Genomic DNA, 144,179 nt, shown 5'->3' on the forward strand with positions numbered 1-144,179 from the left:
CTGAATCAATATTATTAATAAGATAAATAGCTAATATTCTTTCCTAGCTAACGCTAGGAAGTTTCTTACTGCTTTTGACTTAGACTACTCAGGTCTTATCTCAGTCACAGAGACCATGGGGAAGATCTTCCCTCACATCACCATTCTGCCTTGAGGTACTCCTCAGTGCTGACCCCAGATGGCATTTTCAGAGGTATCCCAACAATGGGTTTCCCCTAACTAGCCTGGGCTTCCTCTGAAATTAAATAAGAGGGGAAGGCACTTGCAGAAGGTGATTCATCCCATCCATCTCAGACATCCAGCCTAACATGGGATGACTTGTGCTCTGGGTATGGCTTGCTCCTTGACCAAAGAGGAAGTCTGGTTGGCTACTGTAGATCAGATAAAATGACAGCCAGAAGGTTGGGATCGATCCTGCTGTAAGAGACTGGGGAAAAAATTCTAGTGAATTCTGTGTCCTGTCTCCCAAGTGCTTTTGTAAATACCACCCTCTGCCTTAACATGTGTGCTGCACAGCATCCGATGTGCTTTGTGCTTGCTCTGTGATGATACACGGTGATCATCAAAGCAGTGAGAGTGCTGCACAGTATGTTCTATGCCATCTACTTCCTTTCTGGCTTAATTATAACTGAGTTTGCTAATCCCAGTCTTGATTAATGAGCTTAATATGCAAATGTTATGATGAAACTGAAACTGTTTGTAATTACTTGCAGACAGATTACCACTTCGAGTACACAGAATGCGACAGCAGTGGCTCCAGATGGAGGGTGGCTGTTCCGAATCCATCGGTGGAGTGCTCTGGACTACCTGACCCGGTGAAAGGGAAGGAATGCAGTATGTCGGCACTTTTCATTTTACAGACAGTTACTAGTTGTTGGTGCTATTTACCCTTGTGTGGCTTCTTCGCTCTGTCACTGATGTCCTGAATGTCCCTGAGTTAGTCCTTCCCCTCCAATCCTTATTCTAGTCTCTTGGAGCTGTGGAGCAGGGATTGTCTTTGCAGCGTAGCTGTATAACTCAGTATCTGCTACAGGTACCCTTTGCATGCTAATTCACAAACAAGCCCCCTTGAAGAGATGTGGTTGCTTGTCTTGAGCTGTCATACTCTTAAGTTCTGCAGCTCTCCAGCTCATTTGTAGCTGTATTGGCCAAAATGGTGACAGGGAGTGGCCAAATTATATTTGCATAGTGTCCACATTCTCGTTACCTGCATTATTTAGTTAATTAATAAGCTGAATGCATAAGTAATGGTAAATGTCTTATTTGCCTGACTTATTCTCATGATGAAGCTTTTGCATTTTATTTATTTATGTATTCATTTTTAACAACTTGGAGTGTTCTCTTATCACTTGGTCCTGCTTTTTTTTTAATGTTAAAACACTTCTTTGCGTCTGGGGACATAAACGAACTGCTGCTCTGCAAACACATTTGAACTATTCCCTCACTGTTCTGTAGCTTCCCAAGCTGAATGCTCTTTCCCATCACACTTCCTTGCTTTAGCAATTCTCTTCACAAAAGATCCTAGCAGCGCTTTACTTTCTCAATAATTTGCACCAGAGGGTATAAATTATTGTATCTGACAAGTGGGATGAACAATGGCAATGTCCTTTCAGTTCTGGTATGGGAGAGGTGAGATTTTATTCACTTCTGATTCTTATCCTTAAAGGTTTATTGTTCATTTCTTTATGGCATATATTCCAGCATAAAGCACAAACATGTTTTCTGTAGCAGTGTTGACCACTGGAAGATTTCTGACTGCTTACAAGCATCATTTGAGAAGCTGCCTGTGTCATTCCTGGTATTTGGGCTTAGTTTCCAAGGTTTTAAATGTGAAATCTCTGTATATCCTTAGGATGTGTTTTTCAATTACAGAAATATAGAACTGGGAAGGACCTCAGGTGATCCCATAATTCATCTGCCAGCCCAAATAGCTATAGTAGCAATGGCTTTGTCATTCATGGCTGATGTTTGGCTGAACTGTTTTCAGGGACCTCCGGTGATGAAGGGCCCACAAGCTCACCAGATATTTGCTCATCTATTTTGTTCTATTTATTCATTTTCCCTCTTGTTACAGCTTTTTCTACTGCTGAATCTCCCTTGTACTTCAAGCCTGTTACTTTTTGCTGTCTGCACTATAAAGGAGCAGGTAGTGTTATCCTTTCTGCTCCACAACCACTTCTGGTGTACTCTGGAGTACACAGATATAACTCATTTTTTCTAATATGCTCTATTTCTTTTTAAACCTTGTGATAAATGGTTTAAGGTCCAGCAACATTATACTCTCCTCGACTTTCTGCTACAGATTTTGACAGATGGTGGGCTTCCCTCTTCATCTCCTTTTATTTGTGTGTCTTTCTGGTCTTAAATCAGTTCCAATGAAAATTGAACTGTTTTATAACAATAGATGAATCTCTGGCTTCTCCATATCTGCCCCCCTGCTAGATAAGGGGAAAACTGCCCAGTAGATTGGCTGTGATGTTACACACCAAAGTACAGGATTCTGTTAAATGCAGTGGAAAACTCATCTCAGTTGATGCCTCTCCTCCTTGTTGTGTTGCTGTTAAGTCCCATGGCAATTCAGCTGGTTTGAGAAGCAATTGGATATTTGACTTTTTTTACTGAGCCATTCAGAGCTCATCTCTCTGTGCTCTTGGGAGAACAGTGCTGTTAATGTAGTTCTGTCTTTTTGTGTGTGTGTCTATAGTAGATTATCTGGCTTCAGGAGATATCTGGCTATATTCTGACGGCAACAGTCATTTTAGGTTTCTCATCTCTTAGTCTTTCACCTTGTGCTTTAAGAACAACCTATCTTTCAGGCTGAAAACATGAATCTGTCAACAGCAGTCAATCACCACAGGAATGTGTAGAGAACACCCCTCTCATTCGGCTTGGCTAAGGTGGTGGGTTTTACTGCAAAATATTTGAACCAGCATAGAGTTTGGCTTCAATGGGTGGGATATACTGGGAGAGACAGCTTTTGAAAATTATGCGCCCTCCAGCTCTTCAGAGATTGCACAGATCTCTTCAGAGATCGGTCTTTTGTTGACGATGAGTTGTACTGAAAACGCTGACAGATAGACCCCTCCTCACTGACTTGTATTCTCTGAGCTGGTGGCTTCTGTCTCATCTGACAACACAGGAGCTGGACCAAGGATGTCTTATACTAAAAGCACAAATTGCTATAGCCTCAGGAAAATGAAAAGTTCTGTATTTGGCTGCTGCAATGCACGTTCTCAGTGGATCATGTACAGAGTGAGATTTGTGCTACAGATTTGGCCAGGGGTTGCATACACATCTCACCAAGTAATTAATGACTCCATGGGATGCCTTCCTTTTCTCATAGGTCTAGAGTTATTTTATCCTGAAGCCTATCAAGAAATACTATAAGTATGGCATATCCTTTGAGATGAGTCTTTCTGGTCATTCTACAAAGTTACTCAGATTCTACTGCGTCTTGTAGATCCTACCCTACAGCAAAGCATCCTGACACTGGGGCTCATCCTGACATTTGGTAGAGTCCTGGACTCCCTCAGGTATCTCCTTCAGTCCTTCAAGCTGCAGAGCTGGGGACTGCAGTACAATCACCACAGGCAGGATGATTTCCAGCTTTGGAGATCTGTTTGGTTGGTATCTACTAGGCCTGAGATACAGCTGAGCCAGCTATGTCTCTGCTCTTAAAAAAGGGTTTCAGTTGCACAGCAGCATGAGCTCTTAGGGCTTTTTTTGTGTCCTTGAGGTTGGCAGAGCCTTCAGTGGTCCTTGGTGGCAGTTAGGACACAGGATATGGAGGAATCTGGGTAAGAACGTGGGGTTTTTTGGAACAGATCTGCCACTGCTGCTGACTTCATGATGTACTACTCTTTGCAGTTGTTTTCATCTATTCAGAAATGCCTGCCGCTCAAGAATATCTGCTATTGAACTTTACTGCTTCCTGAAAACAGAAGTGACTTGCAGGCTGTCATTAATTTTGGATCCTGAGAATACTGTGCCAACCTCTCCCATTTCCAAATGCTCAGCAGTCATTCTCTTTAAATTGTCCCTGAACTAGGAATTCGAAAGATGGTATAACAATATGTTAAACGTCTCCAATCATCTCTGTAAATATGTCTAGACTGTGGTCTCCAGTGGAGTGGAAAGACACTTAAGACTGCTAAAAATGTATTAGCTCAGGTGCTTCACATATCTGGAGCAATCTACTGTGGCACTGGAGCTCAGTTGGTGTCTTGAGATGTGCTCATTTTCAGGATGTTGTGTTTTACTACTTTTCATTTGAATGAACCCATTTAAAATTAGGTTGGGTATCTCTGTGCTCTGCTGCATTTTGAAGTACACGCCAACCTGCAAAGCACATCTGCCTGTGACCCGCTGAGAGTAACTGCCAGCATTCCCCAAAATGGCTGTAGTCTCCAAAACATGTCAGGATTCATCCCTTTTGGGTCTTCAAAAACTTAATTGGCAGAGTTTACCTGCAGAGAAGACAGGGTCCTCTGAGAATTAGCCATGGGGCTCAGTGTAGAAAGGACTGTCATATTTTGACTGCTCTCTGACCTGGGTTTTTTTTACTTTATCTTGCCCTGAACACAGAGCAGCGTGATTAGACCACCTTCCCCTCCTGCCAACCTCCCCACAACACCTTTACCATCCAGGTGGGTGGTAGGAAGAAAGAAGGAACCTCACATGACAGATGTGATGCTGTAGGAGGTCCTGCTATGCAGTGACCCCAGGTGTGGGAGGGAAGGTGCAGGAGCAGCTCTGTAGCACAGTAGCTTGCTTGCAATGCACTGGGACAACATGCCCCTTTCCATATTTCACTCCCCTCTTTTTTTCTGATCTCCTTGCCCCGAGGGGCTGTGGCCGTTGCCACTTTCAGACCCCACATCAGGGTGTCAGCCTGTGTTTAGCCATTCAGTGGGTTGTGGTACCTCAAGGCTCACCCCGTGGGGTCAGGCTGCCTCTGGACAGGCCACGGCATGGCCACGCCAGACAGCTCAGCCACTTCTCTCATGCTTGTATTTGGTTAGACACGAGTCATATTTTTGACACGGTCACATCACAGTTGCAAGGGATCCTGCAAAAAGATGCATTAGAAGTGCAGCACCGATCTTGATAAGGAAAAAGGCAATATTTATTACACCTAAAGCTACTCTGGGTGGCTCTCCTCTGCTTCACGTTTAAGATGTCCCCTCCAGGCATCTTCCCTGTACCATTTTGGAGGTCAGGTACGTACATGGAGGCAGGGAGTGTTTTGCTGCCGGGTGTGGAGGGCAGAGAGCCTCCCTCAGCGAAATCCAGACTCTCTGAATCACTCCATTACTTCTTGATGGTCGGGAATGTGCTTAACTAATTTGGTCTCATTCATTTTTAATTACCACAGATCTCACTCTGATCTCCTCATGGGTCTGATAGCAGGAAGGGAATTTAGCTGATAAGGATCCCTGCCATCAGGGCAGTGTGCTTGGCCTTTTAAACAGAAAATATTTATGGCAGTCAATGGAAGTGGTTTGCTTTCGGGGCTAAGCTCTTGCCTGCAGCCCCATATGGCCGGTATTTCTGAAAACCCTTTGCTTTGGTGTGGGGGCTCTATGCAGTGTCTAATGGGGACCTTTCGGGGCCTGGCAGCAGGAGCAGGACTTGGCATCGCGCTCCCGCTGACACTACGCTGCAGTCTGTTTTGGTGGCCACAGTCAGGCTTTTCTGCCAGCCTGACCATATGCTGCATGTTTTACACTCAAATTGAAAGTCTGAATTTGGAGCCTGCCTTCCTTCCATGTCTCCTTTCCTTCCTCTCTTCTTCGTCTCCCTTCACTTAAGTACAACCTAAATATCTGGTTCCGAGTGTGCCCTTACTGTGCCCAGGTGCACTGATATGCTCCTCTGAGTGACCAAAAAGGGTTTAAAGGGTTCACATTTTGACCCCAAATTCTTTTTTTAATATTAACTCTCTTATTCCACTGAATACGAGTTATTTTTTGCCATCCTAAACAAGAATACACCTTACCTCATAAATATCTGTTAATTTTAGTGGCGCTAAGTACATGTTAAAGATACTGTAGTGAGAATAATAGAGCAGCTTCAAAAGGAGTTGAATTTGCCATGTTCAAGGGGAAAAAGTGCTGGTATGGTCACTGGTATATTACAGTTAGCGTCCAAATGCCAGTTATAATTATAATCAGCAAGATTTCTTAAGAAAGGAGACAAAAAATATTGATAATATGGAAGAACTTGGTCAAGTACAGTGTTGTGGGGTTATTAATGGCTCTGCTTAGCGAACTCCACCTTCACCTGGTGCCACTAAGGCGGGAGCAACTTCTTTGAAGTCAGAAATGTGCTTCAGTTTTGAGGTGAGGCATGTGAACGTGTGCCAAAGGGCAAGCATGTGAAAAGCTCCACTGACTTCAGAAAATAGACTGTCCTTAATTACAATGGACCTTTCTGGGACCTGAAACCAGAATTTGTCCTGATTTATTGCAAACTGAGCTGTGTTTGTTGAGTTTATTCTAGCTTGTGTAATCTGCTCCTAGGATACCACAGGAGGAGATATGGATCTTCCTGCTAATTGCAGTGCACTTTAGACACAATTAGGGCAAACAAATGACCTTGTAGGATTTATAACACTTTAAGGCAATTTAAGTGATCTGCAGGGGTTTTAACATTCTACTTTTGTAACAGAAAACTTAAATAGAAGGTTTTGAGTTTGACGTTCTCTCGGTCTCTGGTAAGATGGGTATCCCAAGCAGGTAAGAAGTGGGTCTGCTCCTACTTCCCTTGAAGTCAGTGCAAATTTTACAACTTATGGTGTATGCACATACATACCTGTGTAGATGGATAATATAAAATTAATATTCTACATCTGGCAAAACCCGTGTGTTTGTGTTACAGCCTTCTGACATAAAGTTTACATCTGTTCATTGTCAACTAGATTTATATTCAGGCAAATTCTGTGAGGCCTTTGTGCTAAAGAATTGGTTCTTCTGGAGTTTTACTTTGAATTTTGGAATTTGGCTGGTGAAGACTTGAAAATAACAATTACAAGTTTTAATAGTTTCTTTAATGTTTACATTATTGCACATGTGGATGTGAATGTACATACAAATGCTCCCATGAGAATGGTGCTATTTATTACAGTAACATTTATTTATGTTGTCTCAAAATAGTTTGTTATGTAATCAAAAATATTTATTGTCACCACAGTGTCATTGTTTTCATATATAAATGCATGTAAGAACTACTTTTCATGGGGCTTAAATAAGTCCAAAGTTACGGCCTCTTGAAGCAAATGTGTGAATCCTAACAAATCATCAGAGAGGTTTTTTTACTTTTTCATTTGACATTCACTGAGGATTATTTTCTGGTCTTATTAATGGGCTTTGAAATGATTGGGATTTCTTTGTTGCAACTGAAGAGAGGAAATACGGTGACATCAGCATACCTCTGAGGACTAGGCATGTAGCCATTCTCATTTTTTCTCATGGCTTGAAAGCACTGGATCTTGTCTTCACCAACCTTGGTGTACTAATATTGTTTTCATTTTCGATGTCATTCAGACATTGCTTCTTTGGGTATTCACCTTGGAAGAAACAATGAGGTCAAGCTATTAATGGCTGCTGGTGTTTAACCATGTCGTTTAGATCTGACATATGCACATAGATATACTTACACAAGGTGACAGATACTGTTGGGTATCCTGAGCTGTATAAAAGTACTATTTTGAGACAATGTTCAAAAACTGTATTCAGAAGATCTCCCCTTTCATTCCTTCACCTTTGAGATTGCTCACTCAAGTGGTATATGCTGATTTCCTCCCTCATTTTGACTAACACCTTCCCTTCTCCCCACTCTTTTGAACAGTCAGACGGCTCCCATGAAGCTGCTTGTCAACACGTAAGAATTGCATATGGAAGGTTGCTCTCTCAAACCTAAGTACCAAAAAAGTGGATTCTTAGTGGGCATGAAATCCAGGAAATTTGAGAATTTCTTGATAGGCTAGAGATTTGGCCCTTGGCCTGTCATGTATTACCTAGCAATTAAGGATGTCTGACAGAGAAAACCACAACAGAACTGTCTCTGGAGCCATCTCTGACATGAACAGCAAGATGTGCAAGAAGTAGATTCCAAAGTCGTGATCTTTATAGGGGCACTTTTGTGTGTATGGCCTGCAGGATTGGGCAACTCAATTTTACCCGAATCTCTTTGGTGTCTCTAGAAAAGTTTTTATGTCTTTTCTGAAAGGAAAAGGAAAGGTTTTCCTACTAGAGCACACTGGGGAGGGGACTAGCACACAGCAGTGGAGGCTGCTCTGAGGATCACTGTGAAGCTGAGGAATTAATGCAAGTCTGTCATGTAGCAAAGGTGTTTAGCCAGCAGTGGTGTACATGGCACAGTTTGAGAGTCACTACTAAACGGTTGTGATTTAGCAAAGCTCTCAAGTAGATGTTTATTCCTATTCCTCTTAGAGCATCCCTCCTAATGCATGTTCCTAACTCAAGTCAGGTAGGTGAGTCCTATTGATGGCATTAGGCTTCTCACCTGGACTGAAGCTCGAGGCTATGTTTTGCCATGGCATTTCCATCTGGATGTTTTCCTGATGCGTATTGTTACCCTGAGAGATACCCCAGTTTTACAAGTAATTTTTCCAGAGTTTTTCCTCTGTGCATGAGCAAAACACTGTCTTTGCAGAAAAAGTGCCATTGTTGGCTTTTTGAAGCACAGATTCTTTTAGGTAAATAGTGAAAAAAGCAGAAGAGTTTGCACTGAACCCACAGTTTAATTCCTGGAGAAGAGTTTCTGAGAAGTGCATGTTGATGTCTGTATTGAGGCTTCCAAGAGAAAGGTTGGCCTTAGTGTCTTTTGATGATTTCTTCACCCTATTTGTGCACACGAAGTAATTAAATAAGTTAAACACAGCTTCCTCTGAGTCACTGATTTCTCTTTCAACAGGAAAGCAGCTGGCAAGACCTTGAGATTTGCTATGGCTTGGTAGAGGGATGAGAGGCAAGTGTGTGTGTGTGTATGGAGAGGACACCTCAAATGGCACTAGAAGCCGTTTGCACCAACCACTTTGGTAGGTGAGCAATCAAAATAAGCCTGATGGAGTCAGTGGGGCCTGGAGAGCTACTCGCTCACATCAAGGTATGCTTCCTGCCATCTCCAGCCCTGAGCCACTAGGATGGTTGTAACCCTCACAGCAAATGTGCTTGCTAACCTCTTGGTGATGACTACTCTATTTTGTAATTTCTTGGATAAAAGGAAAAATTATTTACTCTTAAGAAAGGAAAGGTCTCTTCCACAGAAGGTACTCTTCCCCAAGTTACATCAGCTTTCAGTGTGATCACATTTCAAGCCTAAACAGCCTTGACAGACTTTTTTTCTTAAATTAAGATTCGGTCTGGTTCCTGGTAACACATTGGGATATAATGACTGAAGAAAACGAACATCAATTATTCACAGTCTATTGGAGAAGCCTTGTATAAATTATTCATGGAAGACATTCTGAAGCTGGCCGAGATTATAGGAAACATTAATAATGAAGCAATGATTTCCTCTCGTCCTTTGCCTTTCTTTTTTTCTCCTCATACCGTATTTTGGTTGGTCCTTGTTTCCATGTTGTGTGGACCCTGATGTCCCAGGGTATCACTGAACAGATGCCTCTGTGTACTTGTCCTTCGACACATCTTCCCCTCCAAGTTTGTGGCATGTGTCTGCTGAACCCAGCAGCTGTTCAGAGGGACAACTGTGGGATGCTGCCAACTTCATGTTTCCTTTCTGAGCTACAGTTTTCACCTCTGCCCACTGGAGGCTGAGATAATTCAGCCCAGACTCTGCCTGCAGGAGATGGCAGCATCTCACCTGCATCCCAGGTAGTGGGGCTTTGGATGAACAACGTAGGAATGGAGGGGGGACAGATGGAAAGCCAGCATTTGAGATTATTTATCCTGTGTATTTTCACTGGTTTGGGTCGCATTGTTCCATTGCTAGTCCCTTCTAAAGTTGTTATAATCTGGCAAAATCCAATCCTGTGTCTTTTTTAAAATTTTAATGTATTGAGAGCCAGGAGGACACAGAAGGATGGATACACATGAGCGTGCACATGCTCGGTGGCAACAGAATAAACAGAAGAGCTGAAACAGTTTTAGGTATCATAAGAAATGCCTGGAGAAAAACATCTGCTGAGACGAGTGATAGAGGTAGAAGTAGTGGGTCCAAGTGGTGTGGGATGGGAAGATAGCTGAGGGAAGGTGTGAGACTGAGTGGCCAGGGCTGCATAAAGGAGGAAAGAAATTGAATATATTATAGGTTTGGTGTTGGAGGATGCAGGGCATTGAGGCAGCTTTGATTAATCTTCTCATGAAATCAGAAATATTCTGATCCCTCTCACAAGGTGGCAATATCTGGGAGATACTCGACATGAGAAAACACTCCAGAGGAAGGTTTCAGACCTCAGAAGAAGTTCAGTAGTAATATACATGTAAGGATATACTATGTTAGTCCAGTTGTGTTCATGATAAGCCTGTCCTGACCCCCAGCATCAGAAAGTTAAGCAACATGAGATTGTTAGGGTCAGTTACTAGAAGAGCAATGTGCCAACTAACATTGATCCTTGTCCACCAAAATCACTGGGAGGGCCACAGCTGTACTAAAAGGCAGAACATGACCCTGGAGCCTTGCAGTCAAAGGGCAAATGAGGCAAGCCTGTTTATGATCTGTTTTGCCCTCTGGGGAGCTGTTCCCATGTCTGCAACGTGATTGTAAGGTGCTATCAGATCTGCAAAGTAATGTATTGCAAGCGCTCCTTGGAAGTGGTTACACAGTGGGCAGAGCTCCTGCTTCAGGATGCCTCAAGTCCATGGTGTCCCAGGAGGGAGGGAAGATACCATCGCTCTTGACTCACAGAGTTTAAGAGGAGGGGGATTAATTAGATTCTCTAGTTTGACCTTGCAGGCCATTAAAATGCATCCAGTTAGGTTGATGCTGAGGCTGATAATTTGCATTTGGTGTGAGCTTTTCTTCCATATGGTGTCCAGTTATGATATGAAGCACTTGAGAGACAGAAGGTCCATCACATGCCATGACAGATTGTTCCAGCAATCAGTCATTCTTCCTATTAAAAATGTGTGCGTTATTTCCAATTTGAATTTGTCTGGGTTCAGCTTCCACAAGGTAGTTCTTATGCAGTTCTCTGCTTGATTAAAGAGTCCAGTGCGATCCTCTGTTTTCTCCCCCTGGAGATGCTTATATATTAATCGAGTTAACTCTCAATCTTCTTTTGATAAACTAAATAGACTAAGCACTTCGGATCTCTCACTGCAAGACATTATCTCTAATTTTAAAAGCATTTCAAGTCCTTTTGTTTTGCATTGACCTCTTAAAAATGCTGGATCACAACTACATTCAGTATTAGAACGATCCTCTTGCCTGTAATACGTTTCATCCTACACATCTCTACCTTCACGTCTAAATATATCCACAGATCTCATTAGCGCCTTTTTGCACATCTTGACAGTGGAAGCTCTTGATGAATGGTGGGTCCACTCTGACCACTCAGGCTTGCTGCTCTCTGGGATACGTTTCTGCCTGCTGCAGACTTTGAGTGGGCTTGGGCTTGCCAACAGATCCGAGTCGCTTGTGTTGCTTCAGGGTTTATCACTCTGTCAGTCTCTCACCCGCCAATTTTAATACCATTCCTTTTCTGTTTGCCTGCAGATCATTGATAAAACCATGGACAGCCATCAGACTCAGTCTCAGGGCAGGCAGAACTGGCCCTTTTCTCACTGCTCAGTGATGGTTTCCCACTGACAGCCCTGTCTGAGATCTGTTACTCGGGCAGTTCTTAATCCATTTACAATGTGCCTTACTGGTATTGTGTGGTGCTACCTTCTTCATCAGAATGACACGCAAAACTAAGTTAACTGTATTAGAAACCCTAGGTCTATTACATCCACTCAGTCACCTTTATCAAGTGACTTGTAATCCTTTTAAAGAATGAAATGAGGGCTGTTTGACAAGACTTATACAATGGTTTCGGTGGGAATTAGTACTGTAGCTCTTGTTAATTTTTTATGAAGTGAATCCGGTGTCAGCTTTATTGAATACGTGTTTGAATGTGTGTAGCTGCCTGTGGCAGTGTCTATCTAACAGTACTTCACAGCATCTTTTGTGACCACAACTGGTTGCCTGTACAAACCACAACTTTTTTTTTCTTCTGTATTTATTTTAAGAAAGCTACAGCTGCAAATCACCAATAATTGCATCGGCTTCACTGGAGCTACTGAAGGCATCAGTGTATCTGGCACCACAGCATGTCGTGCTGTTCTTAACTGCCTCTGAAAATGTTCTCCCAGTTTTAAAAATGCCTATGATGGGGCCAAGTAATGAAACCTTTTAATGCATTTCACAGTTTTTTCAGAGAATTAAAGAAGATCAGATTCAGTCTTCACAATGTGCACTGCTCTGTGTAAGTTGGTTGTGTAGCACCCAAACAGATATTTGAAAGGTGTAGTAGGAAAATTTGCAGTCGGAGAGGGAGAGGGAATAGTGATGTCCAAACAAGACCAATAGCATTAATTCTGGAAAAGACTTTCAGAATTGCCTATGTGGTTTAGCAGCCTTAGTTCTGTCTTCTGAAACAGCGTAGATATATGAGGAGCTATTCAATAGATAAGTTTTCTCTGAAAATTAAGTATCAAATGCTTAAACAGACAGGGTCTTGGGTCGGGGGCAGGTGATGTTCACAAAGGCTACATCTAAGCCAGGAGACTAATTTTCCCTCTGGAGTCTGAAGCAAGAGGGAGGGTTTAGTGGAGGACAAACCAGAGCAGACACCAAAACCACAGGATTTAGATTCCCAAAACTTCACATCGCACCTTAACCTCCTATGTGGTGATGCTGTCCTTCCCACTGACAGCATCTTGTGTGCGTCACCCCCTCAAAACACAGCGGTGCTGCGATAATGTCAGCAGTTTCTGTGGACAAGCGGTTGCTGGTCTGCTCTGGATCTGTGCTCAGCTATGTCTTAGTGAGGTGGAGCAGCCACAAGCAAGGCAAAGCGCCAGTGCCCTGGGACAGATCATCTGTCTGTGCCCTGTCCCCACCCCAGGCAAGTGCCTCCTGGCCCATCACGGGGGACATCTGCTCTGCAGGGTCCCTCTAGGCATGGCCATGACCTGCCCGCTTCCAGCTGGGACAGACTCCTGAATTGATGCTGCTTAGATTAAAGTGAGTTTGGCCTGGCTTTTGGTCTCCCCCCTTGCTGGAAGAGCAAGTTGTGCGACTCTAGGAGAGGAGACCATCTCTGTGCTCATCACACGTGGTGTTTCCTCCCCATCCTCCTCCAGCTGCTCCCAAGCGCCTGGAGCGAGACCAAACGATGCATCTGTTCCAGTGTTGAAAGTGGTTCATGATGCCATTAGCCATGTTCAGCCCCAAATTGAACCTGGCAAGCAGCTGGCATGCTCAGAGCTAGCTTGCTTGCAGACGTATGTGTTTTGACGGGAAGTGCTGCTGCCTTTGAAATACGATTCTTAGAAAAGGGAAAGAAGGTAATTCCCCACCTAAATAAGAAAAAGGCTCATCTCTCTCCTGGAGGGTGAGCAATGGATGGCAGTGTCCTGTGTGGCAGCCTGCCTGATCTCTTATACCCTTTCTTTCCTCTAAAATGATCAGGTGGCAAGGAGTTAAAAGGTATTGGTACGGTTGAAGCCATAACCTCTGCTCAACCACACTGCAATTGAGGAGGAGGCTCTGCTGCCTTCTGTGTCTTCATTATGGCAGCAAATTGCTTGCAGTTACTGACTCCTTATTTGAAATTCACAGATCTGGATCGTGTGGTTAAGCATCACTCTCCATTTCTTGCTATTTAACTTTCTTTAAAAAATATTGAAACTGTTAAAGGATTTGAATATGGCATGAGAGAGCTCGCTTTTTTACTTCCCTTCCTGATGGCTTCTCTGTGCACCCTTCAAAAGAAAAAAATAAAGCAGGATTCATTAATAATGCTGAAGCAGTGAGTCAGGACAACTTCACGCATTTAAGGTGAAAAGCTGTACAATGTGTGGTCTCAGTTCAGACACACGGGGAAGTGCTCGCTGCTTTTCTCCGGGTCTCTGAAGAAAGCTGTGCTTTCGACCCCAGCTGCAGGTACACCCTACAGCTTGAGCTGAGGTTTCAGAGGCAGCCATACGGGATGTTAGCTGTACCGCTCTATCGTGTGCCACTGCCTACAGAAAACCGCTTGCCCCCACTGAGGCTAGATTTTTTGCCTGTCTGTCAGTCTGTCACAGAAATCCATTGCGGCCGGATTTCCTTGCATATACCCTCCCCAGCACCCCTCCCTGCTAGGCTCCTGCCCGCTTTCCTTCTTTGTCCATCCACAGCGAGCGATGGGGTTAGAAAAACAGTTTTGTTGGCTTGAAGACCACTGGTTCAAATTCTGAGTACGCTGATATGACCAAGAGGGAAAAATGTCCCTTTGGCAGATCTTTCCATCAAAATGGACCTTTTATCTGCATTCCAGTGCTGCCCATCAAGGATGATTACACAAAGAAATGCTGCAGGAGCCGGCTCAGAAATGGAAGCCTGAAGTGCAGTTGGATTTAGATGGAAATTGGTGTTACGCAGCCATGTCTTTATCAAAGTACTTACAAACAAGTTTTTCTGCAGTTAGATAAACATCAGCACATCTATAAAACCACATATGCTGGGACTTCAACTGACATCAGTTGTTTTGGGCCAGTTTCACCACTTTGGCTAGCAGTTTGGTCTCATCCTACAGTTTCTCAGACTGTGAGTTTATGTCTCTTAAAGCGAGTTTATGAAATATCTGTCACTGCACAACGTGGCACGCATGAAACAGTAAAAAATCCCACCATTTCTCGGGATGCAAGTTGTGTGCGCTGCTCCGAATTCTGCTTTGGCTAAACTGGCACAGTTAAGTCTAAAAATCTGCAAGCGAGGTAGGAAATATTATGTTCTGCAGAAAGTGCTCATTTGTTTTCCATCCAGGATGATCAGTCTCAGAGAGGACGTGGTGCAGAATGGGGCCAGGGGTAGGTGGGATGGTCTGCCATTGAAATGAGCGTCCAGGCAGGAGTTACCATTCCCAGCACAGACACAGGGCTCCGTGGGCGTACGGGACTTCAGCCGCTGTCCAGGTTTCCTCTATATAACAGGAATATTCTTCCCTTAGCAGGTAGAGATGTGATCAGACTGGAACAGGGGATATAAAGTTACTTGGAGTAAGTAATTTTAGAGACTTCAGTGAAAAAAGCACTTTGTGAACATTCCTTCTAAATTATACTTTCCCTAGTTACATATGTTTGAGTACTGTCTTTGCTGTGCTGGCAACCAGTGTTTATTTTCCCAGCATGCTAACATCAGCCCACTCAAAGATCCCCATTTGCAAGACACAGGCCCATTGGTGATCTTTTCCAAGACAACCTGGTCTATCAGACAAGATGTTCAAGGCTCTGTAGGCAGCCCACATGAGGAGAAATGTGGAGAGAGCCTTGGATTAGGTCTGCAACTCTCAGCTGAGGTTTGTAGTGTTATATTACCATCAGTGTGCTGCTGTGTACTCTTCTTAGCTGCCATACAGGTGGGTGAGATGAGTCTGCTCTGGCTCTCAGGTGCTGGTGATTTTAATTGAGTTCAAGGTGTAACAGGTGAGTGAGCAAGGGTGAGGAGAACTGAATTACAAGCCCCCTTTTTCACAAATTGCTTTTGGACACAGTCTGTGGGTAGACATTTCGTTTCCAAAATCTTGTTTTGCCAGCTGAGACAAGCTGCAAATCAGGAGCTGTCATCTGAGATTTGGTTTCAGCGTCGCCACGTTGGTGAAAAAACAGGCACTGGTGAACATCTCAATTTTGTAGACAGTGTTGGTAGTTCGGCTCTTGTGTTCCCAGGGCTGGGGCATTCCTGTTTGGTTCCCTTTAGTGACAGTTCACTCTTAATTAATTAATTGGCAAAAATTAGTGGAAATTAATTTGGATTAATTTCTCCATTCATATGTTGGAAATTATTGTCTCCCCAGCTTTCTCCTGTGCCTCTGGTGAGTACCTGGAGATGAAGAACCAGGTGTGCAGCAAATGTGCAGAAGGGACCTACTCGCTGGGCAGCGGGATCAAGTTTGACGAGTGGGATGAGCTGCCGGCAGGGTTCTCCAACGTGGCGACTTTCATGGACACGGCGGTTGGCTCGGCTGAGAATAAAGCTGACAGCTGCAACAAGTAAGAAGTTCTGTTTACATCTGGATTATGCAGCCGTGGGTGAACCTGAGACAGCTCAGCAGCAGAAAGCCAGGTTAATGACTCACCTAACCTCTGCAGAGGGTAACCAGCCCTAGTAATGGCAACGAAGAGTGGCTGGGAAGTGAAATTTGTAGCCATCTCTTTGCTGTCATCATGGTCTCCTCAGGCTCATCAGCAGCTAGTGACTCTAAGACCAGCGTGGAGCTGCTCTTATTTGTAGCTGGAAAGCTCCAGGGTCATGGTATTGTAAATGCGGCTAAAAGTTACTTTCACAGCCTATTTAGAGACCCGTGGTGGTTGCAGAAGGCTGTTTCTGAGTGTAATTGAAAGTTACGTTGGACCTATGGGTAATAAACCTTTCCAATGTAGGCTGGGTCCTAAATTTCCAGTACCATATCTTTCTCTATGCACAGTGTTAATGATAAGTATTATTTTTACATTAAAAACAAATGGGAATCCAATAATAAATTTATAAATTCATTGCATTCAGCTATTATGGGGTTCTGGGTTCTTTATTAAGTAACATTTTTTTGTATGGTAGTGTAAGAAAAATCTCCTCAGTGTCTGTGATCTCAGCTGAGGCTTGTTTTGTTTATGATGTTCATCAGCTCTTCGTGGACACCTCGAGGGAACTACATAGAGTCGAACAGGGATGATTGTACAGTTTCTCTCATCTATGCTGTGCACCTGAAGAAATCTGGTTCTGTCTTCTTCGAATACCAGTATATTGACAACAACATCTTCTTTGAATTTTTCGTAAGGCCTTTTGTGTGATGAATCCAACCTTATATTGTAAGAATTCAATCCAAATAAAGACCATCAGAAACAGCTTTTTCCTCCCTTTACATTCCCCATGTGTCCATAGCTTGCTACTGCTGAACAAGATAGAAAAAATCTTTTCTTTCTGCCACTTATGCTGCCTTTTGGGAATTAATTTCAGCTTCAAAACTCAGGCTAAACTGATCCTATCTACCATGCACTGGGATTTTTCCATTAGGGGTCATGACTGCCCCCATTAGTCCAGCCTTCTACAAGGCAACTGTTGATGGTAGATGCTTCAGTTTGAGGGTGTTTGACTTGAGATGCCTTTGAAGGGAATTGAAGTTTAAAAAGACTTCTTCCAAGGTAGGCATCCAGAACCTGAGGTGCTCCAAGGCATTAGTATGTGCAACCTTAGCTCTAGTTTTAGGTCAATTTGGGTCATTGCAATTGAGATGAAAAACAGGAGAAAAGACAAAAGGCTGATCCTTAAAAAAAAAAGTCATAAACAACAGTTCTCCAAAGAGATTTAGGAGTAAAAATTCAAATGACTTTCAGTAGGGATTAGGCTCTAAGGATGCTTCTGCACTGTGAAATGGAGGGGCTGGGGTCATTTGCTCTGAAATGGGAGCAGCCTGGCTGGGCTTGCACCATGCTGTACCCAAATTACTAAAACAATCTCATCAGCAGGAACCTGAATGGGAAGGACAGCCCTGCTCTGCCCACGTGGATGGGCTGGTTGGGGTCCAGGGAGCCGGAGGGGTCCCAGCACCAGGCTCCACAGTCCGGTGTACATGCCCCTCGTCACTGAGATGCTTTGGAAGGTTCCACCAACACCTACATTGCTTTCCTTGGCATGTTGTACCTGACATTTATGACAGAAAAAAACTTAATGGGAGGGCAGTTCAGAGCAGGAGGTGACTGGAAATTTTCAATCATCTCCTCTGTTACTGCTTCTTTCCCTGTCTGGTGAGCTCTGGCTTTCACCTGAAAAACACAGCTCATGGTATCTCACAGGAGTGCAAAAAACACCTTAGCTGGTGTTGGTTAATGTTTCTTGAAGCTCAGAGAAAAGTGCAAAGTATCCTTATCCTTAGTACAGGTGGGAAAAGAAGACAAAAATAACATGCTGGAGGCACCCTCTTGCTGCTACATCAGTGCAATCTATTGCACTTTGATTACAGACATAATATGTAGACAACAGGAATAAAGCTGAATCTTACCATTCCCTGACAGCAGTCATGCTGAGAGAGAGATGCATCTGATTGTGGTCACTGATCTTGTGTTTTTAATTAACAGATACAAAATGACCAGTGCAAAGAGATGGAGTCCACGGCAGACAAGTGGGTGAAGCTAACAGACAATGGAGAATGGGGCTCTCATTCTGTAAGTGTGCAAAAAACTCCTTCATGAAGCTTTTTTCCATTTATAAATGTCTGTGATTTCCTCTGAGCAGAGAGGAAACAAGGGCCACATCCTGTGAATGCATCTGCAGAAGCACAGCTTGCCTAGTATCCCAGGCAAAGCCACCGAGATCTCTAAGGGACTGATCCCAAAGCAAATGATATAGATGCAAGAATTTGTATCGATTTCCCTGGGCTTTGAATCAAGTGCTTTATGAGGTTAAATAGATTTATGCAAATCCGCATGCCACAGTCACTCTGCATGATTATAATTGAAATCTTCTACAAGAGTTGTTTGCTCATGAGAGCACGAGATTATTCCCCGTTGCTCAGCAGAGCGGCGCGAGCAGCGTGTGTATGTGGAGGCAGGCAGGACGGGCATTTTATTCTCAAATGTGTGCTGAAGAGCTGGACTGCACCCAGCTTGTGCTCCGGAGTGACTTACCTGGTTGCAAAGCAAGCTGGCAGCACCGGGGAGGCTCCTGCAGCACTGATATGAGCATACCCACGTTGGAGCAGCAGCCCTTTGGCCCGTGACCCAGCTGGCTGAGTTTGTTTGGTGCACAGAGCAGGTGTAGACCAACTCATGGGCTCATGCTGATGCCTGGGTTCCACTACACCACCATACCCTAATTCCCAGAGCCATGCCAGCAAAGGCCTAGCCTAGGTGACATTATGCCAGAAGAAAACGGCTTTTTATTGGCATAGACAGCAGCCGGGTCTCTGTTTCCTATGGTCTGCTTATCCTCCTGGAGGAGAAACTGTATTCCCAAGCCAGCTCTGGTTGGCAGTGCCTGTTAGCTCGGGTGCAAGCCCTGCGTGAGTTACTTTGGGAGGCAGGAGAGCTGGGTGAGGAGGGGTGAGTGGCACGGGCTGAGAGGTAGGTCCAAGGCCAGGGCATCGACTTGGATGAGCTGAGAGATGCAGGCAGTGTCTGCATGGGAGATGGTGCCATCTGAGCCCATCGTCTGGCATGTGCAAGTGTCTCCACCGACTATGAAGGTTACTTGGATGCCTGGCTGAAATGTAGACACACAAGCTAGGTGAGATGACTGTTCTGACTCTCCTCGAGGCTTTTGTCTGCATTGCAAATCCTGTCGTGGTGGCTTCTCTGAGCCCAGTTTTCCAGTTGCTGCAGCCTCTGCTAGTTCTGCTGCACCAGAGAGCTGATGTTGGGTATCTCCACCCCACACAAGGTGATGTTTGGCTCAATATGGTCCCAGTTCTGCTGTTATCTGTGGTAACCCAGCTGTCCTCTGCCCCCCTGGATAGTAGCTGTTTGGGGAGTGAGAGATGCAATACGCTGTATTTCCAATTTGCTGATTTTTTGGACTCTTTGTATGGGTGAACAAAAACTGTGGTCCTGCCAGGCCTGTACAGCACTGCTGTAAATCTCATTATCCTCTACCCTTATGCTGGTAGAGTTTATCCCTCTTCTTGTGTGACAATACAGCACCTTCAGGCCAGTATCACTGTGTGGGCAGTAGGCATCTTGTACTGGGCTAGTAGATATGGTATAGCTTTGCAGGCCAGGCAGGGTCTTGGTAAACTTGCTGCTTTTAGTGAGTAGAGTGATACTGTAGTTACACAGGTGAGTTGAAGGCAGCAGGCACCAACACTGCTGCTGAAAGAGGTGGTCCTGCCTTCCTCCTGTCCCTTATCCCACCAACGGTGCCACCAGCCCACCACCCTTCCTGTGCCAGCACAGGGGTTGTGTAGCTGCTTGCTGAACCACGCCGTGAAGACAAGTGAGGCAAGGCAGGTGGAAACCAGGTTGTTTTCTGCATCTCATCTCCTGTTCAGGGTCAGAAATGAACAGGAGGGATGGGACTGCTGCTAGGGACATTCATGGTTTGTGCCTGGCTTACTGATCATGATGCTGTAGTGTTAGATGGAGGCAGAGCTTGATTTTTAAAGCCTATAAACAAAACTTATTTGTGAGCCTGGATTTTTGAACTCTGGGTCGTGTTGGGTTTCTTTATATAAGTGTGTCTCAAGGCTTTAAAAACAAACTGATTGACTATATCTGAACATAGAGCTAAAGATAAAAGCTCCTGAGTGGCAGGGGTAGCTGGATAGAGGCAGGAACAGCTTTTTCCCAGTTTTGCTTACAAGGTCAGAAACAGCTCTTGTGTTTTTTTCTATAAAACTGCAGTGTTGAGAAACTTTTTTATAAAGCACACTTTGGCACTTCTCAGAGAGGTCTTTACAGCATCTGCCTAGCTGTCTCCCCACTACTTCTTGAGTCACTAAGCAGCTTAGGAAAAGCCAGGATTGCTGCTAGGATGCAAGAGATCTGAAGAATGGAAGTAAGAAATAAAACAATGTCTTGGTGAGGGGATGTCTGCTAACTGTCTTGCGTGTTGTTGCAGGTAACTCTGAAATCAGGCAGCAATATATTATACTGGAGAACAACAGGGATTCTCATGGGGTCCAAAGTAGTAAAACCAGTTCTGGTGAAAAACATCACAATTGAAGGTAAGTGTTACTTGCCTTTTAGGTCTTATCTCACTCTTTCATCACAGTGTTTGCCAAGTGCCATTTCTACTGGTGTGTCTACAGCACCGAAGTGGCTTTTTTTTAGCACCCGCATCGCCTGTCTCCTCCTTTAAATTGCACAAACAGAACAGCAAAACTCCACACTGTCAGGGAAAGGCTGAATAATTTAGTTGGTAAATGATGCCGTCTACTGGAGAAGACTGGCTTAGCAAATAAAGATAGAGAAAAAGGAATAAACAGGTTTTCTTTAATGTAATATAGAAAGACCATGCTTATTGGTAAGCCTCTCAACAGTGATAAATGGAGATATATATCATAACGGTGACAGTTAAATTACTATTTAAATAATTTAATTAATCTGGGATTGCTCTTTTGGTCCTGTTATAAGTGTAATCAAACTTGGAGTGTCATATAAGGTTCTTACATGGGTCAGACTTGCATTGAGAAGCAAAGATTGAAGACCTAAATTATGAGTCAGCAAAGCCAAAGTGTCTAAAGTGAGTGGTGAAAGTCTATGATTTTTAAGCTGTGTTATGCAGCTGGCTTGCTTTCCCCCATAAGCAGGTAGGCAGTAGTTGAAGAGCCTAACTCTCTGTATTTCAGTGCTTTACCTGTTACTTATCTTACAGGAGTTGCATATACATCTGAATGCTTTGCATGCAAGCCTGGTACCTTCAGTGACAAACCAGGTTCATCTGGCTGCCAGGTCTGTCCAAGAAATACTTATTCTGAGAAAGGAGCTAAAGAGTGCACCGAATGTAAAGAAGAAATGTATTATGCAGGTACATAAATCAAATGGGTTAAGCAAAACCAGGAGAGTCTGAGTACATGAGGTCATAAGCTGTTTCTGTGTGAAGATGTGAGAATGGTTTTATCCAACAATGAAGTTTAGTCTCCACTTGATATGCAAAGGGGAAATGAAGATGGGACTTCCCAAAAGCTGCAGAGGGCATATTTATACATAATGGGCCACAGTCAATCTTGGATAAGGTCATCTATGCTAACATGAAGTGATGGAGATCTTTATGACCTCGAAGGGAACAGTTCTTCTGAAGGATAATAACAGTCGTGCTGTGCCCTCTCGTGGTAATTTGTGTTATCGGTTGGTGATGACCTGGATTGGCTTCATCACTGCCTTCAGATTTGTCATGTTTTGAGGAATCTCCTTTCCAAATCCTCTCCTGGTCTGTCCCTGTCTCCTGTGTAGTTGGAAGATGTGGTGATCTAGTTGCAAACCCTAGTCCTCGAAGTCCTCTGCATTCCCAGCTGTGGTTAGCTGGTGATCATCAGATAACACGGACACAATCCGTTCTTCATGGTCAAAATGTCTTCAGTTTTCTTCCTTGTAGTTGTTTTATAAGAAAGTTTTTGAAGGATCAGTTACCAACCATAGCACCTGATATCACAGATTATCGCAAATGCTTGGGGACCTGTGCCCGTGCTCATGATGGGAATGGAAATTTTGCAAAACTATCTGGGGAGAGGAAAAATTGGGCCAATGTTGTAAGGAAGTTTCTAATGGGTTAGAGTGTTTGTGTTTCTTATCAACTGAGAACATATTCTTATGCTTGGCGAACTACACAACTTACTGCTTGAAGTTGAAAGGGGTGGAGTGAGGGTTTGGGTGACTCCCTGGTTATACTGAATCAATGAATTTCAGTGTGACAGTACAAGCATAGGTGGCATTTTCCCTGTTCCCCCGCTTCAGTTCAGGGGAAGGTTCATGTAGACTTCATTAAGAGTTTGATTTTTCATTCTTGTTTTCTATTTTTCTGCTGACTCACTTTAATCTCCAGATGTTAAGCTTGTTACGGTTGTTTCCAGGGACCGTATGATAGTTTAACATCCTGTTCCTCACTCTTCCTTTTTAGATGAGGGATCCAGTGTGTGTATAGAGCGTCCTCCATGCACAAACAAAGACTTTTTCCAGATCCATACCCCATGTGATAAGGAAGGAAAAGTAAGTAGAAGGCATGATACTCTTTTTAAGCTCATTGAGATTACTGTGATCTCTTGATTTGAAAACAAGGTAGGGTTTCTAGGAATCTCTTTCCCAATTGCTTTCCCAATTTTGCTTCCAGCATTGAATCTCTCTGAGGCTTTGGGCTGGTCCTTTAGCTGCCTTCTCTCCCACATTTATCCACCTGTAAGAATCTGCCTGTCATGGGTCTGCTTAAGAGATCTATCGCTGTGAAATGCTAAGCTCTTTGCACTTGTGATTAGTCTGACTGGGTCACTGGTGCTACCTCCATGCTCATAAAAAACCAAGGTTGGAGCACAGGGTGAAGTACTGTCCCAGAATAAACCTTACTGTTTAGTTGTTAGTAATCTTTCCTGGCATACTTTTGGCTTGTGACAACTTGCCCTGTCCCAGCAATGCCCAGGCATGATTCAGCTGCTACCATGGCACAGGAGCATTGGACATGACCAGATCTTTTTCAGGTGGAAGAGTGTTTGGCTACGTAGGTATGATGTGTATCATGTCCCTTAGTTTTAGCACCAAAGAAGAGCCCGTGATCTGTTGAAAAAATAGTATATATATAGCCTGGGAGTATTCATGTGCAGCAGCAGAGTTTAGCTGCTAATAATGTGCTTTCCTCATGGGATGCCTTGAAACACCTGGACTCTCAGTAGATTGTTTCACCCAGAGATCTTAGATTTACTGGGTCTCTCATAGAGGGACCTGCTGGTGGAGCAGCCTGGCTTTGGGGCTCTCCTGCCCTTTGTCCCAGCAGCCAAGTGGGGATTTTGGTGGGATTTGAAGAAGAAATTCCTGTTTACTGGGATATGGAGCCCACAGGGGTGTGGACCCATGGTCAGGCCTGTTTTGCTTCTTTTCTTCCCTTTCCCATCTCTCCTAGATCTGGATGGGACAGCAAGTAGTCAAAATCCATAGCACCTGTAGGTTGTTGGCCTAATATTTGCTGGCAGGATGGACTATTTTGGAGTCTTCAGGTCAGCCAGTTCCAAAATGCAGCTGAGAGTTTGTGTGCTTTCATAATGAAGCATCAGTGAATTTAGCCCCAGAGCTGGCAGGCTCTACAACCTGGTCTTGACTCATTGATTCTTGCTCTGTTAACTGCCTGTAATGACTCGAGGAATTAGCAGCAGTGTTCACTGCTACACCCCCAGGTACTGCTTTAATTGCAGCCTCCTGCAGATTACCCTGTCACTGCTCCGTGCAGTTCAAGGCTCCCTGGTATTGAATAGGGTCCTATTGCTGACCCTCTTCTTGCCTCCTCAGTGGTCTTTCCCTTCACTGATTGACATCATCAGAATACAAACTGGGTCCTTCTGCAGCACCCTTCATCTTCCAGTTGCAACAACAACATGTGCCATAGATGCACAGATACCTGCTGGGTTTTCAGGATTGCTTTCATCATTTAGTGCTCTGCAGCTCTGGAAATTGGTCCAGGTTTGCCGTACGCCCCAGCCATCTCTCCATGTGATGCAGTCCAATGGGAGGGCCTGACTCCGCAGCCAACTTTGAGGCGAACGGCGGCTGTAAAGCACAAGCCTAAAGGCCTATTGATCCATGGCTTACTAAAATCAGCCAGGTTTTTCACTGGACATGAGATTGCTGTCTCCCTCCTGCTGTCCCCACTCCATGTGTAGAAGGGGCCTCAGGAGATTTAGGCACTTAACCCCTATTGACTTTTCACCTATCTACTGCTTTAAAAATCCCAGGCTGATTGCTTCAGCCCTAGTCTTAGAAACCCTCACCTGCGTGGCTGTGGGCGCTCTCTGACCCTTTTCTCTCTGCTCAGATGCAGTAGGATTACTTCAGTGTGTACAGCGTGTCTGGGCTCTGTGCAGCCGCACAGGTACTTTACCAGCTTCTGATCCTTTTTATTTGAAATGCTGACAGCAGGAGCAGTACCACAGTATCTGAGCAAAGTGAGCAAAGCAGACCCAATGTCTGTGACCAGATTCAGCCGAGCTTGCCAGACAAGTCCATAGTGATGAGGCAGGACCAATGTCAAGCTGGGACATCAAGTCCATGGGTCAGTCAGGGTGTGGATCAATGAGGGTACATGACCTGGCACAGGACCAACGGGTGGAAGTTCCCAGAGAAGGAGCTGTGGCCAGGTTAAAGTCTTGCCAGTTGGGTTTCTCAGCTCTGGAACTCAACTAAATTTTGTCTTGAGATATTAAACCCTTGCAGAGATAGACTGATAACAGATGAAATTTGAAGCCCAATACCACGGCCGATGCATCTCACCTAAGCCTTTTCCTGAAGTCAGAAATCTTGTGTCTCATTAAAGAGAGGTGATGTCAGAGAGGTGATACCGTTGTACATGGTAACGCCAAGGACCAACTCATGTTAGTGTTCATAGCCTGCTCCTTATATAATGTGGAGGGACTGGAGAGGGGCTGGAGGAGTTCCTGTGTGGTTTTGGCATTTGCTCAGTAGGTGAAAATGGCTGGAAAGAAATTGAGGACTTTCCAGAGAACAGGCCAGTATGGAGAAAATGCAGAACCTGTGACGTTCTCTGCTAACATATGCCTTCCCAATAAAGGGATTTTATAATGCAGAAGTTATATTTTGGGTTACTATGGTTAAAATGAAGAGATTGCTTATGCAGTTGCTAGAATTATTTATCTGATGTTCCTCAGAAACATTTTCAAGGGCAAATCCACTAGATAAATAGGAATGAACAACAGTAATTATTTTAAGCTTCACATTTTTGCTTTGCTCTTAAGGCCTGAAATCTTGGAATCTCCTGTGAACTCAGTCACTTCTGTTTCCCTTCTCTGCCCTTCCCTTTATTTTCCTGGATGTGCAAGGTCTGGTTTTGGTCTAAAACACTGGGAATACCCTAATTTCATTTACAAGGGGGACCTTGATTAGTGCATCTAGTCCTACAGCTTCCTAATACACCATGTGAGCTCAGTGTCTTCTCCTTCCAGACTCAGATCATGTACAAATGGATTGAACCCAAGATCTGCAGAGAGGATCTCCCTGATGCATTGACCCTACCTCCTTCTGGAGAGAGGAAGGATTGTCCACCCTGCAATCCTGGCTTTTACAACAATGCCTCGTCTTCCTGTACTCCTTGCCCAGCAGGCACATTTTCGGATGGGACACAGGGTAGGAGTCCACAAAAAAATTGCTTGTGTCCCCAAACACAGTTGTCTGCTAGCATATGACTTAGTTTAATGACACATCATCATAAGCCAGAGTTCATTTTGCATAAAATACTTATTAAATAACATTGGAGAGAGGGAGCTGAGTATCTGTTTTCTCTCTCAAGTCCTTTCTTATCTGGGATTGCTGCTCTTAGTTGACCTGCTGTGTTCCGGATGCATTTCTTGGCTGGTATAAACATCCTGAGGGTTATTTTAAGGGATTCTGAGAAGGGAATCAGAACTTGTACAGTCAGTAATTCCTCCTCACCCATTCTCCTGTCCATGCCAAGTTCTTCCCTGTGAAAATCTCATTTTAAGCAGCATCAGATGAGTACCCTGCCAACATTGTCTAGCCTAAACTCTGGCTTGTTGAATCTGAGATGTATTGGCCCAGTGGTCACCTACAGCATTTTGTGGGAACTCATGTTTACCAGTATGATCAAACCTTCAGCTGAAGCCATTAAAAAGGAAGTGTGGCTTGGGGGATGAGTTGCAGATTACTTACCATGAGGTTATGATCTGCAATTTATGAAAAGTTGGTCTTGTGTCCCCTCTTCTGGTCCTGATAAGTCTTTGGCTGTTTAATTATAAAGAAATAAATTATTTTCTTTGCTCATTACTTGCCCCAGAGAGTAAAAAAGTAATGTCTCTGTTCTTTAAAACACTGTTTGAGATGCACTTTGGCCGTGTGATTTCCTTCCTGCCCTCTCGCCCTGTAGAGTGCAAAGCCTGCCCTGCTGGGACGGAACCAGCTCTTGGGTTTGAGTACAAGTGGTGGAACATCCTGCCAGGCAACATGAAGACGTCTTGCTTTAATGTCGGCAACTCAAAGTGCGATGGGATGAACGGTGAGCCAAACTCCCCGTGTTGTTACCTGCCTGTCTTTCTCCTGCACTGATCACTGTTGTAATGGAGCACTCATCAAAATGAATATACTCGTTGCTATTTGAATCACAGCACAGTTTCCCCCGTTTTCTTTAATTGCACCAGGCTTGAAATTTCTTGTAGGAAGCAATGTCACAATATCACAAAGAAGAAATAAAAAAATCTCTTGTATACCAGAAGAGAGCAGGAGCTGCAGCCTATGTGAAGTCCCCTCAGCCACGGACCTATCCCACCATAGACTTTGATGCATCTGAATATCTCCACTGAAAAAAACCCCAACTATTTGACTTCTCTCTAGTTTATCTCCTTTCATATTTTGTGATAACTATGCTGTTTGAGGTCACACATAATGCTTTTGGAAAACTTAATTAAAATCTGTGATCATTATTCATTTATCACTCAGAGCTTTCTCTCTGCATACGTGCTAAGATTGCAGCAGAGAGCAGTCACAGCTCACCGGTGAAAGTGGTCCCTTTCGGGACCTCCTCCACCTCCAGCCTTCTCTGAGACATTTTCCTCAGCCTGATCCGTCCTTTCAAGCTTTGAATTATGTATCTTGAGCAGAGGGGCACTGAAGTATATGCTTAACGTTTAACACGTAGATTCACTGATTCATCTGTTTTAAGGCTGGGGGATCATCCCCCTTGAGCTGCATAGCACAGGTCAGGGAATTTCAATTACTTTGCTGATTTCAAGGTAACATTTGCCTATAAAATCAGGAGTTCATACAATTACTAAAATTTTTCATTCAAAAGCATTATTATACTGCTCTATAGTTTATAACAGACATCTTTAAAATGTACTAAAATACTGAATTGCTTAAAAAAGTGTGGTAACATAGAACTTTTTTGCCACATGACCCAGAAACCATCCGTTTCTTGAATTTTTTTTCTTTTTTTGTCCTGTGAAGGTTGGGAGGTGGCTGGTGATCACATCCAGAGTGGGACAGGAGGCTCTGACAATGACTATCTTATCTTGAACCTGCACATCCCGGGATTTAAGTAAGGAACAGGATTTTTTTTCTTCTATTTCTCATTTATCTCTGCCTCTTACACCTATTTCACATTATCCCTGGAATGAACAGAGTTTTCCTTTTTGACGTGAAATGATGTCACAATCGAGAGACAAGGGGAAACTTGGATTTTATTCCTGTGTCCCCAGTCAGCCCATTGCAGCAGATGATTCTGTAAGACCTTGGTTTTCAGCAGTGTTTGCTTCAGCCTGAGATGCCAGCCGGTTGGCTGTCTAGAAAATGAGAAAAAAATATTCCTATCCCTCTGTTTCTAAATTATCCCAAAGTAACCAGCTGAATCTGCCATGGGGTGTATACTGGTGCCTGCCCTGAAGGTGTTTTGCAGAAACCCATGTTACTTTGCACTGTGGCTTCAGCCAGCCTGCGCAGTCTGTGCTTCCCCTGGAGCCAGCGGAGAGATGCAGGCACAGCAGGAGAACCGGACATCCCGCCTCTCCTGGACCCTGAGACAGGATGAATTAGCTGCTTGAGGTGCTTGTGCCTCTTCTTTGTTAAGAGTGAGCTTAGACTCCTAGCTCAGACTGGGTGCCAATTATTAAGACAGGTAAAGTATGGCAAAATGAACCTCACCATCCCTTTGCTATATCTCAGCTGAGGGGGGTTGTGACTTCTTACACCCAATGAGCAAACCCTGATTTTTATTTTACAGTATGGGCAAACAGCAATGAAAATAAAAGAAAAGGAAGAAACATATCTGTGGAAAAGTTTGGTGTGTTGCAGTTTACTGTTTGCTGTTTAGTGCTTTGCAGGGGAGCACCCTGAATACTTCTGGTTTGCATGAAACTCCTGAAAGCGTCTCGCACCAGTGGAGGGTAGATGCAATTAAATCGGTGTAAATCACTCAAGGCATGTAATGCATTTGAGCGGTAAGATTCCCTACCAGTATGGTGAAATTCAGGTGTTGATTATAAGGAGGGAAGTGTTCCATAAAGAAGTCAGACACTTAAAAAATAATCCTGCTGTGCCCAATACTGAGTGCAGAGCTGCTGTGCAAACCTGGCCTCCACAGTTCTGCAAGGGCGGGTTTTATGTGACAGGACTTTGATGGTTTCCCCACTGTACGAAAAGCAATTTGAAGGATTGACTGCTGCCTGTCTGCCGAGCATCTTGTAAATGTTTTGTTCCTTCTCTGTTAAACAGACCTCCTACATCGGTGACAGGAGCAACTGGGTCAGAACTAGGACGGATTACTTTTATTTTTGAGACCATCTGTTCAGCAGATTGTGTGCTGTACTTTATGGCGGTAAGTGAGACCTCTCTCTCCATGACGGAGGACTGAGCCTGATATTCCACATGTCACTTTAATACCTCTACATAGGCGTGATTAGTTGCACTTGGTTTATAATGACTAAGATTAAGTATAACGTTAGTTTAATATTTGCGGTGCCCTTGCAGGAAAGATTTAATGAATGACCTAGCAAAATTCCGCCACCATGTGAGTTGTGAACCATTCCTTGTTGTCTGTTTATTTTAAAAGAAATCATTGGACACTAAAGCGCCAAATTTGCCCCTGTTAAACTGACTGATACAATTCTCAGTGTCTCTCGTGCAGTCGAGTTAACCTCCAGAAGTTTAACAGAGTCACAAGTCAAGATGTGGGACAGAAGGATGGGAAATGGAAAATTTGGAAATTTAGTCTTGATCCTTTCAGTGACATGGGGAATTGGTAGGGCAGCAGTTTGTGAAAGCAAAGTGCCATGTTTTTTACTTTCCTCACCTACTTATTGAAAGTCCATCAGCTGGGGAAGGTAACTGCATCTGTGACAGCTCCCTTGCCCCTTCCATTGCAGAGGCAAGCTGGTCCTTTTTTAATTTATCGGTACTTTACAGGAATCTGCTCTTAATTTAAAGAGAATTAAGTGGAAATTGGTGGTAATTTAAAGGAATCTGCCTTTAGTGGTAATTTAAAGGAATCTGTTTTAAAGGAAAAGCATTTTTCACTGGAACATTTACAGCTGATGGAGAATAAGAAACACAAACACAGATTCAACAGGTTTTTCTCTTGTAAACGTTGACACTGTCTTATTGGCCTCAGTTCTGTTTCACTAGAGACACCAACAAAGTGGGTATCCAAAGATGGCAGAAACTACAATTTTTCTTTGAATTTTGGCCTTCCCCTTTCTGTGCTCTGGTACCCACATGTTTTATACATAAACAGAATTTAAAATCTGAAAGAACTACTGTGCTGAATCTGTCCTCATAATGTTTTTAACCTGCTATAGGACTTTGAACTTAACTGTTGTGTGAACTAGAGCATCTTTTGGAATAGACACCCATTCTCAATTGAAAAATTGCCAGTGGTGGAAAACAGAATAAATATGTTTGCTCTCCTTTGTCAAACTTTAAATGCAATTGTAAAGTCCTTTATTTATATGAATCTCTATATTATAAAACACTGGTGTTCATTGTAGTATTGTTACAGGGCATCTTGAAAAACAAGGGTTAAAAGTAAGAAAGAAGAATGTAAAGAAGATACTTTATAACAACTGCGCCTGGCACTTAGACATATTAGAGATAAAGACTGTCTCCACTGATTCTCTGCTAACTAGCAATAATGATTAACACAAGGACGAATCATAGAAAAATAGAATAGATTGCCAAAATAGTGCCCTAGAGTTAACTTGTCTCATTATAATCTCATTTTAATACTAAGAAACACACCTCCTAGCTAGAAAAGCCCCAACCCAATTAAGCCCCCTACTCTCTGAGCATGCGTGCTGAATTAAAAGAGAACTGTAGCTTTAAGATGAAGTAAGAAAAGTATTAACCAATAGTTAATTAAGGGGTCAAACCAGTAGGTGTAACTAACTTTGTTAACTGTTTTAAATACCTGTCATGATTTTAACCCGGTGTGCAAGCTTTGAGGAGAAATCCCCTTGCACCCGGCGCTGCAATAAGCATGCCTGCTTTATAATTCTTTGTGAGTTGTGAAGTTTGTTTCCGCGTGTTAGTATGTCCACACTTTTTGTTTTTTAAAAAAAATTTATGTCCGTTTTATAGGATGTTAATCGAAAAAATACCAATGTGGTGGAATCATGGGAAAGAAGTAAAGAGAAACAATCCTACACTCACATCATCTCCAAAAATGCTTCCTTCACATTCACCTGGGCCTTTCAGAGAATAAACGAGGGCCAAGATGTAAGTACTTCTTTACGTACAGGGCTTTACAGCATAGCTTTCCTTGGACACTCACCACCAGAGCTCTTGCCCTCCATTGAAGCTCACAGGCTTCTTGTAAAGGGTGAGTGGCTGTCACCATATAGCATCCCTTGGGAGGCAGCTGTGGATAAACCATCCATATTGAAAGACAAATGCATGCATAAGTCGATCCCTGAATGGGTGCCCTGGTGCACAGCGCTGGGGTTAGTGTCCCCATGCAATGGCGCGATGGCACCAGAGAGGTTTCCTTGTCTCTTGTTCCAGAGCAGACAGTTCATCAATGACATGGCAAAGATCTACTCCATCACGGTGACCAATGCAGTGGATGGAGTCGCCTCGTCTTGCCGGGCCTGTGCGCTGGGCTCCGAGCAGTCGGGCTCGTCCTGCGTGCCCTGCCCGGCGGGGCACTACATCGAGAAGGAGACCAGCCAGTGCAAGGAGTGTCCGGCCAACACCTTCCTGTCCATCCACCAGGTCTACGGCAGGGAGGCCTGCATCCCGTGCGGGCCTGGCAGCAAGAGCACTAAGGTACAGAAAATGAGTGTCTCTGAGACAGGGTAGGTTGGGATATAAGCACTCAAAGGGCCAGTTTTAGCGCTTTCCTACAGGTATGAGCCTTGTGAGCATTGGAGTATAACCATAACCAACAATCCCATTCTTCCAAATATGTCCCTAGTCTAATTTCTGTTTGTTAATATGCAATAAGAAGATAAAATTGACCACACTGGCTCAAAAAAATGGTTCATTTCAAGAAGCTGCACTGGGGACAGTGTAAGAGCATATATGTTACTTCCACCTAAAACTGTCTCAGACTCCCCCTGTGTTAAACTCAGGGACTTCCTCAGCTGGATGATGTTTATGTGCCTTTAAAATCCTGTAACAAATTCCTCTGATATGAAACTGCCCTTAAGCCTGGATAAACATTTATCATGTGCAGCATTCTTTGGCAAGGAGCTGCACAGGGACTGGAAGAACTGCTCCCTTTTGTTAATTTTCTGCCTTTCTTCAGCTGGGTTCATACCCTACCCCTGTTTCTTGAGCTGTTTCTGGTGTTTCCTTTGCAAGACGCAAGTGTTACTGACGCCATGCTCTGGTCTGTCTACGGGGCTTTAAGCTGGGACATTGGGATCCTAAAAGCACCCACAACAAAACAAAGCAAGAAACTGCATTTTCTTGGCTAATGCAGGGGACAACAGAAAGGCCAGGCTTAGGGAACGTTAAAGTCCTGATATGTGATTGCAAGGGACTGAAACAGGAATGGGAATTCTCCTAAGGGAAAGGTGAATTACAGGAATAGGACAAGTTCCCCTCCATCCTTACCAAGGAAAGCAGTCCTGTCTGCGCCTGCTTGCTTTAATTCCCAGGTGAATGGTTTGCTGCTGGTCCATAACTGCTCTTTAATGGATGCCTCTCCTTCTCTGAAGGACCACTCGGCCTGCTTCAGTGACTGCCTGGTGTCGTACATCAGGGATAACCAGAGCCTGAATTATGATTTTAGCAACCTCAGCCAGGTGGGCTCACTGATGAGCGGACCCAGCTTCACCTCCCGAGGGACCAAGTTCTTCCACTTCTTTAACATCAGCCTGTGTGGGAATGAGGTGAGTTCAGCTGGTGTTGCGGGTCGGGGGGATTAACCAATTTGCTGCCCACGTTGATGTTCTGTGGGATCACACTGAGAAAGGACGAGGGATCCCCTACAGCTGAGCTGTCACCGACACTGTGCAAACACTTTCCTCTGGATCTTGCTTGACAGTGAAAGAGGACTTTAGAGCAGGCAAGTGATTTTCCAGAGCAGAGACGACAGTGTGTTAGGCAGAAGTAACACTCAGAAGAAAAACCCTGTCACATCCCTACCTTTTCTTAGTTCTTGTGCCTTCAAGTCACTTGGGTCACAATCCTGACCTTTTTGTGCTGACACCAAGGAACTCAAGTGAAGGGTCTGAGTCTTTCAGTTGCCAGCTTCTTTCCATACGTTTCCCTCATGACTTGGCTGGAGATGTTGCTGTCAGCAGAGACCCTGGTCATCCTGCTCTCTGCCAGTGGCCAAGGTGCCTGTTGCTGACTTTGATTGCAGCCTTTTAAAGTGGTGGAAAATGTGTTTAGTTCATGAGTGCAAACAGTCTCTGCCCCAGAGTCAAATTTTTTACCTCTGAGGTTTGGACTGTACCAGAGCATGTTGTCACATACATAAATTGAAGTTTCGGAGCAGTACCAGTGACGTGTATTGTCCCATAAAAGTCAATGCATGTAGTTTGCATTGATGTTCAGCCCTGTAAAGTTCTGAAGTCTCTTTCCCATGTACCAAAGGGTTTGCATGAGTTGAGGCAAATGAGTAGTCACATTTCTTTAGTGTTTTGTGTACTTTTGGACTAAAACATGCTTTTATGTACTGTCCTGGATTAGAGCTGCTGACAACCAGATCCACAAAGGTACAGCTACATGCCCTCCCCTGTGGATCTGGTCTCCATTTTCCCAAATTAATACAGTGGTGCTACAGTACTACCAACCATATGATCAGGTCCTAAGTGCTTGGCATTTTGTCAGGACAGCTGAGTCTGGTGATTTGTCTTTCATTGCTGTTGCTCTGAGATTCTAACACTGGTCTTGACATGTGACATTAATGCAGCCTTGAAGGCTGTGTGTCTATTTAGGGATTTCATGTAGCTGTGCTTTGAGAATATTTTATCTGGATTAAATCCCAAATAAAGAGGTATTCTACAGTATATTATTTAAAGGAAGGGAAATACGGTTTTCCTTTGCAAGCCATTTTATTATGCTCTGCAAGTAAACCCTGTGCTGTCAAGATAAACAAAGAAGAGTGCTTCGTAGCACAGGTTCTGATAAGACACATACCAGTGGTGACATCATGTTTCTCAGTCTGTACAAAGCTTTAATCGGAGCTTTCACAATGGCACAATTTGTTGTTGCAATTTGTTCCTCTCATGACAGAAACATCAAGTAGGAATGAAACTCGTCCAGTTTGCAGTCAGGAAGTTTGCAATCTCTCCTTTCCCAAACTTTTTCATGTCCTATCAATAAATAACAGTTTCCCCATTTTTTCCTGATTGTCCACAGGGGAAGAAGATGGCTATTTGCACTGATAATATCACAGATGTTACTCTGAAGGACATGGTTGCAGAATCAGAAGATTTTTCCAACTTTGTGGGAGCTTTTGTCTGTCAGTCCACGATCATCCCGTCGGACAGCAAGGGTTTCCGAACCGCTCTGGCTCTGCAGTCCAACAGCCTTGCCGACAGGTTCTTAGGTACATGGTTTGTCTTCTGCATGTTGTTATCATGGATGTACTCTCATGCTGGTGAGGGGTCTGGAGCACAAGTCTGATGAGGAGCGGCTGCGGGAACTGGGGTTGTTCAGTCTGGAGAAGAGGAGGCTGAGGGGAGACCTTATCGCTCTCTACAACTACCTGAAAGGGGGTTGCAGAGAGGTGGGTGTTGGTCTCTTCTCCCAAGTGACTAGCGACAGGACAAGAGGAAAGGGCCTCAAGTTGCGCCAGGGGAGGTTCAGGCTGGATATTAGGAAAAATTTCTGTATGGAGAGCGTGGTGAAGCATTGGAACAGGCTGCCCAGGGAGGTGGTGGAGTCACCATCACTGGAGGTGTTCAAGGAACGTGTGGACGTGGCATTGCGGGGCATGGTTTAGTGGGCATGGTGGTGTTGGGTTGATGGTTGGACTTGATGATCTTACAGGTCTTTTCCAACCTTAATAATACTTAGTGATCTTAAGTAAATCCTTCTAAGCTCAGCAGTGCTGCATTACCTTGGGAGAAGAGCAAAGGGGCAGCCCAAGATTCAGTCCCACTTTGTTCCTGAGCTGTGAAGCAGATGTGGACAGATACCATTGCTTTTTACTGATGTTTCAGTACACCTGATGGCTGGAGGAGAAGAGTAAGGGTTCCCCCCGTTCTTTGTTTTCTATGCCCATATTACTCACTCTTCACTGTGTTTGGCCTAGTGGGTCCCATGGTGCATAGAATTTCAGCACAAAAATCTGGAGAATGTAATTAAAAAGCGCTGGTTTTCTTTCATGTTTCCTACCCACCTCATGCAGGGCAAGACCAATCACTGTAGTAGTCACATTAGTGCCAGTGTTTCTGCCCATGCCAAGTCCCCACTCGGGGAATTTCAGAAGAAGCTGGTGCTGGGACATAATTAGGCAAGGAAAGAGGAGGCTTAGGGCAGCATGGGGCTGTGCACATCGTTAAGTCTTGCATTGCTCCGGCTCACAAGTTCCCAGAGTCTGAGGCCAGATTAGACAATGAAGTCATTTAGTCTGCTCACCTATCCATTACAGGCACTGAGTGTTTGTACTTTCTCCCTGGCACTGAGCCCAGAAACTCATGTTTAACAAAAGCACATCTTTGGAAGAGCATTCAATCTGGACTTTTAAGACTGACAGAAAAAAAAGCTTTGCCACAGTCATTGGTATTTTTTTCCACTGGTCAAACATCGTCTCTGTATTTTGTTTTAAAGCAGACTTGTTTCCTGTTTGAATTTGCCTGGCTTCAGTTTTCAGCTCTTGCTTCTTGTTATTCTTTTTCCATTTCACACACGCATTTTCCTCCTTGGAGAAATATTTTGTATACTGGAATCATCACACCCTCCCCAGTCTGTTCTGATAAACTAAGTAGACCAAGTTCTTCTAAGTCTCTTGCTATCATGTATTTCTCTCAAGCATCTGAATAATTTTTGAGGCTTTTTCTGCAGCCTCTGTAACTTGTTATTTTACTTTCTTAAAGCATGGGCATCAGAATGGAATAGTATTCCAGGATTTAATTCACTATAATGGCAATAAAAATCACTTCCATATTTGTATTTACATGCAAGGGTGGAATCCTGAGTCTGTCTTTCTCCAGACTCATGGGATTTCATGATCACTTCTTGGATCTGATGTCCACTCTAGATCTTTTTCAGAGTTAAAGTTTCCAAGGGAAAACCTCTCTTCCTTAGGACTGGCCTTCATCCCTTGCTGTACTTGGCTGCACTAAAATATGTTTAGTTTGATTGGGACCAGCTTACCAAGTGAACCAAGGTGCTCTGTGTTTTATTCTTGTTCCTCTTAACCTTTGTCTCATCTACGCACTTTACCAACAGAGATTATGTAGTTACTTGCAGATCCCTGATGATAATCTTGTGTTTTGGGACTCCAATATCAATGCCTAGAGAAGCCTGGAGACATACCACATTTGATGACGATTTCCCATGGCCAGATAATTTTATAATTAGTTAGTTAAATAGTTTTTAATCCAGAGTGCGCACTTAATTGATATTACACTGCTAACTTTTTAATTAGAATCTCATGTGGTAATTAGTGAAATACTTGATAAACTTACATAATTTTCTTTAGCAACCAAATTCATCATCCTCAAGGAATGAAATCAGATTTGTTCAACAAGAGCTGCTCTCCTTAAATTCATGTTGACTGTCACTCATTATGTATCTATCTGTTAACTGAAACCCATCTCCTACTTACCGTTCCTGTTATTTTGCCTCATCGTGTTAGCCACATTGTAGTTTGGCTCACCATATCCCCTCTCCTTCAGTCTTCTGACACTTTGCTAACTTTAAAAGCTCTATTAAAGGTGACTCTAAGGTATGGGTTTGCTAGTTTATAAGTATGCATGCCAAGTAGATGTCAACATCCTCTCCTGCCACTGAAGGAATGAGTTGTTCAATAATTGTCTGGGAAAGCAAGGAGGTAGTCTGATTTTTTCTTAATACAGAGAAAAGATATCAAGCTCTTCTGCTGCCTTTTCTTTATCACAATTGTTACATTTTAAAATGGTTGAAGTTTGCCTTTCCTATCCATAAGATGTACTTTTATTTCTAGTATTTCTAAAAAAGCTCCAAACTTATAATTTCTCTAGCACTGCCAAACACAGGCTTTTCCCTGAAGTCTTTAGCATCCATTATCATTTTTTTGTAACTCATAACTTTTGATTTTATTTGATTCTCTATTCCCCCTCCACTAAGCTTGTGCCAATGTTTTTATTTGAATTGCTCTTTTACCGCTGTTCTGATCCAAGGTGGACTCTTAGTCAAACCTATTGTCATTCTTGAGAGAGTCATTGTGGCTTTTTAGCCATATAATTAATATCCTCTGAAGAATGACATTTTTTTTTTTCACACTTGATTTTGCTTCTAGTGTTCTTATTTTTGAGAAACTGCACTTTGAGATGCCATCTCTACAGTACTGCATATTGGATGGGAATATTCTCTCATTGCCTCTGTTGAATATAATAAGGTCCCTACGAGCTATCATCTTCCAGTCTAGTGAGTAACTAATCTCTGTCCATTGTGTTGCAATCCATATTTAAGTTACTCTGTGTTCAATGCAGTGTCTTTGATGAGAGGAAATGATCATCCTTGCTGACGTCAGTGTATGTTCTCAGAATAGAGGTGCCTCCACAATAACCGACATCTTTCTGCACATGCTCGTAATGGTTGCTGCAGCACAGCTCATTTTGTTCTGCCAGTTGATGTGATGCTCTGTAGCTATCCCTCACCTGCAAGCCCTCCTGAGCAATGTTACTGAGCATATTGATGCATGTGCTTTCACAGTCCCAGGCTCTGACTCGTCCTACACCAGGTAGTAATGTCTAGTGCAAACTGTCGTCACCTTTGTTATCTACTATACTTACCTAAAAGGGTTATAATCAGACATGGATTTTCCAGCTGTGTGAATCGTCCCCACAAGTATAATGCCAGTCAAGTCAAAGTCCTAAGAAATCAGCTAGGCTGTCTGAACTGTTGCAAGAACAAGTGGAAAACTTCTTTTCTTCAGTCTTTCCCATCTTCCCATGAGTTGCTGGCTGCTACCACTTTTTCTTATTGTTGTAGCAATTTTTCACCTCACTAGAAGGATGCAGCCTATCCCATTTGTACAGCTCCCTCTTCTTCTCAAATGTTGCAGTGCAGCACCAATATTTTCTGTCTTCTTTGGTTCAAGGGGTTGGAAGGATCTCTAAGAACTTTGGTTACTTGAATTTTCCTCTTTTTCAGCTCTTCTCCAAAATCCATGCAGACCTGTGTAACCTGTGTTGGTCCACACACCAACCTGTCATTTGTTCCAAAATGTGCCATCAATGGTCACCTACGACTCCATAATCCTGAATTTTGTCATCGCATCTTTCGATTTTTCTCCCACAGTACTGTAGATTGCTCAGGGTGTTACATGGTTATGATGTGTTAGGGTTATATATTCAAGGCATATGCTTTGAGCAGTTGATTGGATCAGATATCTTCAACAGTCCTTTCCCAACCTAAATTATTTTATAATTTTGTAATATCCCGTGATTACTTTAAATTCATACAAAAGAGTAAAATTTATTTACTCTGGTGTTGTTTTATCATTTTTTTGTTTTGTTATGTCTACATGAGGAAACCAGGCTGTATGAGGAACGTACAAGTCTGCAAAGTTCAGTTCAATAGAAGAAAGTGTATATAGTAATGTCATTGAATGCTATTAAGTGAGAACTGTACCTTTCAGACTGAGAAAATGTTATATGTGAACTCCTCAGAAATCCATTCTTAGCTTGTTACTTTTTTTCCTTTTGTTTTTTTTTTTTTCTGTCTTCTCAAATTTTAGGAGCTACTGTTGAAACAACGCTGGAAAACATCAGCATCAAGACAGATATGTTTCCTCCCTCTCCAAGCAAAATACCTGATGTGCATTTCTTTTACAAGTAGGTAAAAAATACTGTTTATTGGTACATCACATTTCTTCATTTGTTTAAAGGAACCTAAAACTGTGAGGGGAGATCTTTAATCCGCCTTTAATCTTTTTGACTTTAATCAGTATCTGGCTGGTATTGATTGGCATGTTGAAGAACATCTTATAAAATCAGCAAATACTGTTTACTCACTTCTAAATCATACTTGATCTGTAGAGAGTGATACCAGAGCTTTGATTCATCCAGGTGCCACTTCCAGTGTCATGTTCCTTTCCATAATTTCTCATATATGGCTTTGATATGTCCACTTCTTGTTGCATATTTTCTTTCACATTCGTTTGTATTTACTTTGATGTTACAAAAATGAACTAATCAAGGTTAAAAATCATTGTTCCAACCTTCACAGTTACTAGTGTGCTTTTCCTATTCTTCACTTTCCTCCATAAAAAGAATACCTCAGCTTGGGTAAGAATTAGCTCAAAGATCACCTCAATTAAAGATGTCTACATGCTGGTGTCTTCACGTGAACTGGGTTTCTAAGCTCGGACTCTGGAGCCCATGGGGTTATTCAGCTTACCTTAAGGCACATCCCTGTATTTGTTCTGCTGATTGGCTCTCTATGTTGTATTGGCTTTAGTGACAGATCTTAGTTGGCTATAGCACTTTGGATATCATCACTTGATGCATAGGTAAGCACTTAAATCACGTGTCTGATTCTGCAAACTGAAGCCTACACCAGTGACCCTACTTTGAGTACATGATGAACTTGGCTTACAATGTCTACCATGTTGGAACAAGGTCCAGTTTTTGAATCATCCTTGCCTTGTGCTATTTCAGGACAGTGTTGTTCTCAGATTCCTGGGCAAGGAGAGAGCCATCATAAACTCTCCAGCAGAGTAACACTCCAACCATAGCACCTGCGATTCTCTTTTTTAATAATTCTGTTCTGTTTTGTGGGCAGGATTATTCCTTGGCTCAGCAGGATTCAAACTAGCTAGAAAAACAGAGCAAGCAGTTCCCTGAGTGGCATCTCAGAGCACTTTGAGATTTAAATGAACTGGTGAAACCTACCCTGTTTCTGTTGCTCCTTTTTTTTCTTCCAGCTGGCAAAGGCAAAAGCACTGTGGTAAAGGGTATTTCTTTAGTATTGCAGTTGCATGAATGGACCTATGAAAGAGCAACTTGTATTTACTGTAGTGGAAACGTATTACATTTCTCCTCTTGTTTGCCATTAGGTCTTCAACAGTGACAACCTCCTGTGAAAATGGCCGTGCAACCGTTGTGACAATGAGATGCAACCCCAACAAACCAGACCAAGGAGAGCTTTCTGTGCCCAGGTATTTAAATATTTGTATTCTTGAAGTGCCTAAAAGCCTTTTCTCCTCAGGCAACCTTTACAAAACTCTTTAATAACTTTATAGTTAACAGCAACAAGAAGTGCTATCTATCTCCATCATCAGCCACCCAGGAGGTCTCATTCGTGTCTCCTAGGTGAAGGACCTGTGTGCCCATCACCTCCCAGCAGACTGACTGCCGTGTATTTAGGCTATGTGGTGAGAGAGGTTAGAGCTCGGGCAGGTTGTTCCAAGCTTAACGCCAAAAGCAAATGTAGTGATGTTTTCTTGTCTCCACTTCTCCTTTATTTTGGATCCTTATTTTGGTCTTTGGCCTCCTGATTAAAACTGCCTAGTCTGGGCTTTGAGAGGTAGTTTTTCGTCTTTGATCTACAGCAGTGGCTGTGAACAAAGTGGTTTTTTTGAAAAAGAGCAACCTGTCCGAGGAATGATGAAATCTGCTGTTGCGATGCTTATGTGAGCCCTGACTCTGCCTAGTTCAAGTTCTATATGTATTTATTTATGCGTCTCATCACTTCAGTTTGTATCCTGGACCCCTTGTACCAGTTGTGTTTAATTTGCCTGACCTTTTTTCCCCTTCACTATGATTCAAGTGACTCCAAAAAACTTCTTTTTTCCAAAGTACTGTTTATTCCTGCACCTGAAAGCTTGCACAGAAAAAACAATAAAATAATTAATTCTGTTACTTGTCAGCAACACCCTGTGATTTTTCAGAAGTTCCCCTCAACTCTGATAACCTTCCTCTTTTGCTGTCAAGTCCCATCTTAGTCCATCTGGACGTTACTATAAATCTGCTGATTGCCCCCTTACTCATCCTCCTTCCCAAAAGTGAAGTCCCCTTCCCAAAAGCTAACAGTGTGCGAAGTGTGGGGTCCTCTTTGATCACTGTCCCTCTTGGGACAGGTGAGCCATGGTCACTTGAATGAAGGCAAAGGGGCAGCTACTTCACAGGTGATGGATGAGTGATGATGTTTGAACACTTTTGGAGATGTTTACCCCAGTTTCTTAGGAACCTGACACAGTACAAATTATGCTGGGTGACAAGCCACCATCAGCTGCCATGTGAAAATCCTCCAGGTGTCCTTCTAGTGTTGCATGTTAAACACAATGTAAGCTGTGATAACTCACCAGTAGTGAGGGAGGAGTAGCCTACCTTGCTTTTAAAAGTGCGAGCATGGACAGAAACAGCACACAGCTGACGTGACGTACTGTATCTCTGTTCTTGTTGACTTCACAGAATCACAGAATCACTATGGTTGGAAAAGACCTGTAAGATCATCAAGTCCAACCTGGAGGAAAAAAAAACAAACAAACAAACAAACCAAAACCCACCACACAACAACAACAAGCCACAACCCACCCAACACCACACAGCACCATGTCCATCAAGCTACATGCCACAATGCCACATCCACACGCTCCTTGAATATCTCCAGGGAGGGTGACTCTACCACCTCCCTGGGCAGCCTATTCCAATGTTTCACTACTCTCTCAGTAAAGAACTTTTTCCTAATATCTAGCCTGAACCTCCCCTGGCGCAACTTGAGGCCATTTCCTCTAGTCCTGTCACTAGTCACTTGGGAGAAGAGACCAACACCCACCTCTCTGCAACCCCCTTTCAGGTAGTTGTAGAGAGTGATAAGGTCTCCCCTCAGCCTCCTCTTCTCCAGGCTAAACAACCCCAGCTCCCTCAGCCGCTCCTCATCAGACTTGTGCTCCAGACCCCTCACCAGCTTCATCGCCCTTCTCTGGACACGCTCCAGCACCTCTATGTCCTTCTTGTAGTGAGGGGCCCAAAACTGAACACAGTATTCGAGGTGCGGCCTTACCAGAGCCGAGTACAGAGGCATGATCACCTCCCTACTCCTGCTGGCCACACCATTTCTGATACAAGCCAGGATGGCGTTGGCCTTCTTGGCCACCTGGGCACACTGCTGGCTCATATTCAGCCGGGTGTCGATCAACACCCCCAGGTCCTTTTCTGCCAGGCAGCTTTCCAGCCACTCGTCCCCAAGCCTGTAGCGTTGCCTGGGGTTGTTGTGGCCGAAGTGCAGAACCCGGCACTTGGCCTTATTGAACTTCATCCGGTTGGCCTCAGCCCATCGATCCAGCCTGTCCAGATCCCTCTGCAGAGCCTTCCTACCCTCAAGCAGATCAACACTCCCTCCCAACTTGGTGTCGTCAGCAAACTTGCTGAGGGAGCACTCTATCCCCTCATCCAGATCATCAATAAAGACATTAAACAAGACCGGTCCCAAAACTGAGCCCTGGGGGACTCCGCTTGTGACCGGCCGCCAACTGGATTTCACCCCATTCACTACAACTCTCTGGGCTCGGCCATCCAGCCAGTTTTTTACCCAGCGAAGAGTGTACCTGTCTAAACCATGGGCCGCCAGCTTCTCCAGGAGAATACTGTGGGGAACAGTGTCAAAGGCTTTGCTGAAGTCCAGGTAGACAACATCCACAGCCTTTCCCTCATCCACTAGGCGGGTCACCTGGTCATAGAAGGAGATCAGGTTGGTCAAGCAGGACCTGCCTTTCATGAACCTGTGCTGGCTGGGCCTGATCCCTTGAGTATCCTGCACGTGTCCCATGAGCGCCCTCAAGATGAGCCTCTCCATAACCTTCCCCGGCACTGAGGTCAGGCTGACAGGCCTGTAGTTCCCCAGATCCTCCTTCCGACCCTTCTTGTAGATGGGCGTCACGTTGGCAAGCCTCCAGTCATCCGGGACCTCCCCCGTTGACCAGGACTGTTGATAAATGATGGAGAGCGGCTTGGCAAGCTCCTCCGCCAGCTCCCTCAGCACCCTTGGGTGGATGCCATCAGGCCCCATAGACTTATGAGTGTTCAGGTGGCATAGCAGGTCGTTAACTGCTTCCTCCTGGATCATGGGGAGCCTATTTTGCTCTCCATCCCTGTCATCCAGCTCAGGGAGACGGATACCCTGAGGATACCTGGTGTGGCTGTTAAAGACTGAGGCAAAGAAGGCATTAAGTACCTCAGCCTTTTCCTCATCCTTCGTGACAATGTTCCCCGCCGCATCCAGTAGAGGAAGGAGATTCTCCTTGGCTCTCTTTTTGTTGTTAATGTATTTATAGAAGCTTTTTTTGTTGTCCCTCACGACCGTGGCCTCCCTTCCTAGCCCCCTTTGATTAGCTCAGCAGTCAGACAGCTATTTTCAAACAGTGAGGTATCTGATACATGTCAAATAATACTGCATGTAACTCCTTGATCCTCCAGACATGGTGTTTAGTATCACATGAAGTTACAGTATAAGATGAAAGAGGCTGGGGAGAAAGATCTGTCAATGGTCTTGCCATGTACATTGAAAAAACATTCCATAAACCAGACAGGACAAGTTGTCAGTTATTCAAATCAGGATAAGCCGGAATGGGCTTTTAGGGCTGTGGATTTTTCAGTCCTTCAGATCAGGATAACAGGTTTCCAGGTGATATAGAAAAAACCCTTTAAATCCATTTTTCTGTGTTGATGTATTTCACATGTACATGACCCAGCTTCTTGCATGGACTTTTGGCCACTGCTGCTGTTAGACCTGATGTAATTGTTAGTAACAAAAGCTTCATGAATGTCCTGCCAATGCCGTTACCACTTTCTTCTGCAGCCTGAATGCAAAATAGGGCCATTAGTCTTTCTTAGACTAAGAGAAGCTGTTATCTCTTCATTAACTGGTGAACAACCTTCTAGTAATTAACCATGACAGGACAAGTCCATTCCATATGGACAATATCACCCCGACATCGTTAGAACAACAGCAGGAACCATGTAGCAGCATTCATGTGGAACAGTCACCCAGTGCAGGAGAAGAGTGATAGAGGCACACGCTGGCCTAGCCGTGCTGGTGAAACACTGGAGTAGTCCTTCTGGTCTCCAAGGCTTGCTTCTTTCCTTTCTCTTCATTGTAGGTGCATGAGTAGCATTCACTGCCAGGAACTGAACTGTTATCTTAGACCTTTGATAGCCCAACACCTGTTTTCACTTGAGAAGGCAGTTTACAAACTGGGAAAAGTTCTTCCCCCAGATTTTTCCATCTGCTGACTTGACGGATGTTTACCCATTTGTTGTACTTACCCTTACTGGTCTCCAGCAGCAGAATGTGGTGTGAGGATGCAAACCCTGGAGCGTTTCGTAAGTGTTAACTAAGCTTTGCTCTTCTCTAGCTCATGCCCTGCGGGCACCTGCGATGGATGCACTTTCTACTTTGTGTGGGAAAGTGCAGAAGCTTGCCCTCTCTGCACGGAGCAAGACTACCACGAGATTGAGGGAGCCTGCAAAAAAGGATTTCAGGTACAGGACCCATGTCTCCAAGTCAGATGGGTTCATTTGGGTAAAACTTGGACTCTCTTGAAATTCGGTATGCAAGTCAATATGTAAGTGTAGGTAGAGTTGGTAAATCTCAGTCCAGGCTCTGAGCTGGCTTGGTGCAAGCCTTATGGGTGAGGTGCAGTGTTGAGACTCGGGGTTATTTGTGCCAATGGCAGTGTGGTTCCTGGAGGAGAGCTGGCTTGTGCCTGACCAGCTATATGTGCAGGGACCTGAACTCTGTGTGCATTCATACATGCAAGCAAGTTATTTGTGTAAGGATGGAGTGTCCAAAGGACTTCAATCCTTTAACAGCCATAAACATCAAGGGCAGACTAGGAAAGGATTCAGAATTTCAGTTCAGAAATTCATCCTTCCTTGCTTGCAATTTTTTTTGCTGCTGCCTTCTCTAGTCAAGTATTAGGAAGTCTTTCACCGGTTCAGAATTGCCCTGGAGATCAACAGCTCCAATGCAGGCACAACACATTCACAATCACTGTCCAACACATATTGTGCCAGGTGAAGAGCAATATGGAAGAGGAAATCTTTTTGCCATGTCTGAACCTGCAGGCACAATCAAGGGGACAACTGAGTAGACAATATGACTCCACCTAGAGTCTAAAACCTGAAGTACATGTTTTGGTTTGCTTTCATTGAAAAGAACCTTTTCTAACCTTCCTACCTCAAAACAGCTTGTTTTCTTCAACTCTAAATAGTTCTCTCTTTTCCTACAAGTATCTCACTTTTGGTGTTTTCTGTTTTCTGTTTGAAAGGAGACCTTGTACGTATGGAATGAGCCAAAGCATTGCATTAAAGGGGTTCCCTTGCCAGAAAAAAGGACTAGCACTTGTGAAACAGTGGATTTTTGGCTAAAAGTTGGAGCTGGTGTTGGTGCTTTCACAGCTGTTCTGCTCATAGCCTTGACCTGCTATTTTTGGAAGAAGAACCAGAAGTAAGTACTGCAAATTGTGTTCCATATAAAAGTAGGCTAAAAACTTGATGTAGTGAATAGAAAGACATTTCATGGATCTGACTTTATGACAATGTTGATGAGAAATACCATGTTGGATCGGTCTGTTAATCCACCAAGTTGAGGCTTCTTCTGCCAACAGTGGCTGTCAAAAATGCTAGTGAGGAAAGTATAGAAAATCCACTGTAATTTGTTATGGCACGATTTCCCAACAGGAACTGTCTTTTTAACCCCCGAGAGTTTGAAGTTGACCTTAGGTCCTGAAGCAACACGGCTTTCTCAAGGTCTGAAGACCAAAAGGATATGTCTTCAGTCTAATTAGTCCCTTTCAGCTGGGTTAAAATAAGGTTCTTGACGATATATTTCTTAGGTCTATTTTGGCAGGACATGTCTGGCACACACCCAAAAGATCCCTGCTTCTCAGACTGAACATACTGACTGTTCCCCATCTCCATTGTCCTCTGCTTCCTAAACCTCATGCCATAAGCTTTCAAAACGTGATTCCACCTCATCACCCCATAGCACATCCAGCTACACCCAATCCAGACTCCAGTATCAGGGTCCCCACCTCTTGCTGCCTCCACACACTGTTCCACATCCCTCCTTTCCCCACAGCCTCCTTGGACAGGAGTGTGATGCAGATTCTAATACAGAAGTCAGACATGCTGTTGCCCCAACCAGCATGCAGGTCACACTTCTTCATGCAGGAATTCCTCTCAACCTCCTTGTCTTTCAGAAAAAACATGTCTCTTTTATAACGATAGAGGACTTAATTGGGAGAGCAGGAGCTCCATGAATTGTTAATACTATTTTGGTTACATGTTTTTAATGGTTGAAAAGTATCTAATTTCCAGTAAATACCTCGGAAGTAACTATGTAGAAGGACCGCAGATAATCTAAATTACAAAAACCTTGAATATGGGACATTTGTAAAAAAATCTCTGCCTGTCTGGCTTTATGTCTTCAGGCTGGAGTATAAATATTCCAAATTAGTGATGACAGCGAACTCAAAAGAGTGCGAGCTGCCAGCTGCTGACAGCTGTGCTATAATGGAAGGAGAAGATAATGAAGAAGAAATAGTATATTCAAATAAGCAGTCATTGCTGGGGAAGCTCAAGTCCTTGGCAACGAAGGTGAGTAGTAATTACTACTATTAATACTAAAAATAATTATTACCTTTATTACTGGACGTGATGAGGCTGTGATGCTAATTTGCACAGTGCTTTGTGCAGCCTCCCACGCACACATCACCCAGTCCATAGTCAATCTGCTGAAATCCGCAGTATGGATAATGATAAGAAATGTTGCAGGGGATTGAGTAAATGCTCCCTCTTCTGCAGAGAGATTTCAGTAGACTTCTTTATTGCATGGGTGACACCTAAGAAGAGCAGCTAATGGCAGGGGGAACCTCTCTTCCTAAGATTCCTACCAGACACCTCCATTGCTGAGGCAAACACAGCTATTATAGATACAGAAAATTAACATTGGGAACATAACCAGCAGCCAGCTGCTCGCAGCTCACCTGGACTGGCTTCATGGCTGCTTGAGAACTGTAATTTTGAGTACTGTAGGATTCAGCTGAAGAGGAGGCATCAGCCACAACCTGCTACCCAGTACAGCAACCTCCTCCATTTCAATGGGAAGCAACAGCAAAAAGCATGTTTTCTGCAGCACATGTGATGTGACTTGTTGCATATCTGAATTCATAGCACAAAGGTCTTTGGTGTCCTTTGAACATTTCTGAGAGGAGCAACAGAGGACCATCAAGGCAGATCCTGCAAGCACTTTGGGCTTTATTCCAAGTGCCTTGAATTCAATGGGAAGGGTAGTGTTGTCTTTAAGGGAGTCCAGCTGGGGCATCTATTATAATCAGGAAAAAGGTGGATGACATTTTCCCTTTCAAAGAGTTTTTCTGAAGTGGGTTGTTTCAAAATAGGAAGGCTTCTTAAAAGGTCATAATAAAAGTTTATTTTAAAAAGTCACTGTCTTGTTTCTTGTCCAGATAATATTTCAGAATATTGAATTTTGAGATTTTTTTCTTGTATTCCTTTTTTTCCTTTCTGTGATTGAGTGCAATGTAATTAAAACCTGTGTGCCTCATTTCTTTTCCCTTATTTTTCTCTTCTCTTTGTTCTTTTACTTTTTTTATTAGACTGCTGTCCTCTTTCCACTCTACCTGCTTCCCAGATCACCCTCCTAGGAGATGTTACAATTACACAGCTAATATGTGGAACTTCCCCTTGACCCCAGCCTGACTATTTGTCTTGCAAAATCAATATTGTTCCTTGTGGAAAGGGGCAGAAATTCAATATTAATTCTTAATTCAAGAATATTGAAAATGTAAATAAAATCAAATCACATCAAATTTTGTGGTGGTGTTGCAAAAATGGAAGTTGATTCCATGTTGAATCCTATAGGGATTGACTTCGAAATATTGATGATGGTTTTTTGTCCCTGAAATGGCTTGGCTGGCTGTGGCTGAGCATAATGACCAGTGCTGCTGCTGAGGGTCACGTTTTTCTGTACGCTTGATAACTGTAAAAGCTTTGCTGACTCCATTTGCAGCACCAACCACTGGCTCCTTCCTGATCAGAAGTATAGAGATGAGAGCGTGGGAGAAGTGGTTTTTTTTTTTTTTTTTTTTCTCTTTAAAGTAAGCTTTAGTACGTTAGCATTCAGACCACTTGAATGCCTATTTGGACTCAAAAAGAGTTTTCTAAAGTTTCTATATCCATTGTAGCAGGCTCCCTGAGTATTCTCTCTTTTTTAAACAAGCCTGGCAGATATTTCTAAGCTGGTTCCTTTTTTCCAATCATGGTTGGCAAACTCAGCTTCCAGTACCTCATTAGCTTACTGAAATCTGTGTCCTGTATCCCTGCAGATAACTGGAATTTAATGTATAATTCTCCAAAACAAATGTTATAGGCATCATTTTTTATTTATGCAAAAGATGAGGAAATTCATCTCCTGCTGCATATGCATGTAAAATATGGAATAAATATAAGGAGGAAAAAAGGGGAAAAAAAGAGGAGAAATGTAAACTGAGAGATAAAGAAAAATCTGAAGTATCCTAACTATATGTTCAAGCTTCAGGCAATGGCATTTCTATGAAGCAAAACATCTCATGAAACTATTAGTGGTTTTGAGTATCCAAGGAATTCAGGGCTAGACGTGTAATATAGAAAGAAATGACTTGTTTTTTTTAATGAGAATATAGAAGTTAAAGAATTATTAAACTGCTTCAGATTGGAGGCTGTTCTAGTTCCATCTGTTTTCTCCAGCATATTGATACCAGGTCCTTCAGAAAAATTAATATATACTCTGCAGTAGGCTAGTGTAGGACAATTTTCACCCCTGCTCTTTCTCACATCTGCACTAGGCTGTCCTGATCTGAGTGAGAGGGCTTTAAAGATCAGATCATGAGGTCAGTTTAACATAGTTTCCAAACTGTTTGTGTACACAAACAGGTATAAAAGGTAGCTATACAAAGCAAGAACCAGCATTTTGTAGTCAGTAGTTTTGTTAGGGCTCCTTCCTTCATTGCTTCTGCATGGACCATTGGGTCGTTCACACAGGCAGTAACACGTACGTCCACACTTCTCACCCTGATGCCTGCTGGCCAGATGGCCTAGGCTGTCACCCAGCAAATAAAACCAGAAAGAACACTCAACCCTCCAGCTCTGATTTTTAAGATGGCAGAGGATTTGGAGACTCTTTTTGTCCTGTGGATCTCCCAGAGGAGTTGGGATAGGAATCCAGGAGTGAGGCAGTGGTGTTCACATTCACAAACTTTTTTCTCCAAACATTTTATATACTGTAGGAAACACATTTATAAGTAATAAAAACCATAGATATGATTACCTTGCAATTCCCCAGCTCTGATGACCTGTCCTATACTATGAGTATGAAATGTAAACTTTCCCTGTACCCTCTGAAGTAAGTACCATGAACAATATATACGTCATCATTTTATTGATTTTGCAAATTTTTCAGAATTAGTAGTGTTATTAAACAATAAAGGGTCAAACTGTGCACTTAGTGACTGTAGTAGAAATAAAGTGAAGTCTTTGGCAAAAGCTGGTCTGGGGATATTAAGAGAAAAAAGCGGCTGTAGTAACTGTTGGAGTGAATTTGAGGAATCTCAGTTGATGGGAACCTGTCTTTTCCATTGCAGGAAAAGGAAGATCATTTTGAATCTGTTCAGCTGAAATCTTCAAGATCCCAGAATATATGAAGAATTAATGCTGCCTTCAAAGAAACAAACCTAATTTCTATTTTTACAGGACCATATTTTAAACATATTCTGGCACACATTGTAGTGGTGATCTTGGTGAGAAATGCTTGACCATTTAGGAGGAAAGAAGACAGGAAGCAAACCAGAAAATTGGATTGCCTTACCATGTGATTGAGTACCTTGCCAAAAAAGAAAGCAGACGCTTGGATTCCATACTGGGAATGAAATTCAACTCAGGAAGAGATATACATACTACAAATAACATGAATTTTTTGCATTCACCTAGGCATCGCTCAGGCATGCCATATGATTTGTAGGTACCTTTCATTTCCTATCACTCCTTCTGCGTGTATTCATGAGAAATGATTCTCAGAGAGGCCTGAAACCTCCTTGCAAAGGTTGTGTATTGTCCTTTAGTAGCATAACTATGAGTCTCTCTTAAAATCAAAATTGTGAATGGTACTCAGAATGAGCCTCAGGTGAGTTTTGAACTTTGGAAAATACTTTTGATTTTAATGCTTTGAAGGGCTGGATGATCTGTGTTGGCCACTAATACAAGAGGCATGGTGTTGCACCTGCAAGTTGAACCCATTCTGATGCCTAAGTCATGGCCATCGGGGTTGGGGTGAAACTTGGTGCTATTAAATTTAAATGTGTTAACTGCTGTTGTATGAATCATAGGTCTGGGCCCATGACTTTATGGGCAGTAGCAGGCTCAAACTTTATGAAGAGAAGGAAAGTGATACCTGTTGTGCAAGTTGCACTTGTCCCTCTCTGTGGAGCTTGTCCTTTCAAGAGAGGTCGTTGGCAGTTTCAGTACCCTCCCTTGGGCTGCAAATATGTCACCTTTCCCTAGATTGCAGACCAACAAAGCCTGAACTTTGGAGGTAAAGCAAGAATCTCTACTTCTGGAAATCAGGTATCAACTTTGTAAGTTGGGAGGCTTATTAGAAATACTCAGCCACCTTTATTCCTGGATCTACGCAAGGAATGAGGATGGATGCCCAGCAGAGCTGAGCATGGGTTACGTACTTGCGCAGGTCAGCATCTAAAAGCTTTCTGCTGTCAATGCAAGTACCTGCTTTGGAAGAAGGGCACAAAATGGTGCCTTGAAAACTGGAGGCTAGGTGGTCTTTTTCATAAAATCAGCCACATTATAAGCATGTGATCTTCATAATATCCACTGTAATAATCTCCTGAAATTCCCATTGAGGTCGACCTCAAAGGAATCTGAAACTTAGGCAAAAAATATTTGAGTAAAATTATGCAAGACCTGTATAGACCCAGGAGAAAATGAGGAACAATTCTTGTACTGACCTCTGGTCAGATTCATATTTCCATTATAGCAAAAATATGTGAATTGTGGAATGCATCAAAACCAGAAAAGACACATGGGCAGAAATAGTCTTTTTACTATAAGGAATATAGATTTTTGATTTTATATGACTGAGCTAGATCTATCAATAAAAGAGGGCCCACTTTTAAGTAAAATTTAAATTAAACTGAATTTTCTGCACTCTAAATATTTTATTATACAATAGATGTGGACAAAAATTTTATGAATTTTACATTTTTTCTTTTCTTTAGGGAAAATTCAGCTCAGTTATTGTATATCTCCAGTCAAAGACCACAGGCTTTACTCTTTTGATGGGAGATACTTCAGGCATCTTAACTCAAGTTGTGTATATTTTTTGTTGTTCTTGAAAAGGCACTTCACTTTCCCAACAAAGATTTTTATGGGGTATTGTTGAATGTATATTAAATACACGTTCCTTTTTGTATATTTTGTACCATTGCACACTTATTATTGTACATTGTATTTGTTGTCATGATGTCATTTATATATGGTTGTCAAAGATGATATGCTCATGGAGTAAATGGTTATGGCTGTGGGATTTCACTTCTTGGATCTTTTATGAAGAAGGTTTTTATGTTGTTGATTTTTATTCAACTAGTGTGCTGTAGCATCAAAGATATATATCTGATGGGCATTCATAAAATAAAGTGAAAATATATTTGAAATTTTGGCCTTGAGATGTTTGGTGGAGCTGCAGCCTTTCCTGAACATTGCAGGTCTGCAGTGGTGGCTAGAGCTTTTCACTGCCATCAAATTGCATCTGTCTACATCTCCTTCAACTTTTTCCCTTCTCTCTCCATAACTTTTCCAAGCCATAATTATAGTTCATTCTCCAGAACATCATTTCTTCTTTCATCACTGGACCCATATCTCTGTAATGTCAAAATGCCTTAATTTTTATGAACTATATTTAATTTGACTTAATACCACAGAGGGTTTGTTTGGTTCCCTTCTCTTTCCCTTTTATTTACCAAATAAGGTGGAGAGTGGAAATTTTTTGACAGCTCTGACAGACTTTGCTGTAAGACCCTTCTCAGCTCTGCTTCCAAATGGTTTGTCATGATGTTGTTGAAGATTCTTCTAGGCAATCTAATAGGATATTTGGTGCAGTGCTAACATAGTGGGATACAAACCAATACTATAGACTTTACTTACCTTAAAATAAGAAAATTGCATTTTCCAACAATTAAGCAAGTTAAAGCTGGCATATTTTAGCTGACTTCTGCTATTCTTTTTTTTCTCTTAAAGATATAGTAGAGAGGGGAAGTTTTCATTTTCCCATAAGAGGCAAATTTTGGAAGCTTTCAACACTTCATTAAGAAATCAGCTGTCTGTGACCTCTTCCAGTACTCTGCCAAAATATACTTACAGTAACCTCCCCCTTTTCTATGGAATCACATCAGAAACTGTTATGTGATGCCATAAAACACTGCGAATCAGTCTGTTATGTGTTCACTTGATTAAACGAAATGCATTTTATTGCTGCATTTGCATGCTTTTCTTTGAAATCTGGAGTCAAGCAACTGAATCACTTTGACGATTAAGCACATTTTAGTTATGTCTCTGTATAAATTATTGGCAAATTAGCAGAATGTTATTGTCTCAGCTTTGACAGTACTTGCTAGGGGGGAAATGTGCAAAGAATGTATTCTGTCTTGGCTCTGATTATATTGGTTGATGTTTGTAATATATAATGTGATTGATTAAGAGTCTAGGTTTGGGGAAAACTAAGTGTCTTAGAGCCACAATGGGAAGTTACTTAGTAGCTTCAAGGAGCTGTCATCTTCGTTCAAAGAAAGGATTTGACTATTTGCTCTTGAAAAAGAGGTTCTGGGACTCTTCGTTAGTAAAGGGGAAGTTTCCAGTTTTTGATTTTTCTGTCCTGCCAGAGCCAGTAGTACCCATAAAACTGAGATACATAATTATAATCAGACAAGATAGCAGCAGATGTTACCATTTAGGAGCCAGTGGTTGTTGACTCATCTCCAGCAGTGGCCAACACAAATGCTTCAATGTAAGAGTAAAAGCAGCTACAATTGGTGCTGACACGCCAATGGGGATGACATTTCTTCCTAAGCAAGGAATGCTGCTGGTTGGTCCATTCCATGAAGCATGGAGGCCTTAAATAGCTATTCTAGGTAATGTAACAGGGGATGATAACCTCAAGAGAAATCTTGGGGCGTTCTGCTTATCTTTGGTGGTGGTCTCTCTTAGTCTTTCCCCTTATATGCTTTCATTGAATGCCATTGTTTTTATTTCTTGCTGCTTTTGAATGCTTGTGAAATGTGTTTCTTTGGCAAGCATGTAAGGAGACAGAACAGAAATAAAAGGAGGTCAGGCTCATCCTAAAATATACAGAGTGTGTCACAATGTATGGTGACATCCCCAATCACCTCGTTGGATGTGCCCACACTGAATACATGCAGCAGGAATGAGGGAGACGTGAGAATTTAGCTGATCATAAGCTGCCACTGTGTTTTGGTTATTTCTCTGGATGTATAGAGCTGGACCTCATCAGGAAGAAAACTCTAAGGTCCCACGTACTGGAAGGCTGGTGCTCTAACAACACTAAAAGCCAAAGCGAGGTTGTGTGGATGTGTGTTTGCTTGAATAAAAGACAAGCAAGAGTGACCTCTGAGAGTTTTGGTGTTATATACAGCCCTGCCTGTCCTTGCCTCCTTCCGTACTGAAAATGGCAACGTACTAAAAAGTCACTCTCTTTAGGGGTAACATGCTCTGTTTTCCAGTTTGTTGTAGGCAGTGGCGAAGTTGTTATCTGGCTTGCCGTTGTTGCCTCTAAAGGAGGGGTTGGTGTGCGTAGGGAAGTGGCACTACTGGGAAGAGAGAAGGTGCTTCCTGACCCTGCCATTTCCATAGAGGCAGAGGAAGTGAGAAGATTGGGGCTCCAGGTCTCCCCCTGGCCTTTGCTTCTTACCCATCCCCTTCCTATTGCAAAAACAGCCCAGCCTGGCCTTGGCCTCTTCTTGCAGGGACAAAACTCAGCTTCACCTGTGTTGCTGAGAAGCTTTGAGGTGGCTCTGAATAAACAGCTTCTGCCTTTCATCTTGCAGACTGCAAGCATTAATGAGTAGGCAATGACATCAGGGCCATCAGACTGCATTTGGTGATGAATTAAGGGTTTGTTTTGGTCTCCCTTACTCTAAACGTACTAACTGGGTGAAGGATTGCAGTGGAAACCTCTTTAACCAGAGCTGAGATTTCTGGGTGCAGCCAGGATATTTTGGACATTTTTTTCTGATTTTGGGGATTTGTTTGGAAAGATTAACCTCAGCCTAAAGTAGCAGCCTGAGATAAGCCAGGGGAGTTATGCCTACTTCTCTCCACTGATTACAAAGGGAGAAGAGGTTGACAATCTCATATGTAGCTATTTATACTAATGAATGTTAGCTGAGGTACATTTGACCCTAATTGTTGCTTCACATAAAAATTGAGAAGAAATTCTCATTGGCTTAGGCATTTTTAAGAGCTCCATAAAGGTAATGTGGATGCAGGGACATCAGCATTATGGTCAGATATTCTGACCTTTTGCTATACTGTGAACAGACTCTTAAACCACAAAAGAGCACACAAAAGTCAAATGAATGTGCTGCCCAACTTGAGATGCTTTAAGGAGCCTTGATTTAGAAAGCAAGAGGCCCAACCTGTCACAGCTTGACCCCTGTGCTGTACATCAAGGTGGGAACCAAGCCCAAAACATTAGGCGCTCCAGAGCGTGTGGAAAGAGAGAAGCTGAATGCAGAGCTCTGCATGTAATGCTGGCTGAGCAAAGCCTATTTTGGGGAAGGTCACAGGGGTTTCTGTACTAGGCAGCTCCATGATGCAGAGGCTTAAATGGGTGCCAGTGTAGAGAGTTGTGGAACTGTAGACATCAAGAGGTCTTTGCTGGTGGACATGTGGATGGCCAAAAAAATAGGCATCTATCTGTGAGTAGGAATTTTAAGAACCTGCATCTTTAATTTTTGCATTCAAAATACCAGCTACTTCCTTTGCCAGTTCAGTCCTAAGGACTTGCACCTTTCCAGAAATGTGTAAAAACCTCTGCATTTGCAGGAGTACTGGTCTTTAGAGAACTTGTACATCCAACCGTATGCATCTGTAGTGTCTGCCTTTCAAGCCTCAGTGGTGTTGCCTTTGAAGTCAATGAAAATTTTGCTGTTGACCTGTGCTGGAATGAGATCAATGGGAACAAGCCCTTAGGTAAATATGCCCAGACACATTAATCAAAGGTGTGTTTGTTTCCTTAATGACTTATTGGACCTGGCAGAAAGGAGGATTTCAGATTGTTTCAATAGAGTGAGGGCAGCTGTAAGAGTGCAGTTATAAAAGCCAGACTTTAAGGGTATTTGGCAATTGTCTAAGTAGCCAATATGTGTGTCTTGAATCATTTGGTTTGAATGCAAAGGTCACCCTAGAGACACGTGTAAATGTCTCCTGGATTTCTCTTTTTTGACTTTTTTTGGCCTCTGTTTCTGTGGTGCTCCAATTACCTTTCACGGCACTGTTGATGCAGACAAACTGAACCAGCTTTGTTTTGGCTGGAGGTATGAAACAGTCTTAGCTAATTTTCTGACAGATTTTCTTCCATCTCTTTGCCCATCTAATCTAAAATGTCTTTGTTTTTTATATGCTACCAATCTATTGTGTGCATGACAGCATTAAGTCATGCCAAATGAGTGAACCAGTGATCAAAAATTTTTTGCTACTATCTCATTGAGATGCAATTAGACATTTTAACTTTTGAAAATTACCCCACATTTTAATAACAAGATGAGCACTTGAGATGCTTTACCAATGTGCATTTTTTTTCAGGAGAGGGAATTTATACTTGACCCTGACAAAGCATTCATCGTAAGCACATACAGTGTGATATGGATTTTGTAACACAGGCACAGATTCATACACAGATACGTGTGTACACACAGTAGTACTGCAGACTTTTTATCCTTTTTACCTACCCTGGTGTCTAGGGAAATGTAATGACCTTGAGGGAGGAAGAAACAAAAATGAAACCATGCTGAAAAACTTTTATCTTTTTATTATTGGTGCCTTTACATTAATACTGCTGTTTTGTGCTGAGAAAACCAATCCGTTACACGTAAGGTAACTGTAATATACAACATAGAAATGCAGTCTAAGTTAATTACAACAAGGAGCTACAAAAAAATTTGGTAGGAAAGAAGTCACCTAACATTGCAACTGTGCTTGCAACAAATCACTCCCTTACTGCAGGACTATGCACATTGTGAACCATGGTTATTTACATGTCCCTTACAACTGTTAACAACAGAAGGGCTAAAATCAGTCTAAAAAGTTCCAGAACATCACTATATACTGTACAATCCTCAAAAATAATTTATTACACTGTTTCTAAAAAAAGGTACTAGTTTTGTTTTGATTTCTTTTGTTTTCTGGTGTTTTCCGGAGTGCACAACATGTGCAAAATTTTGCCTAACAGTCTAAAAACTCAAGAACTGAACTGCAAGTCACAATCACAGAGATGAAGTGGTGGAGTCCAGAACTTCCCTTCCGTTGCAGACGGTCGGTACATACATACTAGCAGATGCTAAAAGAGAAAGAGAGGGGAAAATCAACCAACTTCAGGGCAGCAAAAAATTACAACACACAGGATTAGAATTTATGTTGATCTTGACCATCTCACCCAATTTAACCAAGATGCTCAATGAAAAGTCACTGTATGTGACTGCAGCAGTGGAGTGGATGGAAGCACTGCTTGCACCTCTACAAGGCAATGAAGATCTGAGGCTGAACCATCCTCTGGAGGAACCTGATTTCTCTTTGCTGACCATTGAGAGCACTTAGGGTGACTAAGCTTCTCCAAGAAGTGTCTGAATAAAATACATGAAGCTTTTCTGGTGATTCTGGGCCACTGGGTCTCACTATAGCACTTTGCATGGTAGTGTGAATTAATATAGCTAGAGTGGTGCTAAGAGATGTCTGTAGAATAAAAAATGAACCTTTGGATTTTTGTGGGTTTTTTTGCAGGAAATGCCAAGGTCTGATCCTTCAAGCTTTCACATAGTTGGAATGGGCATTTCTGAAATAAAACGTGCATTTTTAAATCCAGGAGAAAATCCACCCCAGTTCATTAGGACTGTGTGTTGATCTACTTTTTAATTAATAAAAATAATAATTCTATGTACATGTTGGATGGAGTGAAGAAACTTTTGAATAACTGAATTTGAAAGCAAGATTATTTCTCACCTAATCCTACAGTATTTTCTGGCCATAATACTCTTCATTTCTAGTTTTGGATCAGGATTCCATATGCACCCAGAGGTGAGGGCCAGATTCTGACACCCTTGTCTACATTGTCTACTGTTTTATTAAACATGTTTTCCTTGTTTCAGTGATATAAGATGACAATTGAATCTGAGTATCAGAATCTGTTTCTAAATGTATTTGTATTTTGACTGTAGGATATAATACCATTCTGCTAAAGCCTTGTGGATTTTAATTTAAAAGCAAGCTGGTTTGTCCATCTTTGTTAAAATTATCCATTGGGCGTCAGAAATGTGTTTTCAGATACTCTGTGACATCTCTGCTCACGGCACCGTAAAGCTGTTTTTTGAAAGACACATTAGGTTAATGATAACAGTGACCCAAAGAAATGTGATGCCTTCATCAAAGAAAACACAAGGCAAGCGATGACTTAGTAAACTCAATCATCCAGTGTAAAAAGCAATTTATGCAGCTGACAAGGGCATGCTCAGTCTTCCAAAACTGGTGCTGGCTACACTCTTAGTTGCAGACTGGTTCTCTAAAGACGCCCAGCATCATTTTCAGAACAGATCATTCTTTCTTCAGATCAGCTACCATTTCTAATTCTTTCATTGATTGAATAAATATAAATGGAAAACAGAAATGCTTTAACAAGGGAAATTTAGAGACACCTATTGGGCTAACCTACTACTTAGAGGGCAGGACATATTCCTGATAAACAGGTGAGCCTAGAATGAGCCCCTGCTCTGAATTAGGTAGATGGCGTTTGATCTCTCACAACCTGGATATGTGCTGAAAACAGCCATTTGTACGTAAAAGGGCACAGGGCATCATGTCCATGATTTTGTGAAAATTAACTATCAGGATTTGTATTCTGTTTTTAACGGAGTATAATATGGCAGCACATTGACCTGAAATTTTTATTATTGTTGTTATTTTTATTTCTACTTATTGTTGGCAACTAGAAAAATCAGTACTGCTTAGGAGACCTGATTCAAATCCCTGTTCTACTGCAGCATGACTACAGGCAAAAGCATTTTTTTTCTGTGAACATCAGTCACCCACCCAGAACTTTTTTAGCTTCAGGGTTTTTTTGAAGTCCAACACATTGAAGAGCACGAATAGCTCAAATACTGCTGTAACTGAGTCAGGAGGATGTCAAAGTTGGACAGAGAAATACAGTGGTAGGCAAGAAACAAGTGGCCTTGCCTTTTGAGATCCCAGGCTTCCTCCACAGCACGTACCACTCTTGTAGTGCCGGGATGCAGTTATTAACTCTGCCGGGTGAAGTAAAGTGTTCACACTGAGTATCCAGCGCTCTCTGAGACTGAACAAAAGATCTTGCTTTTCCTTACAGACCTCAGCAATGATAATCGCTGACCCTGCAGGGTTCTGAGTTTCATGTCGTGTCCTATAGCAGCAGCCAAGGGATTTCCTGAAATATGTCTGGACCTGTTAGAGACACTTCACCTCCATTTTGCCTTGTGTTGAGTCCAAGGAAAAACATGTGGCATGACCAGAAGTCTTGATTTGGCTGCAATTCCTGCTTTTGATCTCCCCATTTTACTTTGATAATCCAAGGCAAAGAACCAGAGGTAAAATGCAAGAGTCCAGCACTGCCATGGGCACCTTGCAGCATGCCTACATAGTCAGGAACAGGTAGATTCAAACTTGCTTTCTGTTTGCTACTTCCTCTAGTCATGCTCACAGTCAGACAACTGTGAGTTAATCATGTATAAAAGCCATATATCAGGGCTAGTTTGGAGCAAGGGCTGGGAAAATAAATTCTGAGAGAGAAAATTTACCAGCCTGGCTATAAACAGTAGCTTCAATTCTTTTTCTGACCCCTGTGGAGGACACCTGGAGGAGATCAAGTCTGTGTGCTGCTCTGCATGTGGGCATAACCTGGATGAATGACACCTTCTGGGTGCAAAAGCTGAGCCTGAATCATGTACGTGCTTAAATCCGTCCTGAGCTCTCTGGGAAGTTTTATGAGTGCTGACCTCCTACCTTATGGGAATACCTCTGCCAAGCCCATAAAACAGGCCACAGGAAAACTGGAGAACATCCCGATGGGGGAAACACTGCAGGGGAGGCAGAACTTATGCAGCACTCCACCAAATGTGAATTTTCAGATTCAAATAAATGTGTACAGATATACATGTTTCAAAACATGTTGTATACCCAGGTACACATATATCCTGCCTCTCTTCAGCTTAAAACTATATTCTTTTGTAGTCCAGACTTCAGCTGTCAGAATGATCAAAGCTCAGTGCCTCTAAAGCAAGTTTCCTCGCTTAGCAGTCAAGCATTCACCTCTACTTGCTTTCTGCAGAGCATGTGGCAAAGAAAAGGATCTGTATTCAGATGACTACACGAGGTGCTCAGTTTAGCTCTCATGACCACTACTAACACTGCAGCTTATATGGTTGACCACTGACTCAGGCCCTCCCTCCACTGCTCGGTTTAGGGATGTAATGGCAATACACATTTAGAGCTAACACTTAACACTACCCAAGAGCATCATGAGTGTCACTTATCTTTTCTCATACTGTTTGACCAGTTTTCATGGTTCAAGGAACTGTGATAAAAACTCGGTGAGTCACTTGCTGTTCATGACCCACTATACTCATAGCATTAACAACTGATGGAGTGAAGAGGTGGTGGCAGCCCTGAGAGGCAATGGAGGTGGGCATCCATGGAGATAGACAGGAAACACACTGCCCGTTCGAGCAACTTGGGTACTCCTGTCCTCTGAAGCTCTGATAATGAACAAGAACTGGCTTTCTGGATGTTGCTGTTACTAGAATGCCCTGGAGCTAATTTTGATCAGTCTCATATTAAGCAGTTTCTGACTGATGAAAACACCATCAAGACCAAAATAAAAACAAGCTGACAGCCCTGGGACTGAGGAGAGGAATATTTTAGGCAAGGATTAGAATCAATTTGGATGACAACTTTTCTGGAGGTTTATAAATGACAAAACAGTTTAAAAAAGAGATGAGAATTTATTTAAAATAATTTACAAATAAATGGAAAGGAGTAAGGGAAAATGTTCCTTCTTAAAATATTGGTGCTATGATAGACAGCAAATTCTCAGTGTTATTTTCTGAAATAATTGTCCAAGATGGAGACTATAGGGCTTTTTCCATTGTATATGATGGACCTTTTAGTCCTACTTCCAGGTCCATGTCTTGACATGGTCCCAAAAGGCCAACAAAGATGAGCAGCCCTTATTCAGCTAGGTGTAAGCAGGAAAAGTAAATGACTGCAGCCACCTTTCTAAACAATGAAGTAGCAAGAGATTGTAAATCTGGATTTTTATGCTTTCCTTAATGCCTTAAAGCTATTCACAAACCTGAAAAAGTAGGCTTTTAATGTAAAGATGTGCACTGAGGATGTCTTTCAGTCGCATGCATGCTTGAGCACACACATGTATTATCCAGCCATTATAATAAAAATATCAAATTCCAAAATGCAATCCTGTACAAAAGTATCCATGAATCAAAATGGTTTCTGACTAAACTTATTCTGTAGTAGTAGAGAATTAAAAAACTTGGAAAGAACACTTATACAGAATTCATAAGGGATGAAAACAATCTCATGGGACTTACCATTTCACCAAGGGACCAAACTTCTAAAGGTTATGGGGAATCCATTGGTCTTGCAAATCCAGCCCTTTTGGGAGTGCTCAGCACTTTAGACACTTATGGCGATCTCATCTCTCTTAAGTTTTCCAAAACAGCAAGGAGATTTTGGTTTCTGGTGTCAGGGCTGGATGCAGTCCTGACTCTGATGAGGTGGGGGACGAGTAGAGCCTCATGGCATCTCTCTTGTTAAGGGAGCATGGGCATTCACACACAGCATGGTTTGGGGTGGGAGACCCAGAGATGACTGGGACACCTTTACCTTCTAATCCCTGCCAATGTGATACACAGCAGGGTCCCAAGTTCCTTCCACATTCTGTCTGAAACCTGAAATGCCAAAGATTTCTAGCCAATTTTGAAATTTAGGTCACACTCAAAAACCTCAGGCTAGGCTAGCCAAGGCTAACTTGCTGGCAAGCCTTGCTCTGTGTCCCCCCTTTCCTCTCTTATTCCTTGGCTCTCTCTAGTTGTAGTGTACTTTTCCAATTAGCTTTCCACGTTAGACATGCTGTCTGCAGAGCTCCATAAAGAAGGTGTTGTGTGCTTGACTAGTTAAGCTTCACAAGGAAAAAAACCCCAAACATACAGGTGACCTATATTTTTTTTAAAAAATAAAAAAAACTCTCTGAGCAACTCACCCAGAAGAGGAGCGACAGCCTCAAATCAAAATCACAGATGTGAAACTGCTTGGGATGAAGAGACTGAATATGAGGGAAAGGAGGGAGGCTGAGCAGATGAGTTGTCCTTACCACAGAGCACTGATTGCTTCTCCTGGCTGTGGCACTTAAAAAGGGTATTGCTCAACACTCAGCGTACAGATGCAGTTTATGGCATTCCTTGTATGCATTTGCTGCAGACTTGGAACCTTTCCTTGTAATGCAGGCGATAAGAGCCGTTGAGAGCATGCTGCATTGTGGCCCTGGTCCTACCGACATGTCATTTTGACAGGAATACTCCAGGGCAATCTGTTCCTCTCACTGCTGTAAGAGTGACAGCAAGTGATGGGCTCTACTTGCTTTGCGCAGCGGGATGGAGTCAGAGCCCACCGAAAGCTTTCTGCTGACTTCAGTGAGCTTCAGAGCGGGCTCTGAGCTGATTCCCATGGGAGCAGAAGGAGTTTTTCTCTCCAGACAGAAATGAAGTGATGCTTCCACAGGGTACACAGCCCAGCCTATAAAGGTCTTTTTTTGCTGGTAAAAACCCCATCTTGTCTTTACCCAAACTCACTGCAACCCCACATCCTTATAGAAAGGTGGAAACGATTTGTTACTTACACTGGGAGTAAGTGGTCCCGGTCCCACTGACGCTGAACCTGTTGAGATGGAGTCTGTGAGTGACCACGTTCTTCTGGGGCTGGAAGAGGATGATGTGCACCTTGGGCGCGAACAGGCAGCCCAGCACAACAAAGCCGCTCAGACTCACAGAGATGCACATGGTGGTGGTTTGCACCTAGGAGAGAGTGGGCGCAAAGCGCTGTGTTTCAGTATGGAAAGCTCTGAAATGCAGAATATTAGAAGCATTATCATACAACAGTAGGAACCAGAGTCCTGGGGTTTTGCACTGGTACAGGCTGGCTTGAGCATCTGTCGCATCCTTATCTGCCACAGTCCTAGGATCATATGAGTGAGGTGCATGGTGCTGATGGTGCCCTGTGTCTCTGCTTATCAGGGGGAGCTTGACCGAACATGTTCTTCCTCAGTTTAGTGAAGGAAGGGTAGTTCTGCTCTCTTTCTCTCATCCTCCATGTCCTTGATTCCTAAACTGATCAGGAAGTTCTCTGTAATGCCTGTCATGCAACAACTAGGCAAAGCTGGCTGCAGTGGAAACTGGCTTGCACATACCGTGCTTTATGTGGGGTTACGTTGGATGCCTCATGCAAAGCATCTACTTGAAAAAGAGTTTAGCCTCCAGCCTCAATCCTAATCAGAGGACTTGAACAATCCCTTGCAGGAACATAGGTGTGATTTGCAGTAAACATAAGAGCTGGTGACATTTGTCAGACTGGGCCTGAAAGGTGCCCTGACTTTGAGACATAAGTTTTTGGGCTCAGAAATTAATTGTTTGTAAGGCTGCAGGATTTTAGAGTAGTTGCCTTGGGGCATTTGTTAGTGTAACTTTGCTGGTACTGTCTATCTTTCTTCCTTTTTGTTCAATGGTATAACTAGATGCCAGTTTACCGCCTCATTTTCAGTTTATATTCTTTTCTTTCAAACAGATTCCTTAATTAAGATGTTGAATTAAACTGCTCTAAAGTCTACTGCTTAATTTGAATGATTATACATCCATGGCTCATTTTTCCTTAGTTACACTCCTGCAGTCCTTGGAGATTAGCCTTCTTCCATGGGAATGCTTCTCATCTGTCCTTGTCAGAAATAATTGGTGCAAAATGAAAAATAGAGTAGAGAATGGACTTTGTTGTTTTGTATATATACAGAGCACCAAACGCTTTGTCAGCAGTAAATATAATTAATGTGATCATGTAATAATCACTCTTTATCCACAGTACATGTGACAAGCACCATGAAAAGGTGCTCAGCTCTCACAGGGTGATTGAACATGGATGAGCTTACAGCGGAAGCATGAGAAAGGGACACCTTAGTGTTTCCAGATGCACTTTCTCCTTCACTTCCCCGCATTTAGCCCACAGGGGTCTGCAGTCAGTTCTGGGTGGTTCTTGAACTGGCAAAACAGGACAGGGAGTTTTCTTATAAAACAAGAATAGATGAAGGGCAAATCATGCCTGACAAATTTGGTAGCCTTCTAAGACAGGGTTACAGTATTGGTGGATATGGGAGGAGCAACTGACATCATCTACCTAGACTTCTGCAAAGCATTTGACACTGTCCCACACAACACCCTTGTCTCTAAATTGGAGAAACATGGATTTGATGGATGGACCAGTCAGTGGATAAGGAACTGGCTGGATGGTTGCACTCAAAGAGTTACGGTCAACAGCTTGATGTCCAAGTGGAGACCAATAACGACTGGCATTCCTCAGGTGTCGATATTGGGACCAGCACTGTTTAACATCTTTGTCGGTGACATGGACAGTGGGATTGAGTGCAACCTCAGCAAGTTTGCCAATGACACCAAGCTGTGTGGTGTGGTCGACACGCTGGAGGGAAGGGATGCCATCCAGAGGGACCTTGACAGGCTTGTGAGGTGGGCCCGTGCGAACCTCGTGAAGTTCAACAAGGCCAAGTGTAAGGTCCTGCACCTGGGTCGGGGCAATCCCAAGCACAAATACAGACTGGGCAGAGAACGGATTGAGAGCAGCCCTGAGGAGAAGGACTTGGGGGTGTTGGTTGACGAGAAGCTCAACATGAGCCAGCAGTGTACGCTTGCAGCCCAGAAAGCCAACCGTATCCTGGGCTGCATCAAAAGAAACACGACCGGCAGGTTGATGGAGGTGATTCTCCCCCTCTAGTCCACTCATGAGACCCCACATGGAGTACTGCATCCAGCTCTGGGGCCCCCAACATAAGAAGACACGGACCTGTGGGAGTGAATCCAGAGGACGGCCATGAAAATGGTCAGAGAGCTGGAACACCTCTCCTATGAAGACAGGCTGAGAGAGTTGAGATTGTTCAGCCTGGAGAAGAGAAGGCTCCAGGGAGACCTTATAGCAGCCTTCCAGTACTTAAAGGGTGTCTACAGGAAAGATGGGGAGGGACTCTTTATCAGGGAATGTAGTGATAGGACAAGGCGTGATGGTTTTAAACTGGAAGAGGGTAGATTTAGATTAGATATTGGGAAGAAATTCTTTACTGTGAGGGTGGTGAGGCACGGGGACAGGTTGCCCAGAGAAGTTGTAGATGCCCCAACCCCAGAAGTGTTCAAAGCCAGGCTGCTCAGGACTTTGAGCAACCTGGGCTAGTGGAAGGTGTCCCTGGCCATGGCAGGGGGGTTGGAACTAGATGATCTTTAAGGTCCCTTCCAACCCAAACCATTCTATGATTCTATGACTCTATGAAGGTAATAGTTTCAGGGTAAGTTCTCTTCACTAACTAAGCCCTCCTCCTCCCCAGACTGCTCTGCTCGGGTTTGTGCCTCCTGGAGCAGCTCAGCTGTGCTGACACAATCATACACTCGATCAACGATATGATTTGGGTTAAAAATAGCACCATCCCACAGAGTTCCTTTTAACCCAGGTCAGCTCAGTGGTTTGCTGTGTAAGCTAGCCTCACAGATACTGGTGTGCTGGCAGAACGGAGGCAATCCTGCTAGACCAGACAGGAATGACTGGTGGGGGGTGAGCTCCTTGAGCCAGAATTACCCCTAAAGAAAATGCGGGGAGAAACTGTCTAAACGGTAGGAACTTTGGACACCTAATTTCATTATAACCAGTTCAACACTCAGACTTTTCCCTTCCTGTGTTATTGATGCATTTTTTTAAGCTTTTGTCCAAGCTGATCATGTTGAAAATTCCCTTAAATGTGCTAGAGATTGGGGCTGTTGTGAATTTATGTTATGTGTACTTATTTAATCATATCAGGTTTCGTTGTATCTTTGAATCTGAAATTAATGTGGATCTCTACATGAAAATCAATGGCATCAGAGAAATCTATCTTTTCCAGGAGTACTCCTTTAAATTGTTGACAGTGCAGCTAACAGAGGCAGCCACCAAATGCAGCAGTTTGCAGAGCAGTTCCTGGCCTCTGCTTTGGGATCTTCTAGACCTTCTGGGAACATTTTCTGGGGTCATTGGAGGACTCTTGGGAACACTTCAAGGAACGTCAGGGTGCCTTGCTGCTGCTGGGAGAGGATTGCTGCAGGAGCCTGTGACTTTTAGCAACCACCATCAGCTCCTAAGGAGCTTTGTCATCTCTCCTTGACCAGTTTGGAGCTTTGGTCTGAGCTGACTCTTGATTGGGTAAGGTTGGGCACTCTTGTTGCAGGTGCTGGGAGGAGCCTTCTGTAGGTGCTGGGCAGTTAACAGGTTCAGCAGGGTGCAGAAATGTGCACAGAAGAGGGCTAGACACTTTGCTGAAGGCTGTGTTTGTGTGCGAAGCAAGGGGGATGCCACAGGGCATGGTCGTCAGTGCCTGCAGGGGCAACTATCCCTGGCATATCAGGATTGACCCAGACTGAGCTCCCAAGGGAGGATGCAGCTCTTCAGCTTTGGGGCTGCAGGGTTGCCTAAGGTCTCCCATGGGGGCTGGGGGAGTTGTTCTCCTTTTCTGCAGGAGACGTGGAGGATTTCTGTTGCCAGGTTAAGAAGCTACGGAGGGAGGTCAGCAGACTTTGCAGCATCAGACATGATAGGAAAAAGATGGACTCAATCTTCTCTGACACTCTGCAGGTACAAGACCCTGCCCTGTACTAGAGAAGAACTAGAATGTCTATGTTTGTTTAGTTGGGAAATGGACACTCCCATGATGATGAAGCCTGGAAGTCTGTGACTTGTGGCAGCAGGCAGATGGCTCCTGCTCTACTTACAGATCTGCAATTACAGCACAGGTCAGTACCCTGCTAGGATGGGGGAGTAGAGGGGGTTGCACTCTGTGTGAGAGAGCAGTGGGAGTGAATGGAGCTCTGCCCAGCAATGGGTCTTGAGCCAGCTGATAGATTATGGGTCAGGATTAGAGGGCAGACCAAAGCGGACAACATTGTGGTGGGTGTTTGCTATAGACCACATAATCAGGAAGAAGTAGAAGAGGTATTTTTCAGACAAGTGGAAGAAGTCTCATGTTTGCAGGCCCTGGTCTTCTTGGGGCAGTTCAACTGCCCTGATACTCACTGGAGGGACAAGACAGCAGGGCAGAGGTAATGCAGGAGGTTTTTGGAGCACACTGAGGTCAACTTCCTAAAACAGGTGATTGAGGAACTGATGAAGGAAGACGATCCTCATGATGTCATACTTAGAAACAGGCAAGAACTTGTCAGGAATGTGACAGTCAGGGAAAGCTTTGGCTGCCACAGCCAGCGAATGGTGGATCCCAAGAGGAGGAAGCAAGGCAAAAAGTAGGATTGCCACCCTGCAGAGCAGGTTGACCTGTTCAGGCATCTCCTTAAAAGAATACCATGGAATACGGCCCTGGAGAGAAGAGGTGCCAGGAGGCCTGGCTGTTTTTCAAGAATCGCCTCATCCAAGCTTAAGAATGGCCCATCCCAATGGGCAGGTAATCAAGTAAATGTGGCAGGAGGCTTACCTGGATGAGCAATGACTGCCAATAGTCAGTATGGATTTACACAGCGGAAATTATGCTTAACCAACCTGATAGACTCCTACAGGGAAATGACTGGCATGGTGGATGATGAGAGAGTAGTTGGTATTACTTATTTTGTCTTTAGTAAGGCTTTCGACACTGTCTCCTGTAACATCCTCATTGACAAGCTGATAAAGTACAGGCTAGATAAGTGGACAGTGAAGTGGACTGAAAACTGGCTGAACTGCTGGGCTCAAAGGATTGAGATCAGTGGCACAAAGTCCAGACAGAAGCCAGTTATCAGGTGTTCCAGGGATTGATATTAGGACCAATGTAGCTTAACACCTTCATTAACAACCTGGATGCTGGAACTGAGTGAACCCTCAAGAAGTTTGAAGATGATACAGAATTGGGAGGAGTCATAGGTGCACTAGATAGCTGTGCTGCCATCCAGCATACCTCGACAAGCTGGAGAAATGGGATGACAGGAACCTCATGAAGTTCAAGAAAGGGAAAAACAGAGTCCTGCACCTTGGGAGGAACAACCTCAGGCACCAGTACATGCTGGAGGACACCCAGCTGGAAAGCAGCCTTGCAGAGAAGATCCTGAAGCTTCTGGTGGGACAACCGGTAGATCATGAGCCAGCAACGTGACCTTGCAGCAAAGAAGGTCAATGGCCTCCTGGGCTGCATTATGCAGAGCATTGCCAGCAGGTCAAGGGCAGTGATCTTTCCTCTCTGCTCAGTCCTGGTGAGACACACGTGGGGTGCTGTGCCCAGATCTGGACTCACCAGTACAAGAAAGACATGAACATATTGGACGAAGTGCAGCAAAGGGCCATGGAGATGATCAAGGGACTGCAACAACCGTCATATGAGGAGAAGCTGAGAGAGCTGGGATTGTTCATCCTGGAGAAGAGAAGGCTCAGGAGATCTTATCAGTGTGTGTAAGTACCTCATGGGGGGAGAAAAGAAAAAGGAGCCAGACTTTTCCTAGTGGCACGCAGTGACAGGACAAGAGGCCATGGGCACAAACCAAAATGTAAAAAATTCTGTTTAAACATAAGAAAACTAGGAAGATGGTCAAACACTGGTGCAGGTTGCCCAGACAGGTTGTGGAGTCTCCATCCTTGGAGATATTCAAAACCTGACTGGACATAGCCCTGAGTGACCTGCTGTAGGTGACCCTGCTTTGGGTAGGGTTGGACAAGACAATCCCCAGAGGTCCCTTCCAACCTTGGTGATTATGTGAAGACACGTTGTGTGTGGAAAAATCCCACAGCTGATGTCATGATTGAATCACCAAGAGCTCTACTGTAAACCCTTCCCCCAGAATTCCTTTTACTGTTAAAATGTATTTGATTCAGGGAGAAGAGAGTGGTCATGCCAATATAAGCAAGCTTAGACTAAGAGAAGAAAAGCATGTATGTACTGAGGCATAGCTATACCATAAACCCTTCTCACAGCAGAGAAGGCCTTAACCAAATAGCAGGGTTATCTGGTGAGTGAATCTGTAAGACATACAGTAATATGCTATCCCAACATATCTAACATGCTGTCCGGCACAGCATGTTAGGGTTCATAGGGTTCATACAGGGACATTTCTGCTTCAGTATTGGTAGGGATGTATACTGTGTTGAACTACTTTTTTTTGTTTGTTCTTTAACTACTACAGTGAGGTCAACACCAAATCTCTGGATAAATTTCCAGGAGCTCTCCCTTTTTTTTTCAGAAGGGTGAATCCTAAGTAATGTTTGTGCTTAATGATGAAATCTCAAGCCAGTCAATATTCCTTTTTTTCATTGCTACTATTGTGTTTCTGTGGCTGTTTATTGGTGATGCCACCAGTATTGGTCTGCATTAGGATGGCACAGGTTGATTCAGAGTCAACATGTAACACTGCATGGAAATTAAATAAAGGCTTTTCAAAGGAACCCCAGAAGTGTAGACATATAGGATGGGATTTTCAACAAGCTCCTGACATGTCATGAAAGTATCAAAAAAGGTGTTAAAAGCATTTTCTGTCAATTTGGTAGGACTGCCTAAATGCCTACGGGTGGTTTTGAAAATCCCACTCAGGAGATAAGGCTGAAAAATGCTGCTTGAGCAATCAAGCCACGCTCCTCTTGACCATTAGTGTCTGTGCTGCCCACTTATGTGAGTGTCCGCACTGATATTACCCGCCTTCTGTGTCTATCTTCCTGATTACTTTGGGTGTCCGGAGCTGTTCCCCAGTGCCTTCCTTAAACTTTTCATTCATTAGCTTCAATCCATTACTTGCCATTCTAACTTCTCTGAGACTGAATAATCCCTTTCTCTCTTTTTGTTGCCTTGAAATTATTTATAGTCTGTGATCACGTCTCCCTGGGTTTACTCTTGTCTAGACTAAATATATTTAGCTCTTTTACTGTCACTCTGCATGTCTTTTACTGTGTCGTTTGTTATCTATCCCTGTTTTCTAGAGATTTTCAGTACCTTTCCTAAGCTGAGAAAAATAGTACTAAATATACTATTCCAGGGTGGTCACACCAAAAGTATGTTAAACGACACTATTAGCTCTACAGTTTTATATGCTATTTCATGTACATACTACTGATTATAATACTACCCGAAGTTAGTCTGCTGCCTTTCTTCTGGTAGAAAGGTGAATTAATTCACCGCAAACTGCTGTAAGGGCAAACTCCAGCAGTCACTTCTCACATCATAATAACTGTGAGATTTCCAGTGGAGCAGATCTGAAACTTTTTCTGAGACAATTTCCTTCTATCCAAAAATATGATTTTATTGAACTTGAAGCTTTGCAACACTGTGTGTCAATTTAAACCATTTAATGGTTTTTAAGTTTGTTGGTGAAGGCTGGCCAATATTTTCTGCTCAGTGAGGTATGTGTTTTATCCCCTACAAAGTGGAGAAAGAATAAAAAGTTCAATATTCAAGCATAACATTTGTTGGAACTTTTCCTGTTTCATAGGAAATTTTGAAATTCTTTCCTCACCTTTCTTATTTGGAAGAAAATACCATGTTTAAATGGCAGATTCTTTTGCAGAAGGAGACTAGTTAGTTCAGTTTTTAATTTAAGGCCCACCTCCACCAAATAACTCATTATGACTCATTCTAGCGCATGATCTACTAGGTTTTTCTGGTAGGACTATGCCTTCACATACTGATGTACCAGTATGAATATTTAATCCATACACTATGCCTCTATCACAATCAGACTGATAGTACTAATTCCTTACATGTCTAACTGTACATGCTCATGTAGAGATAAGCTAAAATTTGATAATATGCTTAAGTGGACATTAACATTGAAACAGGGCTGTTTGCAAGGGATCCAGATGACAAAAGAAGTGAAAGAAGCTTTTAGTGAATGACGACAGGGTCATTTAAAGTGATGCACATGATTTATGGAAACAGATATCCAAAGACTTACTCTGTAGTCACTGGATGTCACATAAAATATGGGGAGAAAGGCCAGCCAAATGATGCACGTTGTGTACATTGTGAAACCGATAAACTTGGCTTCGTTGAAGTTCTCTGGACATTTCCTTGTTTTGAAGGCATATACAGTGCATAAGACTACGAGGATTACATCATATGTTAAGGAGATTAACATACTGGAATCTTTGACATTGCATTTCAATATGACAGTCTCTCTCTTCTCAGGAAGAGTGTACCGCCTAGTGCCAGGGGCCTCCAAGATAAGCCACACGGACACCACCACAATCTGTACCAAAATGAGACTCAGGCAGATGAAGACCTGAGAGCTGGGGCTGATGAACTTAGGCCTTTGAGCACCATTCTTTACACCATCAAATATTCTGGCTATGCAGTTTGTTTTTGTCAGAAGGGCAGAGTAGCAGACAGCAAAGGAACTTCCTAGTCCCAAACGACGCAGGGTGCAGATAGCCGGAGAAGGCTTTGCTATGAAGAAGAAAGTCATGCTGTAAGACAGGAAGACCCCAAAAAGCAATATGTAGCACAGTTCACGGCCAGAGGCTTTGACCAGGGGGGTATTGTTGTGCTTAATGAACACTGCAATGACCATGAAAGTACAAATAAAGCCCAGGCATGCAATGGTAACAGGACCTATTGCCCAAGCATCTTCCCACTTGATGTAGTCTTCTGGTAGGTCATAACAGCCAGTCAGGTCAGCCGTGGGCCATTTTCCAGGTCCACAGTCTGCACAAGTAAACTCGTCAGCCAGGTACTCATAGGTTTCACAGGGAATACAAATCCAACAGCAGACATCTCCTGGTTGCATATTCTTCATCTCGTTAGGAGCACAGGGGTCACTGCACTGGGAGACGGGGACAGAGCTCTTGGACCAGTGGATGGAGTCTACCTCAAGTGACAAGGTTTCTGCCCATTGACCAACCTTCACATAGGAGTATCTGCCTCCAGTGTACTGAAAATTGAACACGTTGTATCGTCCTATCCCATCTCCATAGGCATCAAATTTGACCATACTCTCTGCGGCATTGGGAGGGTTGAATGGAGCTGTGAAAAAAAAAGGAAATAGAGAATGCTATTATCAAAACAGCAGATGACTTTTTTCATCCTTTTGGCAAGCACAGACACCTGACAGCTTATAGAAACCAATTCAAGTGCCAACAGGTAAGTAGAGAGGTCTACCTTTTTATCTTATTTTTGAAATGTTTTTGCCTTGTTTGAATTTGGAAGAAGAAAAGAACTTAGATAATAGAACTCTATCTCACTTTACTGCATGAGAAATATTTGTGAATGTGGAAAGTCACGTTAGATTACCAATGACTTTACTTTTTTTGCCCTGGATACAATTATTTACCCCAGTATGCACAACTGCTACCTTTCACATTTTCTCTTGAAAGAAGGAGATCTGCTTCTGAGACGTAGCGTTATTTGGTGAAATTCGGCTGTCATGATATAAGGATATTTGAACAGCCAGATCAATAAACATCAGTTTTGAGGCCAACAGTCTGGAATGCGGTTGAATAGAGGATTCATTTTGAGGATGATGGAGAAGTAACTATGAAGTCCTCAATTTCTTTCTATGTCTTTCTCACTTCTCCCTGTGTTGTAGGAAGTTTTCGATCCCTTCTATTTTGCTTCAATTTTACCAGTTTATGATATTTCTTGTCTGGTCTGAGGTTGCCAGCATGTGCTGCTTTGGTCCTATATCTTGTTTGGGGAATAGATGAAAAAACCACGAACTGGATCTGTGACCTTCTGTGAAATCAATATCGTAATACTTCCAACTGGTAAGCTCTAGAGAGTTTTTGTTTTTTCCTCCAGCTGAGGCTCATGCAGGGAATGAAGAAATATTAAAAATGTAGGAGGAAATTGCATTTACCATGTGATTTATTGGTCGTTTGCTGTAGCATCAAAGGTGAACAGCTTTATAGGCAGGAAGCAAAAAGGGTTTTTTTTGCCATTGATGAGCAATAAAGGTGATTTCATTCCCCAGTGTCTTTGGTTACAGAAGTGGTTTCACTGTCATTGCTGGAATAAATCTTTTTCCCTGCATCTGTACCCATGCTGTGCAATGAGCAATATCGTATAAGGGTGTAATATCTTCCTCCACTTCAGCCTCCAGATACTTCGGATTTCTTGCAGCAGATTCATTTAACTTCTATAAAGCACTGAGGCCAAATTCTTCCACCTTTATTCCTGCAGAGTGTTACCTTATTTTGCCGTACTCCCACTAAGGCCAGTAAAAGGGACAGTGGTTTTTGGCACAGAAGCCCTGATTGGAGGGTTGATGCATAACTTGCACCTCCCCAGGTGCTGGACTTGGAGTGTATTTCTTTCCCAACTTTATTCTTATCTTAGGGCAATCTTGGAAGATAATTTATGCCCAGCTATAGCCTCTTCTGGGTTTGAGCCAAGACTGCCTGTTCTTACCCCTGCCTTCTCCTGCGCTTTACCACCTCACCTGTGTCAACAACAGTGGTGGACAGCCTTGGTTTTCAGGATTACAGACTAGGTCTGGGTAACCCAGGAATGTGTAAGAAAGAGGATTATTTTCTCTTTTTCTTCACTGTTGGCATCTAGTTGTACCCCTGTCTAGCCCAACAGGACCTCTGAGAGCACAAAAATTAAAGGCAGCATAATACTCCCCCAAACAGCCAGTCCTCCTGGAAATAACATGCTCTAAATTAAACAGGTAGCTAAATTCAAAATATAGGTCAACAATAAGACTATTAAGCAGCTTCCCTTCTCTCTGTCCTCCTCCTCATGCACAGACATGCAAGCCCTCTCATCCAGGAGCAGCATTAAAATGAAATCATAATGCAGCACTTAACAGCTCTTCAATAATGTGTTGTCATTGCCAGCGTCTTATTTCATTGTTCATAACACTTCTACAGATTGTAGAAGCTGTTCACACAGCAGCCCAGTTTTAAGAGACAATTTATTCACTTCAGTGTTACACAGGCCAGCTCCTGAGGTGTGCTGAGAACCTGTGACTTTTACTGGGACCAGTGGAGCCACAGGTAAGCAAGACAAACTGTGAACTCGTTGCATGGCTTATCTTCTGACAAGTGCGTAATTTCAAGTGCATGAGTACCCCAGGGCAAGTTACGTGAGGGTCAGAAATATCAGCACTTTTCAGGAAAGAGTTCCCCCTGTGTAACATGTTTAACAACTTCTTAGTTCTGATGATAGAATATTTATCATTTAAATAGAGCCAAGTATTTGCCTTGGACTTTGCAGCTAGGTCCAGAAGGCAAAGCAGGCAATCTCACGTATAGTTAACTTGAGGCTCATGCATATGTTGCCTTCCATGGGGCTGTTCCCATGCTACAAATGTGAAGAAAAGGTTTTTTTAGGACAATACTTTTTAAGTAAGTTAACCACAGCTTGTAGCTTGAAACATTCATTTTTAGTGGCTGCTGATAGAGGAAAATAAATCACACTCCTTCAGCTGGAGAGGTTGAAATCATTTAACCAAACAATGATGTATAAAATTATAGTATGGTGAGCCAAAGCCTACAAATGAGCCCACTGGGTGGCAGCAATTAATATACCCACTAACTGCATATAAAATTACTAAGGCATTTTAACCGATATTTATCAACATATTCTAGATCCTGTAGAACCAATTCCAAAAAGTCATGTTTTCAGAAAATATGATCTAATAATAATCATAAAAATAAGATGCTTATAGGCAAGAATGTAATAGGAAAACAGGACTTTATGTTCTAGAGTAAAAAGAATACTTTTTGTGTATTGGTAGATGATTTTCCCAGAGATGATGTCAGGCCATGTCATAAGTCACTCTGAGAATTTTTTTGTACTTAAATTTCAGTTTTGAGAGTAAACCTACAATCTTTATAACAGGTATGGTTAGCAGGTCTTTTCTGGAGTTGTACCTAAGCTGTTTTGGATTTGTCCCTTGGGAGATGAAAGACAAGACTTTCTGGGTCTACCCATGCTGCTAGGTAGGAGGCTATCTGAATGACAAAAAAACTTTGTCTCCTTTGAGCAGTACCTTTGAATCTTCTCCTCCCCTTGCACTTCATGAAGTGCATTATCCTTATGCAAAGCCGTTATCCAAGAGAAGTTCTATAAAAGTAGTCATCAAGGAAAAAAAGGATAATTAAAAGTGACTTAAAGATAAACTAGCAATGCTTTGTGCTCCAGCTTGCAGCAGTTCAGCAATGAAGATGCAACAGCAGTGACATTTATGGCAATAGGAGAAACACTCAGGTATACAGAGCGCAGAAGACAGAAACCCATGGAGCCGTGGTGCAGGCAGCCCGCCTCTATCAGCTCACTGAAGAAATCCTATCGAAGGAGAAGGATGCCATTGTGTAAGTGGAGGTCAAACTCCTTCATCTTCAGATAAGAGAGGAAAGACTGTGTAGTTTTATGACTATTTTTGTAGCAGATATGGATAAGAACATAAAATAACATCATAGCTTTTATATAGTGAATTTTGCCATTTTGTTTTCATCTCCCTACAGTGGGATCATCTTTTCCAACAGTCACATAACTTGCAAGTATGTGCGTATGTGCTGTTAGAAGCAGGCAGTTATTTTAATTTAGAAATCTTTATTATTTTTGTTGTCAGTGATGTACAGCTTTTGGTGACACAAAAGAATTCAGAAAGAAAGTTCTGATGGGGGGATTTATTTTCTTATTGGCCAAAACCTTTATTTTAAGAGGTGGTATGAGAAATCTTTTTTGAAATGTTTCTGATTCCTCACATTGGCTCAGTTGGGTGAAAAACTCCAGGATCTTTTAACCAGCAATGTGTAGATGAAGCAAACAAAGTGGTTTTAATCCTAGTTAGGCACAGGGAAACTTTTAAGAGACAGGGCAGCCTAGGAAATGTTGAGCATCATCTTAACTGGCTTGGAATCAGACTGAGTTTTGTTTGCCAGCAGTATCTTTGGGCCAGGACGGATATTTTGCATACAGAGTCTTGCATGTGTTTGGCACAGAGCTGAGTGTATAGATGTTGTCTTATAGAAAATATCATCTCCAACACTTCCTGGTAGGAATGATGACAGGTATGCCTACATCTGAGAATATCCTTCATATCCAATAAAACACACATCTGTTCTTTGCTTGCAGAGTGTATTCTTTCAAAACAAGGTACAGATCAGAGGCACAGCTCACTTGCTAGGAGGCAATTCATTAATAACAAGGCTTGATGAAAGCTCTGCAGTTTTTCAGCTCGGCAGTTTGCAAAGCTGTGGGATTTCATGTGGTTCAGAAAGAAATGTAAAAAGGATTATTGTGTGCACCAAAGACACCTTCTTCAACAGCTTATTGGCCCCAAAGACTTTCAGCCAATAGACTATAAGGAGATCATGATTAAAAAGAAATGCAAATGTAAAGAGGGAACAGGCTGGAGTTTCTGAAAGATTGAGTAAAATCTCTTTAGTCTCACTAGATGGTGCTGCAAAAACTCTGAACTTCTGATTTAAGGCTGAAAAACAAGGCATTTGTTTATGTAATGGAAAAATATAGTTTTTTTAATGCCTCCTATTCCTTCCTGTTACATATCCAGGGCAATGCCTTATTAAAGCACTGTAAGGAAGAGCCTTATTAATAATATAAAAACAGGATATGGTGTGTTTGTCCAACGGGCTTCTCTGCGTGTGTGATGCCTTATCTTAAGTATCACAAAGGACCCCAAGAATGCATATATCTTTTAATTTTCTTTTATTTGTAGCTAGCTATGCTTTATTGAGGTCAAAGTGACTTATTTCTGCTTGGCTGAACATTCAGACCGAGTAATGGAAACCTGATGCACCCACTCTTGTTCCTACCTCGGTATAATACAGCTGGTTTCATACCTGATTCCAGAAGGGACATCAAAATTTGGCAAATTAAAAGTTAGTATGGGGAATGATCAGAGTGAAGTGTTACTAAATTATACCTCTCCACAATTAGTAAATAATGAATGGGCTTAAAATATCAGTTTTTGCAGAGACAAGTAGTCACTTTTAACCTCTGCACCATTGTTTTTGGATGTGTTTGGGTCATATGCAGTATTGCTTCTTCTCATTCAAGAAATGCATGAGACTGATTAGCCTCCTACAAATGTAATTTTCCTCTCTATGTCTACAGATTTTCCATTCAGCTCTATGGTTTCTCTCTCAGGTTAGAAACTCGCTTGTTGTAGGGAATTTTAACACCTGTCATAGACCCCCGCAGCGTTTGCAGTTGTCAGAGGCAGAAATGTTTCCCCAGGCCTAGTTGCAAAGATCTATCACACGGGTATCTGCATATGAGTTAGCTATCCCAAGCTTCTGTCCTACAAAGGAGAACGGGTATTTCTAGGGTTCACCTTAGAATAGGTATCTAGGATAGCTCAGCTGAACTGCACCTGTTTTTCTTTCTGCTGACCATAATGAGTGACTAGCTAAAATACATCTGCAATATATGTATCCAAAGTTAAGTGAGATGAATATCACCAATATTTGGAACAGAAAGGCTCACAGCTGGAGCGCCGAGCGATAACAACTCGTACAAGCTCTCTGCAATGTACCTGCTAAGGGGTGTCTCTTCCAAGCTGTCTGCACAGGCTGCTGTGACTGCTGCGAACGCTATCAGAGAGAACAGTCCAGGAGAAAAGTAATGTGGACGCTGGCGAAACAAACCAAGAAGGGTCCGAAAAGTTAGAAGGGTTAATTCAGCTTGTCATTCTCCTCAGCCTGGATGGACGCAGAACTCCCTAGCTACCTTTCCTGTGAAATGCTTGCCTTGAGCATAATGTTTTACATTTTCAGGTGTGTGTTGTCCTCTTGCTTGTGTGGCCCTTGGGCATATGTGTGGTCTTAAGGACTCGGGGAGAATGAACTAGATGCTAAGGTACAACCCTTCATCAAGGAAATTACGAAATCACTCTTATTTTTAAAGGAAATTTAAGGAATTAAAAAGGGGATTTCTGATTCCTTAAAGGATTCGGAGTCGTGGAAGGCAGAAAGCTTGTAAATGTTTTACAGTCAATATATTTCCCCTTAAAACTACAAACCATATCCCCTGAAATTAAGAAAATTTCTTGAAGTCTTTTGGTTAAAGTTGCATTAGTCCAACTTTAAAATAAATCAAGCATTCATGGAAAAGCATCCAAGGTGTTTTTCTTTTTTAATAAGTCTGCTAGGTTGATAATTGATATGAATGATTTGTGAGATTCCAACATAGCAATGCCTTTCAATTTGTAACACTCTTTTAATTTAAGATTATCCACTTTAGGAAATGGCTGGCAAAGGGCCAAAGTATATGCAAGGTAATTTATACTAGCAATCAACTTGCAATTACAAAAGAAATTAAACCATGACTTTAAACTGCCTAACTCCTCCCTCAGGCCAACTAGTTATTTTGTAAACAGAAGCAAGGGGAACCCAATCCCGTTATGAAGAATTATGGCCACTGTTAGGGTGACAACACAAAAACTCGGGAGCTGGAACTATAAGTTCCAGGCTGGACTTTGGTATCTCTTGAAATGTTCTGGTCTGAGAAAAAAAATAAGTTCGCTGGTGAGCTATCTGCCAGGCGCTGAACATTAAAGTTGCCTTGAGAGCTTGAGATTTTGGTTCGGACTTTCTGCCAGTCCCGGGATTATGAGTCCTCTGTGTCCGATTTGGACTTCTGGGTGAGGGACATTCTCATTTAACCTCAGCGCTGGGAACTGGTGCTGTGCCATACCCCTCCCTTCTCAATACAGCCGAGGTGCAGCTGAAAGAGGTTGAAGCTGTGTTTTAATTTGGCTAAAATTCACTTTTGGACTAAATGAGGGACTCAGTTATGTCACAGAGGCATGAATCTTTCTCTTTTTGGAGGCACCATTTCATGATGTGCTAATTCCACCCCCGGATTGCATACAGTAGCTGATGCGTAAAGAAGTGTTGAATACCTGATAATATTTTTTTGTCCTTCTTTGTCAGCCTGAAGGAAATATGAATAGATTCAGTTATTAAGATATTAAAGGAAGTTGGTTAAAACATTCTCTCCTCTGTGGGGATTTGAGGATTAGAGAGGTGTTTCCAGACAGTGCTCTGAATAATTTAGTTAGCTAGTTTGCCCTTAGAGATCAGAATCAAATAAACCATGAAATAGACCCTCTGGCTGTTATTTCCTAATTGGCTTGATATGAAGACACTCCCAAATCAGGTGGGCTGACATAGATTTGATTACTTATTTTTTTTACTACTTATTTACTACTACTAAGTAGTAAAATTGTAGCTGTGATGGTCTAAGATTCAAGAAATTTCAAGCCCATAAGAAAGGCAGTATTTTTTAATAGACCAGTCTATAGGTGGAAGAAATGCACAAGCTTTCAGGCACGAGGTCACTTCATTGGGTCATCAGAAAAATTGCTCAATAAATTTGATCTTCAATTACCTTGAAGGAACAGCTCTGCTTGGAGTTCAGTATATCAGGTTTTTATTTCCTCCTAGAAACACAATTTCACTTTGCAAACAGCCTCATTACTATCCATTTGCAGAGTGATTGCTGAGAGCTTTTTGTTCACTTCTTTACAAGTGTATAGTTTAGAAACACGAGGTCTGATCAAGATGCAAGACAAGATATGGCAAAGAGGTGTTACGCCAAAAGGTTCTCTGTTTTTTGCAGATATGTGGGCAGTCTAACAAATGTATTGCCTCTTCCTGCAAATCTTACAACTCTACGGTATTATTCTTGTTAAGAAGCTACTGAAAACTCTCAGCAATCACCCTACAAATTGCTAATAATGAGGTAATCTGCAAAATGAAATTGTACTTCCAGTAGGAAAATAAAACCGTAAGTAGTGAATTCTAAGGAGACCGTCTTTTTGAAATAACTGAAGCTCAAATTTGTTGAACATTCTGTGCTAAAAAAGGAGTTGTAGGATGCTTCAGAGCTGGAATAACGAAACAATGCTATGGTGAAACACACAGAGGAACCTTTATGCTCAGTTATATTATTTATTTGGCACATCTGACATAATGTTGGTGGATGACAAAGAAGACTTGGAGTTCAGCTGGAAATGTAAATGTTTCACACATGTCACGGTGTAAGATTCTGGAGCAGATTAGTTTTCTCTGAGAATATAATATGTGCATGAAAAAAGTGGCCTATATTTCTTTAACCTAAACTTAATTAGAGTGTCTATATTAGGAGTGTAGTTTTCTTACAGAGCTCCTATAGTCAGTGGAGAGAAATAGCCACCTCCAAAGGTGGGCTTTGCCTAAATTGAGTTGCCATCAGGAAGGTGGGTAGCTTCCTCTACCGATAGTTCTCCAGTTATTAGACTACAAAGGGAGTTGTGTCAAAGAAGATATGAAAGATGGCTGGCTTGAATTTTGGCCACTGATGGAGAAATCATCAAACTAATGCTTTCAGTAAGGCCCACCACACACATTAAATATGACTCATCTCCCTTTGTAAAGGCTTGAGTGTGGATTTTCTTTTTACTCATTTCCATACAATAATGCCATGGCTAGAAATGCACATCTACTAAAATGACAGGTTAAGTCAGTATTCAATAGAGTATATCATCTCATGAATGACCAAACGCTGAGTCAGCCAATCGAGAAGTGAAAGTGGGCTACTCACAACAATGAATTTCAGTGAAAAGATAGTGATATAAAGGATAAGAACTGTCTTTCAAGGTTATTCAGGCATATCACACACCAGCTGCAAAGGTAGCATGTCACCTCTCCCAACTTCATCAGTGTTCATTGGCGTGCATTATCCTACAACATGCAAGCTGCATGTCCTATTAATACTTGCAAATTCTTCTGCTCTCAAGAAGAAAAGATAAAGCTGGGAGCACAGAATCATTTTTGCTAATGTTTTGCTCCACTGAATCAGTTCAGCAACAGCAACCGCAATCACTGGACCTCAGGGGAAAATGTAAAAAGAAAATGCTGATCTATTTGCCTGTTTAATGGTGGAAGCAGAGACACATTGGTAGGCTTAGTCTGATAAAGTGTTTCAGAGATCTAGAAAGGACATTAACAGCACTACCTCAAACCTTCATCTGACTTGAAATATTTTCTTCTCGAAAGAGCCTTTAAAGATGGGCTTTTTATTCTTTCAGTTACTGGACCATTAACTAGCCATTAGCTATTCAAATAGATGTGCAGATGTAACAGAGGAAGTTTAACAAACTTTTTCAGCACATTTTTGTCAGTTCCCCATAGCAGCTTCATACAGTGTCTTACTTGCCACTGTCTGGTGGAGATCTGTCCTGGCACAGCAGGCCAATCTTTGCTACCAAGCTGACATCAGGATCTTGGAGCAGTGAGCAGCTGCTCTATCCATCAGGGCCATAGATAAATACAGTGGAAAAACTCTACTTTCAGAGAAACTATAGGTAAAAATTATTTATATGGGCACATGACGTATCATTATTTATGTCAAAGGAATAGACTTGGAAGGGACCTCAAGAGCACAACCGTCTGCTGTTACTGGCAATTATGTCATTGCTGCTTAGACTAGAAGAGTCCAGCAAACCCGTCCCATACACTTCTGCATATGATCAAGCATTTTCTAGTATTTTGTAGCAAATTTAAGACCTACTGTAAAAGATAAAGAGCCACAGAGAAAGTGTTCCTACAGGAAGAGAGTGGGAGAGTTCTGTAACAAAAGCACAGGAAAATGCTTGAGGCTCCAGAGCTGCACACAAACAGTCAGCTACTGATCACTGAAGAAATTCAACCCTGGCAACAAGGGGGGATTGTTTTTAGGGCATAATCAATAGGAAGAAGAACATGTGTACAGCGTATGCAAAGCATCCTGTGTACGGTGAAAAGATAAAAGAGATACCAAGAAGTTACAAGGACAGTAACGGCCTCTGCAAGAAAAAGAACAAAGGGAAAACTGAGAGAAGAATCACTCTGGGACTGTCCCTGGTCATGGATGCTGCAACTCCTCAGTGCTGCTACCTAAACACCAGGAGGTTCTCCCTCCTCTTTGGTAGAAAAAGATTGCTGCTTTTTGATTTGCTGTTCACTTTTTGCCGATTCAAACTCAACAATCATACATCAAGTATTACCTTTTACTGTAGAATTGTGTTAAGTAAATTTGGAATTGGGTTAAGTAAATTTGAATTTTAAAGAACAGCAAGTGCATGCTTTTGCGAGTGTGTGCGCGTGCATGTGTGTGCGTGCGTGTTTGTGTGTGTGTGTTTCCTGATCCAAACTTCCCCTACAACACTGTGGTTGATACTGAGTCACAGAGTCAAAGGGATGTCAGAAGCAGCCATTACAAATCACAGTCCACCCTGAAAGTCCATACTCTTTCAGCTACAGAGTTACATGGGATTTCTGTGCCACATACATTCTGTGTGAGGATTTTGTTCGAGGCTGTGCTTCGCTCAGCTTTTGCACACTAATAGTTTCCCTATTGCATGGTGCAATTCCTTCCCTGGCTAAAACGATGGTGTTTTCTTAGCTGAGCCTCATATATCAGCCACAGCATAGTAAATATTTCATACTTACAAAGGAATTGCTGCATTAGCTTATTCTGTTGTCCATCAGATTGTCTGGAATCTGTGTATAGCAGCAAATAGAAAAATGTACTGGATGAAACCTGTATTGAATTGAGGAGCAATTGCACATACACATTTAGAAAGTTAATATCTCTCAGCCTTCAGAAGTACTCTTGAATTTCTTCTGCAGGAAAAGTGCTAGATATATATGTGGCATTAGTCTAGGAGAGATGAGATGATTCATATATTGGCAAGTAGAAAGATGGGTTTGTAACAAGAAAAGCAAAACTGTAGGAGATGAAAAGTGGATGCAAGACTGAGGGGGCAGGGGCCTTCAGAGTGTGAGGTACATTAACCTCTGATTTCCATTTACTGGGTGTTTGCAACCACCATTCACATCACCACTGCTTTTGGCTCTGTGCTCTTCTTCCTATGCACTAAAGAGGTAGTGAGTTTTGGTGTGGAAACCCTAGAAGCCAACTTAATGATCTTGGCAATTATAACAGCAATATAACACCCAGATAACAGCAATGACATATCTTTTTACATTACATTCTGTGTCTGTTAACAAAATAGCCATAAATATTGCCGCGATGTCAAGGCAGATGTTCTCTGAGATGCTTTTAGGGGTGTTTAGAAACACGGCTCTAACAGATGAGGAAAGAAAGTCACCCTTTAACACATTTGTCTGCCAGGTCCATCCAGTTTCCAGTTCATGGGAATTGTGTAGAAGGTCAGTTTGTGAAGAGTACTCATATGTAAAAGGAGTTTCTGTTCCATGACAGTTCAGATCTGTTTCGCTTTTAGAAGGGAGGTGTCATCTACTGGCCTGGGTAATTTTTTTGATAAAAACATTCACAAAGACTTGCATGAATAAGAAAAGTAAATTTGTGATAGGATCTGCAAATCCTTTCAGTCATTGCTCTGAAACTTCTCCCTAAGTACATCTTTTAATTCATGAGACCATTTACACAAAGGTTGTGAATACTTGGGAAAAATGTGTGTTAGAGCAAAAATGTACATGTTTTGAGGTTGGGTTGAGTTTCTTTCTCCCTTTGAGACAGAGAAACATGACTGTCACTGAGCTAGTTCTTTCTGCACTGAGTGTCAGAAATGGGCAGAAACAGGCTGGAAGGGAATAGTTCAGGCTTTGCAGAAAGCTGAAATAAATTCACAGGCTCATCTGTGCTGCACTTTAACAAGTACAAGTACAGCAGTCAGCTTGTGGCAGGTTTGCCTGGAAATATGCTACATGGAAGCGATGTAGCAGACCAAGATCCATGTCTAGATTGCAGCACCAGGCTGGTCTGAAGGTGAGTGTCACATTAGTGCAGCTATATTGGTTTGGTACCAGATCCCATTTAGTCAGTGTTAGCCTGGGAATATCACTGTGCTCTACGGGGTGAAGCAAATGTGTCTTCCAGGAATGTAGTGATATTACAGAATCAGAGAACCACAGAAAGATAGGGGTTGGAAGGGACCTCTGGAGATCATCTAGTCCAACCCCACAGCCAGAGCAGGTTCACCTAGAGCAGGTTGCACAGGAATGTGTCCAGGAGAGTTTTGAATATCTCCAGAGAAGGAGACTCCACAACCTCTCTGGGCAGCTTGTTCCAGTGCTCTGCCACCCTCAAAGTAAAGAAATTCCTCCTCATGTTTAGATGGAACTCCTATGACCAAGTTTGTGCCCATTACCTCTTGCCCTGTCACTAGGCACCACTGAAAAAAGACTGGCCCCATTCTCCTGGCACCCACCCCTTAAGTATTTATAAGCATTGATAAGATCCCCGCTCAGTCTTCTCTTCTCCAGACTAAGAAGACCCAAGTCCCTCAGCCTCTCCTCATAAGAAAGATGTTCCAGTCTCCTAATCATCTTTGTAGCCCTTTTCTGTACCCTCTCCAGCAGCTCCCTGTCCTTCTTGAACCGGGGAGCCCAGAACTGGACACACTACTCCAGATGTGGCCTCACCAGGGCAGAGTAGAGGGGGAGGATAACCTCCCTCAACCTGCTAGCCACACTCTTCTTGATGCACCCCAGGATACTACTGTCCGTCTTGGCCCCAAGGGCACATTGCAGGCTCATGGTCATCCTGTTGTCCCCCAGGACTTCCAGCTCCCTTTCCACAGAGCTGCTCTCCAGCAGGTCAGCCCCTAACCTGGGCTGATGCATGGGGTTATTCCGCCCCAGGTGCAGTACCCTACACTTGCCTTTGTTGAATTTCATCAGGTTCCTTGCTGCCCAACTCTCCAGCCTGTCCAGGTCACGCTGAATGGCAGCGCAGCCTTCCGGTGTGTCCGCCACTCCTCCCAGTTTTGTGTCATCAGCAAACTTGCTGAGGGCACACTCTATCCCTTCATCCAGGTCATTGATGAATATATTGAACAGGACTGGACCCAGTCCTGACCCCTGGGGAACACCACTTGTTACAGACCTCCAACTAGACTCTGTGCCACTAATCACAGCCCTCTGAGTTCTAGCTGTCAGCCACTTTTCAATCCATCCCACTGTCCATTCATCTAATCCACACTTCCTAAGCTTGCCTATGAGGATGATGTGGGAGACCGTGTTGAAAGCCTTGCTGAAGTCAAGGTAGACAACATGCACTGCCCTCCCCTCATCTATCCACCCAGTCATGCCATGGTAGAAGGCTATCAGATTGGTCAGACAGGACTTTCCCTTTGGTGAATCCATGTTGACTACTTCTGATAACCTCCTTTTCCTCCAGGTGCTTTGAGATGACACCCAGAATGAGCTGTTCCATCATCTTTCCAGGGATGGAGGTGAGGCTGACTGGCCTGTAGTTTCCTGGGTCTTCCTTCTTGCCCTTTTTGAAGAATGGAGTGACACTGGCTTTCCTCCAGTCCTCAGGCACCTTGCCTGTTCTCCAGGACCTTTCAAAGATGATGGAGAGTGGCCCAGCAATGACTTCTCCCTCAGCACTCGTGGGTGCATCCCATCAGGACCCATAGACTTGTGCATGTCCAGTTTGCTTAATTGGTCTCTAACTAGATCCTCCCCAACCAAGGGAAAGTCTTCCTTCCTCCAGACTTTCTCTGTTACCTCCAAAGTCTGGGACTCCAGAGGGCTGGCTGGAGCAGTAAAGACTGAAGCAAAGAAGGCATTCAGTAACTCCGCCTTCTCTGCATCATCTGTCACCATGGCACCTGTCTCATTCAACAGCGGGCCCACATTTTCTCTAGTTTTCCTTTTGCGTCTGAGGTACTTGAAGAAACCCTTCCTGTTGACCTTGACATCCCTTGCCAGGTTTAATTCCAAGGAGGCCTTGGCTTTCCTCCTTTCATCACTAAATTTCATTTTAAATTCATATAAAATTTCATATTAAAGGTATTTCAGGAGAAAAGATACTTTTCTATAGATTGTTCTTTCAGTTCTGCCTTTCTAATATAATTATTAGCTGCCAACAAAAAAAGAGCTTTTGTGAAAAATAACATATCATTTTGTTATCTTTGGGATTGGACACCTGGGTTTGTGACTTTCCATAGTTTTCTTCATCACTTTTTGAAAAGACCAGTTTTCTCGGGGACTCACTGGAAGTCCAGGACACACCTGGATTACTCAAAAGAGTAATTTATTTTCCCAATGTGTCACACTGTCCCAGTGTGTCCCTATGGAATCTGCTTGTCCTTATCCTCATTAACACTGCTGTGGTCATGTTCTGAGCACAGCCTCTGCCTTTTTCAGCCTCTAAAACAGCACCTTAGCATGCAAGTGAGACTAACTGAGATTAGTTCTGGAAGTGTTAAAGTGCTCTTCTATAGCAGGTAATAGAGCAGAACCTGGTCTTCCCATTGGCTTTTCAGAGCTAGATTAGATGTTAAAATGTAAGGGGTAGGGATCCTGAACCAAACTCTTTTCTCATATATCTTGTTCTTCCAGGTCACAAGGAGAAAGAAGCAGACCTGACATCTTTTCAGCTATGTGTGGATGTCTTGCACAGGTAAATCTACATGAAGAATAATAATATAATCCCATGCTATGTCCTGAATTGTCCCCCTGTTGTAGAGACCAGTGGGATTGGAAAAGTGAGTGTGCATGGCTGGGGGATGAAAAAGCTGTATGAGTCTTCCTGCCCCTCCGAGCACTTTGACTGTGCAGATCCTCAGTGTTTGGGATTCACATGACATTTGCCAGTGAAACAAAAGATGAGATAATAACTATTACAAAACAATCAGCAGGCAAACACAGAAGTCTGTGATTTAGAGAAATCAGGTTACTGAGCCTTCTGTCTCACAAAGATGTGACCTGAAAGAAAATCGTTGCTCATTTTTTCAGTCATGCGTTTCTCCATAAACACAGGGTGTCTAATCTCATCCTCATTTACACACCTGCATGGGCACTGTGCAATCTAGAGATTTATAAGATGCCTAAAAGTCACATTATTAATATGACAAAAGCAGCTGACTGTAAGTTACATACAAGGCACAGACTATATAATTTTACGTCCAGTTTTTCATAGCTCAGCTGAAGTGGTGGGTTGTATAAATATTCAAGTAGAGGAAACTGAGATGGAGACCTATTTGCTATTTTAGGAGTGTCAAAGCACCTTCACCTAAATATGCTGCCATAACAAGTTCGGGGCCATTGCTGGCCTGTGGTTTCTGCAGACTTTCCAGAATGGCACCCAGCTGGGTAAAGGCCAAAGTCAACATACTTCCAAAGTCTTCCTGAGGACTATGAAGAAAAGTTGTTGCTGCTCTGTGTCTTGCTAATGCTGCATTTCTTGTCTTTTTGTATATGGGAACTCAGTGCCCTGGTCGGGCAGAAAAGCGGTGGCAGCAGGCAGAAGTACCTCGTTCCTGAGTTAGATGGGAAGCAATGGTCCAGCACACCTTGACCTCTGCTCCTGGAGCTTATCTCAAGAGGTAAGAACACAATTCAACTTCTGCTCCTGCTCACTCAGGCTAATTACTGTTAATTACTACCAAATGAAAGCATGAAGAGGCAGCATTTACATTCTAGTCTCTGGCTAGATAACAGACACCATTAACAGGTGGGTCACTAACCTGCCATCATGGCAAGAGAAGTTTTAATGAAAATTTTATTTGGAAGTTGTGCCATAGAGATGACAATGTTTGTGTCCTGCTGCCAGCCCAAGTATCCACCTTACATGGTGCGGCATGTGACACACAACGCGTCTGCGTGCAGATCGGATTGTTTGCCATCATGATACCTCAACCCTAAACTAGTGATTAAAAGGTTCCATAGTATTTTAATTTCATCCAGTTTACATCTATAAAGCCCTGCGCAACTTGGTCTGATCTCGCAGCTGACTCTACTTTTATCAGGAGGTTGGATTAGAGACATCCTGAGGGCCCTTCCAACCTGATTTACTATTTAACTTCATGCTTCTATATCTTATGAATCTATATTATGCACAATTAAATAATATGTATGAAAATATGAATGTATATAAACAAAGTACATAAATATATGAATATACACACATATTAAAAGCTTTAGGAAGTGTTAAGCAGAGATTTCTGCCCAGAAGCCTCTCGGAGGGGGAAATTTGCCCAAAGGAAAAGAACTGCAGATCCCCATCAGCAGCCAGGTCTGCAAAGAGGCAGCTGGAGAAAGGAGAAAGTAGAGGGGGTCATCAGGAAAACGAGGCTGTCAAAAATCTCACTACAGCTCTGTGTGTATATATACCAGTGTAACTCTAATATAGAGAGAAACATGGGAAAATACTGTGCAGGTTCAACTGTTCCTCTGCTGTGAAACAGAAAATCTCATGTGTGCTTGCAGAGACCGTCCCTTAGCTGCTTTCAAGGTTTTAAATGCTATGACACATTTGTCATCCCAGGAAGAAGGCAGTAATTTTTCCTATAAATCCTAGGTATCTTTTTCATGTATATTTTTAGATAATATCTTCGGGAAATCACTCTGTATTTTCCTTGGTTTTACTGGCCACAAATCCATCATGAATTATACTTTTAAAACTTTTATGATTAACTAGGTATTAGATGCCTTCTGCCCATGGAAGTTTGACCTTCAGCTGAGAGCGGTGTTCTGGTTTATTTAACAAATAAGCATCACAAGGAAGGCCAGGAGGACCTTACAGCTGACTGAGTGCTGGAGGAAAAGGGGATCTGACCTGACGAGCAGGAGCTCTGGGTGAGATGCCGGAGTATCAGGGCCATCTGCTGCAGAGCCTGGGATATGAGCTCTAGCTTTAGCCTGCACATCTCCTGACAGGTACTCCCTGCTGTAAATTTATACCTGGCCTTTGAAGTTTCTGTATCCATAATCTGCTTGCGACAGCAGACGCTCCATTTGTTGGTCTGTGCTCGATGCAAGCCTGACAGGACACTGAGCTTCGAAGTGGACTTTCGAGAGGAAATATTTATGGCTAAAAGCCAGAGCAGGGACCATGCAATGCTGCTGTGCTCAGAAGTGAGGTGACATCTGCCTGTTGCCATCCATGACTTTTAAGCTCTTTCCTACTTGGGTGGAACAGTTAGAATGGAAATGGTCTGTGAAAGTATATTCCCACCATGGAAGTCACCAGTGTTCAAGCGTAAATTAGAAGATGCGTTTGTGTTTCTGCTTCATATTATTTGAGTGTGGACTGGGGCAGAGTTGGGAGGGAGAAAAGAAAGAAAATAAACCACACAGAAACTTAGGACCAGGCAGGAATAAAAGCTTTGTCATAAAGTCCAGTGGATGAAAGGGGACAAACAGACCTGACTTACAGCCCTTTCCTCAGTCCTTCTGGTTAGCCACAGGAGAGGATTTGGCCCAGTATAAGCTAGGTTTGATGGCACAGGCTTTGCTGTAGAAGAGATGGATTTCTGAACATAATACAGAGAGGGACACGACAGTGACTCTTGTAGCTGAGGAGGAAGAAAGGGGTAGGAAAAGACACTGAGTACTATAAACATGGGTTGCCTAAAACTTTTAATGATCTATTTTCCAGGGTTACTACTTTAGCTAAATTCCTCCTACCATTTGCTGTGGAGGTTTAGGAAGCTGCAGAAGATGGGTGGACATGCATACACCCCTGAATCCAACCTCCCTCTGCCCATATGCTCCCATGCCAGACTCACGACAGGGTTAGTCCTGCAATACCACCAGCCCTGCTAACTGTGCCGAGGGAAAAGCTGGAGCCCAGTCCCACACCCTTGAGTGAGAAGGCTGTCATCCTGCACAGCCAGCTCAGCAACCCTGGGCCAGATGGAGCTAATGCTGGCCCTTGACTGTCATTGCTGCCCTTCCTCGCCCCCAGCCAACCTGGACCCCATCGCCCCGGAGGAGCAGCTACACCAGGTGCAACATGTGGGGCACAGCTGTGCAGGACCCTGCCACTTTATCCCAAATGATGGACAGCCCTTTCACATTGTCCTGGCACATGTCAAATATTGTGAGGCTTGCAATAGCAGCTGTGGGCGATGACAACACTGCTTTTCTGTGTCATCCTGGTGGCTTAAAGGAGCACTAACAGTTGTGAGCTGGTTGCTGCACTGGCCCCTCTATCCATCAGAGAGAGGGAGACTTCTGGATATGTGGAGCTCTGCCTCGTGTTGGGGCTCATCCTCCTGAGAGTCTCCTCCACACGCTGCCCTCCACCAAGGAGTGGCTGGGTGCCAGTGAGAAGTTGAGTTGACTCTGTGCTCTCTCCCATGGAGCCCTTTGCTTTTGTTCAGCACTTCTTTGTTGCTCCAGTAATACAAGCTAACAGCCTCTTGAACCAGCATCTCTTTATCAGCAGAAAAGCATCACAATTCAGAACATCAAGCGCTGCACTTGTGCCCTCAGGAGGGAACGCAGAGCATGGGAAGATCAAGAAGATGAACCATCCTATATCTCTTTGAAAGACAAAACAAGCACTGAGATGGAGTGAGGTTGTTTATCTAGGGGCTGGGCTTTGCATTCTCAGATCCTGCTGCTGGAAGTGGGAATCAGGCACAGGCGACTCTTTTCTCCCTTACTGAAAAGATTCAGGATATCATGACATTTGTCATACACGTCTAACTGACTTGCAAGAAAATTATGTGCTCGGTGTATCTCACAGACAATAAGGAATGAGATCTCACCCTGCCTTCGTGCCACACTGCAGTTCTATGGAGTTATTTCAGTTTAATGAAAATGGAGAAATAAGTCGGACCCCAGAGATATTAATGAAATAACTGTCACACAGCATGTCAGTAGCAGTGGCAGCATGAGAATGCACAAATCCTGACCAGTCCTCTACTCCAACCCTGCTGTTAGCTGGTCCCTGAGTATTTCCCTGCAGATCCTGTTATTGCTGTGACTGAGAGTCTCACTTCAGCCTTTCAGCTAAATGGCAAGTGAAAATCTCAGTTACCCTATGCTCCATCTGTAGTCAATGGCAAGAGATGTAGGGGCAAATCATATCTCATGTGGGATACCTCACATGGGCTGAACCGCAGTCTGTAAGTGCTGATCCCCTCCATTAACTGTAATCAGAGACCAAACAAAACTAATTTGAGTGTAGGATAAATGTCTAAAATTGCACAGTCCCACACCAGTCATGTAAATGCACCCTATTATTTACTCAGGCTGGTGTGTTGGAAATGCACCATCACCTGTTCCTGGAAGCTGGGAGAATACATTCAGAACCATTTGTTGGGTTCTTTTCATGGCAAGCTGCAGGTTTATGTATTCAGGGCTCATCTATCTGTACCTCTGCTTTTCAGCAGAGGGGGCGTTGCTTAAATAGCTGTTTGTGTGTGTGCGAACATGGTTATCGCTGTTGTTCTGTTTCTTGCCTCATTCCTTTTGGTGGGTGTGGATCACTACCTAAGCTAAAGAAGTAAGAAAATTCCCATTCTGACTTGGTTGCAGCATACCTGATGGGCTGGTAGCTTCCATGCCATCCTCTCTCTGCTCTGGGGATATGTTCTTAGATTTGGAGCTGGAAATATGCGAGCATCACTGATCAAATGTACCATGCTGCAGGGTCCTGAAATTGTATTAACAACACACCCAGAGACTTTCTTCAAGCAGAAAATAGCAAAGGCGAATTCTTGGTTCCATGGAAATGAATGACAAGACTTGTATGTATTAAAATTTCACACCTTTGTGAAAAGAAGGCATGGGAGATTTGCTGATTCTCTCACTACATAAAAATCACTCATCTGCTTTCAAAAACCACTGATATTAAAACATGGATTCACATTATAATGGAAGAACTGATAACAAAGAAACAGGAGATGAGCAAATCATGCTGTAAGCTAGGAACAATATATATGGAACAAAGCTATTGGATAAGAATTTGACAGGCTTTTTAATGTTTTAAATTGGAAAAGAAAATTAACTGAAACTAAAGCTCTTCAGTGCTTCAAAGTTTTCCATGTTGATTTTAAAACAAATTAATTTGATTCCAAAAAGAGCCTTCTGTTTTCAAAATTGCAAAATGAACATTTTTTAATTATTTTTTTTCAGCTTGAACAGCTTCAAATTCCATTTTTTCATAAAAGTTATAAAATGAAAATGAATTTTTCTAGCTCTATCTAAATGAAAATTTTCCTGGAGTTTTGGTTAAAGAAAGTTGTGGTTATTTTGACTTTATGTCTAAATACTGAGTGGAAAAATGCTTGGTGCTTAAAAAATTCCTGCATGATAGAAAAATGATTAGGAATCATGTACTAGAACCAAGATTGTCTAGTGACAGACTAAAGCTGGACTCTACTAAGAGGGTATGCATTTAAGCCCATAAAAATACCTGGAGTGTGAGAAAAAGCTTCAAAATAATTGAAGTTTAAATTACTGAACTGCCTACTCGTTTGGGTAGTAACACCTGAAGTGCCTCCCCATAGGGGCAGAAGCACAGTGCTGCACACCACTGCCATCCCTTGTGATCAGTCTACCAGGACCCAGCTTCTGAGAAGTGCTGTGCTCCTAAAACCTTTTGATTTCAACAACTTCAAGACATTCAGGTATCTCTAAGGATAAGTGTAGGCAAATGAGAAAATAGTTTCTGTCTATTAAGTAGTGTGGAGGGGGAGGAGAAATAATGGTTCTTATTTTCCATAGGTTTAAAGCCTAAAAGGTTGATTCAATCTGTCTTGTGCTGTTGTCTGTAACACATGAAAATAATAAATAAACCAAATGCAATTACAGCATGACATATTATATATATATATTGCCTATGCATCTGTATATGTCATGGTATGTGACTACCCTTAATGATGCAGCAGTCTTTAGGAGGAGAGCAAATGGCATGGTGCGCACAAGCATCGCGTGGCTCAGGCAAGGCATGTTTCTTCAGCTACATTGCATGCAACACTCAGATGAAGGTTTTGAAGCATCTCAACTTCCAGCTGCTCTTGCCGAGAGCATTATTTTTTCTTTATGACCAAATATATATTCCCAGAGCATGCCCAGCCTCCTGGGTCCTCCTGAATCACCTCCCGGGGGATGAGTTAAGATGTAGGACATGACCAGTCCCATCTGTCCCTCTTGATTTCCATGGTAAAGAAATCCAGTCATGTGGGCTGCAGGAAGCCCTGATGTGCTCTAAACAAGTCAGCTAGCAGGATGCTGGGAGACCAGGCGTCCTAAGGAGCTTTGCAGCATGTGCTGTGAAGTATGTCTACATGTACCCAAGAAAGTGGGGTACTTGGTTACACCTGACATACCCCACTGGGAGTGAGAGAAGCTCTAGGGATGTAGTTGGCAGTATCTAGAGATGGTCTGAATCATATGCTGAGAAGACCTTGGAAGGAGGGAAAAGTTCAAGCTCCAATCTGACAGTTTCACATAGTTTCCAGTGTTATTAATGTTGTACCATTATTGAGTACTCTTGGGACTGAGCATGTTGTATCATACATGTATTTATCCTTCAATTCCTCTTGGAGCTAGTTCTCATACAAAGCACAGCATGATGTTTCGTTACTATCAACTCAGTCAACTGAGAATATCAGTTTAATAATATATAGAAATGCAAGCTCAGCCCAGATGCTTCAGAAGAAATTTAGACGTGTAACAACAAAAAGACATGTTGCTCTACACTTTACTTGTTTCCCCTGTAGATCTATTTAGCCTTGCTATGGTGCAATATTAATAACAAACCTAAGCTCAGCCATATGTGATGGCAAAAACAGAGGTGTCATGTGCTGCGCAGCCAGTCCCCATGAAGTTTGCTTATATCATTGCCAGATCATCCACTATCTCTCCACAAGCCTCCTGCACATATTTAATCTAGTTTTTTATACTTTGTCATCAAGCCTAAAAATCTGTAACATAGATAATGGCACCATCCCACATATTTAAATATTTTATACTGATCTGGTTCCATGGCAGGAATTATTGCTTTAGTATTACAAGGACATTAGCCATTGACCAGGGTCCAGCTATTATGTAAATTCTTAAAAAAACGAGGAAGAGAAGGCCAAGTCTTGGCATAGGCATAGTAGGCAATTGCCTAATGTAGCAGGTGGTGAAATGACCATTGGCTTCCAGACATGCCCAGATGAAGCCAAACTGGCTGTGAACAAAATGGAGGTTGGTGTGTGGAAGTAGGTAACATTTCCAAGACAAGCTGTTGCCACCTCCACATCTTCCTTCCGCTGGAAACAGGAGGAGAATCAAGCTTGGATTTTTTTAGGGTTCTTACTATGCTCCCTGTCCCTCTTCTTCTTTCTCCCTTCCTGTGACAGGAGTGGCTGTGCCTGGGTACCACCCTGGGCTGAACTTTGACAGTAGGTGCTACTGGAAATTCATCTGGCTCTGACTGTGACCAATCAACATTTCATTAATTACACTGACGTTCTGTAAGTACCAAAACAGAAGTTATTACCTGTAAAGTTTACTTTCAGGAGATAATCTTTGTACAGCTTCCTGCCATCCAGATGTTTCATGGCATCACAGAGTTTGGTGGTGTTTGGACACAGAGTCCGCTGCATTTTATGCAAGGCATGGGCCATTGCATATACAGCATTCACAACAAACATGATCTTGGATTCTTGCTCATAGTTGGAACTGTTGATGGCGAAGTGCTTGTCACAAGCCTTTTTATGTGGTTTTCGGTTCTGGAGATTACACTGGAATTTTTGTTCCCAGAAGTCCTTGAACCAGGGGTTGCGTCTGTTATTGTAAGGGCTGAGGCTTTGGAAATACCTGTCAAACTCTTTAACTGGATGGGAAGCAAGTTCCAAGGTTATTGCCCCAGAGGCTATGTGCTCATTGCCCTTGACAATACTCTCTTGTGCTCCCCACCCATCGCTGGCAATCCAGGTGAAGGAAACGTTGAAGCGGTTGGCAGCTGCAATGAGCTCCCGAGAGTCATCGCCTCGCATGAAGAGCACCACCACTCTGGCGTTGGGTTTCTGGAGCAGCTCTCTGATCACGCCGTCGTAGGACTTTCTGATGTTGGACCGGCCCACTTTCTCGGAGGTGGCGATGCAGATGTTGCGGAGGCGAGCTTCCTGCTCAAAGGCTTCGATCCCTGTCTCCCCGTAGTCTCCTTCTGAAGCAACCGTTGACACATAAGTCCAGTTGAAGTACCGTAAGATTTCAGCCATAGCTTTTGCTTGGTAGAAGTCAGGGGGCACTGTCCGCGCGAAATAGTCATAGCGGGATTTGTCGCTCAGCTTGGCACTGGTGGAGGCATAGCTGATCTGGGGGATCTGGAAGAGTCTGAGCAGATTTGCCACCTAGAGAGAAGGGGGAGAACACAGATTTTTAAAGGGTGGTATTTATAAAACTGAACAGAAAAATCTAGGGAAAGGCATAAACAGTGTTTTTTAATAAGGGTGTTGATAGAGGCCGTTGATAACATACCCTGGTGAAAGCAGTGCACTGTGTATATGCAGAATACCTGTTCTGCTGCCCAGTTAATTCCCAGGGTCCTACTGGGACTGTAACGGACCTTTTATTTCTGTCAAACTGAGTCTGTTTAAACCAACAGAGAATTTGACACAAATGGACAATATACTTCACTCTCAGCCTGCGCTCCTTACTAAGGTCTGGGAATTTGCATGCCTTTGCTGTTCATAGTGTGATTCATCTTCTCCAAGACTCATTGTGTTTGATAACCAAATGCACTAACAAGACACAAATTTCTCTTTTATGCAAATATCACAGATGTACATGTACAGACCTTTCACAGAACTTTCTGACCCCACTTATTCAAGCTCTGAGTCCACCATCTTTCCTACTTTTTACTCCTTTAAACTCTTTTTTCTCAGCTGTTCTGACTGCAGTCCTCCTGAGATGGCATATTTATTGCATGTTAGTACTCCTCAAGTGGTGCACAATGTCGTGCTGACCTACAGCTTTTCATAAATAATGAAAACTTTTAATAATATCTAATTGCCCGGCTTATGGTTTATACTGTCCAAAGTCCCAGTTTTTGCGGGTTTTTTAATATGTTGCCATGTCCTTTACTTAAATATTCCCAAATTTACTTTCTTACTCTCATAGAACTGTAGCTCCTGATAATACGTGGAAAGAAATGAAGAAAGGTTATGGCATTTTTTTCCTGTGATTGCTCCTTAAATGACAAAGAAAAGACTTTGGAGTTCTGCTCTTGGTGCATGGAAGATGATCTTGGAGTACAGTCTGACAAAACCATCTGAAAAGCAATACTGCTCTTCAGATTCCTAAGGGAAACTTATTAAAAATTGCCCAATCAATTAATTTTTCACATTTTCTCCAAATGTTTCTCTGACCACAGAACATGTCTGTGAGAATTCAAAGGCAAAAGACTGGTTTGAAAAAAATGTTGTGGAACAAGGCAAATTTTAAAGGCTCAGATGTCAGTAGCAAAATAGACAGTCTGGTAAAACAAACAAAAATAATTTTATTGTTTTTTGGCAACCCGTATCTCTTGCGATGTTATAGATTTAGATTCTGCCTTTTCTTTAATGCAGACCCTGGACCAGTGTCTTGCTGTGGTTCGTCTCCCACTGTAAACTGGTGTAACCTCTTGGCTGGGCCAGATTCTGCTGCCTAACCATACATGCACAGTGCCTTTCACAGCCCTCTTAGCTATCTGAAACAGGGAACTTAAGGAGACCCTTGTCCTCCTGTCCTTCTGCAGCACCAGGGAAGAGGAGGCAGGATGCCCTGGCATCTCAGGTCTCTAGGTGCCTGTACCTGGGGAGATGAAGCATGTCTTCGTAAAAGAGACCACCCACAGTGGTTTATTTTCATTTAAACCAAAATAAAGCCTCTTCTACACTGCTTGGAAGGAGTATCTTGATAGGGAGCTTTGGCTAATGCCCTGTGGTTTTGCCTGTGAGTGTAGGCACATGTCTGGGAAGTGCTATGGCTGAGCAAGTTACTGTCCCTCAGGAAAGAGCTGATGTGCCCTTAACCACCCTGCTAGGTGGTAACATGCATTAAACTGGAAATGTGGGATATAATTTCCATTGTGGTGCTTTAAATGAACAGCTTTAAAGCAACGGGGTGGGCCGAGAGGCTTGTTTTGTCACTGAGGTGCAATGGATGCTGTAAGGATTGTTGAGCTTCTATGGCTTTGTAACTTTTGATTACATGCCCACATATCCACATGGTTTGGTTCACATGTCCTCACTCAAAAAGAGCACTTTGATTTGGTAATATGAATGTCCTCGGTGTAGCTATTCCAGAACATTTCTTGCAGAACCGTGTGGGCTGGAATTGCTATTCTTGTCTCAGTTTATTCTAGCAGGAATTATTTTATTTGAGCTAAACCATAATAAGGATATGCATGCATACCATTCTGCGTTTCCCCCCAAATTGGCTGAAAAAGAAGTCCATTTTCTAGCTAAATCAGTGCTATTCAGTGTGTAGTCAAGCCTTCAGCTTGATACTCCTAACAGATATAGTAGCTTTTCTACTGTTTTTTTTTTTCTTTCTTCTTTTAGTCTAAGCAGCAAAAGTATCTATATGCAGGGAAACAGAACTACATCCCCATTTTACAAGGGGGCCCTGAGATTTGGAGGTCACTATACTTCTAGGGTGCCTGCAAACTACCTGCAATTCTGCTTCCTATGCTGTGAGGAGAAGAAAGCTTTCCTGTGGCAATGCCATTTGCTGTAATGCTCTTCACTGCAAAGCTGTCCAGATGGTGGGTTTTTCATAGACCAAAAGTTAAAAAATATAAGAAAGTCTGATTAATCATAGAGGATAGTGACCCAATCGTCCCTGAGAGCTGCGACTTATCATGGAGCTCAGTGAAGTTGTACTTGTTGTTAATTCAGATCAGGACACTTTTCTGGAAATTCTGAAGTTGGGGATTTTCTGGAATATTTTAACATCTTGATTTAGGGACTAATTTTTCAAAAGAGCTCAGGTCTCAGGCCCTTAGCTGATGCAGCCAGTTTCAGAACAGCCCCGTTTCCCAGCCATTTCCATGCTGATCTGAACATCTCATTCAGAAAATCAGATCCCGATGAAACAAGAAACAAGATAAAGGCAGAGGTAACAGGTTCTAGAGAGGAGCTGATATCTAAGGCTATGTCTATTCTGCAGTGGCTCAGTGTAGTAGAGGACAGTGCAATGTGAACCAGAGTTATGTGCACTGAGATTGAACCACCTGCGGCATACCTACACCGTAGCTCCATGCTGCCTTGGGATGTGTGCTACAGATTCCAAATTGCAGTGTAGATCCAGCTTTTGCTAAGTGAAATAATCTATTTTGGCAAAGCTCCAGGAAGCAATTTAATCAAGCCGTGGTACATGCAATTAGAGGCTGAAATCCATATGTTGGCACTTAAGTAGCAGTAGTAGCATGGGTTTTTTGCTATCAAAACCAGTGGGTTTTGCAGATGCCTAGCACCTTTGAAAATAAGGCTGGCTTGTTGCTGCAACCCTAAAACAACCGCTTTGCACAGCTTGCTGTGAACAAAGCGTGTCAATATAGTCAGCTTCCAGCATGATGGGAAACCTTTATTTGCCCTCACGCTGCTGGGTTTATTAGCATAGCCACTGTCCTGTGCTAAAGTGTCCACTTTCCCAGGCAAACCTGGCTCTCACCCAGCTGCTAGAATAATGAGTGATTCATAAAGAGCTGCCCAACGTGAGCAAGGCAGAAAGTCCAGTGTGAGCCATGTCCCTCCGTAGGGACAGACTGCACCAGTGAATGGAGTGGCCAGGGCAGTGCTAGAGGAGACTGATGTCCCTCTCACAACTTTGGAGCCACATCTGTCACTTCCACTTCTCCATGCATCAGGGACAATACAAATACTTGTAGGAAATTGCCAATCTAGTTTATAACACTGACAATGGTTTCATAATAACCACCTGCAAGGAGCTGTGAATTAGGTACAGCCATCAAACACAGGAATCTGGTATCTGGGTATATACATATAAGGAAGACATTTTTTACAATGAAGGTGGTGAAACACTGGAACAGGTTGCCCAGAGAGGTGGTAGATGCCCCATCCCTGGAAACATTCAAGGTCAGCTTGGATGGGGCTCTGAGTACCCTGATCGAGTTGAAGATGTCCCTGCTCATTGCAGGGGGGTTGGACTAGGTGACCTTTAAAGGTCACTTCCAAAGTAAACCATTCTATGATTCTATGATTCTGTGTTTCTATATTTCTGGCCATTCAAGAGTCCTATTGATAGATGGGCTCAGGTAGGTAACATCTACATGTCTCAGAAACACATATATAGAGTTATTGAATCCTGTCAAGCATTTTGCTTATCCTCTGTAGGACTTATTTTGCTGGCAGTAGGGTTTATTCCAAAGGTTTTGATTAAAATTTCCCTTCTTAACAGCCTGGAGGCTGTTACATGGGTTGTTTGAATGTGTATAGGGCTGGGGAGCACAGGAAACATGCTGGAAAAAAGAAAAATCTCAAAAGTGTTAGAACAGATAGGGTTTCTTCAACACAATACACAAACATGTATCACATTTGTTGGACAGAGGAGGCACCTTGTTAGACGACAGTGCTCTTCTAAATTTTACCATGTAAGAATCTCATGGCACCTAACATGGCTTAATGAATCTAACTTCACAGAGCTCCTTTCAGACAGGCAAGAGCTCCTGTGGCTGTTTTGAACAGACAGTAAATTAGGCTGCTGAGAAGAATGGGATTGAGGTAAAGGAGGTTTGTTTCTATTGAGAAACTGGAGAAGTCCCTGTCTCTCTGAACTGCAATCTGTCCTAACGCAAAATTCAGTTGCTGCCTTTGGTCATCTGAAAAAGTCTTTCTATTCATGAGGATAAGTTTCTTGTCCAGATTCCCCCAGAGAGACCATGGCAAAGCCATATCCCAAGGATTTTCTAATGTTTAGATCATTGCTATAGCACAAGGAGCTGAGCTTTTACTTTGAAGACATGTGTGCTGCTGCCAGTGTATGCTGCATCTAGTTCCTAAATGATGGTAATCTACAGTGTGGGCTTTTTGTTATTATTTTGGCAGCTGCAGGTCAAAATGCAGCTAAAGCATTTGCTCCAATTAATTGTTCTTTTAATTGTGTATTTGACTTTTTCTTTTTTCTTAAATCTAAAAATATTTTAACCAAATTTTGGCAGAGAGTGTCATTTTAGAAAGGCAGGAAAGAAACATTGCTTCTGAATGGCCTGGAGTGTGGGCGTGTGATAAGTGGTGGACATAAACCTAATGTAAAGAGTAAATGAGGTACCTGTCTCTTGTCAACTGCCTACACTGGCCTCTACACACTCCCCATGCTCCCAGCTCCTGGCTTGTACATTTGAAAGAACCTCCCTTCTTTCAGTTTATAACCATTTTCTTCCATCCTTTTGTCATGCATCTCAATAAAGATACTTGCTTTGTCTTCTTGAGAACTGTCCCGTACATATTGAAAAGCTGATATTAGGTTCCCTCCAAACCTTCTCTTCTCCTTCTTCACACCCAGTTCCCTCCATCTCTTGTTGTAGGGTATGTCCTCCAGACTCTCCTCCCTGCAACCATCTCTGTATTTATTAAATCTTTCTTTTATTGGGGGAACTAAAGCTGGGGGGGGACCCAAAACTGGAATACATATTCCAGGTGTGGTCCAGTAAGAATAGAATAAATAGAAATAAATAGAATAAATAGGAATAATAGTGTCCATTTATCTACTGGCTATGTTTCTGTAGATACTGCCCAGCATGCTGTGAGCCTACAATGCTGCCAGATTGCATTGTTGGCAATAAATATGAACAATACTGAAGAGATAGGCTCCACTGTAATTTTTCTTGTCCTCTTGGAATTCAGTAGGTTCAAAAGCATGGCTCTCACCTTGGGGACAGTGTGACCCAGTGTAACTCAGTTTGGGCACTTCTGCCATACTCACATGGTTTGGGAGTTTTTGGGATGGGGAGATCTCAGTGATTCAAATGCAGCTGCTCAGCTCGAACGCAAGAAAAAACTTCACTGCAAACTCTGATTTGTTTTCAAAGAGAAATTGGGAGTTTAAGTTCCTTACTGGTTACAGACTTGAAATGCCTCTATCAGCCTGGAGTGTCCCCTCTCCATAGCCTGTTTTAAAACTGTGAGTGTTATGTCTGGGGTATTATAATACACGCTATGGAAGACAGTTTCTACATGGGGGCTATGTCACCACCTGCAACAGAAAATACCCATTTGGATTCAGCTGGACTTCAAGCTCTGACCCCGGGAATGCATTGGCGATGCCGACATCCCAGTCCCTTTAGTCGTTAAAGATCAGTTGCAAGGAACTAAACCAGAAGCAATGAAGTTATGTAGGAGTCTGTGTAGTCTTCTGACACATTGCAGGACTGAAGCAGTGGTTTCCATCAGCTTTCTCTCTCTTTGGAATTAAGAGGGCTGTTTACTTGTTAGTGAGTGTTGTTCCTTAACAAAATTCCCTCCAAAAGGTAACTCTGGAAAAAACAATTCATTACCAAGCAAATAAAAACGTCTGGTGCTTTTTGTTAGCAGGGGAAGGAGAGAAGACAACAGTGTTTTCAGCCTTGCTCTTCTCCTGAAAATTTTGGCAGTGAAGCTGGAAAAATATAGCTAAATTTTTGCAGTGGACCAATAGCTGTCACATCCAGAGAAGCAGTGAAATAACTGCATCTGAGAAATGAACATCAGAAATAGGGAATACTGTCAGAATAACATCTAGGATTTCTGCAGAGGACCCAGGAATTTATTTTTATATGTGTGTCCGGTGTAATAAAAAATAAAACAAGCAGGACATGCAGTAAATGTTGTACTCGGAGAGAAGAATTGTTTGGAAACATTTTTTTCTTTTTTCCTGCAGGGGATAGCACAGTGAGCTATTGCATATGCACTCTGCCTCCATACAGCATTAACTGTTGAAGTGAAGTAAGCTAAACAATAAGCTGTCACACTGAGAAGAGATCTGTGCAGAGGACCTTGCTTTGCACAAGAAGTGAAACTCTCAGACTTGGCATACCTGACTGTGAGTGACTCATGTCACATTTACACATGATGAGAAAAGGGACTAAAAACTGGGGTTGATGGTTTTAGAAGCATGAAATGGCTTCTGGAGTTAAAAGACCCATCATTGATAAATATGGTTATTTGAGTCTCATAAACTGATGCATAAGTCCTAGTCAGAAGGGACAGAATGAGTGTGGGTCATGTCAGGATGTCCCTAACTAGTTCCTATTTTTAGCCACTTTGTCTTGTAGTTAACATTCTTTCCCACTTGTAACATGGTAGGGCTCCTTCCTTCTTACCTGTGATCACAGAATCACAGAATCACAGAATCACTAAGGTTGGAAAAACCTGTAAGATCATCAAGTCCAACAATCAACTGACACAGAATCACAGAATCACTAAGGTTGGAAAAGACCTGTAAGATCATCAAGTCCAACCTTAAAAAAAAAAAAAAACAAAAAACAAAAAAAACCAAAAAAACCCCAAACACACAACAACAAACCACAACACACCAAAAACCAACCCACCCAACACCACACAGCACCATGCCCATCAAGCTACATCCCACAATGCCACATCCACACGCTCCTTGAATACCTCCAGGGAGGGTGACTCTACCACCTCCCTGGGCAGCCTATTCCAATGTTTCACTACTCTCTCAGTAAAGAACTTTTTCCTAATATCCAGCCTGAACCTCCCCTAGCGCAACTTGAGGCCATTTCCTCTTGTCCTGTCACTAGTCACTTGGGAGAAGAGACCAACACCCACCTCTCTGCAACCCCCTTTCAGGTAGTTGTAGAGAGCGATGAGGTCTCCCCTCAGCCCCCTCTTCTCCAGACTGAACAACCCCAGCTCCCTCAGCCGCTCCTCACAAGGCTTGTGCTCCAGACCCCTCACCAGCTTCGTCGCCCTTCTCTGGAGGCGCTCCAGCACCTCAATGTCTTTCTTGTAGTGAGGGGCCCAAAACTGAACACAGTATTTGAGGTGCGGCCCCACCAGCGCCGAGTACAGGGACATGATCACCTCCCTACTCCTGCTGGCCACACCATTTCTGATACAGGCCAGGATGCCGTTGGCCTTCTTGGCCACCTGGGCACACTGCTGGCTCATATTCAGACGGCTGTCAATCAACACCCCCAGGTCCCTTTCTGCCGGGCAGCTTTCCAGCCACTCGTCCCCAAGCCTGTAGCATTGCCTGGGGTTGTTGTGACCCAAGTGCAGGACCCGGCACTTGGCCTTGTTGAACCTCATCCAATTGGCCTGGGCCCATCGATCCAGCCTGTCCAGATCCCTCTGCAGAGCCTTCCGACCCTCCAGCAGATCAACACTGCTGCCCAGCTTGGTGTTGTCTGCAAATTTATTGAGGGAGCAGTCAATCCCCTCATCCAGATCATCGATAAATATATTAAACAAGACTGACAAAATTGAGCCCTGGCGGACTCCGCTTGTGACCGGCCGCCAACTGGATTTCACTCCATTCAGCACAACTCTCTGAGCTCGGCCATCCAGCCAGTTTTTTACCCAGCGAAGAGTGCACCTGTCTAAGCCACGAGTCGCCAGCTTCTCCAGGAGAATACTGTGGGGAACAGTGTCAAAGGCTTTGCTGAAGTCCAGGTAGACAACATTCACAGCCTTTCCCTCATCCACTGCGCAGGTCACCTGGTCATAGAAGGAGATCAGGTTGGTCAAGCAGGACCTGCCTTTCATGAACCCGTGCTGGCTGGGCCTGATCCCTTGGTTGTCCTGCATGTGCCCTGTGAGCACCCTCAAGATGAACCTCTCCATAATCTTCCCTGGCACCGAGGTCAGGCTGACAGGCCTGGAGTTCCCCAGATCCTCCTTCCGGACCTTCTTGTATAGATGGGCGTCACGTTGGCAAGCCTCCAGTCATCCGGGACCTCCCCTGTTAACCAGGACTGTTGATAAATGATGGAGAGTGGCTTGGCAAGCTCCTCCGCCAGCTCCCTCAGCACCCTTGGGTGGATGCCATCAGGCCCCATAGACTTGTGAGTGTCCAGGTGGCATAGCAGGTCATAAACTGCTTCTTCCTGGATCACAGGGAGTTTAGTTTGCTCTCCATCCCTGTCTTCCAGCTCAGGGAGCTGGATACCCTGAGGATCCCTGGTCCGGCTATTAAAGACTGAGGCAAAGAAGGCATTAAGATCCTCAGCCTTTTCCTCATCCTTGGTGACAATGTTCCCCCCTGCATCCAGTAAAGGATGGAGATTCTCCTTGGCTCTCTTTTTGTTGTTAATGTATTTATAGAAGGATTTTTTGTTATCCCTTACGACCGTAGCCAGATTGAGGTCTAGCTGGGCTTTTGCCTTTCTAATTCCCTCTCTGCATGACCTAACGAGACCCTTGTACTCTTCTTCAGTTTCCTGCCCCTTCTCTCAAAGGTGATAAACTCTCCTTTTTTTCCTGAGTCCCAGCAAAAGCTCCCCATTCAGCCAGTCTGGTCATCTTCCTGTTCTTATGGCACATGGGGACCGCCTGCTCCTGTACCTTTAAGATTTCCTTCTTGAAGAAGGTCCAGCCTTCCTGGACTCCTTTGCCCTTCAGGACCATCTCCCAAGGGACCCTCTCAACCAGTGTCCTGAACAGGCTGAAGTCTGCCCTCCGGAAGTCCATGGCAGTGGTTTTGCTGACCCCCCTCCTTACTTGGCCAAGAATTGAGAATTCTATCATTTCATGGTCCCTATGCCCAAGATGGCCTCTGACCTTCACTTCTCCCACCAGACCCTCACTGTTTGTAAACAGCAGGTCAAGCAGGGCACCTCCCCTGGTAGGCTCCCTTACCAGCTGTGTCAGGAAGTTATCATCTTCCACACACTCCAGGAACCTCCGGGACTGTTTCTTCTAGGCTTTGTTATACTTCCAGCAGATGTCTGGTAAGTTGAAGTCCCCCACAAGAACAAGGGCTTGCGACTGTGAGACTTCTGCCAGTCGCGTGTAGAACGCTTCGTCGGCTTCTTCGTCCTGGTTGGGTGGTCTATAACAGACACCCAGCAGGATATCTGCCTTGTTGATCTCATGGGTTACTTGCCCGTCCCTGTGAGATCGTATCTTTTCCCTTTGGCAAAAGGAGAAAATACTCACACTGAAGAAAAAAAAAAATCCTAAACCAAAAAAACTGCAAAGGAATCAGTTGCCTTGGGATTTTCAAAGAAGCCAGCCAGACGGAGGTACGTGCATTTCTTTGAAATCTCTAGGAAAGACATGTCCAGTGCTCTTTGGACACTGAAAATCTCAACCTAGTGGCTGTTCGGTTTCTGAATGTGGGATAGAAACAAGAGAGGAACAAACAGCAAGGATCTGGCTTAGAGGCAGCAGAACGATGGAAAGAACAGAGATAAAAGAGGGAAAGAGTTTAAAGGAGGCACCAGGAAGTCAGCAAGTGCGTGTGTAGCTTAAATGCTAGTGGTGGGTGGCCCATCTCACAGAACAGATCTTTTAATAAGGATCTGGTTTAGTTTTGCAAACACAAAATCACCAGAGGCTGTCGCTGCGCAGTTGAATGCAAAGCTCCTCTACAAGCACAGCACAAATGGCATACATTGCCTGTGATTCCTGGTGAACCCCTGCAGCCCCCTGCATGTTTCTCCTGCCTGTATCTCCTTTGGGTCCATGCACAGGGGGACAGAGCCCCATATGCTATGGGGTTTTTTTTAGTTCTTCTAAGGATTTTGAACTATTTTCAGTGGTTATGGAAGTCACAAGCTGTTGTAGGACTCATTGGTTGGCAGACAGTTTATCCTTGGAGGAAGGAAATGGAGGTGATTATCTTTCAGGTTCTACAAGCTCTTGGCAGACTTGTGTGGCTAAGGAGAAATGACAGCCAGGAAAAGATTGCTGGTAAATGAGTACATATTCTGAATTTCATGCCAGATGGTCACTCACTTAGGAGAGAGACCTTAGCTTTTCTGATAGCAGTAATGTACCTCTAGACCTTCTCTAGTGGTTTTGCTACAGTTTACTTGAAACACAGCAAGGAATTCAAGAGAAGACAGCTGGATACTCATTGCTATACTGCCATTTTTTCTGGATGAGGGTCTAACTTGGGAATAACTTTTATGATTGTGATCTGGAGGTTGTATGGGTTGGTAGCATAAAGGAAACTTTACACATGGCTAAAGTCCTATATCAATATGAATATAGTGGATATGGAAATGCAAAGCCCAGCCCTTCTAAGGGAATGTCTTAATGTCTCTAAGACCCCAATCTTCATTTTTAGAAGATGGGTCCAGTTTTCAGAAACAGAGAAGAACAAATCCAGCGCTTGAATACTTGTATTCCTGCTTACACATGCATACTCCTGACAGACCTGAGTACCTTAAACATGGCATTTGGATTAGCTATGCAGGTGCTCCTCTGTGCAAATGAATAATGCTTTTTTCTTACCCTTTTTACAATGTCATTGAACATCTCCAAGGAAAATATGTTTGAAACTTCTAGGAGTGAGTGGATAATCTGGCTCAAATGAAAAGCCATGAATCCAAAATAAAGTCCTCCAAGCTTTGGAGAATTCACCTTCTGATCCTAGATTCAGCTCAGGTCAGAATTTTATTTTATGAAAATGGCTTTTTTTATGTGAGCTCTTCCATTGACTGAGAATTCTGGCTTGGTTTTTGAGGGATCAAATGCTGTGCAGATTGGGCTCGCTGCTAATTTAAACACAGCATCTAAAAACTAATTATCCAGATCATCATTAACGATAATAGCCTAGTCTGACCAGAAAATAATTAAGCATTCTGCATTCTCTTGTTGTTTTTAGTCTCTGCAAAAAGTGCCTATCGCGCATACTGACTCAGTGGGGAAGGTGTTCGTTGCTGATTCACCAGCAAATTCTTTTTTCCTTGGTGGAAGGATAATGAAAGAAGCAGAAATCTGACAGCAGGAGCATCAAGAAGTGATTTGGCAGACAGCTGTCCAGACAAAAATCTGGAGAGGGAGGGTGAAAGGAGGAGAAAAAGTATTGAAATACAACTGCAAATTCACAGGAGGAAAAAAGGAGGCAGAAATAATTTCTTGTCTAAAGAGCTCAGCATTGTTTATTTTAAGGCTAAGAAACTGTGCTGTGGACTTTATGATATTTACAGCTCTTAGGCAAAAGAGAAATGCTTGACAGGGCTACATCTGGAAGCACCCAGCACTCTGTGTGCTGTTAGAAAGCACGGGGAACAGGGATGCTCAGCCTTGCACACGTGCCTGACGAAGTCGTTTGACATTCAGTGGTGGTGTGATTCCAGTTGCTACTGGAGATAACTCTGTACAGGTGACTGCCTCTGAAATTTGGTAGGCTTTTCTCCTGGCGTGGCACCAAAATGCATGGCTTTAATGCTTTGAAGTCCTTACATCTTCAGACTTGAGTCTGCAATGTCTGTTATTCTTGACCGGGATTTTCTTTTGGAACAAAAGTCATGACTGGCTACCTTAACAAGTTGAGCAGAAGGAGTGAATGGCTTAATTGCATCTTTTGTAGATAGTGTGAAATCTAGAGGAAAGCTAGAAAAGAGAGACTGAAGGAAGGCCAACCCAACCTATGTCAAGGGAAAGTAATCAATTTAATTTTCTAGCTGGAAAATACTCGATGACACAGTGAATGATTTGTGAACCTATTTCTTTATTTTTCTGAAGAACTGTGTAAGAAAGATCTTATGTTTGAACAACTATTGGCAACTACAGGGAAGCTGTGTAGAGTATAGAATAATATTAGCTATGACTATTGTTTCATCATCCCTCACAAGTTTTGAAACTTGGGCGACATACAGATATGCATACAGCTATATTGCCATTTTTCACACGTACTGAATGAGAAAATTTCTTATCAGGACTTTGTATTTCCTTGTAACAGCTGCTCCATACCCAAGCTTTTGGAATTTGAAGCGTTGGTATATATTATGTATATTCAGTGTGTACTGCATCCAATCTGTTGCCTCATATATGGATTTAGTCTTACGTCAGTGACCACTAGAGACTGGCTTCAAAGGGACAGATTGACAGATGTTGTGCAAGAGGCCCCAGGCCATTTTAGGAGCGTGGTATGCCTGCCTCAGGGTTTCTGGGAGGGAAGGAAATATCTGTACTATTTCCTCAGCTGTAAATACTTTTATGGATGTGCCTTTTAGGCTACTTCATGTCCTTTGGATACACTTGAATTTAGGGTAGACTCAGAAATAGACCACAAATGACTAGACGAAAAGTACAGCAAAACTGCTGTCACCTTTGCACCAGTGGGATAGGGCAAGCATATGATTTTTCAAAATATTTTACCAGCCTTGAGATACTTGCAGCTCTGGGAATTGCTGAGACAGAGGTGGTATCTGTACAGAATTCCCTGATTTTTTTCTAGTAATTTCTTGAACTCATTTAGGTTTTAGCATCCACCACAACCTGCCATTTGCTGTTTTCACTTGACATACCCTTTGTCTGATTGGAAAAGACAATGAATAATGATTCCCTTAACAGTTTGTGTTGCCCAAGGTTTTGTAGCTATCATTTCTCCTCTTCAGATGTCTATTTTCCAGCCTTGGAACTTACTTGTTCTTTGTGCTCCAAGTGATCAGACCCTTCCTGGTGAAGGATACATCCCTGCTGTGCTAGCTGGTCCACAGTGGGACAAAACCACTCCTAGTATGAGAGATGACTGAGGTTCTGCTCCACAGAAACTAGTCTCCTGTGGTATGGGTAACCAATTGCCCATGTATTCCCTACTATGCATACACAGACAAGACACACACTGGAACAAAAAAGGGAATAAAATGTAATTTGTTGAAATGCTTCTTCTGTGCTCATGCATGTCTGATGGAAACTGGCTATGCTCCCAAGCTGATGGGATTTGATGCCTTGACAAGAGGAGGAGCCAGTTCCCCAATGTAATTGTGACTGAAATGAGCATTGGATGAACTCTTGGCCTGTTTATGAAACAGGTAAATAAAACTCCCTGAGCTTTCTGTCACTGCTGGGATGGTCTGTAGTACAGAACATTTTTCTCCTTTGACACCAATGCAGTAATTAGAGCCTGTACTCAGTCTGGAAAAATCATATTGCTCATAGTAGTCCAGTGGCCTGTTTCAGTCATGTCAAGTCACTGTCAAGGCTTAGTGCCTTTGGAAACCTACAGCTGACCAGGATGCAGGGTCTTAGCCTACCTGAATCTGAGCTTAAGACACCACTCACTTGTGGTTATGAGTGATGTGGAGTGGATTATTTAATTTAACGCAAAATAATGAGATATATGTAGATTTGTCAACTTCAGTTAAGCTAGGGGTCATTTTTGCTTGTGGATAGTGCACACTGGCAGCGGTGGGGAACTTCAGAACATCCAAGGCTGCACTGCCATAAAAGTACCTGGTCAGGAGAGGAGAAATACAGAATTTCTGCTAAAAAACCCAGGCATATGTGTTCTTCATGTTCATTTAATGGAAAAAAATGCCGAGGACTTAAAGTTTTATGAATTTATAAAAAATTGCAAGCCAAGACCAAAAGCATTATGTTTAGTCCCTTGCAACTGAAACCAAGCATGCAATAAAACCCTAGTTGGAAGGATATATGGAGCATTTAACCCACCTGCAACTTTACACCTTTGCAAGCCATTAAATACTCTCCAACACTCTACTGAGTCCCTGTTTGGGACCAATATTGCACATCCAAAGCTGCAGTTACAATGTGCCAGAGGAGGGAGCAAGATATACTTAGGGCATCTGTCTTCTGTGCTGGACTTCTGACAGTGCTTACACTGCACTCTGCCCTGCAACATTTCCTGGCAAAAACTGTCTTAGTATGAACTATATTTGGAAACAAAAGGAAAGACAGCAAATTTAGAATCCATTCAGAAACTGTACTGCCTGCATGGCACATTTGAGACCTTGCTCACTGAGATCAGCAGAATAATTTTCATTGGCTTTGGTGTGCTTAATTAGACACTAAAAACTTGCAATCATTTGGTCAGGTGTAATCTAAGTTTCAGGCTAGTATGCCATTTTTACTTTATTTCAGCCAGGAAGTAAGATAAAGATTTCTTCTTTCATTTTAAATCTCTATTGTTTAAATGACAAACGCTATGTACATATATTCAGAAATACAGGTGGTACAATAAAGCAGAGATCTGAACTTCGAGTTGTAAAAGTCTCATGAAATGCAAAGTTCAAAATAAATAGTAAGACTTTTGGAAACTTCACATGCCCGCAGGATATACCATAACTAGAGGAAGTGGACAGCTGCCAGAGGTTTAAACTACAGCAAGTGTTTTAAAGAATGAATCAAACTAATATAAATTCAGTAAAAATTATATGCTAGATTGACCCCTAGAGTGAAGTGATGGAGCTGAGACTTGCTTTATTGACAAAGTTATGCAAGCAGTGGCTCTCTGACAAGAATTGCAGATGAATGATTCTCACCTGATGGGGCTCCTGTGACTTACCTGTATGGAGACGCTGCTATAGGAACCTCCTATGACTCCTGCGATGAGTAATGGCAAATTCTCTTGAATGGCATATGAGCCATCAGGGCACATATACTCTGTTTCATCCACTTTAGTCAAAGATGCCCTGACGAACTCCAAAGACTGTTCTAAGGCATATGTATCTCTGGAACATGTGTCCAAGATGTGAACTCCAAGCTTAATTCCTGGCAGCAAGTAGTTGTCTCTGTTGATTTCATCAATAGCAAACAACATGGCCTCCAAGCGCTGGATGCCTCGGTCTTCATTGATTCTCCCACATTCTTCTATCCCGGTGCCTTTTTCGTTGATCGGGAATAAGCCACCTAAGACCAGGTCTCCTTCTATCTTAATTTCCTTCCTTACAAAGCTGTGGTCACTCAGGGAAAGGAAAACTCCTTTGGAAAATAAAGCTAGCGCAAGGACTTGGAGTCTGGTGAACATCTTCATTGGTCCTGTTTTAGCAGCTCTAAGAAACATTGGTGGGAGCAAAAGTGCTCTTCAGTCCTTCTGATCCATAGCCAAATTTGAAGCGCTGTCCCACAAGCCAGTGAAGAACAAGGCAACAAGTCTTTCCACTGGACCTCTGAAGAAGAGATGGAAGGAATTAGAAAAGGCAAAAGGAGATGTGAGCTATTACAAAACTTTTCCCAATAAAACATTCAAGAGCAGTGTTAAGGGATTGCTGGATAGCATAGAAAGTAAGAAATACATTTGTCTTGTGTTGCCATAGAGCACCTTATTCCATTTGCGTGATAACTGATTACAGGCTAAGCACCTACTATGAAAGCTTTGCACAAAGGCCACAGACATATGGCGTGATATATTTGATGTTGACCACTGCTCAACAATGTCTTACATTTTGCAAGGACAGAGACCACTTCTGACATTTTTCTCATATCATCCTCTCTTATTCCATCCTCCCTCTCTTCTGGACTTGGAGTCTTATGTATTCTCATTTACTGTGTCTCCAGCTGCTTCCAGCCTTCCCTTAATAAATTTTTCTCTTTTTTTGTTGATTGCACTCTACTTACTATTCCTTCAGCTACAGCAGTGTCACAATATTATCTCCTTGCTGTTAATTTTTGCTGAACTCAGCATTTGGCCTTCAGATCCAAAGTCTCTTCCTGAAGTCCACCTGCCCCGCCTGCCTTTAGTAGCCTGCTCACCTGGTGCAGGCAATGAGAGGATGGGAGAAATCTCTTGGGGCTTTACCTCTATGTTTGGGCTGCAACAAATGTTTGAAACACAGGGGAAGCCCTGTTTTACCAGGTGGGAACTGAAGGCTGCATCTGTAATAGAAAAGCAATCAAGTCCATGTCATACCATTTAACTGTTATCACATTTCCTGAGTTGGTTTTGACTCAGGTCAACTAGTGCTCTTCTAAACAGTGCCTGGGCATGGTTCATGGACAAGCAGAGACCAGAGATCATTCCCAATAAACAGTTTCGATGTGGTCACAGTGTTTTGGCCATGTCGTGATAGTTAGCACCATCAACAGAGGATGGTCCGTGGTCCATTTGGTTATTAGCACTGCAGTTCTGCAAGGCACTTTACTAAGTCACCCACCAAGGGCAGCTATTATATGGAAGGCCTGGAAATTGAACCTGCCTCTCCATCAAATGCCTTAATCACAAAACCATCCCTCCTTAAGGCACAGAAGATTCTCTTGCAAGTAAATTAAGGTAAAAAATATAAAAATAAAAGAGACATGAAAGAGAAAAAGAAAAGACATGACAAGGAGGAGTCTTGTACTTGATGCTTGCTTAGGGCACGAAAATGCTTACGGCTGGACTTGCTCTCTTTAATGTTAATCACAGTTCAGTGCTCAGATCAAGGGGAGAACAGAGCAGTGATGTGTGTGTTTAGGAGACGATTTTACTCTCACTAAGGTCAAGACAGTTTGCCAATGACCTTAAAAGGAGAAAAATCAAGCTTCAGAGTGAAGATCATGTTGTAACAATTTTGTAACTAAACACGCATACACAAAGTCTATTTATGCAACATAGATGCATGATTTGTCCATAGACTATTTGTCAATATCTCTTCAAATATGACAAAGTGGCTGCCTTGATCTCCAAGTCCTCAGATAAGTCAAGTGTGGTAATATTTAAATAAATCACTTTAATAATTTATTTCTGTACTTACCTTTTCCTTAACAGAGTATATATTATTATTAGAGTTGCAGGGTTATTTATAATTTAGAAACACTTAACACAAGGAAATTGAAATAAGCAACAATTAAGATTTAACACTGAATCATGGATGAGCACGCTTATTGCAAGGCAGTTGTTTATCCTGGTACAATTTCAATGTTGCTGTACCACATTGTGTGAAAGGATAGCTTTTTATTCATATTTAGTCCAACATTGTCCTCTCATAAATCAGTAATGTGTCAGATGCACTGTTAAAGGTCTTTCTCTGCTATCCTAGTAACATGTGTGTAGTCTGAACCGCAGGCTGTCTCAGCAGAATTTTCCGTTCAGAAATAAGTGATATGTCAATGGAAAACAAGCTTCATCATCCCTCAGTGATATATAAGCAAGCTAGTTTGCTGATCACCTGTGGTTTATTAACGAGGTCCAGAAAATATATTTTCTGGTAGTGTTAGGAGGAGTAATGAAGTAACAGTATTCAGCAGTACTTTCTGTGTCAGACTTAGTACTATAATTTACCAAATATTATTCAAGTGTATACAGGGCATATAAAATGGTGACACTATCCCATTGAAAATAATTATCAGACAAAAAGGTGGCATTTGTCACATAAATGGTTGTGTGGTTAATAATTCAGTTGAATCAACTTTCATTGTTCTCATCACTAATCCACCATTTGGATAAAAACAGGACTTGGGATTTTTTTTAATGCAATATCCATCTTATTTACTTCTGTAGCTTCTGTCACCACTGTATCTCAGCAAATATTCATACATTTATCCTTACAACACTGGTAAAATATTTATTTTCTCTGTTTTACACTTGGGGAAAAAGAGGCACAGAAAGATGAAATGAGATTCTCAGAAGAGTCCAAGTTCAGATTTTGATTTGCTTGGCACTCACAATCCCTATCAAACTTTGAAAAGGTCTCTGGTCCCCTTTAGGAATTGAAGAACATGCTTTCAACTGTGCCCTGCACCCCCTGGTTTCCACTGGGATACTGACTCTGAAAAACTTCCTAAGCACACGGTCTCTCTTCCAAGCCTGTTCCTGAATGATTTACCTAAGGTCAACAGCACAGCCAAGAATCAAACTTTGATCTTTTCCAGTGCTCCTCTGATACCTTAATGATAAACCTCCCTTGTTTCCCATTGCTCTTTCTGGCTCTTATATGTGTCTTTTACAAGGTCATATTAAACCCAGCCGGTTTTCAATTGCCCTTCAACACTACCAAGAACAACTAACTGCGGCGAAGAAAAGGCTTGTAAATGGGGTCTTCTATAAGGTTTTCTAAAACCTACCTGGGACGTGCCTAGAGCTACAGTGGATTTACCCTGAAGAGCAAGGAGCTTGTTCTCTTCCCCCTGACTCCTTCATAGGTGCTGGTTTTTGCAAATGGCATCACCCTCCACCTTGCATCACATCTGTGTCTCAGGGATCTGTGTGTCTTTGACAAGTCAGCAATAAAAGCTAGAAAGGTACCAAAAATTATTTCAACATTGCACATAAAAAGCGTATATGTAAAATGAATGATTCTACAGAAAGAACTGATTTTCCCTGCAAAGAATGCAAAGGATTTCCTTATTTTATCACTTACGCTTGTAACAGTGGCCCTGCTGAGGGAAACCGGTATCAGTCATGGCGTGGCAGAGGATCAGTCCCAGCAGAACTCCAGGAACGATCGGAGAAGGCAAAGACTAGGAATAGGCATGACCATTTCTCTATTTCTTCCTTGCCGCTTTGTGTTGAGAGCACTGGTCTGAAGGTGTCCAGGGTTATGAAGGGAGGATATGGTGGGAACCCCACCTGGTGTAGAACACAGATGGCTCCGGCCCATGATCCCGCTCTATCTGGGGACACACTGCTTGGTAAGGGGTGCCCATGGGTGGGGAACACCCACCTACACCAATGGCCTTAGCCTCCCCATTTGGCAATTCCTGTGAAGCTCTGAGCTTTTCACAGAGGCTTTGAAACTGTAGGGAGACACCACTCATGCAGAGTCCTTCTTTCCAGGAAAATGTGATCATCCTATCTTACGTGTTCAAATCCTTTGTTTATAAATGGAAGACGGTTACCAAGAACACAACTTCGGGTGTCAAATGTGCTTCTCTCCTTCTGCAGACTCAGCAGACTCTGTGCACTGCTGCCCATGTTGCAGCATCGCGGTATCCTGCCGAGGAACAAGGGTGCCATGCACAGGTCATGAGCCGAGGCATTAATGCGAAGGCTGGTTTGTCAGGGGAGTTTTCCCCTTCGGGCTGTGAGGGAGGGATGCTTCCAGGAGCAATGGCTTCTCGGCAGTGGGGCTCCTGAAAGAAGCTGCGAGGCAGATTTGGGTGGCCGGTGAGCAGCGTCACTATGGTGACACTGAACACACAGCTTGATGTGAAGAAGAGAGGTTATTTTAAAGCAGCTCGCAAAGATGGGCTAGCAACAGTTTCTCTCCTGTCCTCTCTGGCATGCACTTCCCACACGCTTTCTCTGCAGCTTGCATAACTCATGACTATATATACAAACATTTTGTACCTATTCCAGGCTAATACAGCCCGTATTCCTTCCCTTAACTGTGGTGAAGGTAGCACCCCAGAGTTAAGACTTGTCATTTCCTACCAAAAGTGATTTCACTACACTGACCATGCCAATTTGGCTTTGCAGTACCCTCGTTTACTAAAAGCATGTTTCCGGGATGTTTCAAAAAGAAGTACCTGTTGATTAAGCTGCAGTTCTTTCATTTTGCATTTATATTTAATGTTTTAACTCCAGCTACAGGCAGGGTTATATTGTTCTAGGTGTTCTGTTAATATTAAAGATACGTACTTTCCAGCCCTATAGGCTTTGGATCCCTGGTGGAAATAGTTGTAGAGCCTAGGTGTAGAAGCGATCCAAATACCAAAATAAAGAAATAAACAGAAACAAGCAGAAGGAGAAAGCCAGCAGCACTTGGCTTGCAAAACACCTTCACTCGACACTTCTGGAGCCCCTTCTCTTTCCACCAGTGAAGGTCCACAGGGGAGAGCTACATCTGCTCTTGGGGGATACTCTCAGCGCTTCCCTCAGTAAAAGCAGCTCACTTGCTTGTGTTAAATGGCAACTGTGCTGCTCTTGTTGAAAACAACCTGGCCTCTTCATCTGAATAATCAGTTTTGGTGGAGTATTTCTGTGCCTGTAAAAAGCTAATTGCACAAATCCAGTATTTCTTGGTGCAAATTTGCTTATTTACTATGGATGTGCACATTCTTGTTTCTGTAAAAGCAACTGGAATGAGAAAAAGAATGTCTGGGTTTTCCATGTTCAGTATCCCACCGGTATCATCTCTAAAACTAAATCTGACTTTCATGGCTTTCTTCCAGGGCTATATTCACATGACAGCTCTGGTCTTCTGCAGGCTTTCTGTTTTTAACTCACAGAATAACTCCACCTGTGCTATCAGTTCAGGGGTGAATTCTTATTAGGCTAAATGTCTTCGGTCTATTTTTCTAAGTGCCAAACTCCAAAAAGAAGCGCAGTTGAATCTTTCATTTAGCTAGATGACTTGTAAGTCGAGTATAATTGTTCATACATCAATAACAATTTTGCTGATACCTTGCACCGTATCAGTACCAATGGTTGGCATTGGCAGTCTATCCAACAGCCGTAGACTTTCCAATTTTCCAGTTATAAAGATGGAATGGGAAACTTTATTGAGAGCTGAGGCACCTCAGATCTCCTAGCTATTTTTCAATGTTATTAACTAGCAAATGGGACAATCTACATGACTGGACTAAAACTCTGGAGGGTTTTCCCCTCATTCCTACCATGTGCTATATCCTAAATCCCCCGACATTTGTTCCACTTTTCAGTATTTTGCAGGGCTCATCTGTTTACCCAGCTTCCTGAGAAAGGATGCAATAAGAGCTGACGTGGGTGCTGGAGAAGATTATGTTTAGCTTTATTGTGGGTGGCTCCCTCTTGGCAGTCATGGATTTTTACTGCATTATTCAGGACTATAATGTGATATTGTGGTGCCTGGAGCCATATGGCAACTTGGTATCACCTACCACCCTTAGTAAACTTTCTTTGGAGGAAGCCTGTGCTCAGAGGAAGGTCACAAGGGAGGTTCCCCATGCCTGTGCTCTTGTGATACAACGTTGAAGTTAATAGTTACATCAATATATCTGTCTCCAAGGACACCCCACCAGAGAGAAATCTTTCCCCAACCCTTGCAGTGCCCTACAAGTTTTATCCTAGGGAAGCACATTTCTAAAACAATTCCAATTTTGGCTCAAAATTCTGGCACATCTTTCAAGACTGACACAACAGATTAAATGCCATGATTTCTTTCTCTCAGAGATCATGGATAACTTGCACATCAGCATTGCTCATCCAACACATTTGGCACATTTATATGTGCTCTGCCAGAACTTGACCTCAATGCCTGATGAGAACTGCACTGAAAGATAAGGTGTTTCACTTCATCAGAAAAAAGTGATGGACAAGCTTGAGTGTCCTTACCAATTGTAATTAGAGATGCCGTCACCTCTGGAAGAGAAATGTTTGTAAAGGAACCCAAGCCTTACGGTGACAGATATGTGCCAGGTACACAAATTGCTCACAGCCTGATTCCGGCTGGCTGAAATCCGATAGCTTAAATTAGGAAGTAATAAAAAAAAAGAGGAAAATGTTACATGGTGAGGTAGAGAAAACAAGTAAATTTCTTCCATGGAAATGGAGAAATTTCCTTCATGAAATGTTAATCAGGTGCTGACACATAAATTTGCTGAAAATTAGCCAAAGTGCCTTAAATTTCAATTGCTGGCTGTCATATCTCAGAATTTTTTTTTTCTTTCCTTGGGATAAATGAAAAAAAAAATGGCTTTACAGATAGATGATTTTGTGCCTTTCATCTCAACTTGGAAATCCATAAATGAAAAACATTAATTAATACAATTATCACTGCCAGCAGCATGAGAGTACAAGATATACAAGTTCATCCCATGCCTAGCATATTGTAGAAGAGTTTGGAAAGCCCTAAAAATTTAGGGGCAATTTCAATATAAAGAAAGACATATAAATGAAGAGATCATATGTCAGTGTAGGAGATGACCATTCCTCTTAAAATACAAACTTATGTTCTGTTACTTTAGAATGAGAAGGAAAAAAATCAGAACACTGCATTACTGTTTGTACTGTTGGCATCAACAAGTGATGCTTTATGCTTTCTACAATGTCAACATGCAACAGATGCCCAGCCCTTTCCTCAGAGATCTATGATATATTCCTCCTGTTTCAAAAAGAGAATTTAAAATATTAATCACACAGGAAAACAGATGTCTCTGACGTGATACTCTTGAAGTTCCTAGGTATTAAAGGACTCTATAGATTAGAACAAGACCTATTAATTTAGCCCGGTGAGGAACGAGGAGCCCCCAAAGATTACCAGACATTAATGTGGTGTGGAAATATGGGTCTTCGCTACTTGTTAAATTAAAAGAGTGCACTTGGCACTGGCTGAGTCCTTCTATAGCGAGTTTGGTCTCAGGAGAGGGAGCTGCAATCAGCAGACCACCAGAGCTAGAGATCTGGGTCAGGCCAGGCAGTCCTCTAACTCGTTAGAGTTTCTTCCGTACTTTGACAATAAGTATATTCAAGTGTATTGAGAAGTCCATTCATGAGCCTGAGGCTTTGCACCATCTGGACAATTTGTGGTGTAATGATCTTGATGTAATGCAGGGTTAGACCTTTGAAAGTCCCACCATCTTCCCGTCTGTCTTTTTTGGACTCATCTGAATCCTACTGCTTTTTATCCATCTGCTTCTTTCTTCCAGGCATTGGCGACAGCTGAAAGCACACCAGCAGAGACAGCAACGAACAGACAAGTGCTGTCTGCTTATTGATTGCATGTTCGTCGACTTTAGTCTCAGTCTCCCTGTGTGGTCCCAGAAAGACATGGAATAGGAAAAGTGGGAGTGTAAAGACTTCGGGGACAAAGGAGCAGCTGGCTTCTGTGACCTGTGGATGTCACAGCAATTATTCCTGCTAGATGGTGCAGGGACGCCATTGCCATGCTAAGGTCAGCGATGTCAAAGGCTAGGTGAGAGAAGTAGCAGCATAAATGTAGAGTTGTCCTGCACAAAGTGAACTGTGGCATTTTCAGTATCATGTCCTGGGATGCAACTTTTAGCTAAGAGGAGCTTTAATAGTTGTGCTTAATGCAAGTGAAGCTTAACTAAGTCAAGTCAACACCAACCTAAGTATAGCACTCCAAGGACTATCTGTGCATTTAGTCTTTGGACAAGTATTTAGCCTTTCCCTCTTACTTGATTTTTAAGCATCTGTTTTTTTCTGCCCTCGGGGAGCTCATGTCTCTCTTGTGTTCATAATCACTTTTCAGCTCTGCAACATCTTCACAGGTTTTCTTGGGCCCAGGTCTCCCTGTGAGCTTCTGCCTGTGCTCCAGGCAAGGTGCTCTGCCTGTGCATTCTTGGCTCCCTCTGAATGACGTTGATGCGAGCTGCCAGATTTCACTCTCATCACTCCTCTGCCAAGACATTTCCCTCACATTGCGGCAACAGGGCCAAAATATGGCTGAGCCTCTGCAGATGTGGAGGGCAGAGAGTACTTTCTCACTATTGCTTCTGTCGAGAATCAATCTGGCTGCCAGCACAGCCAGCCTTAGAGTCATACAGGCCTTGCAAAACAGCAAAGTGTGCACCCTTGGTCTTCTCCATCTGTACTTGGGATGACTTCTGCTGTGACCTAGTCTGCTCTAATGAGACCTAATCCTGGCCTGGACCCCTAGGTAGCAGCATTCAAACTTGGTCGGGTGCCCTCCACATCCCCGGTTAGGATGGGAGAAACTTTCCTGGAATAACAAAAGCAATGGCCAGTGGTGGCCAAAGCCCCCTCCATGGTTCCTTCTCATCCGCCCATGACTCAGTCAAGTCAAATAAAAGCCTTCCCAGGTCGGTGCTCCCATCCCTGTCTGGTCTGAGCTATATCTCCCAGCTTGCCACAGCAATACCAAACGCTCAGCTGGGAATTTTCCTAGTTAAGATGATTCTTCTCATTTGGCAAACGAGGCAATATTTCTCCCTCTGACATATGCACTGGAAGCGCTTCAGACAGGAGCTGTTGTCGTGCCCATGGCTGTTCAGTGCTGAATTCTGTCTCATCACCACCAACCATTTACTGATGAGATTCAATCTCCCTAACTTGCATACGGCAACATTTAAGGTACCTTTGACCTCCCCCGGAGAACCTCCAGCCTATTCTGATTTAAGAAAGACACACGGTGTCCCTGGAGACCTCTAAAGGCACAAAAATCTTTCCAAGGGAAACTCAGGCACTTGCTTTAGGCAGGCTGGTTCACCTAGCATCTGCAATATGAGATCAAGGTAGGTGCTCGATTACACGAACAGGGTCTCACCTACCAGTCATATGTTTTGTTGTGCTCTTTATAACAAGGCAAAGCAATAGAAAGGAATCAAAATGGGGACAGGCTGTTCAGGTTTATAAAGAAAGGAAAGAATTGTTTAGCAGCGGATTGTAGCTTTTTGCTGCCGAGTTGCTGGTTGATTTTTTTTAACACAAAAGGATTAAAAATTTAACAACAATAGCCTCTCACAAAATAATGCTTCCCCCCCACCAGAGCGCAGACTGGTAACTCTTCCATCACATGAATGTTACCTCCAGGCTACAGCATTCAGTGGAGTGTGAAATCACAATTAACGGAGCAAGTGTTTTGTAAGTGAGCAGAGACGGCTGCAAATTACATCCTGCTATTAGCTGATTTTAGAACAACGCCGTTGAACAGCTTCATGATTACTGGGCTGTGGCGTGTATTAAAAAACCATTAATAAAACATAATTGATTGTGAATTGTGCTTACTGCCTTTATAGTTTTAATCACAAATGTCACAGAAGTTTACTGGAAACAAAAGCTGCCCTCAGCTATCTACAGGAACTGGATTGTTCTAAAAATTTTACTGAACTTGATTTGCAGCTGTTGTAAATAGTAAACTACTGAAACCTATGGGCTTTGCTGACTTAGAGATCCTCTTTGCATTTTTGTTTTCCAGTCAGCAAAGAAAGGTGCGAGACTGCCTTGCCTCTGTCAGAAAGCACCACTGGAAGCTTGATGGAAACAATATTCTCAGTCTCTCAGACCTGCCATTCACTTGGCTTGCCCTTAGAAGCAGGTAATGTCACCAACAGGGAACAGGAGCTGGCAGTTTCTATTTGCTGAGAAACAAGCAACAATACCCAGCTATACTTATTTATTTCTCTCTTTTGGGCCCCAAATTATTTTCAAACCTTAAATTGTGTATTCTTACAGGAACACAGTAATGTTTAATTCTGATCCATGACCCTGTCTGGGCTCACAGACAGACAAGGTATGCCACAGTAAGTTTATGGCTACATTTTTCAAACTTGGACGCCCTGCTAGGAATTTATGGACTTTAAGAAGGCTATTCACAATCAGTCTAATTTGGGACTTTTTGACAGAACTTGGGTCCCAGTCAGTGATGCAAACTGCCTGCTCTTCTGCTTCAGTTAGTGTTATGGGGACCTAAAACTCACTGTCAGGCTGAGAATTCCCAAAGCACTTAACTTCAGGCACTGCCTGCATTTGCTGATCAAGGTGACACCTAACTCCACTTATTAGCCAAATTTAGTCAGAAGAAGACTAAACTCTGCCAAAGCCCCCAGGGAAATATGCTCAGGTATGTGGACAGGATTTTGCCCTAACTGTAGGTATTTGAGCTCATACTGGTTTTTCACCCCACAGAGAGGTGGCTGGCATAAAGCGAGGAATAAAACCCAGTAGTTCTGACTGTGTCTTGCTGTGACCACCAGAAACGCTAGTGCTAGGAGTGCAGAAAAATCTTAGAAGAGGACCTAAAATGAGGTAATACAATACTTGCATTATTTATTGACTTTTTGGCAGCCTGTGCCCTGGCGAATAAAATGGTTTAAACACTGGGAGTAGATTGCTGAAAAGCATTTCCCGCTAAAGAGCTAGCAGTAAGGTTTTTTTTAATAAAAATAAACCCATGAAATCCAATTTTTCCTATTTCTGCAAAGATATATCCTACAAAGGCAGTAACAAACATGCCTCATCCTGATCGAGTGAACGATTTCTACCGGTATGAAACCAAATATGTCAGTCACCACTCAGGCTCATTTGTATTTTGGACCCAGCTATTATGTAGGTGAAGGTGCATCCTGGAACACGCACCTCCGACCTGCAGCAAACCGCTCCTTTTTCCATATCACCTGTCCATCCTTCAGATCTGGTCTAAGCTGTTTGCTTGGCTCCTTTCATGCAGCTCCACAGCAGTGTACATAACGTGCATATACATATATTTTTATGTGAAGAGCCAGAACCTCGCATCCCCAACATGTTTGCTGCCTTCTCTCGCTCTAAATGGCCATCGATCGCTATGGCAACAACTGCTTAACTCAAAATTTAGAGAGGCACTTAGCACAAATTATGACAGAGGACATGTGACAGCGTTCTGCGTAAAGCCACGGTTTGATGGCCCGCCGTGGCTCCAGTCGCCGATTGCTCCAGGACACCCTGGGGACCTTGCCGCCTTTGGTCTGGCACCTTCTGCTGAGCGTGGCGCAGGAAACAGCTTTCTCCAACACTGGCTTTGTCTTTATTTTTCTCTGTGCTGACAGTAAAGGGCATTTCAGCCATCTGATCAGCCACAGAACCGAATTCACAGTCTGACCAGCATGGTCCTCAATACCTCTGCCAGAATACTTCATGGTCTGACAGCATGAGGGGGGAATTCCTTGCTAACGAAGGCAAGGAAAGACACAGTCCCTATTTAGGGTCTCTTGAACAGTGCAGTACTACTGTTCTGCATCAGCATGCCTGGTGGCAGATGAAGGGCCTGGCTGAGTCATAGGACAAAGGACACCGCATGTCTGTGACACTTGTCCTTGCAAGGAGTTGCTCTGTGGTGCCAAATTTCAGACATGATGATAGAGCAGAGGAAGGGCCAACACATAAAACCTCGAGGATTCCTAGTGAATTTAGGAGGTAGCTGGTAATTTAGTCCTTCATTTTTTTCTTCCTAAACCTGTGCAAACTTTGTCCTCTGTTCTGACATACGGCCACATCTTATATAAGACAGGATCAAAGTATCCCTGTTTGTTCTTTACTCTTTGGATGAAGAACACAAATTGGTAAAAATTATTCGGAGGGAAGTATTTTGGCCACTGAGCTCCTTCTTCATAAAAAGTCCTTGGGAAATACTTCCCTGAACTCCAGTCAGACAACTAGTGTACAAGACTGTCAAACCTACTAGGTTCTGAAACAGTCTGGAAGAGTGGGCGTTATAGACAGAAAAAAGGGCTCTGTTTGCAGCTGAGCATCCCAGGAGTGGATTTACTCTTGGGAAAGTGGAAGTTTTAGATGTTTTGGATCCTGCGAATGGTACAAGAAGATGTAATCTGGGGGTGAATAGAGTAAACCTGCTTCTAAGAGGAAATCAGTGAGATGGCTCCCTAATCTAGGGTAAAAACAAGAAGGCAGGCATGCAGATGTGAACCATTCATTGTTCGCTGGCAAGAGCTGAAAGTTGTTCTGTTCCTAATCTATTTTCATGGTGGACATAGGCAGGGTTGGGTGATGACCATTCACTGTCTCCTCTGCTACAGAGGGAGGGAGCACGTGGGTAGGCAGTAGGTTGCATGCTCAGAACAGATGAAGGCAGGGGATTCTTCTGCCAAGATATTGTTGAGCTGCTCAAAAGCTGCTCAGCTCTTGCTGCTGGCCAGTTTGGATGCTAGATGTCTGCATAGGCTCAGGGTCTCTGGAAAAGTTCATGGAGGAGAAATCTACCCTGGACTAGTAAGCATGAAGACCACATGTCTTCTCAAGCAATTGCCTGCCTTAGAAAGGCATGCTATGAGTTTACTCTGGGCATGGGCTGCACTCCTGGTTTGCTATATCCCTATGGATTGCTTCAAGATGTGGGAGAGCGATTTAAGCTCTCTATACCTCATAGTCACTGTTTACAGAGCACAGGGCTGTGAGACTTTACTGAATTAAGATTTGCTTCACAGTTTGTGGAAACTGGTGTCTCTTGATTGACTTCACTGGGAAGACACGAGCACACTAGCAGAGAGAATCTGGTCCTTAATTTGCAAAGGGATTGTGAACAGAAGCACTGCATGAGGCCAGCAGTCCACTTTCCCTGTATCCTTTGCTGACAGTGGTTAAAGTTGGTGCCTATGAAAGTGAGCAAAAATTGAACAAGTGCATTGTGCTACTTCCCATGAACACACTCCCAACCTCCAACAACTTACAACTCAGGGCTTTCCTATGCTGGATGTGATTTCTTGTTAATTTATTAACCAGCAATAGATCTATCTTGTACATTTTCCCTTTGAACCCATGAAACTGTTAGCATCCACCAAATGACCTTCAGAGCTTTGAAATGGGATTCTGGAGCTTAGCTAGGAAAACCACCTTTTTTTCATGGTAAAAACACACCTCCTTGTTTGATCCTGCCCCTTTCCATATTTGTCTGATGTCACCTCATTCTTATACTGGAAAGGTAATATGCCTGAATGAAAATTAGGAGAGATAAGGCAACTTCCAAAGTTGTCCACTAAAAACAAATGTTCATATCTAATTTTAGACATCTAAAGTGAGGTTCCTTGTTTAGTTACCTTTACAAGGGATGGATGGAGATAGGAATCTTCAAATGGCAATTCCTGTCCTGGGTGGGATGAAATACTCTCTACAGGTGCTGCCTCCACTGTGAAAAGCGGGAGCTTAGGGTGAAAACAACCTTAACTTCACTGCCTCAAAGGCCTAAAGCTAAGCAGGATGAATCTAGGTCTTAACTGTGCTCCTTTCATCCCTTACTGAAGTCAGAGAGGTTTAGTCAAGGAAGAGTTAAAATTGTTTTGCATGGCTGTTTGTATAGAGGTTTGTTATTTCTAGGAAGGTACAGACCACATTAGGGATGTACTCCTCCCTCACTCCAGGGTGAGTTAGATATGATTTATTTTGGGAGGGCCAGGGCTGAATATTCTTTCTGTGTGGCCTGTGTGCCTTGTAATAACAAGCTTTCTTGTTATTACAATTCTCATTGCAATTTAAGATTAATACTTGTATCCTAAATTTCACTAAGGCCAGCATGAATGAATAATAATCCCATTAAAGAATTCAGGAACTGGCCAAAAGTCACTACTTGTATTTGTTCACAAAACTGAACCAGAGGTGAGGATTTCATTGCTTTGCTTGCACTTTCTGGCTTTGATCAGGGAGAAGCTCCATCTCTGCCAACATTTCTACCGACCACAGGAACGCTAGCTGAACCGTCCACGCGGCAGTGGGCACGCAATGAATGTTATTCTGATAGCTGCCCCAAATTCTCCTGTAGAACAGTGATTGAAAAACGTGAGCTGAGAAACCACAAGACCATGTGCTTGCAAAGAAAGTAGGTTAGGAATTGTATATGCCAGATTGTGATTCAGGCTGCATTCCCCTCAAGAGCATATTCTTCTAGATCCACAGCGTGTCTCACAGGGCAGGAAGATGATGGAGAGGAGCGATCTCTGCAGATCATCTGTTCTTCCCATTGTGCAGATGTGTGGAGAGCGAAGGGGTGGGGGGAGGCTTGGGCTGTGGTGTTATCCCCTGTGCCAGCCCCACGGCTCTGAGAGGAGAAGGACCCTACATCACAGGTGATGAACTGCAGAGTTGTCTTTGAGCAAGGAGAAAAATCAGGCAGCAAACGGCAGCCCTGGAAGCGGCTCTGCTCCATCAGTAGCTCGGCAGCAGGTCCGGCCATTGCTGAGCCTGGGGACAAATTCTGGGGGTCTTACTGACAGCGCCTGGACAGAGGGGAATTATGGAAGAGAAGAAGAATGGAAATGTGAAGGAATTCTGAGGGGAAATCTTGAAATTTGTTTTCTAGGGCAGAATGGTAGCTTTGACAAAATCCTAAACCTTTAAGCTACATGACGGTTTGCAGGGGAAAAGAACTGCAGTTCACAGAGTTTTAAATTAAATGACCTTATGTGCTTTTAGGACTATTAATCACACTCAGTTTGGCAACAAACAGTGAAATACCCTCCCTTCAGGGCTCAGGTCCAGCTGCCTGGCAATGGAGGGTGCTAGCACACTTTTTCTCAGGAAAGCAAAATCAGTGTGGCCAAAATCCTCTGCCTTTTCCTATTACACACAGGAATGAAAAACAGACATGCAAAATGGGGGAGTCCTGTGAAAGCAGGTGACAATACCTAAAATGGTAAATCCTATGGCCTCTCTCCTCTCTCCTCAATATGAGCTGAAGACAATACTTGAGTAACAGCCTACATTTGCTTTATCACAGGCTGCATGTTTTCAGTACATCCTAGTGCGTCGCAGAACTGACACCATCTGCAATACGAAGGTATCATCTCATGCAGAAGGTGTCAGAGATGGTCAGTCATCCTGACTTAAGGATTTCTCGCTGGCTTGGACAAGCTGCTGAAAGCTTTCGGTGTGCTCTACCTGTAAGCTTTCCTCTCTAAAACAAGGTGTGAAATCAGGGTTTACTGAATTCAGAGCCGAACCTCCCCTGATTTCACTCAAACCCAGGCTATCCCCATAAGACACTTGAGTCCCAGCTTGTGTGTTTTCTTTCTGACTTTGTATAAGGCCAGGGCATTTTATTTTTTCCAAGACAGATACGTTGTCTGGTGGTTTCCAGCTGATGTAAGGTAGATTACAACAGTGATATAGCCGATCTGAGCAAGGGAGCTTATTGAAAGTCTATTTTCCTGTGGCTTTCTCCAGGGAGGATTCTCTGGTGTCTGATATTGTGGCTGAGCTCACTATTCAGCCTTTCTTTTTCACTGCGATTTTAATCTTGTTCTCCATTCCTTTACTCGGCCACCTTCCTTTCTTCAAAGGAAACCTGTTACGAATTAATGTCTTTGAGGTCTCAATTTTGTACAATTTTGTTGAAACCGGCTAGCATTCAAACTTTATTGGAATTGGCAGTTAATGTAATTGCATAAGCCCTATTCCCTCAGGAACCCAGCCTTCAAAAGACCAGAGTATGCTATGAGCACTCCTCTATCCTTGCAATGTCCCAAGCTCTAATGTTTAAATCTTGCCTATTGTTATGTAAGCCAATAGCACAGTTTTACTCCTGGAATTAGTCAATTATAGGATGTGATTAATCTAATATATTTTAGACATTGGAATAGGATGAAATAAATTGCACCCAACCATATCTATTTCTCTCCACTGACAGTGATTAGGCCCTGTGGAGCCAGACAATGGAGTTTTCTGCATCGAGTGAACTCTTTAGACTCTCATTTAGTCAATGAGGTCAGCGTAGCCAAAAGAGGTCAGCATGCAATCCATTTCACCAAATAAAGGCATCTATTTTAGGCTGAATCACACCCTACACTCTGTTGACTATATTGATGAAATCCACGTTAAGACAGTTAGTTCACATGCAGACATCTACAACAAAGATGTCTAGATAAGATGGATTCCCCTTCATGCACTCTTAGTTTTTTGATATAGCTAAAGACCTGTCCTTCTGTCACATTATTTGTATGCTGTCAGATCTTGATAGCATCAGACCTTGTGCCTTAATGCTAAAAAGCTCCCCTCTGTGAGTAGGAGCAATACCATACGAAATAGGAAGAATTCACATTTTGTAAATCCATTCCCTCTATGGGTAATGTTTCATTTTCATTCTGGAATCATTGATTTGCTGGCTTCGAGCTGTTTTCTTCAGGAAGCCCAGAGGATAAGCTCTTTTTGCACACCATCTTTCTCTCTTCTATGGCTAATGCTAGCTTATTCTCCTTCAAATCTTATGTAAAGCTTTTCCAGGAGAATACATCTGTGATATGCTCTTCGGCTTGTTTTTTTGAAAAATATGAATAAACTGGAAGATTGTCAGTGTCTTTTGCAGATTATCTGTGTTCCAACACTACTCACAGGAAAATGCAAAGTCGATTAAAACCCACCAAGTGTAATAAATATGGTTTTTGATTCTGTCAGCATGGCTAAAGATGAAAGCTAATGGCAAATCCATAATACAGTCATACAGATCAAATGATCTATCAATCTGTAAGCTTGCATTCATAGCAGATAAATGCTCTTATTATCTTTACAGCGTGCCCCAGTTAGTCCAGCATGAACTTGGTGAGTTAACTTGGTACTCTGTAGTTAGGATGCTTGCATGTGGAAGTTTGCTTTTTACAATAGGATTGCAAATGCTGAAAGTTCCATTTCTTCAGTCTGTGAACTGTTCCCTTCATTGATCACTGCTCAGTTCAGTCCCTCAGCAGCTCTCACACGTATCCCACTCCTTGTTCCCAGTTGCAATCTCCTTGTGTTCCTCTTCCAAGTCTTCCCCCTTTTCATGCCTCTTTCTCCCAGGTTATTTGTACACCGCAAGACACTTTGGATGCCCTTAGCTTTTCAGTGGCATGTTCTGTTTCTTCCATCCTACCTGACTGTGCTGACAACAGAAAATAGACTCTTCTGGTGGTCAGCCTCACCATGGCTGGCTGCTGAGAAAGCAATTGCAGTAAAATCCTGGCTTTGCCTCTGTGCTCTTCTCATTCTTTGCATGGATAAGCTAGTCCCAAGCATACACTGCGAAGCAATGCAGCCTCCTTCTCTATTGTGTGGGATTATTCTGGATGGCACTAGAAGAGCTGAGAGGCTCAAGTGTTTTCAGTGAGGACAGACTCTTTAAAGGCTTCAGTTACTGGTCTCTAAGAAGGTTTTCCTGAGTGTAAGCGGTGATTACGTTGAAGGGCTGGTAAGAGCCCAGCTTCAGGATATGCTCAGAGGTTTAGAAAAGTCTTGACCAAATGACTCTTCTGCTCACTCTCAGTGTCCTGCTTCAAAGTGTAAGCAACTGCAATTGCTTGTTGAAGAAAAGCTTGCTAGAATTTTTTTAAACGGCACAGCATCAGTCCTTCCATCTCCATTTGCACCTCTTACACAATTCCTGGCTGAAACTTTCTCACCCTCAGCCCCCTCTCAGCTCACCTTAAACTGAGCCTCAAGCAGACCACACCCTACATTTCCATTCAACTAGGGCTCCAGAGGGCCTCATGATGGGAAATGTTTGACAAATTTAGCAACAGGCACCACTGAAAGGGTCTCTTACACTGAGAGAAAACTCATACATTTTTCAAGCTGAATTTAAGAATTTGTGTCAGTTGCTGAATCAACATCCATTAGAGTAAAGATGAGACCTTTGACTGGTTCCACTGGTTCATTGAGTCAGAAGCACTGTAGACTTGAACTATGAGTTCTCTTGTACCAACAGACTGTTTTGAGCTAGGACTATAATCATGGGGAATAAAACACCATGCCATGAAATGGCCAAATTAAGTACCAGTGAAAGAGACTCCATTTGTGTCATCCTAGTTATCTCGTTGATGGATCTGGCCCATTGTTAACACTAAAACCTTTTTATTATCGTGTTCCAGCTATTCAGAATTATTCATTCATCCTGAATGAATATTTTGTACTTAAACTGAATCTTAGGACCTTATTTAGAACCACTTAAGATCTTAAATTAAATATAAGTGTAATGTGGGAAGGCATAGAAATGAAATACAAAGATCCATAATTTTTCAATTGGAAAAATTAAATTCCTCCCTCCTTCTCTCTCTTGTTTGATGGATCTAGTACAAAGGGTATTGAATTTGAATAGGTGTAGTAAGAAAGTCAGAGAGCTTTAATAGATATCTATATGTGATGTAGACTTGGATCTTGTCCTCAGGTATATGGACACACCTGCATTCATTGCCTGGGGCAGCAGTTTTCCTGACACATACACAAGTGAACTGATCAGTTTTACCAGATGCATAATGGTGCCCCTGAGTGACTGCAGCAAGTGTGGGTAGGTCCTCATTGTAAACATATTGAGTAAAGAATCTGCAAAATGAGTACTTGAACCATATTAACATGACTATTAGAGGTCCATATAGGTACACCAACTGATTATTTTCATTTCTGATAGAAGGAGCAAATTTTCTCAGTCAATATTTAAAGGTCCACAGGACTAACTGACGAATTTGTTCCTGTTTATCTATTGCATGTCAGGAGCCACAGAGAAGAAATTAAAAACTCATCAGCTGACCAGCATGGAGGCTTGGGGCTTTGATGCTTTCAGCTGTTAAGCCTGCTGTTTCAGAGAACCCATTTTCAACTCCGAGATCTGCTGCTCAAATCAATGATATGCTGATGTTTGGTTGGTAGCAATACAGTTCCAGACAGGGTTAGCAATTTATAAAATTTCCATCAGCCTAAGAGGAGCAATGAGCACATACATGTATGCATGCATGTGGGCTGTCTGGTTGCTTTCAACATTCAGGAAACAATGACAGTAGAGCATTAGCTGTGCTTCAGTGCATACCGTGAGTCTAAAGCAACAGCATGATCTCACTTAGGGACCGTTAGTATCCCAGATGGCTCAGCAAGGCAACAGGGAAGTAAAACTGCAACACACCTCGTTTTTCCTTTGGTTACTTCTCTGTTTTGAACACCCAGCCTTTACACTCAGAAGTTTTTTTCATGGAGTTGTGAAGAGCTCTCTCCTTTTCTCTAGTTGAACTAATAAGCAAGAATATTTTGTACTTCTTCTCCACCACACACAAATCCTTTTATGACTGAAGGTAAGTACTGTTCCTTGTGTTTTACCAATGAGAAGCTGTGGAGAAAACAAAGCATGGTGTGAATCAATGGCAGAAGAAGCAAAGATCGTTTCTTTCCCAGTGCCAGGATCTAACTCTCAGAGATCATGGGTGTCTAAGAACAATGAAGTGAACAAGAAGTTAGAGGCCCAGTCCATATGCAGGAAGAAGTGGTCCCTGTTATAAGACTGATGTGGCAGGAAAAAGTAGACACCATTTAGGGTATCAAAATTTTTTTCAGGTCTTCGTTATCCAAAGCTTCTTTGTTTTCTCCCCAGAAACATTAATTGATTTAATTCCCCTTTCTCTTTACAAATGTTGCCTCACTTCAACTAGACCACTATGGCCACAACACTAACGCTTTACAAAGCTATTTGTCCAGAAAGGTGATAAATTTCAGTGGGGAATTGACTGCATATCCTGTAGCAGAATCAAGAGAAAAGAGCTCTACAACATTAGTTCAGATTCACTCAAAGTGCCCTGAATATTAATTTTATTTTTGTTTATGAGAAGGAGAAAATCCTGGCATTTTCTATGAAGGTGTCCTGCAGCACTTTCTGACTTTCTGACAATCTCTAATTTAAAGACTGACTTCCCTAAATCTCAGGAAAACTGGTGTACATCCCATATTTCCTGCAGTCAACTCATTAAAATCCATGAGAATTTTTTTATTGGCTTTGGACTCAAATAAAATATACAAAATCCCCTTCCATTGTTGGAAGGGCTCCAGCGTAGTAAGTAAAACTGTGCACTGTAACTTGGTTCCAGTCTCATCTCTGTCTTTGGCTCACCTCTCTCTGCCTATATAAAATAGGGATAATATTACTTTCTGACCTTGCAGTTGCGTCCTAAGAATTAATGCTTGTAATGTGCTACACACTCCTCCAGTGAATGGTAGTCTGCTCAGTGAGTACACTCTGCTCTTCTTTGGGTGGCAGTAAATTAGGTATGCCTCTACTGGCAGCAGAAATTTGGCCCCATTGGATAGCAACATGAATCCCATCTTCTCCAGGCTTCAGCCAGATTTCACTCAGCTGGCAACATGCCTCAGACCTAACTTCAATGTTGTGACATATCTTAGAAGGAAAGATTTTTTTTCTGGGTTGTGAGAGGGTATGTTGGTAGATTGAGCAAGAACTAGGAGCACACACTCTGCTAAAACAGGAGGTACTTTCCAGAGAATTATATCACCTGCACCCTTTGAATGGATTGATGGAAGAAGAATTAAATAAGGCATGTGGGGTCATCTCTGCTGCTAGCATGCAGAGAAAAAGTCATAAGCTAGCCCTCTTCCCAGGGCTCCCTCTCCTTTCTGGGCACATGCGAGGTCCTTAGGAAAATCCCATGGGGTTTTCAGAGCACATGGGTCTGGCTCCTGCTCCCAAGTGCTTTCTGGAGAGCTTTTCTAATGTCTGTGAGGGAGCGTAGCGTGGCCAGATGAAATATGAGGGTGTCAATAACCCCTATTGAGCTGAGTCTAAATTACCCTGGGATAGAGCCACTGACATAGACGGACAGCATGTATGCAGTGGTGCTTGGCAGGCTGACGCTGCTTTCTGAAGCTAGCCTTCATCTTGCAGCCGTAAGCAGGCTGTTGCTGGAAAGTCTTCCTCGCTGTACTGAAAATAGCCAGCCTACAGCTCAGGGTGCAGCCCACAATATGCTGGGGATACTGAGGAAGCCCTCTCCGCAGAGAACTCTTAGTTTGTGACCCCCATATCATGACAAGCATCAACTAAAACCTTAGCACACACCAGTCTGGCAAGCACCAGTTATTATTGATATTAATTATTCATATATTTCAATTATATTTAATAATTGACTTACAACTATGTTCAAATTACTGTCCCCTTACTCCAACACTTACTCACGCTCAAAGGGCAGACTATAAATACATTTAATACTTCCACAAATGCAAATGCTTTTGTTTGTTTTTCAATGTTTACTTGCTTGACTGGAGCGTTCCACTTGAGCCTCATACCCTAGTTAGTTACAACAGATTGCGAAGTGGGATTCGTGCCTGAGTAAAGATAGTTTGCTTGCTTTACAACACCAAGATAAACGCCGGTCTGAAGCACCGTCATGAGGTCAATCAGGTCTAAGATTTTAAACGCCGAAAGATTTACAATTCCATTTTGACAGCCCCTCCTCTCCTCCTCCCCTTTCCCCCAGCAATAAGACTCATTTAAAGCTTTAAAATATGGGAAGCAGAAAAGGAGTCATTAATTTTACTTACACAACAGCATTCGCACTTCTAAGGTTTTGACAGCTTCACTAAACCCAAAGGAATTCAGATAGCTAAAGCAAATGAATGCGTACCAATACTCATATTGAAAGGAGGTGGTTTTCAGGGCTGAACACACATTTTCTTCCTGCAGGAAGCTGACAGTGATGAGAGTACGTAGGATGTTTTACTACCGCACTCACGTGATGCTACTTAATGTTTTTTTTTCCTCCTGTTCAGCATATTCTCTTTGTGTTTCTGAAATCAATAGAACTGCAGCAAGTCAACAGATTATTTCAATATTTCTTAGGATGCACTGCCCTTACCACCGTACTTAGTACCTATTGTTTTTGGTAAGGCAAATAGACTCCTTAAATGTTATATTTGCTACTTAGAAAGTTCAGTGTTGACTGTGTCTTTTTGGGATAGAAATCCAATTGCAGAAAGCTAAACATATATGCATGGAGCTGAATGCTTTTGGAAACAAATACTGTGGGATTTTATTTTTTTATCACTATCATGATTTTGAATGGAAAATGGAAAAACTTGCAATGAATTCATAATAGGCCATTGCATTTCCATTTGAGACAGAAGGAACATGCTTACTTCTTCAGAAGGGAAGACAGATGAAGGCAGGCAAGCTGCAGAATAAAACAAGAATTAAGTGGTAGCCACTCGCTGATCATTGTTCTGCTATCTGTCCATTATCTGTCTGGGTGTAGGTAGTAAATACCACATGAATTTAAATAAAACCCATTACTCACACTCACTTAGAGATGCGATGATAGGAGTTGCTTGACAGATCTTACAGAGGAAACTCGGATGTAATTGCGCCCGTTGCTGTGTTGATTCTCCTCCAGCAAAATTCTCTACCTGTGCAGGAATATTTTAAGACCTCACTAAATTTGAAATGGTGACAGAGTGTTAGGGTTTTTTGCTTATTTGTTTTTTGTATCCTTATTGTGTCTTTACCATAACAGATGGTGAAATCTCTCCTGAGTAAGGCAAATGCCAGTGCTCTTTCTTACAGGATGTCATGCAAAAGCACTAACAGCTTGGTTCCTATTAGTACTAGAAACTAATGGGCTTGCTCCAGTGCCTTTTACAGTTCCTGGGTGTCTTTAGATCAGCTCCTTGACACATCTGAATGAGGCAGGCAATCTGCTTTAAACACTTCTTTATTATTCCCAGAGTTTCTGTTGGACATGCTCTTAAACAAGCAAATAATCTCTCTTTAAACAACACTTTTTATAATGTACAGGCTCCCTTATACACGACTGTAAGGTCAGGGCAGTTTGCAGGTAGGTTTAAAACACCCATTTGCTTTTCCTTCTTGAATGAGGGACTGATTGTTTCTGAGATGGCCAATGTTGGTGGTTTGTGTTTGCTGGCAGCAAACACCTGAAGTGTTACAGTTGTCAGGGATTAGATGGGTGACAATCATCTTGACCAGGCTTGTCTTTCCTTGGTCCTTTCCCTGTGTCTCTTGCTGTGGCATATTGAAGGAACATGGCTTAATGGCTATAAAGGGATGGTTAGAGCTATTTCATGCTCCTAGAGCTGTCCTAATTGACTCTTTTCTCTCACCACGATTAACTTATGAGCTGATGATCAGGAAATCTCAACTGAATTCACAGTTCTATGTCAAGTGCGACTGTAGGCACATTTCTTCATCCTTATAAGTCCCATATTCCCCACTGGTGATATGAGACAGGTTGGAGTCCTTTCATCACACTGATGGGTTGTAAGAGTAAGTTTGGCTATAGTTATAAAGTCCATACATTCAGATTTTCTTCTATTTATATCTACCTGCACTTCATGTTAAAATTCTTATTTTAAAGCATACGTATGTTCACTTGTTTCATTAGATCAATTTTTGATTTATGGATCAAAAGGTTTTAGAAGATACATTGCTTAGAACACAACTGTGAAATGAATGAATTGAGGAGTATAAAGGTATCTCAAAATTATAAAAATTAACAGCATTTGGCTGCTAATTGGGGGCGGGGGGAGAAATGAGTGGATAAACATGTTTGAGAAACACCTGTAACAGAAGTCCTCAGCCACTGGCTTTTGGTTCACAGTGCTCAACGCAGCACTGCACATGCATAGGGCAAAAATCAGGAGCCCTAGAAGACAAGCCAGACTGGTGGCATACTGAGCAGGGAGTACCTGCAGCTGGTAGGGAGGGACAAGTTGCCAGCTGGGTTAGTCCCAAGATGCCTTCCTCAGAGATGCAGGGAAGTAGATGGAGGAGGCGCTTCTGCATCCTTGTAGTCCATGACATTGATCCCTCCCTGCATGTATTCTCTCCTCTCCAAAAATCTTGCATGTACTTCACTTGCTTCATCTCAGATACCATCAGAGGAGGAAGAACTGATGGTGGTCCCCAGACAAAGAGGGTTTTGCATTGTTAGACCTCTGGTCTGAACATGTCCCGAAACAGGGACCAGGTTGGAGTCTTGGACTGCCTGTGTTGGATAACAGCCAATAGCAGGCAATGGTCACTGAGTGACACAGTGGCAATAAGGACTAGATATCTGCAAGCCTGATACGACCCTAGCTGTGTACAGATGTTCATGGATTTGGGCTTTCATTACTCTAGGCGCTTCTGTTTTTCAGAGGGGTAAGCCCTGAATTTATCCACTTTGGCACTTTCCTTGAGAGAGAAGACAGATAGCAGAGGGACAGAGGAAAGAAGGGGATTCATATAAAATGTCTTAAAGGAGAGTAAATTTCTTTTGACTGCTGCCTGTGGAGTTTTCATATTTATTGGGAAGGAAATCATGCTCAGCAGTTGTCATTGCCTCCCAGAGAAGTGCTGCATCCATTTGAAGGTACGTATTGTGTCAAAGCTCACTGTCTCTCAGACATGACATGTGACAGCTGAAATCATTTGGGAATGCTCCAGTTAAAGGAATTGAGGACCAAATTCCCAGGGGCTGTGGACAGTTTCTGTACATAAAACTCTCTGAGTATAAAGGAGATTTTTCAAAAGCATTCAAAATCTGTTTTATCTGCTCTCATAGAGTTAATTCTGCATTCTCTTGATCACCCAAATAGCCGTTCGCTACATCTGATCCAGTTTGTCTGCAATTATCTTAGCAAACAGGATGGGTCATGGACCACTCTCTGGTCTGGATACCACCTGGCACAGCTGTGCTGTCCCCTTACAGCTAAAACGTCTGCCACTCCAGAACTGGATGTTCACATCCCAGGTGTCTGTTGTGAATGCTGCTGGGGCTGAGAGAATCTCCACCAGGAGTTGTCTTGGAGGGAGTTATCTTGGCCAAAACTCAAGGGACAGGAACTGTGTTAGCAATTAAGTGATATGGATGATTGTATTCTGGTGTCTGCCACTGTTTAAGAGCTATAGTTGCAACCTTCAAGCTTCTCTGTCATGGATACGGATGACCAGAACTGTGCACAGTCTTTCAGACAAGGAACTGTACACTAGCGTCAATAGCTATGTCTAGTCTCATAAATTAAATTTATGTGGGACTGTTCTCAGGTAATGAGATCATTAGGCCCACAGTGGTGCACACCCATACAGCTAACCTCTCTCAGCCTCTAAAACAGGGTGCCTACATTGAAAACGCGTATGGTGAATGGTTGCCACTATGTGTTAAGTCCCTAGCCACGTCTAGGAATTATTTGGGACGTCCCAAAAGAACTCCGTGACTCAGGTCAGAACTATGCCAGGGACCTTTCCAGCAATTTCTCAGTATGGGCAATCAGATTATATTGTCTAGGACTTTTCACTGGCACTGTTTAGTTTATTAGTAATACACAAAGACAGTCCTCACTACTTCTGCTAGAGAAATCTTGCCTGATGCATCCTAGCACTGAATTTGCTTTGCTAATAACTGCATCAAGATTGTTCCTAGGCATCCTCTCCTGATGAGAAAACGCGTGTGTCTCTTCCTAAGAGTTGTCCAGTGTTAAGCTTCCAGGTGTTAAAGGAAGTTCCTCATACTTTCCTCAAGCTGAAGGCTCCTTTGCTGAAAACAACAGTGGATACTGCTTGGGTGCATGCAGCACACAATCAGTGAATACAGCTTCCAGGGTATAGTCAGAAAGGGTATTTTCTCTAGACACAGGGCAGTGTTGGTGCCATTGCACAGGATACCATTTAAAACTTGTGTATATTCCGTGCATTATTGTGAAAATAATAATTGAAATAGGAATAGGTGCAGAAAAAGACTACTACAATAACCAGGGGACTGGTGGGCCTGTTTTAAGGGAGGACAGCAATGTGGCTTCACTTATTTAGCTGAGTAAAAGGAAAGCCGAACTTTTTGACCGCTATCCATAGATACCTCAGGGGGCTGAGTACTCAGGAGGGGGGGAGACTAAAAGACATTTTGGGCACAAGACCAAAAGGCTGTAACCTGGTCCTGAATAAATGGACATTGGAAATTATAAAGACGTTTATAAAGAGCAGAGGAATGAAATTTTGGAAAAGTCTTCCGACAGCAGAAATAACAGACAAAAAAATCAAAATTAAATAGAGAGCTTAAAAAATCTATGGAAATGGTTATATGACCTGATGGTGCATGACAGCAGGAACTGAACTCAGTGACAAAGAAGTCCCTTCAAGACCTGTCTCTGATGATCTGAAAAGTATCTAAGGAGACCATGTCCCATTGATGTGCAATGACAGAGAAGGTGGAAACTGAGTCTCAGTCTCTTCAGGGCTAAATGCAGGATGATGTCCTTGAGCAACTGTCCTGCCATTCCATATAATAGCAAAAAAGCCCAGGAATAGCTTCTGTGGAGACACACATGGTAACTGGATGTAACACAGCTGGGGAAGAATGGACTGGAAGGGTCACTTATCCTAATTTGTGTTTGCAGTATCTTTTGTCCTGGGTATGCTATAAGCATGAGAAGAAAATAGGCAGATATCTAGATGCAAATCTGAAATCCATCAGATCTTAAATACAATAGTTTCTGTATCCAAATGGCTCCTCCATGCCCTGAATTCTCCGTGTTGTGCGTAATTCTTGCAGCACATAAGGCATGTAAAAACCACCCACTCACTACTTCAGAGCCATTTTTCTTCATCTAAATGAAATTTCTTTAGTTCCATTCATCTTTACAGCTCACTCAACAGGTCCCTCTGCAGCAGTGAAGGGAAGCATGTTTCAATGTGCGAATCCAGCTCGGAGATGGATTAATTGACTCACAGGCCCCTCTGATCACTAGCCAGATGTCTCTCCCCAGCTGGCAAGCCTTACTAATTTTCTTGTTGTTGTTGTTAATTCTGGGTTTCCAGCCAGCGGGGGCCCTTCTCCACTCAATCAAGGGCAACATGCCCTCTGCCGACATTTTGTATTCTTTGGCCTGCTTTCCCTTGGGCAAAGATATTCAGCTATAAACCTCCTCTCTTGGCTCTTTGTCATCTGGCCTGTGGCCCCTGGAGAGAAGTCTCCTGGTGCAGTTGCGATTGCGTGTCTGGCATGTTGGGCCACCACGGGGCAGCGCTGTCCATGCTCAGGATGGGTGATGGAGGCATGTGATTTCAGGTCTGTGTATTGAATTTTTGGGAAAAAAGAGACTCATAACAAAAATTAGAAGCATTTCCTTCATCAGGCTGTGCTCTATGAAATGACATGAGAGCAAACTCTCAAGAGTGCCTAGGAGGACTGAGCATGAATAGACCGGTTAGGACACTAAATTGGGAAGCAAGGTAACATAAGGAATGGTTCAAAGATGGGATGTGTGAGTACTCTGGGCTCCATTTCTGATTCTGTCATTGGCCCTCATGTCTTGAGCAAGACACTTCATTTCTCTGGTACTTCTATTTTCTCATGCCTAACAGAGGTTTAATGATAACCTTTTTTTAAAGGTAACTTCTAATGAGCAAGACACTGTGTGAATTAAGTATCACTTGCATCACTGAACATACAGCCATGTATTTTCATTTGTGTAGGATTCTGCAGTGACTTGCAGTGGTTTGGCTGAAACCGTGTTGTCGCTGAATAGAAAGGTGCCAATTTTGGCCAGACTGTAGAACACTCTTTGTTTTCTCCAATGTCCTGGGACATTACTGTGATTATGTTGAGTAGAAACTTAATCTACAAGAATTTACCTGGATGGTACAACCTTTATTTACCTCAGCAGTGACTTCCTCACATAAGTCATGAGGGGTAAAGCTGAGAATACTGGCAGCAATAGGAATATTTGAAGACTTGTACTGTTTAACACTAAGACTCTGGGCTCTACCTATACTTATAACTGAATCACCCTTATGGTTTCACAGAATCACAGAATCACTAATGTTGGAAAAGACCTGTAAGATCATCAAGTCCAACCATCAACCCAACACCACCATGCCCATTAAACCATGTCCCACAATGCCACGTCCACACGTTCCTTGAACACCTCCAGTGAGGGTAACCACCACCTCCCTGGGCAGCCTGTTCCAATGCTTCACCACCCTCTCCATACAGAATTTTTTCCTAATATCCAGCCTGAACCTCCCCTGGTGCAACTTGAGGCCGTTTCCTCTTGTCCTGTCACTTGTCACTTGGGAGAAGAGACCAACACCCACCTCTCTGCAACCTCCTTTCAGGTAGTTCTAGAGAGCGATGAGGTCTGCCCTCAGCCTCCTCTTCTCCAGACTGAACAACCCCAGTTCCCTCAGCCGCTCCTCATAAGACTTGTGCTCCAGACCCCTCACCAGCTTCGTCGCCCTTCTCTGGATATGCTCCAGCACCTCAATGTCCTTCTGGTAGTGAGGGGCCCAAAACTGAACACAGTATTTGAGGTGCGGCCTCACCAGCGCCGAGTAGAGGGGCACGATCACCTCCCTACTCCTGCTGGCCACACTGTTCCTGATACAGGCCAGGATGCCATTGGCCTTCTTGGCCACCTGGGCACACTGCTGGCTCATATTCAGCTGGCTGCTGATCAACACCCCCAGGTCCTTTTCTGCGGGGGAGCTTTCCAGCCACTCGTCCCCAAGGCTGTAGCGTTGCATGGGGTTGTTGTGACCCAAGTGCAGGACCCAGCACTTGGCCTTGTTGAACTTCATCCAATTGACCTGGGCCCATCGATCCAGCCTGTCCAGATCCCTCTGCAGAGCCTTCCTACCCTCCAGCAGATCAACACTCCCGCCCAGGTTGGTGTTGTCTGCAAACTTGCTGAGAGAGCATTCAATCCCCTCATCCAGATCATCGATAAATATATTAAACAAGACCGGTCCCAAAACTGAGCCCTGGGGGACTCCGCTTGTGACCGGCTGCCAACTGGATTTCGCTCCATTCACCACAACTCTCTGGGCTCGGCCGTCCAGCCAGTTTTTTACCCAGCGAAGAGTGCACCTGTCTAAGCCACGAGTCGCCAGCTTCTCCAGGAGAATACTGTGGGGGACAGTGTTGAAGGCTTTAGTAAAGTCCAGGCAGACAACATCGGCAGCTTTTCCCTCTGAATTATAAAGGTGGTTTTCTATTTCTTCACTAATGGGGATCATTTATCCCAAGCTGTCAAAAAAATTAATTCCTAGATTATATGAACTTTTCCCTTCCCTTCCCTTCCCTTCCCTTCCCTTCCCTTCCCTTCCCTTCCCTTCCCTTCCCTTCCCTTCCCTTCCCTTCCCTTCCCTTCCCTTCCCTTCCCTTCCCTTCCCTTCCCTTCCCCTATAATGAACTGACAGAAAGCAGTTCTCCAGAACACAAAAAAAACCCCAAACACTTCTCCTTGACTACACGGTTGTTTTTTTTCATTATAAAAGAAGTTGAAAAATATTTTTTCATGACAAGATCAAGAAGAGCACAGCTTGAGGAGAGAGAAGTAAGAAGTTCATCTAAGGTGTGAAAATAAGAGTTCAGCTGCATTTGCTATGGACCAAACACTTTCTACTCCAACTAAAAACAGGGAGGAGGTCATTCCTTCAACATCAGAGCAGTTGCTTACAATTCACAGGGATGTAAATAAGAAGAGAATCTCACTCTTGTAATTTAACATCTTTGGTCTTTTTTAGCTTAGGTACGTGCCTTGTATAAATCTCACCACTAATTTCTTCCCACATTAGGCATAGCCCCGGGGAAGTTGTTTTACAGGGAACTTAAGGCTTCGACCTTTGATCACTGTAACCTGACTTCTCACAACCTTGAAAACAAATGTCTAAAAAAATGAAATGTGAACAACATGCGCCATCAATATCAATTACTGTGTTGTTATGTTGTAAATTTTCCCCACAGGGGGTGAGCAATTCACTTGACGTATTTGGCAAAGGGCTTGATTCTCCTCCCCACTCGCAGTGATGTGATGCTGACATGTCTCTATACGCTTCAGTGGGGTGCAGGGCGGAGTAAGGGAGTGCAGAGTCAGACCCAAAATGCAGAGAAAAGCACGCTCTGTCAAGAGAGGGTTTATGCAGTCTGAACAGCGAGCTGCAATCTTTGAAGAAAAGACTTCAAAGAAGAAAGGAGAAAAGAAACAATGTCTAATCTTCATACAAATGTGCTCAGAGGTCTCTGAAACTCAGAAGCTTCCAATATTTAAGAATTAATTATCACTTGCTAGAAGCAAGATTTATTCACAGGTAACGGTTACAGCAATTCGAGTCCTTTAGGTGTAAAATTCATGGAATTATATTGAACTGATTAAAGCTCAGTAAATCACCATATTTCCCTTTGGTGTACTTGCACATTTTCCAAGTGTTTGATGTTATCCTTCACATTATTTATGCAGGATATATGACAGCAGGTCCCAAAATTTCATCTTTCAAAGAAGATGATACACTTCGAAATATTTTGGTACAAGTATTGTGACTTCCAGGTTCTCACTAAAGCATGCAACAAAGCGGTCCAGCTTCTCAGTTCCTGTAGAGCAACGCAGCCCTGTTGACTTCTATTTACTGCAGCAAAAGACAAGGCTCTAAATCATTTCTCAGCTCCACAGCTGTATAAATAGTGAGGAGCACTGTGAATGACTAAAAGCAAAGCACTGCTGTTCTGACTCCTCTTAGCAGAACGGTGTGTGTAAAATGTCCCTCAGGCCAGCTGAGGTATTCAGGAGATCTCAACACCTCACAGGCTTTATTGTAGTTGTCCTTACAATACCCTTTTCAGCAAGCACTCCTGTTATATCCATTTTACACTTGAAGTTTAAAACCTGAGGAAGTGATACGACCCATGGATGCAGGGCAAGTTTGTGGTGAAATCAGGAATTAAACATTTAAGTATCTGGAGGACTCAGTTATGTGATGAAGTTATTGTGCTCCAGAAAGTGAATGATTTATTGTGAATGCCCGACCAGAGACATACTCAGGCCATAGTAACACGTGTCACTTAAATCCTGCATTTACCACAAGCTGAAGGTGTGAACCCAGGTGGCTGGTGTGGCTCAGCTGCTGCACAGAAACTCATTAAACTGCAATAACTTGATTGTGTTTCCCAGCCCTCTCTTCTGTAAAGCACTCTCTGTCTTTCATCTTTAAGACTTCACTGAAAACAGTTGCTGCAGAAGCTCAAGAAAGAGCTGCACCACTGCAGGGAACCAGTTTCCTGACATGAGCAAGAGTCTTCAAACCCAGAACGGCTATATCTGATATACAATAAAAAAAAAGTCTCTTTTAAAATGTCAGTGAGCCAAGGCACCTGCACAGAAGAGACAGGGAGTGAAAGACAGACACCAGGTCAAATGCAGCCACTTTGAAAGAACGAATCTCTCTGGCAGGATTGCAATTGCTTCGTTTCGTGTTTATAGCTTTACAACTTTTGAGGTTAGATGGAATTTATCTTGATATTTGCCCACCAGCAGTCAGGAGGCATCTGCGACTGTTGTCTCCCCATATGTATGAATACTTTGCACCCTGATAATAATAAGCAGACCCAACCACTGTGCACCACCAGCACCGTCAAAGAGGTGGCAAACATAGATCTGCTGCTGCTCGGGAGTCACTGGCCATCACAGAACACCTACGTAACACAGGGGCATTGCATTATCCCGTGTTAGCATCCAGAAGGATGCAAAGGACAGAGTTTGACCCTGGTATTGCATTACAGGCAGAGCTGTGGGTGTTTGTTTTCAAAGGAAATTTTCTTCTGTGAACATTCAGAAAAATCCCCGGCAGCCTCCTCTCACTGGCTGTTGCAGCTCCCAAGACAACAAAACCGAAGGTAACTGGTGCTGCCTCTCCCTCCAAATGGGAAATGTTGATATTTCGAGTATTTGTTTAACTACGGATAGTTGACACAGCTTGTGAGAAATTATTCTGGGAGGAAAGGAAACCTCCCAAACTCCTCCGCTTCCTTTGCCCCTGGCTCCTCTCGGCTCCCGCTGGGTGCTCTGAATCACCCCACCAGGAATGTCCTTGTCCCAGAGCGGGGTCCTCCACCCCTTCCTCGGGGTTAATGTTTTCCTGCAGCCATCCCCTCCTGCCAGAGCCGGGGATCGAGGGGCGCGCAGTGAGCAGGCCCTCCGTGGCTGTAAAGGGGTTCAGCTCTCCTGGCATCAGTGGGGCCAAGGCGCGACATCTCAGCCCAGATGGGATAAATCAGGCAGACTCTGGCCCCAAGAGACTTGGTACCAAACCAGGCAATCTGGTACCGAGTTATTTTTGCCCACTGGGGGATATTTGCTCTGTTTGTTTTAAGATTTTGGTGTCACTTATCACATGCTCGTTATAATGCATTGCCTGAGGCATAATTAAATTCAAAGGGCATGTCCGTGTTGAAAGGGAGGATTGCAATTTGTTGGTGTTTGGATTTTTCATTAAAAACCAAGCAGTTTTTCTGACTGGCAGGAGCAATGGTTACAGAACAAAAATGCTGTTAAAAAAAGGGAAGGCAAAGGCTTTTCTTTCTTTTTTTTTAACAACTACCTGCCTGACATTCCCACACTGACTTGGAATAAAGCCCAGCATTTAAAAATAGTGGGATTGTAACAGAAAGACAAGGCAAAGAGAAGAGGAGCTTTGACGTTGAGAAAGGTCTGGCAGGTGATAGGTATGGCTTTTATTTTTATATATATATATATATTTATATCTGTATCTCTATACACACAAATATCTATATCTATACGTGTGTGTGTGTATGTGTTTCATCTCTAGATGAGAAATTTGCCTTTGCTGCTGAAGTTTCCCTGAAAGCTCAGTTAATTAGTTCTCGTAACACCCATGGAGGCAGACATTAGTATCATCCTTATCCGCAGATGAGATAGGAAAGAGCACAGAGAGAAGGAAGCACAGAGAGATTAAGGGATTTCTACTACAGTAAATTCAGTGTAGAGCTGGGAATTTGGTCCAGCAGGCAAAATCCTAACCCTATTAAAAACAATGGGAGACTAGCTTAGGAGATGCCTGTATGTGGCAGTTTTGCCTGCTTTGTTCAAACCTATCTATCTGATCTGTTCACAGTTACATGTGTCCTGATGTTGCTTTCAGAAGAAAACTGCACCTCTGGCTGTCTACAGCTCCCAGCCAAATTTCAGCTGAATCCCTCAGTCCCAGAACTTCAAAACAGGGGCTGAATCTTTCTTTCAGGGACTCTGTACCATACATTTACATATCTAGAAAAATAGTCTGGAGTGATAAGTGAAGCAATTTAAGATCTTCCCAAATTGAGTACTATATTCTCCCAGGCCACCAGAGTCACAGGAACTGAAATTTTATATCCCTAGTTGCTATATTCCACAGCAAAGTACTATCAAGAAATGGCTGGAGGGTTTCAGCTAAACAGATGAGCTACATTTAAAATAGATTGGGCAAATCCAGCTCATTAAAGAAAGAAATATTAATGTCCTCATTTTATAATGGCTTTCTTGACTTCTTGCTTATATACTTGTTCCAGGGCAATATTTTCATGTTATCAGGGTGTTTTCAGCTCTCATTTTAAAGCTCACTTCATTAATGTTGGTAGAAGACTTTGAAGTAGAAAATGTAAGTGCTAAGTGGTATCACTGACACACTTTCAAGGCAATGCTTTTGCCTTCCCAGAGGTCATGTAATGCAAATGTGTCACACCTGCAATGTGTATAAATTGCTGTTGGCAGTAGAGGGACAGATTTCCCTCAGAACTGTTGCAGCAGCTGCATGCTGGCTGCAAGTGCCTGAAAAAGGATCCTCTTTTCAGCAGGGAGCTGGTCTGCGAGCAGGGGTCTGCCCACTAGAGACTGAGTCCCCAGCCTTGCTGTGATGAGCCTGGCAACGAAGAAGCTGTGGGGCTGGACCCCACTGTTTAAGACTTCTTATCTGCTGGAAAGAATTCCCCTAAACTGATCTGAAAGTCACCCAATGACTCCTCCAGTGTTTGGCATTAAATCTCCAAAGTTTCTTCCTTCTCGACAAAAGCGTGATGGTCTGAGGTGTGCTGGGAGGAGCACAACGCATACTGGGTTATGTGGGAGAGGGGTGGGCAGCAGATGCACCTGCCGTAGC

General features: G+C 42.9%; 2 protein-coding genes across 3 annotated transcripts; one reads left to right on the forward strand and one right to left on the reverse strand.

Annotated features, from left to right (window-relative positions):
- Positions 1–778: 778 nt before the first annotated feature.
- Positions 779–51,686, forward strand: ELAPOR2 (endosome-lysosome associated apoptosis and autophagy regulator family member 2). Its single transcript, XM_059816038.1, has 21 exons — positions 779–834; positions 16,028–16,223; positions 16,853–17,000; positions 18,303–18,389; positions 20,779–20,884; positions 21,535–21,687; positions 22,777–22,865; positions 25,817–25,997; positions 26,755–26,883; positions 27,831–27,921; positions 29,094–29,196; positions 30,954–31,091; positions 31,377–31,640; positions 32,537–32,710; positions 34,188–34,377; positions 38,719–38,815; positions 40,039–40,140; positions 44,338–44,464; positions 45,253–45,431; positions 46,417–46,582; positions 49,624–51,686. The coding sequence occupies exons 2-21, from the start codon at positions 16,060–16,062 to the stop codon at positions 49,681–49,683; spliced, it is 2,748 nt and encodes a 915-aa protein (XP_059672021.1). The 5' UTR covers positions 779–834; positions 16,028–16,059; the 3' UTR covers positions 49,684–51,686.
- Positions 51,687–56,550: 4,864 nt separating this feature from the next.
- GRM3 (glutamate metabotropic receptor 3) lies at positions 56,551–110,221 on the reverse strand. Of its 2 annotated transcripts, XM_059816252.1 has the most exons (5): positions 109,724–110,221; positions 93,792–94,647; positions 70,531–71,597; positions 62,223–62,397; positions 56,551–56,624 (listed from the first exon to the last, which is right to left on the reverse strand). In XM_059816252.1, exons 1-5 carry the CDS (start codon positions 110,219–110,221, stop codon positions 56,551–56,553), a joined length of 2,670 nt encoding a protein of 889 aa, XP_059672235.1. The 2 variants fall into 2 exon arrangements, with proteins under 2 accessions (XP_059672235.1, XP_059672236.1); XM_059816253.1 differs by lacking the exon at positions 70,531–71,597 and having other exon boundaries at positions 56,615–56,624; positions 109,724–110,191.
- Positions 110,222–144,179: the final 33,958 nt, after the last annotated feature.

Source organism: Gavia stellata, chromosome 4 (assembly GCF_030936135.1).
Source record: "Gavia stellata isolate bGavSte3 chromosome 4, bGavSte3.hap2, whole genome shotgun sequence".
Lineage (NCBI taxonomy): Eukaryota > Metazoa > Chordata > Aves > Gaviiformes > Gaviidae > Gavia > Gavia stellata.

Bases quoted from the DNA above. Each gene is read 5' to 3' on its own strand.
- ELAPOR2 (XM_059816038.1), top strand. From the start codon at position 16,060: ATGAAGAACCAGGTGTGCAGCAAATGTGCAGAAGGGACCTACTCGCTG. The intron at 16,224-16,852 runs GTAAGAAGTTCT...GATGTTCATCAG, and splicing joins AAAGCTGACAGCTGCAACAA to CTCTTCGTGGACACCTCGAG. The intron at 32,711-34,187 runs GTGAGTTCAGCT...GATTGTCCACAG, and splicing joins TCAGCCTGTGTGGGAATGAG to GGGAAGAAGATGGCTATTTG.
- GRM3 (XM_059816252.1), bottom strand. From the start codon at position 110,221: ATGTTTCTTAGAGCTGCTAAAACAGGACCAATGAAGATGTTCACCAGA. The intron at 71,598-93,791 runs GTAATAACTTCT...TTTTTTTCACAG, and splicing joins CCTGAAAGTAAACTTTACAG to CTCCATTCAACCCTCCCAAT. The intron at 56,625-62,222 runs GTAAGTAACAAA...TTTCTCTTTTAG, and splicing joins CGGGACCACTTACTCCCAGT to CATCTGCTAGTATGTATGTA.